Source organism: Halictus rubicundus, unplaced genomic scaffold (genome assembly GCF_050948215.1).
Source record: "Halictus rubicundus isolate RS-2024b unplaced genomic scaffold, iyHalRubi1_principal scaffold0255, whole genome shotgun sequence".
NCBI classification, from domain to species: domain Eukaryota; kingdom Metazoa; phylum Arthropoda; class Insecta; order Hymenoptera; family Halictidae; genus Halictus; species Halictus rubicundus.
In genome coordinates this window covers 78912-223090 of record NW_027488796.1, presented here as the reverse complement: position 1 = coordinate 223090, position 144179 = coordinate 78912, and positions in this window count along the sequence as shown.

The following is a 144179-nucleotide window of genomic DNA, read 5'->3' as shown; positions in this document are numbered from 1 at the left end:
ATCCTATCCTATTCTCTATCCTATCCAATCCTCTATCCGATCCTCTATCCTATCCTAGCCTCTATTTTATCCTATCCTCTATCCTATCCTATCCTCTATCCTATCCTATCCTCTATTATTTCCTATCGTCTATCCTATCCTATCCCCTATTCTATCCTATCTCTATCCTATTCTATCCTATCCTCTATCCTATCCTATCCTCTATCCTATCCTCTCCTCTATCCTATCCTACCCTCTTTCCAATCCTATCCTCTATCCTATCCTATCCTCTATCCTATCCTATCCTCTATCCGATCCTCTATCCTATCCTATCCTCTATAATATCCTATCCTCTATCCTATCCTATCCTCTATCCTATCCTATCCTCTATCCTATCCTCTCCTCTATCCTATCCTACCCTCTTTCCTATCCTAACCTCTATCCTATCCTATCCTCTATCCGATCCTATCCTCTATCCCATCCTATCCTTTCCTATCCTATCCTCTATCCTATCCTATCCTCTATACGATCCTATCCTCTATCCCATCCTATCCTATCCTATCCTATCCTCTATCCGATCCTCTATCCTATCCTATCCTCTATTATAACCTATCCTTTATCCTATCCTATCCTCTATCCTATCCTATCCTCTATCCTATCCTACCCTCTATCCTATCCTATCCTCTATACTATCCTATCCTCTATCCTATCCTATCCTCTATCCTATCCTATCCTCAATACTATCCTATCCTCTATCCTATCCTATCCTCTAGCCTATCCTATACTCTATCCTATCCTCTCCTCTATCCTACCCTACCCACTTTCCTATCCTATCCTCTATCCGATCCTCTATCCTATCCTACCCACTATCCTATCCTATCCTCTAACCTATCCTATCCTCTATCCTATCCTATCCTCTATCCCATCCTATCCTCTATCCTATCCTAACCACTATCCTATCCTATCCTCTAACCTATCCTATCCTCTATCCTATCCTATCCTCTATCCCATCCTATCCTCTATCCTATCCTATCCTCTATCCTATCCTATCCTCCATCCTATCCTATCCTCTATCCTATCCTATCCTCTATTCTATCCTCTATCCTATCCTCTATCCTATCCAACATTCCATCCGATCCTCTATCCTATCCTATCATCTATCCTATTCTATCCTCTATCCTATGCTATCATCTATCCTATCCTATCCTGTATCCTATCCTATCCTCTATCCGATCCTCTATCCTATCCTATCCTCTATCCTATCCTATCCTCTATCCTATCCTATACTCTATACTATCCTATCCTCTATCCTATCCTATCCTCTATCCTATCCTATCCTCTATCCGATCCTCTATCCTATCCTATCATCTATCCTATTCTATCCTCTATCCTATCCTATCCTCTATCCTATCCTCTCCTCTATCCTATCCTACCCTCTTTCCTATCCTATCCTCTATCCTATCCTATCCTCTATCCGATCCTATCCTCTATCCCATCCTATCCTTTCCTATCCTATCCTCTATCCTATCCTATCCTCTATACGATCCTATCCTCTATCCCATCCTATCCTATCCTATCCTATCCTCTATCCGATCCTCTATCCTATCGTTTCCTCTATCCTATCCTATCCTCTATCCGATCCTCTATCCTATCGTTTCCTCTATCCTATCCTATCCTCTATCCTATCCTACCCACTATCCTATCCTATCCTCTAACCTATCCTATCCTCTATCCTATCCTATCCTCTATCCCATCCTATCCTCTATCCTATCCTAACCACTATCCTATCCTATCCTCTAACCTATCCTATCCTCTATCCTATCCTATCCTCTATCCCATCCTATCCTCTATCCTATCCTATCCTCTATCCTATCCTATCCTCCATCCTATCCTATCCTCTATCCTACCCTATCCTCTATTCTATCCTCTATCCTATCCTCTATCCTATCCAACATTCCATCCGATCCTCTATCCTATCCTATCATCTATCCTATTCTATCCTCTATCCTATGCTATCATCTATCCTATCCTATCCTGTATCCTATCCTATCCTCTATCCGATCCTCTATCCTATCCTATCCTCTATCCTATCCTATCCTCTATCCTATCCTATACTCTATACTATCCTATCCTCTATCCTATCCTATCCTCTATCCTATCCTATCCTCTATCCTATCCTATCCTCTCTCCTATCCTATCCTCTATACTATCTTATCCTCTATCCTATCCTATCCTCTATCCTATCCTATCCTCTATCCTATCCTATCCTCTATCCTATCCTATCCTCTCTCCTATCCTATCCTCTCTCCTATCCTATCCTCTATCCGATCCTCTATCCTATCCTATCCTCTATTATTTCCTAGCCTCTATCCTATCCTATCCCCTATCCTATCCTATCTTCTATCCTATCCTCTATCCTGCCTCTATCCTCTCCTCTATCCTATCCTATCCTCCATCAAATCCTCTACCCTATCCTATCCTGTATAATATCGTTTACTCTATCATATCCTATCCTCTATCCTATAGTATCATCCACTATCTATTCTATCCTCTATAATATCCTCTATCATATCCAATCCACTATCGTATCCTCTATCCTATCCTATCCTGTATCCTATCCTATCCTCTCTCGTATCCTATCCTCTATCCGATCCTCTATCCTATCCTGTCCTCTATTATTTCCTATCCTCTATCCTATCCTATCCCCTATCCTATCCTATCTCTATCCTATTCTATCCTATCCTCTATCCTATCCTATCCTCAATCCTATCCTCTCCTCTATCCTATCCTACCCTCTTTCCAATCCTATCCTCTATCCTATCCTATCCTCTATCCTATCCTATCCTCTATCCGATCGTCTATCCTATCCTAGCCTCTATTTTATCCTATCCTCTATCCTATCCTATCCTCTATCCTATCCTATCCTCTATCCTATCCTATCATATATCCTATCCTATCCTCTATCCTATCCTATCCTCTATCCCATCCTATCCTCTATCCTATCCTATCCTCTATCCTACCCTATCCTCTCTCCTATCCTATCCTCTATCCGATCCTCTCTCCTATCCTATCCTCTATACTATCCTATCCTCTATCCTATCCTATCCTCTATCCTATCCTATACTCTATCCTATCCTCTCCTCTATCCTATCCTACCCTCTTTCCTATCCTATCCTCTATTCTATCCTCTCCTCTATCCTAGCCTACCCTCTTTCCTATCCTATCCTCTATCCTATCCTATCCTCTATCCGATCCTCTATCCTATCGTTTCCTCTATCCTATCCTATACTCTATCCTATCCTACCCTCTTTCCAATCCTATCCTCTATCCTATCCTATCCTCTATCCGATCCTCTATCCTATCCTAGCCTCTATTTTATCCTATCCTCTATCCTATCCTATCCTCTATCATATACTATCCTCTATCCTATCCTATCATATATCCTATCCTATCCTCTATCCTAACCTGTCCTCTATCCCATCCTATCCTCTATCCTATCCTATCCTCTATCCTATCCCATCCTCTCTCCTATCCTATCCTCTATCCGATCCTCTCTCCTATCCTATCCTCTATCCTATCCTATCTTCTATCCTATCCTATCCTCTATCCGATCCTCTGTCCTATCCTAGGCTCTATTTTATCCTATCCTCTATCCTATCCTATCCTCTATCCTATCCTATCCTCTATCCTATCCTATCCTCTATCCTATCCTATCCTCTATCCTATCCTATCCTCTATCCTATCCTATCCTCTATCCTATCCTCTCATATATCCTATCCTATCCTCTATCCTATCCTATCCTCTATCCCATCCTATCCTCTATCTTATCCTATCCTCTATCCCATCCTATCCTCTCTCCTATCCTATCCTCTATCCGAACCTCTCTCCTATCCTATCCTCTATTATAACCTATCCTCTATCCTATCCTATCCTCTATCATATCCTCTCCGCTATCCTATCCTACCCTCTTTCCTATCCTATCCTCTATCCTATCCTATCCTCTATCCGATCCTCTATCCTATCCTTTCCTCTATCCTATCCTATCCTCTATCCTATCCTATCCACTATCCTATCCTATCCTCTATCCTATCCTATCCTCTATCCTATCCTATCCTCTATCCCATTATATCCTCTATCCAATCCTATCCTCTATCCTATCCTATCCTCTATCCTATCCTATCCTCTATCCTATCCTATCCTCTATCCTATCCTATCCTCTATCCTATCCTATCCTCTATCCTATCCTATCCTCTATCCTATCCTATCCTCTATCCTATCCTCTATCCTATCCTCCATCCTATCCTCTATCCTATCCTATCCTCTATCCTATCCTATCCTCTATCCTATCCTATCCTCTATCCTATCCTATCCTCTATCCTATCCTATCATCTATCCTATCCTCTATCCGATCCTCTATCCTATCCTATCCCCTATCCTATCCTATCCTCTATCCTATCCTCTATCCTATCCTCCATCCTACCCTCTATCCTATCCTATCCTCTATCCTATCCTATCCTCTATCCTATCCTATCCTCTATCCTATCCTATCCTCTATCCTATCCTATCCTCTATCCTATCCTATCCTCTACCCTATCCTATCCTCTATCCTATCCTATCCTCTATCCTATCCTATCCTCTATCCTATCCTATCATCTATCCTATCCTCTATCGTATCCTATCCTATACTCTATCCTATCCTATCCTCTGTCCTACCCTCTATACCATCCTCTATCCTATCCTATCCTCTATCCGATCCTCTATCCTATCCTATCATCTATCCAATTCTATCCTCTATCCTATCCTATCCTCTATCCTATCCTATCCTCTATCCTATCCTATCCTCTATCCTATCCTATCCTCTATCCTATCCTATCCTCTATCCTATCCTATCCTCTATCCTATTCTATCCTATCCTCTATCCTATCCTATCCTCTATCCTATCCTCTCCTCTATCCTATCGTACCCTCTTTCCAATCCTATCCTCTATCCTATCCTATCCTCTATCCGATCCTCTATCCTATCCTAGCCTCTATTTTATCCTATCCTCTATCCTATCCTATCCTCTATCCTATACTATCCTCTATCCTATCCTATCATATATCCTATCCTATCCTCTATCCTAACCTGTCCTCTATCCCATCCTATCCTCTATCCTATCCTATCCTCTATCCTATCCCATCCTCTCTCCTATCCTATCCTCTATCCGATCCTCTCTCCTATCCTATCCTCTATCCTATCCTATCTTCTATCCTATCCTATAATCTATCCGATCCTCTGTCCTATCCTAGGCTCTATTTTATGCTATCCTCTATCCTATCCTATCCTCTATCCTATCCTATCCTCTATCCTATCCTATCCTCTATCCTATCCTATCATCTATCCTATCCTTTCCTCTATCCTATCCTATCCTCTATCCTATCCTATCCACTATCCTATCCTATCCTCTATCCTATCCTCTATCCTATCCCATCCTCTATCCTATCCTATCCTCTATCCCATTATATCCTCTATCCTATCCTATCCTCTATCCTATCCTATCCTCTATCCTATCCTATCCTCTATCCTATCCTATCCTCTATCCTATCCTATCCTCTATCCTATCCTATCCTCTATCCTATCCTATCCTCTATCCTATCCTATCCTCTATCCTATCCTCTATCCTATCCTCCATCCTATCCTCTATCCTATCCTATCCTCTATCCTATCCTATCCTCTATCCCATCCTATCCTCTATCCTATCCTATCCTCTATCCTATCCTATCATCTATCCTATCCTCTATCGTATCCTATCCTATACTCTATCCTATCCTATCCTCTATCCTACCCTCTATACCATCCTCTATCCTATCCTATCCTCTATCCGATCCTCTATCCTATCCTATCATCTATCCTATTCTATCCTCTATCCTATCCTATCCTCTATCCTATCCTATCCTCTATCCGATCCTATCCTCTATCCCATCCTATCCTTTCCTATCCTATCCTCTATCCTATCCTATCCTCTATCCGATCCTATCCTCTATCCCATCCTATCCTATCCTATCCTATCCTCTATCCGATCCTCTATCCTATCCTATCCTCTATTATAACCTATCCTCTATCCTATCCTATCCTCTATCCTATCCTATCCTCTATCCTATCCTACCCTCTATCCTATCCTATCCTCTATACTATCCTATCCTCTTTCCTATCCTATCCTCTATCCTATCCTTTCCTCTATCCTATCCTATCCTCTATCCTATCCTATCCTCAATACTATCCTATCCTCTATCCTATCCTATCCTCTATCCTATCCTATACTCTATCCTATCCTCTCCTCTATCCTACCCTACCCTCTTTCCTATCCTATCCTCTATCCTATCCTATCCTCTATCCGATCCTCTACCCTATCGTTTCCTCTATCCTATCCTATCCTCTATCCGATCCTCTATCCTATCCTCTTTCCTATCCTATCCTCTATCCTATCCTTTCCTCTATCCTATCCTATCCTCTATCCTATCCTATCCTCAATACTATCCTATCCTCTATCCTATCCTATCCTCTATCCTATCCTATACTCTATCCTATCCTCTCCTCTATCCTACCCTAACCTCTTTCCTATCCTATCCTCTATCCTATCCTATCCTCTATCCGATCCTCTATCCTATCGTTTCCTCTATCCTATCCTATCCTCTATCCGATCCTCTATCCTATCGTTTCCTCTATCCTATCCTATCCTCTATCCTATCCTACCCACTATCCTATCCTATCCTCTATCCTATCCTATCCTCTATTCTATCCTCAATCCTATCCTCTATCCTATCCTCTATCCTATCCAACATTCCATCCGATCCTCTATCCTATCCTATCATCTATCCTATTCTATCCTCTATCCTATGCTATCATCTATCCTATCCTATCCTGTATCCTATCCTATCCTCTATCCGATCCTCTATCCTATCCTATCCTCTATCCTCTCCTATCCTCTATCCTATCCTATACTCTATACTATCCTATCCTCTATCCTATCCTATCCTCTATCCTATCCTATCCTCTATCCTATCCTATCCTCTCTCCTATCCTATCCTATACCCTATCCTTTCCTCTATCCTATCCTATCCTCTATCCTATCCTATCCTCAATACTATCCTATCCTCTATCCTATCCTATCCTCTATCCTATCCTATACTCTATCCTATCCTCTCCTCTATCCTACCCTACCCTCTTTCCTATCCTATCCTCTATCCTATCCTATCCTCTATCCGATCCTCTATCCTATCGTTTCCTCTATCCTATCCTATCCTCTATTCTATCCTCTATCCTATCCTCTATCCTATCCTATCCTCTATACTATCCTATCCTCTATCCTATCCTATCCTCTATCCTATCCTATATTCTATCCTATCCTCTCCTCTATCCTATCCTACCCTCTTTCCTATCCTATCCTCTATCCTATCCTATCCTCTATCCTATCCTATCCTCTATCCTATCCTATCCTCTATCCTATCCTCTATCCTATCCTCCATCCTATCCTCCATCCTATCCTCTATCCTATCCTATCCTCTATCCTATCCTATCCTCTATCCTATCCTATCCTCTATCCTATCCTATCCTCTATCCTATCCTATCATCTATCCTATCCTCTATCGTATCCTATCCTATACTCTATCCTATCCTATCCTCTATCCTACCCTCTATACCATCCTCTATCCTATCCTATCCTCTATCCGATCCTCTATCCTATCCTATCATCTATCCTATTCTATCCTCTATCCTATCCTATCCTCTATCCTATCCTCTCCTCTATCCTATCCTACCCTCTTTCCAATCCTATCCTCTATCCTATCCTATTCTCTATCCTATCCTATCCTCTATCCTATCCTATCCTCTATAACTATCCTATCCTCTATCCTACCCTATCCTCTCTCCTATCCTATCCTCTATCCGATCCTCTCTCCTATCCTAACCTCTATCCTATCCTATCCTCTATCCGATCCTATCCTCTATCCCATCCTATCCTTTCCTATCCTATCCTCTATCCTATCCTATCCTCTATACGATCCTATCCTCTATCCCATCCTATCCTATCCTATCCTATCCTCTATCCGATCCTCTATCCTATCCTATCCTCTATTATAACCTATCCTTTATCCTATCCTATCCTCTATCCTATCCTATCCTCTATCCTATCCTACCCTCTATCCTATCCTATCCTCTATACTATCCTATCCTCTATCCTATCCTATCCTCTATCCTATCCTATCCTCAATACTATCCTATCCTCTATCCTATCCTATCCTCTAGCCTATCCTATACTCTATCCTATCCTCTCCTCTATCCTACCCTACCCACTTTCCTATCCTATCCTCTATCCGATCCTCTATCCTATCCTACCCACTATCCTATCCTATCCTCTAACCTATCCTATCCTCTATCCTATCCTATCCTCTATCCCATCCTATCCTCTATCCTATCCTAACCACTATCCTATCCTATCCTCTAACCTATCCTATCCTCTATCCTATCCTATCCTCTATCCCATCCTATCCTCTATCCTATCCTATCCTCTATCCTATCCTATCCTCCATCCTATCCTATCCTCTATCCTATCCTATCCTCTATTCTATCCTCTATCCTATCCTCTATCCTATCCAACATTCCATCCGATCCTCTATCCTATCCTATCATCTATCCTATTCTATCCTCTATCCTATGCTATCATCTATCCTATCCTATCCTGTATCCTATCCTATCCTCTATCCGATCCTCTATCCTATCCTATCCTCTATCCTATCCTATCCTCTATCCTATCCTATACTCTATACTATCCTATCCTCTATCCTATCCTATCCTCTATCCTATCCTATCCTCTATCCGATCCTCTATCCTATCCTATCATCTATCCTATTCTATCCTCTATCCTATCCTATCCTCTATCCTATCCTCTCCTCTATCCTATCCTACCCTCTTTCCTATCCTATCCTCTATCCTATCCTATCCTCTATCCGATCCTATCCTCTATCCCATCCTATCCTTTCCTATCCTATCCTCTATCCTATCCTATCCTCTATACGATCCTATCCTCTATCCCATCCTATCCTATCCTATCCTATCCTCTATCCGATCCTCTATCCTATCGTTTCCTCTATCCTATCCTATCCTCTATCCGATCCTCTATCCTATCGTTTCCTCTATCCTATCCTATCCTCTATCCTATCCTACCCACTATCCTATCCTATCCTCTAACCTATCCTATCCTCTATCCTATCCTATCCTCTATCCCATCCTATCCTCTATCCTATCCTAACCACTATCCTATCCTATCCTCTAACCTATCCTATCCTCTATCCTATCCTATCCTCTATCCCATCCTATCCTCTATCCTATCCTATCCTCTATCCTATCCTATCCTCCATCCTATCCTATCCTCTATCCTACCCTATCCTCTATTCTATCCTCTATCCTATCCTCTATCCTATCCAACATTCCATCCGATCCTCTATCCTATCCTATCATCTATCCTATTCTATCCTCTATCCTATGCTATCATCTATCCTATCCTATCCTGTATCCTATCCTATCCTCTATCCGATCCTCTATCCTATCCTATCCTCTATCCTATCCTATCCTCTATCCTATCCTATACTCTATACTATCCTATCCTCTATCCTATCCTATCCTCTATCCTATCCTATCCTCTATCCTATCCTATCCTCTCTCCTATCCTATCCTCTATACTATCTTATCCTCTATCCTATCCTATCCTCTATCCTATCCTATCCTCTATCCTATCCTATCCTCTATCCTATCCTATCCTCTCTCCTATCCTATCCTCTCTCCTATCCTATCCTCTATCCGATCCTCTATCCTATCCTATCCTCTATTATTTCCTAGCCTCTATCCTATCCTATCCCCTATCCTATCCTATCTTCTATCCTATCCTCTATCCTGCCTCTATCCTCTCCTCTATCCTATCCTATCCTCCATCAAATCCTCTACCCTATCCTATCCTGTATAATATCGTTTACTCTATCATATCCTATCCTCTATCCTATAGTATCATCCACTATCTATTCTATCCTCTATAATATCCTCTATCATATCCAATCCACTATCGTATCCTCTATCCTATCCTATCCTGTATCCTATCCTATCCTCTCTCGTATCCTATCCTCTATCCGATCCTCTATCCTATCCTGTCCTCTATTATTTCCTATCCTCTATCCTATCCTATCCCCTATCCTATCCTATCTCTATCCTATTCTATCCTATCCTCTATCCTATCCTATCCTCAATCCTATCCTCTCCTCTATCCTATCCTACCCTCTTTCCAATCCTATCCTCTATCCTATCCTATCCTCTATCCTATCCTATCCTCTATCCGATCGTCTATCCTATCCTAGCCTCTATTTTATCCTATCCTCTATCCTATCCTATCCTCTATCCTATCCTATCCTCTATCCTATCCTATCATATATCCTATCCTATCCTCTATCCTATCCTATCCTCTATCCCATCCTATCCTCTATCCTATCCTATCCTCTATCCTACCCTATCCTCTCTCCTATCCTATCCTCTATCCGATCCTCTCTCCTATCCTATCCTCTATACTATCCTATCCTCTATCCTATCCTATCCTCTATCCTATCCTATACTCTATCCTATCCTCTCCTCTATCCTATCCTACCCTCTTTCCTATCCTATCCTCTATTCTATCCTCTCCTCTATCCTAGCCTACCCTCTTTCCTATCCTATCCTCTATCCTATCCTATCCTCTATCCGATCCTCTATCCTATCGTTTCCTCTATCCTATCCTATACTCTATCCTATCCTACCCTCTTTCCAATCCTATCCTCTATCCTATCCTATCCTCTATCCGATCCTCTATCCTATCCTAGCCTCTATTTTATCCTATCCTCTATCCTATCCTATCCTCTATCATATACTATCCTCTATCCTATCCTATCATATATCCTATCCTATCCTCTATCCTAACCTGTCCTCTATCCCATCCTATCCTCTATCCTATCCTATCCTCTATCCTATCCCATCCTCTCTCCTATCCTATCCTCTATCCGATCCTCTCTCCTATCCTATCCTCTATCCTATCCTATCTTCTATCCTATCCTATCCTCTATCCGATCCTCTGTCCTATCCTAGGCTCTATTTTATCCTATCCTCTATCCTATCCTATCCTCTATCCTATCCTATCCTCTATCCTATCCTATCCTCTATCCTATCCTATCCTCTATCCTATCCTATCCTCTATCCTATCCTATCCTCTATCCTATCCTCTCATATATCCTATCCTATCCTCTATCCTATCCTATCCTCTATCCCATCCTATCCTCTATCTTATCCTATCCTCTATCCCATCCTATCCTCTCTCCTATCCTATCCTCTATCCGAACCTCTCTCCTATCCTATCCTCTATTATAACCTATCCTCTATCCTATCCTATCCTCTATCATATCCTCTCCGCTATCCTATCCTACCCTCTTTCCTATCCTATCCTCTATCCTATCCTATCCTCTATCCGATCCTCTATCCTATCCTTTCCTCTATCCTATCCTATCCTCTATCCTATCCTATCCACTATCCTATCCTATCCTCTATCCTATCCTATCCTCTATCCTATCCTATCCTCTATCCCATTATATCCTCTATCCAATCCTATCCTCTATCCTATCCTATCCTCTATCCTATCCTATCCTCTATCCTATCCTATCCTCTATCCTATCCTATCCTCTATCCTATCCTATCCTCTATCCTATCCTATCCTCTATCCTATCCTATCCTCTATCCTATCCTCTATCCTATCCTCCATCCTATCCTCTATCCTATCCTATCCTCTATCCTATCCTATCCTCTATCCTATCCTATCCTCTATCCTATCCTATCCTCTATCCTATCCTATCCTCTATCCTATCCTATCATCTATCCTATCCTCTATCCGATCCTCTATCCTATCCTATCCCCTATCCTATCCTATCCTCTATCCTATCCTCTATCCTATCCTCCATCCTACCCTCTATCCTATCCTATCCTCTATCCTATCCTATCCTCTATCCTATCCTATCCTCTATCCTATCCTATCCTCTATCCTATCCTATCCTCTATCCTATCCTATCCTCTATCCTATCCTATCCTCTATCCTATCCTATCCTCTACCCTATCCTATCCTCTATCCTATCCTATCCTCTATCCTATCCTATCCTCTATCCTATCCTATCATCTATCCTATCCTCTATCGTATCCTATCCTATACTCTATCCTATCCTATCCTCTGTCCTACCCTCTATACCATCCTCTATCCTATCCTATCCTCTATCCGATCCTCTATCCTATCCTATCATCTATCCAATTCTATCCTCTATCCTATCCTATCCTCTATCCTATCCTATCCTCTATCCTATCCTATCCTCTATCCTATCCTATCCTCTATCCTATCCTATCCTCTATCCTATTCTATCCTATCCTCTATCCTATCCTATCCTCTATCCTATCCTCTCCTCTATCCTATCGTACCCTCTTTCCAATCCTATCCTCTATCCTATCCTATCCTCTATCCGATCCTCTATCCTATCCTAGCCTCTATTTTATCCTATCCTCTATCCTATCCTATCCTCTATCCTATACTATCCTCTATCCTATCCTATCATATATCCTATCCTATCCTCTATCCTAACCTGTCCTCTATCCCATCCTATCCTCTATCCTATCCTATCCTCTATCCTATCCCATCCTCTCTCCTATCCTATCCTCTATCCGATCCTCTCTCCTATCCTATCCTCTATCCTATCCTATCTTCTATCCTATCCTATAATCTATCCGATCCTCTGTCCTATCCTAGGCTCTATTTTATGCTATCCTCTATCCTATCCTATCCTCTATCCTATCCTATCCTCTATCCTATCCTATCCTCTATCCTATCCTATCATCTATCCTATCCTTTCCTCTATCCTATCCTATCCTCTATCCTATCCTATCCACTATCCTATCCTATCCTCTATCCTATCCTCTATCCTATCCCATCCTCTATCCTATCCTATCCTCTATCCCATTATATCCTCTATCCTATCCTATCCTCTATCCTATCCTATCCTCTATCCTATCCTATCCTCTATCCTATCCTATCCTCTATCCTATCCTATCCTCTATCCTATCCTATCCTCTATCCTATCCTATCCTCTATCCTATCCTCTATCCTATCCTCCATCCTATCCTCTATCCTATCCTATCCTCTATCCTATCCTATCCTCTATCCCATCCTATCCTCTATCCTATCCTATCCTCTATCCTATCCTATCATCTATCCTATCCTCTATCGTATCCTATCCTATACTCTATCCTATCCTATCCTCTATCCTACCCTCTATACCATCCTCTATCCTATCCTATCCTCTATCCGATCCTCTATCCTATCCTATCATCTATCCTATTCTATCCTCTATCCTATCCTATCCTCTATCCTATCCTATCCTCTATCCGATCCTATCCTCTATCCCATCCTATCCTTTCCTATCCTATCCTCTATCCTATCCTATCCTCTATCCGATCCTATCCTCTATCCCATCCTATCCTATCCTATCCTATCCTCTATCCGATCCTCTATCCTATCCTATCCTCTATTATAACCTATCCTCTATCCTATCCTATCCTCTATCCTATCCTATCCTCTATCCTATCCTACCCTCTATCCTATCCTATCCTCTATACTATCCTATCCTCTTTCCTATCCTATCCTCTATCCTATCCTTTCCTCTATCCTATCCTATCCTCTATCCTATCCTATCCTCAATACTATCCTATCCTCTATCCTATCCTATCCTCTATCCTATCCTATACTCTATCCTATCCTCTCCTCTATCCTACCCTACCCTCTTTCCTATCCTATCCTCTATCCTATCCTATCCTCTATCCGATCCTCTACCCTATCGTTTCCTCTATCCTATCCTATCCTCTATCCGATCCTCTATCCTATCCTCTTTCCTATCCTATCCTCTATCCTATCCTTTCCTCTATCCTATCCTATCCTCTATCCTATCCTATCCTCAATACTATCCTATCCTCTATCCTATCCTATCCTCTATCCTATCCTATACTCTATCCTATCCTCTCCTCTATCCTACCCTAACCTCTTTCCTATCCTATCCTCTATCCTATCCTATCCTCTATCCGATCCTCTATCCTATCGTTTCCTCTATCCTATCCTATCCTCTATCCGATCCTCTATCCTATCGTTTCCTCTATCCTATCCTATCCTCTATCCTATCCTACCCACTATCCTATCCTATCCTCTATCCTATCCTATCCTCTATTCTATCCTCAATCCTATCCTCTATCCTATCCTCTATCCTATCCAACATTCCATCCGATCCTCTATCCTATCCTATCATCTATCCAATTCTATCCTCTATCCTATGCTATCATCTATCCTATCCTATCCTGTATCCTATCCTATCCTCTATCCGATCCTCTATCCTATCCTATCCTCTATCCTCTCCTATCCTCTATCCTATCCTATACTCTATACTATCCTATCCTCTATCCTATCCTATCCTCTATCCTATCCTATCCTCTATCCTATCCTATCCTCTATCCTATCCTACCCTCTATCCTATCCTATCCTCTATACTATCCTATCCTCTTTCCTATCCTATCCTCTATCCTATCCTTTCCTCTATCCTATCCTATCCTCTATCCTATCCTATCCTCAATACTATCCTATCCTCTATCCTATCCTATCCTCTATCCTATCCTATACTCTATCCTATCCTCTCCTCTATCCTACCCTACCCTCTTTCCTATCCTATCCTCTATCCTATCCTATCCTCTATCCGATCCTCTACCCTATCGTTTCCTCTATCCTATCCTATCCTCTATCCGATCCTCTATCCTATCCTCTTTCCTATCCTATCCTCTATCCTATCCTTTCCTCTATCCTATCCTATCCTCTATCCTATCCTATCCTCAATACTATCCTATCCTCTATCCTATCCTATCCTCTATCCTATCCTATACTCTATCCTATCCTCTCCTCTATCCTACCCTAACCTCTTTCCTATCCTATCCTCTATCCTATCCTATCCTCTATCCGATCCTCTATCCTATCGTTTCCTCTATCCTATCCTATCCTCTATCCGATCCTCTATCCTATCGTTTCCTCTATCCTATCCTATCCTCTATCCTATCCTACCCACTATCCTATCCTATCCTCTATCCTATCCTATCCTCTATTCTATCCTCAATCCTATCCTCTATCCTATCCTCTATCCTATCCAACATTCCATCCGATCCTCTATCCTATCCTATCATCTATCCAATTCTATCCTCTATCCTATGCTATCATCTATCCTATCCTATCCTGTATCCTATCCTATCCTCTATCCGATCCTCTATCCTATCCTATCCTCTATCCTCTCCTATCCTCTATCCTATCCTATACTCTATACTATCCTATCCTCTATCCTATCCTATCCTCTATCCTATCCTATCCTCTATCCTATCCTATCCTCTCTCCTATCCTATCCTATACCCTATCCTTTCCTCTATCCTATCCTATCCTCTATCCTATCCTATCCTCAATACTATCCTATCCTCTATCCTATCCTATCCTCTATCCTATCCTATACTCTATCCTATCCTCTCCTCTATCCTACCCTACCCTCTTTCCTATCCTATCCTCTATCCTATCCTATCCTCTATCCGATCCTCTATCCTATCGTTTCCTCTATCCTATCCTATCCTCTATTCTATCCTCTATCCTATCCTCTATCCTATCCTATCCTCTATACTATCCTATCCTCTATCCTATCCTATCCTCTATCCTATCCTATATTCTATCCTATCCTCTCCTCTATCCTATCCTACCCTCTTTCCTATCCTATCCTCTATCCTATCCTATCCTCTATCCTATCCTATCCTCTATCCTATCCTATCCTCTATCCTATCCTCTATCCTATCCTCCATCCTATCCTCCATCCTATCCTCTATCCTATCCTATCCTCTATCCTATCCTATCCTCTATCCTATCCTATCCTCTATCCTATCCTATCCTCTATCCTATCCTATCATCTATCCTATCCTCTATCGTATCCTATCCTATACTCTATCCTATCCTATCCTCTATCCTACCCTCTATACCATCCTCTATCCTATCCTATCCTCTATCCGATCCTCTATCCTATCCTATCATCTATCCTATTCTATCCTCTATCCTATCCTATCCTCTATCCTATCCTCTCCTCTATCCTATCCTACCCTCTTTCCAATCCTATCCTCTATCCTATCCTATTCTCTATCCTATCCTATCCTCTATCCTATCCTATCCTCTATAACTATCCTATCCTCTATCCTACCCTATCCTCTCTCCTATCCTATCCTCTATCCGATCCTCTCTCCTATCCTATCCTCTATCCGATCCTCTCCTCTATCCTATCCTACCCTCTTTCCAATCCTATCCTCTATCCTATCCTATCCTCTATCCTATCCTATCCTCTATCCTATCCTATCCTCTATCCTATCCTCTATCCTATCCTATCCTCTATCCGATCGTCTATCCTATCCTAGCCTCTATTTTATCCTATCCTCTATCCTATCCTATCCTCTATCCTATACTATCCTCTATCCTATCCTATCATATATCCTATCCTATCCTCTATCCTAACCTGTCCTCTATCCTATCCTACCCTCTTTCCAATCCTATCCTCTATCCTATCCTATCCTCTATCCTATCCTATCCTCTATCCGATCGTCTATCCTATCCTAGCCTCTATTTTATCCTATCCTCTATCCTATCCTATCCTCTATCCTATCCTATCCTCTATCCTATCCTATCATATATCCTATCCTATCCTCTATCCTATCCTATCCTCTATCCCATCCTATCCTCTATCCTATCCTATCCTCTATCCTACCCTATCCTCTCTCCTATCCTATCCTCTATCCGATCCTCTCTCCTATCCTATCCTCTATACTATCCTATCCTCTATCCTATCCTATCCTCTATCCTATCCTATATTCTATCCTATCCTCTCCTCTATCCTATCCTACCCTCTTTCCTATCCTATCCTCTATCCTATCCTATCCTCTATCCTATCCTAGCCTCTATTTTATCCTATCCTCTATCCTATCCTATCCTCTATCCTATACTATCCTCTATCCTATCCTATCATATATCGTATCCTATCCTCTATCCTAACCTGTCCTCTATCCCATCCTATCCTCTATCCTATCCTATCCTCTATCCTATCCCATCCTCTCTCCTATCCTATCCTCTATCCGACCCTCTCTCCTATCCTATCCTCTATCCTATCCTATCTTCTATCCTATCCTATCCTCTATCCGATCCTCTGTCCTATCCTAGGCTCTATTTTATCCTATCCTCTATCCTATCCTATCCTCTATCCTATCCTATCCTCTATCCTATCCTATCCTCTATCCTATCCTATCCTCTATCCTATCCTCTATCCTATCCTATCCTCTATCCTATCCTTTCCTCTATCCTATCCTATCCTCTATCCTATCCCATCCTCTCTCCTATCCTATCCTCTATCCGATCCTCTCTCCTATCCTATCCTCTATCCTATCCTATCTTCTATCCTATCCTATCCTCTATCCGATCCTCTGTCCTATCCTAGGCTCTATTTTATCCTATCCTCTATCCTATCCTATCCTCTATACTATCCTATCCACTATCCTATCCTATCCTCTATCCTATCCTATACTCTATCCTATCCTCTCCTCTATCCTACCCTACCCTCTTTCCTATCCTATCCTCTATCCTATCCTATCCTCTATCCGATCCTCTATCCTATCGTTTCCTCTATCCTATCCTATCCTCTATCCTATCCTACCCTCTTTCCAATCCTATCCTCTATCCTATCCTATCCTCTATCCGATCCTCTATCCTATCCTAGCCTCTATTTTATCCTATCCTCTATCCTATCCTATCCTCTATCCTATACTATCCTCTATCCTATCCTATCATATATCCTATCCTATCCTCTATCCTAACCTGTCCTCTATCCCATCCTATCCTCTATCCTATCCTATTCTCTATCCTATCCCATCCTCTCTCCTATCCTATCCTCTATCCGATCCTCTCTCCTATCCTATCCTCTATCCTATCCTATCCTCTATCCGATCCTCTGTCGTATCCTAGGCTCTATTTTATCCTATCCTCTATCCTATCCTATCCTCTATCCTATCCTATCCTCTATCCTATCCTATCCTCTATCCTATCCTATCCTCTATCCTATCCTATCCTCTATCCTATCCTCTCATATATCCTATCCTATCCTCTATCCTATCCTATCCTCTATCCCATCCTATCCTCTATCCTATCCTATCCTCTATCCCATCCTATCCTCTCTCCTATCCTATCCTCTATCCGAACCTCTCTCCTATCCTATCCTCTATTATAACCTATCCTCTATCCTATCCTATCCTCTATCATATCCTCTCCTCTATCCTATCCTACCCTCTTTCCTATCCTATCCTCTATCCTATCCTATCCTCTATCCGATCCTCTATCCTATCCTTTCCTCTATCCTATCCTATCCTCTATCCTATACTATCCTCTATCCTATCCTATCATATATCCTATCCTATCCTCTATCCTAACCTGTCCTCTATCCCATCCTATCCTCTATCCTATCCTATCCTCTATCCTATCCCATCCTCTCTCCTATCCTATCCTCTATCCGATCCTCTCTCCTATCCTATCCTCTATCCTATCCTATCTTCTATCCTATCCTATCCTCTATCCGATCCTCTGTCCTATCCTAGGCTCTATTTTATCCTATCCTCTATCCTATCCTATCCTCTATCCTATCCTATCCTCTATCCTATCCTATCCTCTATCCTATCCTCTATCCTATCCTATCCTCTATCCTATCCTTTCCTCTATCCTATCCTATCCTCTATCCTATCCTATCCTCTATACTATCCTATCCACTATCCTATCCTATCCTCTATCCTATCCTATACTCTATCCTATCCTCTCCTCTATCCTACCCTACCCTCTTTCCTATCCTATCCTCTATCCTATCCTATCCTCTATCCGATCCTCTATCCTATCGTTTCCTCTATCCTATCCTATCCTCTATCCTATCCTACCCTCTTTCCAATCCTATCCTCTATCCTATCCTATCCTCTATCCGATCCTCTATCCTATCCTAGCCTCTATTTTATCCTATCCTCTATCCTATCCTATCCTCTATCCTATACTATCCTCTATCCTATCCTATCATATATCCTATCCTATCCTCTATCCTAACCTGTCCTCTATCCCATCCTATCCTCTATCCTATCCTATCCTCTATCCTATCCCATCCTCTCTCCTATCCTATCCTCTATCCGATCCTCTCTCCTATCCTATCCTCTATCCTATCCTATCCTCTATCCGATTCTCTGTCGTATCCTAGGCTGTATTTTATCCTATCCTCTATCCTATCCTATCCTCTATCCTATCCTATCCTCTATCCTATCCTATCCTCTATCCTATCCTATCCTCTATCCGATCCTCTATCCTATCCTTTCCTCTATCCTATCCTATCCTCTATCCTATCCTATCCACTATCCTATCCTATCCTCTATCCTATCCTATCCTCTATCCTATCCTATCCTCTATCCCATTATATCCTCTATCCTATCCTATCCTCTATCCTATCCTATCCTCTATCCTATCCTATCCTCTATCCTATCCTATCCTCTATCCGATCCTCTATCCTATCCTTTCCTCTATCCTATCCTATCCTCTATCCTATCCTATCCACTATCCTATCCTATCCTCTATCCTATCCTATCCTCTATCCTATCCTATCCTCTATCCCATTATATCCTCTATCCTATCCTATCCTCTATCCTATCCCATCCTCTCTCCTATCCTATCCTCTATCCGATCCTCTCTCCTATCCTATCCTCTATCCTATCCTATCTTCTATCCTATCCTATCCTCTATCCGATCCTCTGTCCTATCCTAGGCTCTATTTTATCCTATCCTCTATCCTATCCTATCCTCTATCCTATCCTATCCTCTATCCTATCCTATCCTCTATCCTATCCTATCCTCTATCCTATCCTATCCTCTATCCTATCCTATCCTCTATCCTATCCTATCCTCTATCCTATCCTCTATCCTATCCTATCCTCTATCCTATCCTTTCCTCTATCCTATCCTATCCTCTATCCTATCCTATCCTCTATACTATCCTATCCACTATCCTATCCTATCCTCTATCCTATCCTATACTCTATCCTATCCTCTCCTCTATCCTACCCTACCCTCTTTCCTATCCTATCCTCTATCCTATCCTATCCTCTATCCGATCCTCTATCCTATCGTTTCCTCTATCCTATCCTATCCTCTATCCTATCCTACCCTCTTTCCAATCCTATCCTCTATCCTATCCTATCCTCTATCCGATCCTCTATCCTATCCTAGCCTCTATTTTATCCTATCCTCTATCCTATCCTATCCTCTATCCTATACTATCCTCTATCCTATCCTATCATATATCCTATCCTATCCTCTATCCTAACCTGTCCTCTATCCCATCCTATCCTCTATCCTATCCTATCCTCTATCCTATCCCATCCTCTCTCCTATCCTATCCTCTATCCGATCCTCTCTCCTATCCTATCCTCTATCCTATCCTATCCTCTATCCGATCCTCTGTCGTATCCTAGGCTGTATTTTATCCTATCCTCTATCCTATCCTATCCTCTATCCTATCCTATCCTCTATCCTATCCTATCCTCTATCCGATCCTCTATCCTATCCTTTCCTCTATCCTATCCTATCCTCTATCCTATCCTATCCACTATCCTATCCTATCCTCTATCCTATCCTATCCTCTATCCTATCCTATCCTCTATCCCATTATATCCTCTATCCTATCCTATCCTCTATCCTATCCTATCCTCTATCCTATCCTATCCTCTATCCTATCCTATCCTCTATCCTATCCTATCCTCTATCCTATCCTATCCTCTATCCTATCCTCTATCCTATCCTCTATCCTATCCTCCATCCTATCCTCTACCCTATCCTATCCTCTATCCTATCCTATCCTCTATCCTATCCTATCCTCTATCCTATCCTATCCTCTATCCTATCCTATCCTCTATCCTATCCTATCATCTATCCTATCCTCTATCCGATCCTCTATCCTATCCTATCCCCTATCCTATCCTATCCTCTATCCTATCCTCTATCATATCCTCCATCCTACCCTCTATCCTATCCTATCCTCTATCCTATCCTATCCTCTATCCTATCCTATCCTCTATCCTATCCTATCCTCTATCCTATCCTATCCTCTATCCTATCCTATCCTCTATCCTATCCTATCCTCTAACCTATCCTATCCTCTATCCTATCCTATCCTCTATCCTATCCTCTATCGTATCCTATCCTATACTCTATCCTATCCTATCCTCTATCCTACCCTCTATACCATCCTCTATCCTATCCTATCCTCTATCCGATCCTCTATCCTATCCTATCATCTATCCAATTCTATCCTCTATCCTATCCTATCCTCTATCCTATCCTATCCTCTATCCTATTCTATCCTATCCTCTATCCTATCCTATCCTCTATCCTATCCTCTCCTCTATCCTATCGTACCCTCTTTCCAATCCTATCCTCTATCCTATCCTATCCTCTATCCGATCCTCTATCCTATCCTAGCCTCTATTTTATCCTATCCTCTATCCTACCCTATCCTCTATCCTATCCTATCCTCTATCCTATCCTATCCTCTATCCTATCCTATCCTCTATCCTATCCTATCCTCTATCCTATCCTATCCTCTATCCTATCCTATCCTCTATCCTATCCTCTATCCTATCCTCCATCCTATCCTCTATCCTATCCTATCCTCTATCCTATCCCATCCTCTATCCTATCCTATCCTCTATCCTATCCTATCCTCTATCCTATCCTATACTCTATACTATCCTATCCTCTATCCTATCCTATCCTCTATCCTATCCTATCCTCTATCCTATCCTATCATCTATCCTATCCTCTATCGTATCCTATCCTATACTCTATCCTATCCTATCCTCTATCCTACCCTCTATACCATCCTCTATCCTATCCTATCCTCTATCCGATCCTCTATCCTATCCTATCATCTATCCTATTCTATCCTCTATCCTATCCTATCCTCTATCCTATCCTCTCCTCTATCCTATCCTACCCTCTTTCCAATCCTATCCTCTATCCTATCCTATTCTCTATCCTATCCTATCCTCTATTATTTCTTATCCTCTATCCTATCCTATCCCCTATCCTATCCTATCTCTATCCTATTCTATCCTATCCTCTATCCTATCCTCCATCCTACCCTCTATCCTATCCTATCCTCTATCCTATCCTATCCTCTATCCTATCCTATCCTCTATCCTATCCTATCCTCTATCCTATCCTATCCTCTATCCTATCCTATCCTCTATCCTATCCTATCCTCTATCCTATCCTATCCTCTATCCTATCCTATCCTCTATCCTATCCTATCCTCTATCCTATCCTATCCTCTATCCTATCCTATCCTCTATCCTATCCTATCCTCTATCCTATTCTCTATCGTATCCTATCCTATACTCTATCCTATCCTATCCTCTATCCTACCCTCTATACCATCCTCTATCCTATCCTATCCTCTATCCTATCCTATCCTCTATCCTATCCTATCCTCTATCCTATCCTATCCTCTATCCTATCCTATCCTCTATCCTATCCTATCCTCTATCCTATCCTATCCTCTATCCTATCCTATCCTCTATCCTATCCTATCCTCTATCCTATCCTATCCTCTATCCTATCCTATCCTCTATCCTATTCTATCCTATCCTCTATCCTATCCTATCCTCTATCCTATCCTCTCCTCTATCCTATCGTACCCTATTTCCAATCCTATCCTCTATCCTATCCTATCCTCTATCCGATCCTCTATCCTATCCTAGCCTCTATTTTATCCTATCCTCTATCCTCTCCTCTATCCTATCCTACCCTCTTTCCAATCCTATCCTCTATCCTATCCTATTCTCTATCCTATCCTATCCTCTATCCGATCCTCTATCCTATCCTAGCCTCTATTTTATCCTAGCCTCTATTTTATCCTATCCTCTATCCTATCCTATCCTCTATCCTATCCTATCCTCTATTATTTCTTATCCTCTATCCTATCCTATCCCCTATCCTATCCTATCTCTATCCTATTCTATCCTATCCTCTATCCTATCCTATCCTCTATTATAACCTGTCCTCTATCCCATCCTATCCTCTATCCTATCCTATCCTCTATCCTATCCCATCCTCTCTCCTATCCTATCCTCTATCCGATCCTCTCTCCTATCCTATCCTCTATCCTATCCTATTTTCTATCCTATCCTATCCTCTATCCGATCCTCTATCCTATCCTAGCCTCTATTTTATCCTATCCTCTATCCTATCCTATCCTCTATCCTATACTATCCTCTATCCTATCCTATCATATATCCTATCCTATCCTCTATCCTAACCTGTCCTCTATCCCATCCTATCCTCTATCCTATCCTATCCTCTATCCTATCCCATCCTCTCTCCTATCCTATCCTCTATCCGATCCTCTCTCCTATCCTATCCTCTATCCTATCCTATCTTCTATCCTATCCTATCCTCTATCCGATCCTCTGTCCTATCCTAGGCTCTATTTTATCCTATCCTCTATCCTATCCTATCCTCTATCCTATCCTATCCTCTATCCTATCCTATCCTCTATCCTATCCTATCCTCTATCCTATCCTATCCTCTATCCTATCCTCTATCCTATCCTATCCTCTATCCTATCCTATCCTCTATCCTATCCTATCCTCTATCCTATCCTATCCTCTATCCTATCCTATCCTCTATCCTATCCTATCCTCTATCCTATCCTCTATCCTATCCTTTCCTCTATCCTATCCTATCCCCTATCCTATCCTATCCTCTATACTATCCTATCCACTATCCTATCCTATCCTCTATCCTATCCTATACTCTATCCTATCCTCTCCTCTATCCTACCCTACCCTCTTTCCTATCCTATCCTCTATCCTATCCTATCCTCTATCCGATCCTCTATCCTATCGTTTCCTCTATCCTATCCTATCCTCTATCCTATCCTACCCTCTTTCCAATCCTATCCTCTATCCTATCCTATCCTCTATCCGATCCTCTATCCTATCCTAGCCTCTATTTTATCCTATCCTCTATCCTATCCTATCCTCTATCCTATACTATCCTCTATCCTATCCTATCATATATCCTATCCTATCCTCTATCCTAACCTGTCCTCTATCCCATCCTATCCTCTATCCTATCCTATCCTCTATCCTATCCCATCCTCTCTCCTATCCTATCCTCTATCCGATCCTCTCTCCTATCCTATCCTCTATCCTATCCTATCCTCTATCCGATCCTCTGTCGTATCCTAGGCTCTATTTTATCCTATCCTCTATCCTATCCTATCCTCTATCCTATCCTATCCTCTATCCTATCCTATCCTCTATCCTATCCTATCCTCTATCCGATCCTCTATCCTATCCTTTCCTCTATCCTATCCTATCCTCTATCCTATCCTATCCACTATCCTATCCTATCCTCTATCCTATCCTATCCTCTATCCTATCCTATCCTCTATCCCATTATATCCTCTATCCTATCCTATCCTCTATCCTATCCTATCCTCTATCCTATCCTATCCTCTATCCTATCCTCTATCCTATCCTCCATCCTATCCTCTATCCTATCCTATCCTCTATCCTATCCTATCCTCTATCCTATCCTATCCTCTATCCTATCCTATCCTCTATCCTATCCTATCATCTATCCTATCCTCTATCCGATCCTCTATCCTATCCTATCCCCTATCCTATCCTATCCTCTATCCTATCCTCTATCCTATCCTCCATCCTACCCTCTATCCTATCCTATCCTCTATCCTATCCTATCCTCTATCCTATCCTATCCTCTATCCTATCCTATCCTCTATCCTATCCTATCCTCTATCCTATCCTATCCTCTATACTATCCTATCCTCTATCCTATCCTCTATCCTATCCTATCATCTATCCAATTCTATCCTCTATCCTATCCTATCCTCTATCCTATCCTATCCTCTATCCTATCCTATCCTCTATCCTATCCTATCCTCTATCCTATCCTATCCTCTATCCTATTCTATCCTATCCTCTATCCTATCCTATCCTCTATCCTATCCTCTCCTCTATCCTATCGTACCCTCTTTCCAATCCTATCCTCTATCCTATCCTATCCTCTATCCGATCCTCTATCCTATCCTAGCCTCTATTTTATCCTATCCTCTATCCTATCCTATCCTCTATCCTATCCTATCCTCTATCCTATCCTATCCTCTATCCTATCCTATCCTCTATCCTATCATATCCTCTATCCTATCCTATCATCTATCCAATTCTATCCTCTATCCTATCCTATCCTCTATCCTATCCTATCCTCTATCCTATCCTATCCTCTATCCTATCCTATCCTCTATCCTATCCTATCCTCTATCCTATTCTATCCTATCCTCTATCCTATCCTATCCTCTATCCTATCCTCTCCTCTATCCTATCGTACCCTCTTTCCAATCCTATCCTCTATCCTATCCTATCCTCTATCCGATCCTCTATCCTATCCTAGCCTCTATTTTATCCTATCCTCTATTATTTCCTATCCTCTATCCTATCCTACCCTCTTTCCTATCCTATCCTCTATCCTATCCTATCCTCTATCCGATCCTATCCTCTATCCCATCCTATCCTATCCTATCCTATCCTCTATCCTATCCTATCCTCTATCCGATCCTATCCTCTATCCCATCCTATCCTATCCTATCCTATCCTCTATCCGATCCTCTATCCTATCCTATCCTCTATTATAACCTATCCTCTATCCTATCCTATCCTCTATCCTATCCTATCCTCTATCCTATCCTATCCTCTATACTATCCTATCCTCTATCCTATCCTATTCTCTATCCTATCCTTTCCTCTATCCTATCCTATCCTCTATCCTATCCTATCCTCTATACTATCCTATCCTCTATCCTATCCTATCCTCTATCCTATCCTATACTCTATCCTATCCTCTCCTCTATCCTACCCTACCCTCTTTCCTATCCTATCCTCTATCCTATCCTATCCTCTATCCGATCCTCTATCCTATCGTTTCCTCTATCCTATCCTATCCTCTATCCGATCCTCTATACTATCGTTTCCTCTATCCTATCCTATCCTCTATCCTATCCTATCCACTATCCTATCCTATCCTCTAACCTATCCTATCCTCTATCCTATCCTATCCTCTATCCCATCCTATCATCTATCCTATCCTATCCTCTATCCTATCCTATCCTCCATCCTATCCTATCCTCTATCCTATCCTATCCTCTATTCTATCCTCTATCCTATCCTCTATCCTATCCTCTATCCTATCCAACCCTCCATCCGATCCTCTATCCTATCCTATCCTCTATCCTATCCTATACTCTATCCTATCCTCTCCTCTATCCTACCCTACCCTCTTTCCTATCCTATCCTCTATCCTATCCTATTCTCTATCCTATCCTATCCTCTATCCGATCCTCTATCCTATCCTAGCCTCTATTTTATCCTAGCCTCTATTTTATCCTATCCTCTATCCTATCCTATCCTCTATCCTATCCTATCCTCTATTATTTCTTATCCTCTATCCTATCCTATCCCCTATCCTATCCTATCTCTATCCTATTCTATCCTATCCTCTATCCTATCCTATCCTCTATTATAACCTATCCTCTATCCTATCCTATCCTCTATCCTATCCTATCATCCATCCTATCCTCTATCGTATCCTATCCTATACTCTATCCTATCCTATCCTCTATCCTACCCTCTATACCATCCTCTATCCTATCCTATCCTCTATCCGATCCTCTATCCTATCCTATCATCTATCCTATTCTATCCTCTATCCTATCCTATCCTCTATCCTATCCTCTCCTCTATCCTATCCTACCCTCTTTCCAATCCTATCCTCTATCCTATCCTATTCTCTATCCTATCCTATCCTCTATCCGATCCTCTATCCTATCCTAGCCTTTATTTTATCCTAGCCTCTATTTTATCCTATCCTCTATCCTATCCTATCCTCTATCCTATCCTATCCTCTATTATTTCCTATCCTCTATCCTATCCTACCCTCTTTCCTATCCTATCCTCTATCCTATCCTATCCTCTATCCGATCCTATCCTCTATCCCATCCTATCCTATCCTATCCTATCCTCTATCCTATCCTATCCTCTATCCGATCCTATCCTCTATCCCATCCTATCCTATCCTATCCTATCCTCTATCCGATCCTCTATCCTATCCTATCCTCTATTATAACCTATCCTCTATCCTATTCTATCCTCTATCCTATCCTATCCTCTATCCTATCCTCTCCTCTATCCTATCCTACCCTCTTTCCAATCCTATCCTCTATCCTATCCTATTCTCTATCCTATCCTATCCTCTATCCGATCCTCTATCCTATCCTAGCCTTTATTTTATCCTAGCCTCTATTTTATCCTATCCTCTATCCTATCCTATCCTCTATCCTATCCTATCCTCTATTATTTCCTATCCTCTATCCTATCCTACCCTCTTTCCTATCCTATCCTCTATCCTATCCTATCCTCTATCCGATCCTATCCTCTATCCCATCCTATCCTATCCTATCCTATCCTCTATCCTATCCTATCCTCTATCCGATCCTATCCTCTATCCCATCCTATCCTATCCTATCCTATCCTCTATCCGATCCTCTATCCTATCCTATCCTCTATTATAACCTATCCTCTATCCTATCCTATCCTCTATCCTATCCTATCCTCTATCCTATCCTATCCTCTATACTATCCTATCCTCTATCCTATCCTATTCTCTATCCTATCCTTTCCTCTATCCTATCCTATCCTCTATCCTATCCTATCCTCTATACTATCCTATCCTCTATCCTATCCTATCCTCTATCCTATCCTATACTCTATCCTATCCTCTCCTCTATCCTACCCTACCCTCTTTCCTATCCTATCCTCTATCCTATCCTATCCTCTATCCGATCCTCTATCCTATCGTTTCCTCTATCCTATCCTATCCTCTATCCGATCCTCTATCCTATCGTTTCCTCTATCCTATCCTATCCTCTATCCTATCCTATCCACTATCCTATCCTATCCTCTAAACTATCCTATCCTCTATCCTATCCTATCCTCTATCCCATCCTATCATCTATCCTATCCTATCCTCTATCCTATCCTATCCTCCATCCTATCCTATCCTCTATCCTATCCTATCCTCTATTCTATCCCCTATCCTATCCTCTATCCTATCCTCTATCCTATCCAACCCTCCATCCGATCCTCTATCCTATCCTATCATCTATCCTATTCTATCCTCTATCCTATGCTATCATCTATCCTATCCTATCCTGTATCCTATCCTATCCTCTATCCGATCCTCTATCCTATCCTATCATCTATCCTATTCTATCCTCTATCCTATCCTATCCTCTATTCTATCCTACCCTATATCCTATCCTATACTCTATACTATCCTATCCTCTATCCTATCCTATCCTCTATCCTATCCTATCCTCTATCCTATCCTATCCTCTATCTTATCCTATCCTCTCTCCTATCCTATCCTCTATACTATCCTATCCTCTATCCTATCCTATCCTCTATCCTATCCTATCCTCTATCCTATCCTATCCTCTATCCTATCCTCTCCTCTATCCTATCCTACCCTCTTTCCAATCCTATCCTCCATCCTATCCTATTCTCTATCCTATCCTATCCTCTATCCGATCCTCTATCCTATCCTATCCTCTATCCTATCCTATCCTCTATCCTATCCTATACTCTATACTATCCTATCCTCTATCCTATCCTATCCTCTATCCTATCCTATCCTCTATCCTATCCTATCCTCTCTCCTATCCTATCCTCTATACTATCCTATCCTCTATCCTATCCTATCCTCTATCCTATCCTATCCTCTATCCTATCCTATCCTCTGTCCTATCCTCTCCTCTATCCTATCCTACCCTCTTTCCAATCCTATCCTCTATCCTATCCTATTCTCTATCCTATCCTATCCTCTATCCGATCCTCTATCCTATCCTAGCCTCTATTTTATCCTATCCTCTATCCTATCCTATCCTCTATCCTATCCTATCCTCTATCCTATCCTATCCTCTATCCTATCCTCTATCCTATCCTCCATCCTATCCTCCATCCTATCCTCTATCCTATCCTATCCTCTATCCTATCCTATCCTCTATCCTATCCTATCCTCTATCCTATCCTATCATCTATCCTATTCTATCCTATCCTCTATCCTATCCTATCCTCTATCCTATCCTATCCTCTATCCTATCCTATCCTCTATCCTATCCTATCCTCTATCCTATCCTATCCTCTATCCTATCCTCTATCCTATCCTCCATCCTATCCTCCATCCTATCCTCTATCCTATCCTATCCTCTATCCTATCCTATCCTCTATCCTATCCTATCCTCTATCCTATCCTATCATCTATCCTATCCTCTATCGTATCCTATCCTATACTCTATCCTATCCTATCCTCTATCCTACCCTCTATACCATCCTCTATCCTATCCTATCCTCTATCCGATCCTCTATCCTATCCTATCATCTATCCTATTCTATCCTCTATCCTATCCTATCCTCTATCCTATCCTCTCCTCTATCCTATCCTACCCTCTTTCCAATCCTATCCTCTATCCTATCCTATTCTCTATCCTATCCTATCCTCTATCCGATCCTCTATCCTATCCTAGCCTCTATTTTATCCTAGCCTCTATTTTATCCTATCCTCTATCCTATCCTATCCTCAATTTAACCTATCCTCTATCCTATCCTATCCTCTATCCTATCCTATCCTCTATCCTATCCTACCCTCTATCCTATCCTATCCTCTATACTATCCTATCCTCTATCCTATCCTATCCTCTATCCTATCCTTTCCTCTATCCTATCCTATCCTCTATCCTATCCTATCCTCTATACTATACTATCCACTATCCTATCCTATCCTCTATCCTATCCTATACTCTATCCTATCCTCTCCTCTATCCTACCCTACCCTCTTTTGCTATCCTATCCTCTATCCAATCGTATCCTCTATCCTATCCCATCCTCTCTCCTATCCTATCCTCTATCCGATCCTCTCTCCTATCCTATCCTCTATCCTATCCTATCCTCTATCCGATCCTCTGTCGTATCCTAGGCTCTATTTTATCCTATCCTCTATCCTATCCTATCCTCTATCCTATCCTATCCTCTATCCTATCCTATCCTCTATCCTATCCTATCCTCTATCCTATCCTATCCTCTATCCTATCCTATCCTCTATCCTATCCTCTCATATATCCTATCCTATCCTCTATCCTATCCTATCCTCTATCCCATCCTATCCTCTATCCTATCCTATCCTCTATCCCATCCTATCCTCTCTCCTATCCTATCCTCTATCCGAACCTCTCTGCTATCCTATCCTCTATTATAACCTATCCTCTATCCTATCCTATCCTCTATCATATCCTCTCCTCTATCCTATCCTACCCTCTTTCCTATCCTATCCTCTATCCTATCCTATCCTCTATCCGATCCTCTATCCTATCCTTTCCTCTATCCTATCCTATCCTCTATCCTATCCTATCCACTATCCTATCCTATCCTCTATCCTATCCTATCCTCTATCCTATCCTATCCTCTATCCCATTATATCCTCTATCCTATCCTATCCTCTATCCTATCCTATCCTCTATCCTATCCTATCCTCTATCCTATCCTATCCTCTATCCTATCCTATCCTCTATCCTATCCTCTATCCTATCCTCCATCCTATCCTCTATCCTATCCTATCCTCTATCCTATCCTATCCTCTATCCTATCCTATCCTCTATCCTATCCTATCATCTATCCTATCCTCTATCCGATCCTCTATCCTATCCTATCCCCTATCCTATCCTATCCTCTATCCTATCCTCTATCCTATCCTCCATCCTACCCTCTATCCTATCCTATCCTCTATCCTATCCTATCCTCTATCCTATCCTATCCTCTATCCTATCCTATCCTCTATCCTATCCTATCCTCTATCCTATCCTATCCTCTATCCTATCCTATCCTCTATCCTATCCTATCCTCTATCCTATCCTATCCTCTATCCTATCCTATCATCTATCCTATCCTCTATCGTATCCTATCCTATACTCTATCCTATCCTATCCTCTATCCTACCCTCTATACCATCCTCTATCCTATCCTATCCTCTATCCGATCCTCTATCCTATCCTATCATCTATCCAATTCTATCCTCTATCCTATCCTATCCTCTATCCTATCCTATCCTCTATCCTATCCTATCCTCTATCCTATCCTATCCTCTATCCTATCCTATCCTCTATCCTATTCTATCCTATCCTCTATCCTATCCTATCCTCTATCCTATCCTCTCCTCTATCCTATCGTACCCTCTTTCCAATCCTATCCTCTATCCTATACTATCCTCTATCCGATCCTCTATCCTATCCTAGCCTCTATTTTATCCTATCCTCTATCCTATCCTATCCTCTATCCTATCCTATCCTCTATCCTATCCTATCCTCTATCCTATCCTATCCTCTATCCTATCCTATCCTCTATCCTATCCTATCCTCTATCCTATCCTATCCTCTATCCTATCCTATCCTCTATCCTATCCTATCCTCTATCCTATCCTATCCTCTATCCTATCCTATCCTCTATCCTATCCTCTATCCTATCCTCCATCCTATCCTCTATCCTATCCTATCCTCTATCCTATCCTATCCTCTATCCTATCCTATCCTCTATCCTATCCTATCCTCTATCCTATCCTATCCTCTATCCTATCCTATACTCTATACTATCCTATCCTCTATCCTATCCTATCCTCTATCCTATCCTATCCTCTATCCTATTGTATCCTCTCTCCTATCCTATCGTCTATACTATCCTATCCTCTATCCTATCCTATCCTCTATCCTATCCTATCCTCTATCCTATCCTATCCTCTATCCTATCCTCTATCCTATCCTCTCCTCTATCCTATCCTACCCTCTTTCCAATCCTATCCTCTATCCTATCCTATTCTCTATCCTATCCTATCCTCTATCCGATCCTCTATCCTATCCTAGCCTCTATTTTATCCTATCCTCTATCCTATCCTATCCTCTATCCTATCCTATCCTCTATTATTTCCTATCCTCTATCCTATCCTATCTCCTATCCTATCCTATCTCTATCCTATTCTATCCTATCCTCTATCCTATCCTCTATCCTATCCTATCCTCTATCCTATCCTATCCTCTATCCTATCCTATCCTCTATCCTATCCTATCCTATCCTCTATCCTATCCTATCCTCTATCCTATCCTCTATCCTATCCTCCATCCTATCCTCCATCCTATCCTCTATCCTATCCTCTATCCTATCCTATCCTCTATCCTATCCTATCCTCTATCCTATCCTATCATCTATCCTATCCTATCCTCTATCCGATCCTCTATCCTATCCTATCCTCTATCCGATCCTCTATCCTATCCTATCATCTATCCTATTCTATCCTCTACCCTATCCTATCCTCTATCCTATCCTCTCCTCTATCCTATCCTACCCTCTTTCCAATCCTATCCTCTATCCTATCCTATTCTCTATCCTATCCTATCCTCTATCCGATCCTCTATCCTATCCTAGCCTCTATTTTATCCTAGCCTCTATTTTATCCTATCCTCTATCCTATCCTATCCTCTATCCTATCCTATCCTCTATTATTTCCTATCCTATCCCCTATCCTATCCTATCTCTATCCTATTCTATCCTATCCTCTATCCTATCCTATCCTCTATCCTATCCTATCCTCTATCCTATCCTATCCTCTATTATAACCTATCCTCTATCCTATCCTATCCTCTATCCTATCCTATCATCCATCCTATCCTCTATCGTATCCTATCCTATACTCTATCCTATCCTATCCTCTATCCTACCCTCTATACCATCCTCTATCCTATCCTATCCTCTATCCGATCCTCTATCCTATCCTAGCCTCTATTTTATCCTATCCTCTATCCTATCCTATCCTCTATCCTATCCTATCCTCTATCCTATCCTATCCTCTATCCTATCCTCTATCCTATCCTCCATCCTATCCTCCATCCTATCCTCTATCCTATCCTATCCTCTATCCTATCCTATCCTCTATCCTATCCTATCCTCTATCCTATCCTATCATCTATCCTATTCTATCCTATCCTCTATCCTATCCTATCCTCTATCCTATCCTATCCTCTATCCTATCCTATCCTCTATCCTATCCTATCCTCTATCCTATCCTATCCTCTATCCTATCCTCTATCCTATCCTCCATCCTATCCTCCATCCTATCCTCTATCCTATCCTATCCTCTATCCTATCCTATCCTCTATCCTATCCTATCCTCTATCCTATCCTATCATCTATCCTATCCTCTATCGTATCCTATCCTATACTCTATCCTATCCTATCCTCTATCCTACCCTCTATACCATCCTCTATCCTATCCTATCCTCTATCCGATCCTCTATCCTATCCTATCATCTATCCTATTCTATCCTCTATCCTATCCTATCCTCTATCCTATCCTCTCCTCTATCCTATCCTACCCTCTTTCCAATCCTATCCTCTATCCTATCCTATTCTCTATCCTATCCTATCCTCTATCCGATCCTCTATCCTATCCTAGCCTCTATTTTATCCTAGCCTCTATTTTATCCTATCCTCTATCCTATCCTATCCTCAATTTAACCTATCCTCTATCCTATCCTATCCTCTATCCTATCCTATCCTCTATCCTATCCTACCCTCTATCCTATCCTATCCTCTATACTATCCTATCCTCTATCCTATCCTATCCTCTATCCTATCCTTTCCTCTATCCTATCCTATCCTCTATCCTATCCTATCCTCTATACTATACTATCCACTATCCTATCCTATCCTCTATCCTATCCTATACTCTATCCTATCCTCTCCTCTATCCTACCCTACCCTCTTTTGCTATCCTATCCTCTATCCAATCGTATCCTCTATCCTATCCCATCCTCTCTCCTATCCTATCCTCTATCCGATCCTCTCTCCTATCCTATCCTCTATCCTATCCTATCCTCTATCCGATCCTCTGTCCTATCCTAGGCTCTATTTTATCCTATCCTCTATCCTATCCTATCCTCTATCCTATCCTATCCTCTATCCTATCCTATCCTCTATCCTATCCTATCCTCTATCCTATCCTATCCTCTATCCTATCCTATCCTCTATCCTATCCTCTCATATATCCTATCCTATCCTCTATCCTATCCTATCCTCTATCCCATCCTATCCTCTATCCTATCCTATCCTCTATCCCATCCTATCCTCTCTCCTATCCTATCCTCTATCCGAACCTCTCTGCTATCCTATCCTCTATTATAACCTATCCTCTATCCTATCCTATCCTCTATCATATCCTCTCCTCTATCCTATCCTACCCTCTTTCCTATCCTATCCTCTATCCTATCCTATCCTCTATCCGATCCTCTATCCTATCCTTTCCTCTATCCTATCCTATCCTCTATCCTATCCTATCCACTATCCTATCCTATCCTCTATCCTATCCTATCCTCTATCCTATCCTATCCTCTATCCCATTATATCCTCTATCCTATCCTATCCTCTATCCTATCCTATCCTCTATCCTATCCTATCCTCTATCCTATCCTATCCTCTATCCTATCCTATCCTCTATCCTATCCTATCCTCTATCCTATCCTCTATCCTATCCTCCATCCTATCCTCTATCCTATCCTATCCTCTATCCTATCCTATCCTCTATCCTATCCTATCCTCTATCCTATCCTATCCTCTATCCTATCCTATCATCTATCCTATCCTCTATCCGATCCTCTATCCTATCCTATCCCCTATCCTATCCTATCCTCTATCCTATCCTCTATCCTATCCTCCATCCTACCCTCTATCCTATCCTATCCTCTATCCTATCCTATCCTCTATCCTATCCTATCCTCTATCCTATCCTATCCTCTATCCTATCCTATCCTCTATCCTATCCTATCCTCTATCCTATCCTATCCTCTATCCTATCCTATCATCTATCCTATCCTCTATCGTATCCTATCCTATACTCTATCCTATCCTATCCACTATCCTACCCTCTATACCATCCTCTATCCTATCCTATCCTCTATCCGATCCTCTATCCTATCCTATCATCTATCCAATTCTATCCTCTATCCTATCCTATCCTCTATCCTATCCTATCCTCTATCCTATCCTATCCTCTATCCTATCCTATCCTCTATCCTATCCTATCCTCTATCCTATCCTATCCTCTATCCTATTCTATCCTATCCTCTATCCTATCCTATCCTCTATCCTATCCTCTCCTCTATCCTATCGTACCCTCTTTCCAATCCTATCCTCTATCCTATACTATCCTCTATCCGATCCTCTATCCTATCCTAGCCTCTATTTTATCCTATCCTCTATCCTATCCTATCCTCTATCCTATCCTATCCTCTATCCTATCCTATCCTCTATCCTATCCTATCCTCTATCCTATCCTATCCTCTATCCTATCCTATCCTCTATCCTATCCTATCCTCTATCCTATCCTATCCTCTATCCTATCCTATCCTCTATCCTATCCTATCCTCTATCCTATCCTCTATCCTATCCTCCATCCTATCCTCTATCCTATCCTATCCTCTATCCTATCCTATCCTCTATCCTATCCTATCCTCTATCCTATCCTATCCTCTATCCTATCCTATACTCTATACTATCCTATCCTCTATCCTATCCTATCCTCTATCCTATCCTATCCTCTATCCTATTGTATCCTCTCTCCTATCCTATCCTCTATACTATCCTATCCTCTATCCTATCCTATCCTCTATCCTATCCTATCCTCTATCCTATCCTATCCTCTATCCTATCCTCTATCCTATCCTCTCCTCTATCCTATCCTACCCTCTTTCCAATCCTATCCTCTATCCTATCCTATTCTCTATCCTATCCTATCCTCTATCCGATCCTCTATCCTATCCTAGCCTCTATTTTATCCTATCCTCTATCCTATCCTATCCTCTATCCTATCCTATCCTCTATTATTTCCTATCCTCTATCCTATCCTATCTCCTATCCTATCCTATCTCTATCCTATTCTATCCTATCCTCTATCCTATCCTATCCTCTATCCTATCCTATCCTCTATCCTATCCTATCCTCTATCCTATCCTATCCTATCCTCTATCCTATCCTATCCTCTATCCTATCCTCTATCCTATCCTCCATCCTATCCTCCATCCTATCCTCTATCCTATCCTCTATCCTATCCTATCCTCTATCCTATCCTATCCTCTATCCTATCCTATCATCTATCCTATCCTATCCTCTATCCGATCCTCTATCCTATCCTATCCTCTATCCGATCCTCTATCCTATCCTATCATCTATCCTATTCTATCCTCTACCCTATCCTATCCTCTATCCTATCCTCTCCTCTATCCTATCCTACCCTCTTTCCAATCCTATCCTCTATCCTATCCTATTCTCTATCCTATCCTATCCTCTATCCGATCCTCTATCCTATCCTAGCCTCTATTTTATCCTAGCCTCTATTTTATCCTATCCTCTATCCTATCCTATCCTCTATCCTATCCTATCCTCTATTATTTCCTATCCTATCCCCTATCCTATCCTATCTCTATCCTATTCTATCCTATCCTCTATCCTATCCTATCCTCTATCCTATCCTATCCTCTATCCTATCCTATCCTCTATTATAACCTATCCTCTATCCTATCCTATCCTCTATCCTATCCTATCATCCATCCTATCCTCTATCGTATCCTATCCTATACTCTATCCTATCCTATCCTCTATCCTACCCTCTATACCATCCTCTATCCTATCCTATCCTCTATCCGATCCTCTATCCTATCCTATCATCTATCCTATTCTATCCTCTATCCTATCCTATCCTCTATCCTATCCTCTCCTCTATCCTATCCTACCCTCTTTCCAATCCTATCCTCTATCCTATCCTATCCTCTATCCTATCCTATCCTCTATCCTATCCTCTATCCTATCCTCCATCCTATCCTCTATCCTATCCTATCCTCTATCCTATCCTATCCTCTATCCTATCCTATCCTCTATCCTATCCTATCCTCTATCCTATCCTATACTCTATACTATCCTATCCTCTATCCTATCCTATCCTCTATCCTATCCTATCCTCTATCCTATTGTATCCTCTCTCCTATCCTATCCTCTATACTATCCTATCCTCTATCCTATCCTATCCTCTATCCTATCCTATCCTCTATCCTATCCTATCCTCTATCCTATCCTCTCCTCTATCCTATCCTACCCTCTTTCCAATCCTATCCTCTATCCTATCCTATTCTCTATCCTATCCTATCCTCTATCCGATCCTCTATCCTATCCTAGCCTCTATTTTATCCTATCCTCTATCCTATCCTATCCTCTATCCTATCCTATCCTCTATTATTTCCTATCCTCTATCCTATCCTATCTCCTATCCTATCCTATCTCTATCCTATTCTATCCTATCCTCTATCCTATCCTATCCCCTATCCTATCCTATACTCTATCCTATCCTCTCCTCTATCCTACCCTACCCTCTTTCCTATCCTATCCTCTATCCTATCCTATCCTCTATCCGATCCTCTATCCTATCGTTTCCTCTATCTTATCCTATCCTCTATCCGATCCTCTATCCTATCGTTTCCTCTATCCTATCCTATTCTCTATCCTATCCTATCCACTATCCTATCCTATCCTCTAACCTATCCTATCCTCTATCCTATCCTATCCTCTATCCCATCCTATCATCTATCCTATCCTATCCTCTATCCTATCCTATCCTCCATCCTATCCTATCCTCTATCCTATCCTATCCTCTATTCTATCCTCTATCCTATCCTCTATCCTATCCTCTATCCTATCCAACCCTCCATCCGATCCTCTATCCTATCCTATCATCTATCCTATTCTATCCTCTATCCTATGCTATCATCTATCCTATCCTATCCTATATCCTATCCTATCCTCTATCCGATCCTCTATCCTATCCTATCATCTATCCTATTCTATCCTCTATCCTATCCTATCCTCTATTCTATCCTACCCTATATCCTATCCTATACTCTATACTATCCTATCCTCTATCCTATCCTATCCTCTATCCTATCCTATCCTCTATCCTATCCTATCCTCTATCCTATCCTATCCTCTCTCCTATCCTATCCTCTATACTATCCTATCCTCTATCCTATCCTATCCTCTATCCTATCCTATCCTCTATCCTATCCTATCCTCTATCCTATCCACTCCTCTATCCTATCCTACCCTCTTTCCAATCCTATCCTCTATCCTATCCTATCCTCTATCCTATCCTATCCTCTATCCTATCCTATCCTCTATCCTATCCTATCCTCTGTCCTATCCTCTCCTCTATCCTATCCTACCCTCTTTCCAATCCTATCCTCTATCCTATCCTATTCTCTATCCTATCCTATCCTCTATCCGATCCTCTATCCTATCCTAGCCTCTATTTTATCCTATCCTCTATCCTATCCTATCCTCTATCCTATCCTATCCTCTATCCTATCCTATCCTCTATCCTATCCTCTATCCTATCCTCCATCCTATCCTCCATCCTATCCTCTATCCTATCCTATCCTCTATCCTATCCTATCCTCTATCCTATCCTATCATCTATCCTATTCTATCCTATCCTCTATCCTATCCTATCCTCTATCCTATCCTATCCTCTATCCTATCCTATCCTCTATCCTATCCTATCCTCTATCCTATCCTATCCTCTATCCTATCCTATCCTCTATCCTATCCTCTATCCTATCCTCCATCCTATCCTCCATCCTATCCTCTATCCTATCCTATCCTCTATCCTATCCTATCCTCTATCCTATCCTATCCTCTATCCTATCCTATCCTCTATCCTATCCTATCATCTATCCTATCCTCTATCGTATCCTATCCTATACTCTATCCTATCCTATCCTCTATCCTACCCTCTATACCATCCTCTATCCTATCCTATCCTCTATCCGATCCTCTATCCTATCCTATCATCTATCCTATTCTATCCTCTATCCTATCCTATCCTCTATCCTATCCTCTCCTCTATCCTATCCTACCCTCTTTCCAATCCTGTCCTCTATCCTATCCTATTCTCTATCCTATCCTATCCTCTATCCGATCCTCTATCCTATCCTAGCCTCTATTTTATCCTAGCCTCTATTTTATCCTATCCTCTATCCTATCCTATCCTCTATTATAACCTATCCTCTATCCTATCCTATCCTCTATCCTATCCTATCCTCTATCCTATCCTACCCTCTATCCTATCCTATCCTCTATACTATGCTATCCTCTATCCTATCCTATACTCTATCCTATCCTTTCCTCTATCCTATCCTATCCTCTATCCTATCCTATCCTCTATACTATCCTGTCCACTATCCTATCCTATCCTCTATCCTATCCTATACTCTATCCTATCCTCTCCTCTATCCTACCCTACCCTCTTTCCTATCCTATCCTCTATCCTATCCTATCCTCTATTCGATCCTCTATCCTATCGTTTCCTCAATCCTATCCTATCCTATATCCGATCCTCTATCCTATCGTTTCCTCTATCCTATCCTATCCTCTATCCTATCCTATCCACTATCCTATCCTATCCTCTAACCTATCCTATCCTCTATCCTATCCTATCCTCTATCCCATCCTATCCTCTATCCTATCCTATCCTCTATCCTATCCTCTCCTCTATCCTATCCTACCCTCTTTCCAATCCTATCCTCTATCCTATCCTATCCTCTATCCTATCCTATCCTCTATCCGATCCTCTATCCTATCCTAGCCTCTATTTTATCCTATCCTCTATCCTATCCTATCCTCTATCCTATCCTATCCTCTATCCTATCCTATCATATATCCTATCCTATCCTCTATCCTATCCTATCCTATATCCCATCCTATCCTCTATCCTATCCTATCCTCTATCCTATCCTCTCCTCTATCCTACCCTACCCTCTTTCCTATCCTATCCTCTATCCTATCCTATCCTCTATCCGATCCTCTATCCTATCGTTTCCTCTATCTTATCCTATCCTCTATCCGATCCTCTATCCTATCGTTTCCTCTATCCTATCCTATCCTCTATCCTATCCTATCCACTATCCTATCCTATCCTCTAACCTATCCTATCCTCTATCCTATCCTATCCTCTATCCCATCCTATCATCTATCCTATCCTATCCTCTATCCTATCCTATCCTCCATCCTATCCTATCCTCTATCCTATCCTATCCTCTATTCTATCCTCTATCCTATCCTCTATCCTATCCTCTATCCTATCCAACCCTCCATCCGATCCTCTATCCTATCCTATCATCTATCCTATTCTATCCTCTATACTATGCTATCATCTATCCTATCCTATCCTGTATCCTATCCTATCCTCTATCCGATCCTCTATCCTATCCTATCATCTATCCTATTCTATCCTCTATCCTATCCTATCCTCTATTCTACCCTACCCTATATCCTATCCTATACTCTATACTATCCTATCCTCTATCCTATCCTATCCTCTATCCTATCCTATCCTCTATCCTATCCTATCCTCTATCCTATCCTATCCTCTATCCTATCCTATCCTCCATCCTATCCTATCCTCTATCCTATCCTATCCTCTATTCTATCCTCTATCCTATCCTCTATCCTATCCAACCCTCCATCCGATCCTCTATCCTATCCTATCATCTATCCTATTCTATCCTCTATACTATGCTATCATCTATCCTATCCTATCCTGTATCCTATCCTATCCTCTATCCGATCCTATACTCTATACTATCCTATCCTCTATCCTATCCTATCCTCTATCCTATCCTATCCTCTATCCTATCCTATCCTCTCTCCTATCCTATCCTCTATACTATCCTATCCTCTATCCTATCCTATCCTCTATCCTATCCTATCCTCTATCCTATCCTATCCTCTGTCCTATCCTCTCCTCTATCCTATCCTACCCTCTTTCCAATCCTATCCTCTATCCTGTCCTATTCTCTATCCTATCCTATCCTCCATCCGATCCTCTATCCTATCCTAGCCTCTATTTTATCCTATCCTCTATCCTATCCTATCCTCTATCCTATCCTATCCTCTATCCTATCCTATCCTCTATCCTATCCTATCCTCTATCCTATCCTCTATCCTATCCTCCATCCTATCCTCCATCCTATCCTCTATCCTATCCTATCCTCTATCCTATCCTATCCTCTATCCTATCCTATCCTCTATCCTATCCTATCATCTATCCTATTCTATCCTATCCTCTATCCTATCCTATCCTCTATCCTATCCTATCCTCTATCCTATCCTATCCTCTATCCTATCCTATCCTCTATCCTATCCTATCCTCTATCCTATCCTATCCTCTATCCTATCCTATCCTCTATCCTATCCTATCCTCTATCCTATCCTATCCTCTATCCTATCCTCTATCCTATCCTCCATCCTATCCTCCATCCTATCCTCTATCCTATCCTATCCTATCCTCTATCCTATCCTATCCTCTATCCTATCCTATCCTCTATCCTATCCTATCATCTATCCTATCCTCTATCGTATCCTATCCTATACTCTATCCTATCCTATCCTCTATCCTACCCTCTATACCATCCTCTATCCTATCCTATCCTCTATCCGATCCTCTATCCTATCCTATCATCTATCCTATTCTATCCTCTATCCTATCCTATCCTCTATCCTATCCTCTCCTCTATCCTATCCTACCCTCTTTCCAATCCTATCCTCTATCCTATCCTATTCTATATCCTATCCTATCCTCTATCCGATCCTCTATCCTATCCTAGCCTCTATTTTATCCTAGCCTCTATTTTATCCTATCCTCTATCCTATCCTATCCTCTATTATAACCTATCCTCTATCCTATCCTATCCTCTATTATAACCTATCCTCTATCCTATCCTATCCTCTATCCTATCCTATCCTCTATCCTATCCTACCCTCTATCCTATCCTATCCTCTATACTATCCTATCCTCTATCCTATCCTATCCTCTATCCTATCCTTTCCTCTATCCTATCCTATCCTCTATCCTATACTATCCTCTATACTATCCTATCCACTATCCTATCCTATCCTCTATCCTATCCTATACTCTATCCTATCCTCTCCTCTATCCTACCCTACCCTCTTTCCTATCCTATCCTCTATCCTATCCTATCCTCTATCCGATCCTCTATCCTATCGTTTACTCAATCCTATCCTATCCTCTATCCGATCCTCTATCCTATCGTTTCCTCTATCCTATCCTATCCTCTATCCTATCGTATCCACTATCCTATCCTATCTTCTAACCTATCCTATCCTCTATCCTATCCTATCCTCTATCCCATCCTATCCTCTATCCTATCCTATCCTCTATCCTATCCTATCCTCTATCCTATCCACTCCTCTATCCTATCCTACCCTCTTTCCAATCCTATCCTCTATCCTATCCTATCCTCTATCCTATCCTATCCTCTATCCTATCCTATCCTCTATCCTATCCTATCCTCTGTCCTATCCTCTCCTCTATCCTATCCTACCCTCTTTCCAATCCTATCCTCTATCCTATCCTATTCTCTATCCTATCCTATCCTCTATCCGATCCTCTATCCTATCCTAGCCTCTATTTTATCCTATCATATATCCTATCCTATCCTCTATCCTATCCTATCCTCTATCCTATCCTATCCTCTATCCTATCCTATCCTCTATCCTATCCTCTCCTCTATCCTACCCTACCCTCTTTCCTATCCTATCCTCTATCCTATCCTATCCTCTATCCGATCCTCTATCCTATCGTTTCCTCTATCTTATCCTATCCTCTATCCGATCCTCTATCCTATCGTTTCCTCTATCCTATCCTATCCTCTATCCTATCCTATCCACTATCCTATCCTATCCTCTAACCTATCCTATCCTCTATCCTATCCTATCCTCTATCCCATCCTATCATCTATCCTATCCTATCCTCTATCCTATCCTATCCTCCATCCTATCCTATCCTCTATCCTATCCTATCCTCTATTCTATCCTCTATCCTATCCTCTATCCTATCCTCTATCCTATCCAACCCTCCATCCGATCCTCTATTCTATCCTATCATCTATCCTATTCTATCCTCTATACTATGCTATCATCTATCCTATCCTATCCTGTATCCTATCCTATCCTCTATCCGATCCTCTATCCTATCCTATCATCTATCCTATTCTATCCTCTATCCTATCCTATCCTCTATTCTATCCTACCCTATATCCTATCCTATACTCTATACTATCCTATCCTCTATCCTATCCTATCCTCTATCCTATCCTATCCTCTATCCTATCCTCTCCTCTATCCTACCCTACCCTCTTTCCTATCCTATCCTCTATCCTATCCTATCCTCTATCCTATCCTCTATCCTATCCTCTATCCTATCCTATCCTCTATTCTATCCTCTATCCTATCCTCTATCCTATCCAACCCTCCATCCGATCCTCTATCCTATCCTATCATCTATCCTATTCTATCCTCTATACTATGCTATCATCTATCCTATCCTATCCTGTATCCTATCCTATCCTCTATCCGATCCTATACTCTATACTATCCTATCCTCTATCCTATCCTATCCTCTATCCTATCCTATCCTCTATCCTATCCTATCCTCTCTCCTATCCTATCCTCTATACTATCCTATCCTCTATCCTATCCTATCCTCTATCCTATCCTATCCTCTATCCTATCCTATCCTCTGTCCTATCCTCTCCTCTATCCTATCCTACCCTCTTTCCAATCCTATCCTCTATCCTGTCCTATTCTCTATCCTATCCTATCCTCCATCCGATCCTCTATCCTATCCTAGCCTCTATTTTATCCTATCCTCTATCCTATCCTATCCTCTATCCTATCCTATCCTCTATCCTATCCTATCCTCTATCCTATCCTCTATCCTATCCTCCATCCTATCCTCCATCCTATCCTATCCTCTATCCTATCCTATCCTCTATCCTATCCTATCCTCTATCCTATCCTATCATCTATCCTATTCTATCCTATCCTCTATCCTATCCTATCCTCTATCCTATCCTATCCTCTATCCTATCCTATCCTCTATCCTATCCTATCCTCTATCCTATCCTATCCTCTATCCTATCCTATCCTCTATCCTATCCTCTATCCTATCCTCCATCCTATCCTCCATCCTATCCTCTATCCTATCCTATCCTCTATCCTATCCTATCCTCTATCCTATCCTATCCTCTATCCTATCCTATCATCTATCCTATCCTCTATCGTATCCTATCCTATACTCTATCCTATCCTATCCTCTATCCTACCCTCTATACCATCCTCTATCCTATCCTATCCTCTATCCGATCCTCTATCCTATCCTATCATCTATCCTATTCTATCCTCTATCCTATCCTATCCTCTATCCTATCCTCTCCTCTATCCTATCCTACCCTCTTTCCAATCCTATCCTCTATCCTATCCTATTCTCTATCCTATCCTATCCTCTATCCGATCCTCTATCCTATCCTAGCCTCTATTTTATCCTAGCCTCTATTTTATCCTATCCTCTATCCTATCCTATCCTCTATTATAACCTATCCTCTATCCTATCCTATCCTCTATTATAACCTATCCTCTATCCTATCCTATCCTCTATCCTATCCTATCCTCTATCCTATCCTACCCTCTATCCTATCCTATCCTCTATACTATCCTATCCTCTATCCTATCCTATCCTCTATCCTATCCTTTCCTCTATCCTATCCTATCCTCTATCCTATCCTATCCTCTATACTATCCTATCCACTATCCTATCCTATCCTCTATCCTATCCTATACTCTATCCTATCCTCTCCTCTATCCTACCCTACCCTCTTTCCTATCCTATCCTCTATCCTATCCTATCCTCTATCCGATCCTCTATCCTATCGTTTACTCAATCCTATCCTATCCTCTATCCGATCCTCTATCCTATCGTTTCCTCTATCCTATCCTATCCTCTATCCTATCCTATCCACTATCCTATCCTATCCTCTAACCTATCCTATCCTCTATCCTATCCTATCCTCTATCCCATCCTATCCTCTATCCTATCCTATCCTCTATCCTATCCTCTCCTCTATCCTATCCTACCCTCTTTCCAATCCTATCCTCTATCCTATCCTATCCTCTATCCTATCCTATCCTCTATCCGATCCTCTATCCTATCCTAGCCTCTATTTTATCCTATCCTCTATCCTATCCTATCCTCTATCCTATCCTATCCTCTATCCTATCCTATCATATATCCTATCCTATCCTCTATCCTATCCTATCCTCTATCCCATCCTATCCTCTATCCTATCCTATCCTCTATCCTATCCTATCCTCTCTCCTATCCTATCCTCTATCGGATCCTCTATCCTATCCTTTCCTCTATCCTATCCTATCCTCTATCCTATCCTATCCACTATCCTATCCTATCCTCTATCCTATCCAATCCTCTATCCTATCCTATCCTCTATCCTATCCTACCCTCCATCCGATCCTCTATCCTATTCTATCATCTATCCTATTCTATCCTCTATCCTATGCTATCTTCTATCCTATCCTATCCTGTATCCTATCCTATCCTCAATCCTCTCCTCTATCCTACCCTACCCTCTTTCCTATCCTATCGTCTATCCTATCCTATCCTCTATCCGATCCTCTATCCTATCGTTTCATCAATCCTATCCTATCCTCTATCCGATCCTCTATCCTATCGTTTCCTCTATGCTATCCTATCCTCTATCCTATCCTATCCACTATCCTATCCTATCCTCTAACCTATCCTATCCTCTATCCTATCCTATCCTCTATCCCATCCTATCCTCTATCCTATCCTATCCTCTATCCTATCCTCTCCTCTATCCTATCCTACCCTCTTTCCAATCCTATCCTCTATCCTATCCTATCCTCTATCCTATCCTATCCTCTATCCGATCCTCTATCCTATCCTAGCCTCTATTTTATCCTATCCTCTATCCTATCCTATCATATATCCTATCCTATCCTCTATCCTATCCTATCCTCTATCCCATCCTATCCTCTATCCTATCCTATCCTCTATCCTATCCTATCCTCTCTCCTATCCTATCCTCTATCCGATCCTCTACCCTATCCTTTCCTCTATCCTATCCTATCCTCTATCCTATCCTATCCACTATCCTATCCTATCCTCTATCCTATCCAATCCTCTATCCTATCCTATCCTCTATCCTATCCTACCCTCCATCCGATCCTCTATCCTATCCTATCATCTATCCTATTCTATCCTCTATCCTATGCTATCTTCTATCCTATCCTATCCTGTATCCTATCCTATCCTCAATCCGATCCTCTATCCTATCCTATCATCTATCCTATTCTATCCTCTATCCTATCCTATCCTCTATCCTATCCTCTCCTCTATCCTATCCTACCCTCTTTCCAATCCTATCCTCTATCCTATCCTATTCTCTATCCTATCCTATTCTCTATCCGATCCTCTATCCTATCCTAGCCTCTATTTTATCCTATCCTCTATCCTATCCTATCCTCTATCCTATCCTATCCTCTATTATTTCCTATCCTCTATCCTATCCTATCCCCTATCCTATCCTATCTCTATCCTATTCTATCCTATCCTCTATCCTATCCTATCCTCTATCCTATCCTCTCCTCTATCCTATCCTACCCTCTTTCCAATCCTATCCTCTATCCTATCCTATCCTCTATCCTATCCTATCCTCTATCCGATCCTCTATCCTATCCTAGCCTTTATTTTATCCTATCATATATCCTATCCTATCCTCTATCCTATCCTATCCTCTATCCCATCCTATCCTCTATCCTATCCTATCCTCTATCCTACCCTATCCTCTCTCCTATCCTATCCTCTATCCGATCCTCTATCCTATCCTATCCTCTATTATAACCTATCCTCTATCCTATCCTATCCTCTATCATATCCTATCCTCTATCCTATCCTATCCTCTATCCTATCCTATCCTCTATCCTATCCTCTCCTCTATCCTATCCTATCCTCTATCCTATCCCATCCTCTATACTATCCTATCCTCTATCCTATCCTATCCTCTATCCTATCCTATCCTCTATCCTATCCTCTCCTCTATCCTATCCTACCCTCTTTCCTATCCTATACTCTATCCTATCCTATCCTCTATCCTACCCTCTATACCATCCTCTATCCTATCCTATCCTCTATCCGATCCTCTATCGTATCCTATCATCTATCCTATTCTATCCTCTATCCTATCCTATCCTCTATCCTATCCTCTCCTCTATCCTATCCTACCCTCTTTCCAATCCTATCCTCTATCCTATCCTATTCTCTATCCTATCCTATCCTCTATCCGATCCTCTATCCTATCCTAGCCTCTATTTTATCCTAGCCTCTATTTTATCCTATCCTCTATCCTATCCTATCCTCTATCCTATCCTATCCTCTACTATTTCCTATCCCCTATCCTATCCTATCTCTATCCTATTCTAACCTATCCTCTATCCTATCCTATCCTCTATCCTATCCTATCCTCTATTATAACCTATCCTCTATCCTATCCTATCCTCTATCCTATCCTATCCTCTATCCTATCCTACCCTCTATCCTATCCTATCCTCTATACTATCCTATCCTCTATCCTATCCTATCCTCTATCCTATCCTTTCCTCTATCCTATCCTATCCTCTATCCTATCCTATCCTCTATACTATCCTATCCACTATCCTATCCTATCCTCTATCCTATCCTATACTCTATCCTATCCTCTCCTCTATCCTACCCTACCCTCTTTCCTATCATATCCTCTATCCTATCCTATCCTCTATCCGATCCTCTATCCTATCGTTTCCTCAATCCTATCCTATCCGCTATCCGATCCTCTATCCTATCGTTTCCTCTATCCTATCCTATCCTCTATCCTATCCTATCCACTATCCTATCCTATCCTCTAACCTATCCTATCCTCTATCCTATCCTATCCTCTATCCCATCCTATCCTCTATCCTATCCTATCCTCTATCCTACCCTATCCTCTCTCCTATCCTATCCTCTATCCGATCCTCTATCCTATCCTATCCTCTATTATAACCTATCCTCTATCCTATCCTATCCTCTATCATATCCTATCCTCTATCCTATCCTCTCCTCTATCCTATCCTACCCTCTTTCCAATCCTATCCTCTATCATATCCTATCCTCTATCCTATCCTATCCTCTATCCTATCCTATCCTCTATCCTATCCTATCCTCTATCCTATCCTCTCCTCTATCCTATCCTACCCTCTTTCCAATCCTATCCTCTATCCTATCCTATTCTCTATCCTATCCTATCCTCTATCCGATCCTCTATCCTATCCTAGCCTCTATTTTATCCTATCCTCTATCCTATCCTATCCCCTATCCTATCCTATCTCTATCCTATTCTATCCTATCCTCTATCCTATCCTATCCTCTATCCTATCCTCTCCTCTATCCTATCCTACCCTCTTTCCAATCCTATCCTCTATCCTATCCTATCCTCTATCCTATCCTATCCTCTATCCGATCCTCTATCCTATCCTAGCCTTTATTTTATCCTATCATATATCCTATCCTATCCTCTATCCTATCCTATCCTCTATCCCATCCTATCCTCTATCCTATCCTATCCTCTATCCTACCCTATCCTCTCTCCTATCCTATCCTCTATCCGATCCTCTATCCTATCCTATCCTCTATTATAACCTACCCTCTATCCTATCCTATCCTCTATCATATCCTATCCTCTATCCTATCCTATCCTCTATCCTATCCTATCCTCTATCCTATCCTATCCTCTATCCTATCCTATCCTCTATCCTATCCCATCCTCTATACTATCCTATCCTCTATCCTATCCTATCCTCTATCCTATCCTATCCTCTATCCTATCCTCTCCTCTATCCTATCCTACCCTCTTTCCTATCCTATCCTCTATCCTATCCTATCCTCTATCCGATCCTATCCTCTATCCCATCCTATCCTATCCTATCCTATCCTCTATCCGATCCTCTATCCTATCCTATCCTCTATTATAACCTATCCTCTATTCTATCCTATCCTCTATCCTATCCTATCCTCTATCCTATCCTATCCTCTATCCTATCCTACCCTCTTTCCTATCCTATCCTCTATCCTATCCTATCCTCTATCCTATCCTATCCTCTATCCCATCCTATCCTCTATCCTATCCTATCCTCTATCCTATCCTATCCTCTCTCCTATCCTATCCTCTATCGGATCCTCTATCCTATCCTTTCCTCTATCCTATCCTATCCTCTATCCTATCCTATCCACTATCCTATCCTATCCTCTATCCTATCCAATCCTCTATCCTATCCTATCCTCTATCCTATCCTACCCTCCATCCGATCCTCTATCCTATTCTATCATCTATCCTATTCTATCCTCTATCCTATGCTATCTTCTATCCTATCCTATCCTGTATCCTATCCTATCCTCAATCCTCTCCTCTATCCTACCCTACCCTCTTTCCTATCCTATCCTCTATCCTATCCTATCCTCTATCCGATCCTCTATCCTATCGTTTCATCAATCCTATCCTATCCTCTATCCGATCCTCTATCCTATCGTTTCCTCTATGCTATCCTATCCTCTATCCTATCCTATCCACTATCCTATCCTATCCTCTAACCTATCCTATCCTCTATCCTATCCTATCCTCTATCCCATCCTATCCTCTATCCTATCCTATCCTCTATCCTATCCTCTCCTCTATCCTATCCTACCCTCTTTCCAATCCTATCCTCTATCCTATCCTATCCTCTATCCTATCCTATCCTCTATCCGATCCTCTATCCTATCCTAGCCTCTATTTTATCCTATCCTCTATCCTATCCTATCATATATCCTATCCTATCCTCTATCCTATCCTATCCTCTATCCCATCCTATCCTCTATCCTATCCTATCCTCTATCCTATCCTATCCTCTCTCCTATCCTATCCTCTATCCGATCCTCTACCCTATCCTTTCCTCTATCCTATCCTATCCTCTATCCTATCCTATCCACTATCCTATCCTATCCTCTATCCTATCCAATCCTCTATCCTATCCTATCCTCTATCCTATCCTACCCTCCATCCGATCCTCTATCCTATCCTATCATCTATCCTATTCTATCCTCTATCCTATGCTATCTTCTATCCTATCCTATCCTGTATCCTATCCTATCCTCAATCCGATCCTCTATCCTATCCTATCATCTATCCTATTCTATCCTCTATCCTATCCTATCCTCTATCCTATCCTCTCCTCTATCCTATCCTACCCTCTTTCCAATCCTATCCTCTATCCTATCCTATTCTCTATCCTATCCTATTCTCTATCCGATCCTCTATCCTATCCTAGCCTCTATTTTATCCTATCCTCTATCCTATCCTATCCTCTATCCTATCCTATCCTCTATTATTTCCTATCCTCTATCCTATCCTATCCCCTATCCTATCCTATCTCTATCCTATTCTATCCTATCCTCTATCCTATCCTATCCTCTATCCTATCCTCTCCTCTATCCTATCCTACCCTCTTTCCAATCCTATCCTCTATCCTATCCTATCCTCTATCCTATCCTATCCTCTATCCGATCCTCTATCCTATCCTAGCCTTTATTTTATCCTATCATATATCCTATCCTATCCTCTATCCTATCCTATCCTCTATCCCATCCTATCCTCTATCCTATCCTATCCTCTATCCTACCCTATCCTCTCTCCTATCCTATCCTCTATCCGATCCTCTATCCTATCCTATCCTCTATTATAACCTATCCTCTATCCTATCCTATCCTCTATCATATCCTATCCTCTATCCTATCCTATCCTCTATCCTATCCTATCCTCTATCCTATCCTCTCCTCTATCCTATCCTATCCTCTATCCTATCCCATCCTCTATACTATCCTATCCTCTATCCTATCCTATCCTCTATCCTATCCTATCCTCTATCCTATCCTCTCCTCTATCCTATCCTACCCTCTTTCCTATCCTATACTCTATCCTATCCTATCCTCTATCCTACCCTCTATACCATCCTCTATCCTATCCTATCCTCTATCCGATCCTCTATCGTATCCTATCATCTATCCTATTCTATCCTCTATCCTATCCTATCCTCTATCCTATCCTCTCCTCTATCCTATCCTACCCTCTTTCCAATCCTATCCTCTATCCTATCCTATTCTCTATCCTATCCTATCCTCTATCCGATCCTCTATCCTATCCTAGCCTCTATTTTATCCTAGCCTCTATTTTATCCTATCCTCTATCCTATCCTATCCTCTATCCTATCCTATCCTCTACTATTTCCTATCCCCTATCCTATCCTATCTCTATCCTATTCTAACCTATCCTCTATCCTATCCTATCCTCTATCCTATCCTATCCTCTATTATAACCTATCCTCTATCCTATCCTATCCTCTATCCTATCCTATCCTCTATCCTATCCTACCCTCTATCCTATCCTATCCTCTATACTATCCTATCCTCTATCCTATCCTATCCTCTATCCTATCCTTTCCTCTATCCTATCCTATCCTCTATCCTATCCTATCCTCTATACTATCCTATCCACTATCCTATCCTATCCTCTATCCTATCCTATACTCTATCCTATCCTCTCCTCTATCCTACCCTACCCTCTTTCCTATCATATCCTCTATCCTATCCTATCCTCTATCCGATCCTCTATCCTATCGTTTCCTCAATCCTATCCTATCCGCTATCCGATCCTCTATCCTATCGTTTCCTCTATCCTATCCTATCCTCTATCCTATCCTATCCACTATCCTATCCTATCCTCTAACCTATCCTATCCTCTATCCTATCCTATCCTCTATCCCATCCTATCCTCTATCCTATCCTATCCTCTATCCTACCCTATCCTCTCTCCTATCCTATCCTCTATCCGATCCTCTATCCTATCCTATCCTCTATTATAACCTATCCTCTATCCTATCCTATCCTCTATCATATCCTATCCTCTATCCTATCCTCTCCTCTATCCTATCCTACCCTCTTTCCAATCCTATCCTCTATCATATCCTATCCTCTATCCTATCCTATCCTCTATCCTATCCTATCCTCTATCCTATCCTATCCTCTATCCTATCCTCTCCTCTATCCTATCCTACCCTCTTTCCAATCCTATCCTCTATCCTATCCTATTCTCTATCCTATCCTATCCTCTATCCGATCCTCTATCCTATCCTAGCCTCTATTTTATCCTATCCTCTATCCTATCCTATCCCCTATCCTATCCTATCTCTATCCTATTCTATCCTATCCTCTATCCTATCCTATCCTCTATCCTATCCTCTCCTCTATCCTATCCTACCCTCTTTCCAATCCTATCCTCTATCCTATCCTATCCTCTATCCTATCCTATCCTCTATCCGATCCTCTATCCTATCCTAGCCTTTATTTTATCCTATCATATATCCTATCCTATCCTCTATCCTATCCTATCCTCTATCCCATCCTATCCTCTATCCTATCCTATCCTCTATCCTACCCTATCCTCTCTCCTATCCTATCCTCTATCCGATCCTCTATCCTATCCTATCCTCTATTATAACCTACCCTCTATCCTATCCTATCCTCTATCATATCCTATCCTCTATCCTATCCTATCCTCTATCCTATCCTATCCTCTATCCTATCCTATCCTCTATCCTATCCTATCCTCTATCCTATCCCATCCTCTATACTATCCTATCCTCTATCCTATCCTATCCTCTATCCTATCCTATCCTCTATCCTATCCTCTCCTCTATCCTATCCTACCCTCTTTCCTATCCTATCCTCTATCCTATCCTATCCTCTATCCGATCCTATCCTCTATCCCATCCTATCCTATCCTATCCTATCCTCTATCCGATCCTCTATCCTATCCTATCCTCTATTATAACCTATCCTCTATTCTATCCTATCCTCTATCCTATCCTATCCTCTATCCTATCCTATCCTCTATCCTATCCTATCCTCTATACTATCCTATCCTCTATCCTATCCTATCCTCTATCCTATCCTTTCCTCTATCCTATCCTATCCTCTATCCTATCCTATCCTCTATACTATCCTATCCTCTATCCTATCCTATCCTCTATCCTATCCTATCCTCTATCCGATCCTCTATCCTATCGTTTCCTCTATCCTATCCTATCCTCTATCCGATCCTCTATCCTATCGTTTCCTCTATCCTATCCTATCCTCTATCCTATCCTATCCACTATCCTATCCTATCCTGTAACCTATCCTATCCTCTATCCTATCCTATCCTCTATCCCATCCTATCATCTATCCTATCCTATCCTCTATCCTATCCTATCCTCCATCCTATCCTATCCTCTATCCTATCCTATCCTCTATTCTATCCTCTATCCTATCCTCTATCCTATCCTCTATCCTATCCAACCCTCCATCCGATCCTCTATCCTATCCTATCATCTATCCTATTCTATCCTCTATCCTATGCTATCATCTATCCTATCCTATCCTGTATCCTATCCTATCCTCTATCCGATCCTCTATCCTATCCTATCATCTATCCTATTCTATCCTCTATCCTATCCTATCCTCTATCCTATCCTATCCTCTATCCTATCCTATACTCTATACTATCCTATCCTCTATCCTATCCTATCCTCTATCCTATCCTATCATCTATCCTATCCTATCCTCTCTCCTATCCTATCCTCTATACTATCCTATCCTCTATCCTATCCTATCCTCTATCCTATCCTATCCTCTATCCTATCCTATCCTCTATCCTATTCTATCCTATCCTCTATCCTATCCTATCCTCTTTCCAATCCTATCCTCTATCCTATCCTATTCTCTATCCTATCCTATCCTCTATCCGATCCTCTATCTTATCCTAGCCTCTATTTTATCCTATCCTCTATCCTATCCTATCCTCTATCCTATCCTATCCTCTATTATTTCCTATCCTCTATCCTATCCTATCCCCTATCCTATCCTATCTCTATCCTATTCTATCCTATCCTCTATCCTATCCTATCCTCTATCCTATCATATCCTCTATCCTATCCTATCCTCTATCCTATCCTATCCTCTATCCTATCCTATCCTCTATCCTATCCTATCCTCTATCCTATCCTCTATCCTATCCTCCATCCTATCCTCCATCCTATCCTCTATCCTATCCTATCCTCTATCCTATCCTATCCTCTATCCTATCCTATCCTCTATCCTATCCTATCATCTATCCTATCCTCTATCGTATCCTATCCTATACTCTATCCTATCCTATCCTCTATCCTACCCTCTATACCATCCTCTATCCTATCCTATCCTCTATCCGATCCTCTATCCTATCCTATCATCTATCCTATTCTATCCTCTATCCTATCCTATCCTCTATCCTATCCTATCCACTATCCTATCCTATCCTCTAACCTATCCTATCCTCTATCCTATCCTATCCTCTATCCCATCCTATCTTCTATCCTATCCTATCCTCTATCCTATCCTATCCTCCATCCTATCCTATCCTCTATCCTATCCTATCCTCTATTCTATCCTCTATCCTATCCTCTATCCTATCCTCTATCCTATCCAACCCTCCATCCGATCTTCTATCCTATCCTATCATCTATCCTATTCTATCCTCTATCCTATGCTATCATCTATCCTATCCTATCCTGTATCCTATCCTATCCTGTATCCTATCCTATCCTCTATCCGATCCTCTATCCTATCCTACCATCTATCCTATTCTATCCTCTATCCTATCCTATCCTCTATCCTATCCTATCCTCTATCCTATCCTATACTCTATACTATCCTATCCTCTATCCTATCCTATCCTCTATCCTATCCTATCCTCTATCCTATCCTATCCTCTCTCCTATCCTATCCTCTATACTATCCTATCCTCTATCCTATCCTATCCTCTATCCTATCCTATCCTCTATCCTATCCTCTCCTCTATCCTATCCTACCCTCTTTCCTATCCTATCCTCTATCCTATCCTATCCTCTATCCGATCCTATCCTCTATCCCATCCTATCCTATCCTATCCTATCCTCTATCCTATCCTATCCTCTATCCGATCCTATCCTCTATCCCATCCTATCCTATCCTATCCTATCCTCTATCCGATCCTCTATCCTATCCTATCCTCTATTATAACCTATCCTCTATCCTATCCTATCCTCTATCCTATCCTATCCTCTATCCTATCCTATCCTCTATCCTATCCTATCCTCTATACTATCCTATCCTCTATCCTATCCTATCCTCTATCCTATCCTTTCCTCTATCCTATCCTATCCTCTATCCTATCCTATCCTCTATACTATCCTATCTTCTATCCTATCCTATCCTCTATCCTATCCTATCCTCTATCCTATCCTATCCTCTATCCTATCCTATCCTCTCTCCTATCCTATCCTCTATACTATCCTATCCTCTATCCTATCCTATCCTCTATCCTATCCTCTCCTCTATCCTATCCTACCCTCTTTCCAATCCTATCCTCTATCCTATCCTATCCTCTATCCTATCCTATCCTCTATCCGATCCTCTATCCTATCCTAGCCTTTATTTTATCCTATCATATATCCTATCCTATCCTCTATCCTATCCTATCCTCTATCCCATCCTATCCTCTATCCTATCCTATCCTCTATCCTACCCTATCCTCTCTCCTATCCTATCCTCTATCCGATCCTCTATCCTATCCTATCCTCTATTATAACCTATCCTCTATCCTATCCTATCCTCTATCATATCCTATCCTCTATCCTATCCTATCCTCTATCCTATCCTATCCTCTATCCTATCCTCTCCTCTATCCTATCCTATCCTCTATCCTATCCCATCCTCTATACTATCCTATCCTCTATCCTATCCTATCCTCTATCCTATCCTATCCTCTATCCTATCCTCTCCTCTATCCTATCCTACCCTCTTTCCTATCCTATACTCTATCCTATCCTATCCTCTATCCTACCCTCTATACCATCCTCTATCCTATCCTATCCTCTATCCGATCCTCTATCCTATCCTATCATCTATCCTATTCTATCCTCTATCCTATCCTATCCTCTATCCTATCCTCTCCTCTATCCTATCCTACCCTCTTTCCAATCCTATCCTCTATCCTATCCTATCCTCTATCCTATCCTCTCCTCTATCCTATCCTACCCTCTTTCCAATCCTATCCTCTATCCTATCCTATTCTCTATCCTATCCTATCCTCTATGCGATCCTCTATCTTATCCTAGCCTCTATTTTATCCTATCCTCTATCCTATCCTATCCTCTATCCTATCCTATCCTCTATTATTTCCTATCCTCTATCCTATCCTATCCCCTATCCTATCCTATCTCTATCCTATTCTATCCTATCCTCTATCCTATCCTATCCTCTATCCTATCCTATCCTCTATCCTATCCTATCCTCTATCCTATCCTATCCTCTATCCTATCCTCTATCCTATCCTCCATCCTATCCTCCATCCTATCCTCTATCCTATCCTATCCTCTATCCTATCCTATCCTCTATCCTATCCTATCCTCTATCCTATCCTATCATCTATCCTATCCTCTATCGTATCCTATCCTATACTCTATCCTATCCTATCCTCTATCCTACCCTCTATACCATCCTCTATCCTATCCTATCCTCTATCCGATCCTCTATCCTATCCTATCATCTATCCTATTCTATCCTCTATCCTATCCTATCCTCTATCCTATCCTCTCCTCTATCCTATCCTACCCTCTTTCCAATCCTATCCTCTATCCTATCCTATTCTCTATCCTATCCTATCCTCTATCCGATCCTCTATCCTATCCTAGCCTCTATTTTATCCTAGCCTCTATTTTATCCTATCCTCTATCCTATCCTATCCTCTATCCTATCCTATCCTCTATTATTTCCTATCCTCTATCCTATCCTATCCCCTATCCTATCCTATCTCTATCCTATTCTATCCTATCCTCTATCCTATCCTATCCTCTATCCTATCCTATCCTCTATTATAACCTATCCTCTATCCTATCCTATCCTCTATCCTATCCTATCCTCTATACTATCCTATCCTCTATCCTATCCTATCCTCTATCCTATCCTATCCTCTATACTATCCTATCCTCTATCCTATCCTATCCTCTATCCTATCCTTTCCTCTATCCTATCCTATCCTCTATCCTATCCTATCCTCTATACTATCCTATCCTCTATCCTATCCTATCCTATCCTCTATCCTATCCTATACTCTATCCTATCCTCTCCTCTATCCTACCCTACCCTCTTTCCTATCCTATCCTCTATCCAATCCTATCCTCTATCCTATCCTATCCTCTATCCTGTCCTCTCCTCTATCCTATCCTATCCTCTATCCTATCCTATCCTCTATCCTATCCTATCCTCTATACTATCCTATCCTCTATCCTATCCTATCCACTATCCTATCCTATCCACTATCCTATCCTATCCTCTATCCTATCCTACCCTCCATCCGATCCTCTATCCTATCCTATCATCTATCCTATTCTATCCTCTATCCTATGCTATCATATATCCCATCCTATCCTGTATCCTATCCTATCCTCTATCCGATCCTCTATCCTATCCTATCATCTATCCTATTCTATCCTCTATCCTATCCTATCCTCTATCCTATCCTATCCTCTATCCTATCCTATACTCTATACTATCCTATTATCTATCCTACCCTATCCTCTATCCTATCCTATCCTCTATCCTATCCTATCCTCTATCCTATCCTATCCTCTCTCCTATCCTATCCTCTATACTATCCTATCCTCTATCCTATCCTATCCTCTATCCTATCCTATCCTCTATCCTATCCTATCCTCTATCCTATCCTATCCTCTCTCCTATCCTATCCTCTATCCGATCCTCTATCCTATCCTATCCTCTATTATTTCCTATCCTCTGTCCTATCCTATCCTATCCTCTATCCTATCCTCTATCCTATCCTATATCCTATCCTCTATCCTATCCTATCCTCCATCCTATCCTCTCCTCTATCCTATCCTACCCTCTTTCCAATCCTATCCTCTATCCTATCCTATTCTCTATCCTATCCTATCCTCTATCCGATCCTCTATCCTATCCTAGCCTCTATTTTATCCTATCCTCTATCCTATCCTATCCTCTATCCTATCCCATCCTCTATACTATCCTATCCTCTATCCTATCCTATCCTCTATCCTATCCTATCCTCTATCCTATCCTCTCCTCTATCCTATCCTACCCTCTTTCCTATCCTATCCTCTATCCTATCCTATCCTCTATCCGATCCTATCCTCTATCCCATCCTATCCTATCCTATGCTATCCTCTATCCTATCCTATCCTCTATCCGATCCTCTATCCTATCCTATCCTCTATTATAACCTATGCTCTATCCTATCCTATCCTCTATCCTATCCTGTCCTCTATCCTATCCTATCCTCTATCCTATCTTATCCTCTATACTATCCTCTATCCTATCCTAGCCTTTATTTTATCCTATCCCCTATCCTATCCTATCCTCTATCCTATCCTATCATATATCCTATCCTATCCTCTATCCTATCCTATCCTCTATCCCATCCTATCCTATCCTCTATCCTACCCTATCCTCTCTCCTATCCTATCCTCTATCCGATCCTCTCTCCTATCCTATCCTCTATTATAACCTATCCTCTATCCTATCCTATCCTCTATCATATCCTATCCTCTATCCTATCCTATCCTCTATCCTATCCTATCCTCTATCCTATCCTATCCTCTATCCTATCCTATCCTCTATCCTATCCTATCCTCTATCCTATCCTATCCTCTATCCTATCCTATCCTCTATACTATCCTATCCTCTATCCTATCCTATCCTCTATCCTATCCTTTCCTCTATCCTATCCTATCCTCTATCCTATCCTATCCTCTATACTATCCTATGCTCTATCCTATCCTATCCTCTATCCTATCCTATCCTCTATCCTATCCTATCCTCTATCCTATCCTATCCTCTCTCCTATCCTATCCTCTATACTATCCTATCCTCTATCCTATCCTATCCTCTATCCTATCCTATCCTCCATCCTATCCTATCCTCTATTCTATCCTCTATCCTATCCTCTATCCTATCCTCTATCCTATCCTCTATCCTATCCTCTATCCTATCCTCTATCCTATCCTATCATCTATCCTATTCTATCCTCTATCCTATGCTATCATCTATCCTATCCTATCCTGTATCCTATCCTATCCTCTATCCGATCCTCTATCCTATCCTATCATCTATCCTATTCTATCCTCTATCCTATCCTATCCTCTATCCTATCCTATCCTCTATCCTATCCTATCCTCTATCCTATCCTCTCCTCTATCCTATCCTACCCTCTTTCCAATCCTATCCTCTATCCTATCCTATCCACTATCCTATCCTATCCTCTATCCGATCCTCTATCCTATCCTAGCCTTTATTTTATCCTATCCTCTATCCTATCCTATCCTCTATCCTATCCTATCAGATATCCTATCCTATCCTCTATCCTATCCTATCCTCTATCCCATCCTATCCTCTATCCTATCCTATCCTCTATCCTACCCTATCCTCTCTCCTATCCTATCCTCTTTTCGATCCTCTCTCCTATCCTATCCTCTATTATAACCTATCCTCTATCCTATCCTATCCTCTATCATATCCTATCCTCTATCCTATCCTATCCTCTATCCTATCCTATCCTCTATCCTATCCTATCCTCTATCCTATCCTATCCTCTATCCTATCCCATCCTCTATACTATCCTATCCTCTATCCTATCCTACCCTCTTTCCTATCCTATCCTCTATCCTATCCCATCCTCTATCCGATCCTATCCTCTATCCCATCCTATCCTATCCTATGCTATCCTCTATCCTATCCTATCCTCTATCCGATCCTATCCTCTATCCAATCCTATCCTATCCTATCCTATCCTCTATCCGATCCTCTATCCTATCCTATCCTCTATTATAACCTATGCTCTATCCTATCCTATCCTCTATCCTATCCTATCCTCTATCCTATCCTATCCTCTATCCTATCCTATCCTCTATACTATCCTATCCTCTATCCGATCCTATCCTCTATCCCATCCTATCCTATCCTATCCTATCCTCTATCCGATCCTCTATCCTATCCTATCCTCTATTATAACCTATGCTCTATCCTACCCTATCCTCTATCCTATCCTATCCTCTATCCTCTATCCTATCCTATCCTCTATCCTATCCTATCCTCTATACTATCCTATCCTCTATCCTATCCTATCCTCTATCCTATCCTTTCCTCTATCCTATCCTATCCTCTATCCTATCCTATCCTCTATACTATCCTATCCTCTATCCTATCCTATCCTCTATCCTATCCTATACTCTATCCTATCCTCTCCTCTATCCTACCCTACCCTCTTTCCTATCCTATCCTCTATCCTATCCTATCCTCTATCCGATCCTCTATCCTATCGTTTCCTCTATCCTATCCTATCCTCTATCCGATCCTCTATCCTATAGTTTCCTCTATCCTATCCTATCCTCTATCCTATCCTATCCTCTATCCTATCCTATCCTCTATCCTATCCTATCCTCTATCCTATCCTATCCTCTATCCTATCCTATCCTCTATCCTATCCCATCCTCTATACTATCCTATCCTCTATCCTATCCTATCCTCTATCCTATCCTATCCTCTATCCTATCCTCTCCTCTATCCTATCCTACCCTCTTTCCTATCCTATCCTCTATCCTATCCCATCCTCTATCCGATCCTATCCTCTATCCCATCCTATCCTATCCTATGCTATCCTCTATCCTATCCTATCCTCTATCCGATCCTATCCTCTATCCCATCTTATCCTATCCTATCCTATCCTCTATCCGATCCTCTATCCGATCCTCTATCCTATCCTATCCTCTATTATAACCTATGCTCTATCCTATCCTATCCTCTATCCTATCCTATCCTCTATCCTATCCTATCCTCTATCCTATCCTATCCTCTATACTATCCTATCCTCTATCCTATCCTATCCTCTATCCTATCCTTTCCTCTATCCTATCCTATCCTCTATCCTATCCTATCCTCTATACTATCCTATCCTCTATCCTATCCTATCCTCTATCCTATCCTATACTCTATCCTATCCTATCCTCTATCCTACCCTACCCTCTTTCCTATCCTATCCTATCCACTATCCTATCCTATCCTCTAACCTATCCTATCCTCTATCCTATCCTATCCTCTATCCCATCCTATCCTCTATCCTATCCTATCCTCTATCCTATCCTATCCTCCATCCTATCCTATCCTCTATTCTATCCTCTATCCTATCCTCTATCCTATCCTCTATCCTATCCAACCCTCCACCCGATCCTCTATCCTATCCTATCATCTATCCTATTCTATCCTCTATCCTATCCCATCCTCTATACTATCCTATCCTCTATCCTATCCTATCCTCTATCCTATCCTATCCTCTATCCTATCCTCTCCTCTATCCTATCCTACCCTCTTTCCTATCCTATCCTCTATCCTATCCTATCCTCTATCCTATCCTATCCTCTATCCGATCCTATCCTCTATCCCATCCTATCCTATCCTATGCTATCCTCTATCATATCCTATCCTCTATTCGATCCTATCCTCTATCCCATCCTATCCTATCCTATCCTATCCTCTATCCGATCCTCTATCCTATCCTATCCTCTATTATAACCTATGCTCTATCCTATCATATCCTCTATCCTATCCTATCCTCTATCCTATCCTATCCTCTATCCTATCCTATCCTCTATACTATCCTATCCTCTATCCTGTCCTATCCTCTATCCTATCCTTTCCTCTATCCTATCCTATCCTCTATCCTATCCTATCCTCTATACTATCCTATCCTCTATCCTATCCTATCCTCTATCCTATCCTATACTCTATCCTATCCTCTCCTCTATCCTACCCTACCCTCTTTCCTATCCTATCCTCTATCCTATCCTATCCTCTATCCGATCCTCTATCCTATCGTTTCCTCTATCCTATCCTATCCTCTATCCGATCCTCTATCCTATCGTTTCCTCTATCCTATCCTATCCTCTATCCTATCCTATCCACTATCCTATCCTATCGTCTAACCTATCCTATCCTCTATCCTATCCTATCCTCTATCCCATCCTATCCTCTATCCTATCCTATCCTCTATCCTATCCTATCCTCCATCCTATCCTATCCTCTATTCTATCCTCTATCCTATCCTCTATCCTATCCTCTATCCTATCCAACCCTCCATCCGATCCTCTATCCTATCCTATCATCTATCCTATTCTATCCTCTATCCTATGCTATCATCTATCCTATCCTATCCTGTATCCTATCCTATCCTCTATCCGATCCTCTATCCTATCCTATCATCTATCCTATTCTATCCTCTATCCTATCCTATCCTCTATCCTATCCTATCCTCTATCCTATCCTATCCTCTATCCTATCCTATACTCTATCCTATCCTCTCCTCTATCCTACCCTACCCTCTTTCCTATCCTATCCTCTATCCTATCCTATCCTCTATCCGATCCTCTATCCTATCGTTTCCTCTATCCTATCCTATCCTCTATCCGATCCTCTATCCTATCGTTTCCTCTATCCTATCCTATCCTCTATCCTATCCTATCCACTATCCTATCCTATCGTCTAACCTATCCTATCCTCTATCCTATCCTATCCTCTATCCCATCCTATCCTCTATCCTATCCTATCCTCTATCCTATCCTATCCTCCATCCTATCCTATCCTCTATTCTATCCTCTATCCTATCCTCTATCCTATCCTCTATCCTATCCAACCCTCCATCCGATCCTCTATCCTATCCTATCATCTATCCTATTCTATCCTCTATCCTATGCTATCATCTATCCTATCCTATCCTGTATCCTATCCTATCCTCTATCCGATCCTCTATCCTATCCTATCATCTATCCTATTCTATCCTCTATCCTATCCTATCCTCTATCCTATCCTATCCTCTATCCTATCCTATCCTCTATCCTATCCTATACTCTATACTATCCTCTCCTCTATACTATCCTCTACCCTATCCTATCCTGTATAATATCGTTTACTCTATCATATCCTATCCTCTATCCTATAGTATCACCTATCCTATTCTATCCTCTATAATATCCTCTATCATATCCAATCCTCTATTGTATCCTCTATCCTATCCTATCCTCTATCCTATCCTATCCTCTCTCGTATCCTATCCTCTATCCTATACTATCCTCTCTCCTATCCTATCCTCTATCCGATCCTCTATCCTATCCTATCCTCTATTATTTCCCATCCTCTATCCTATCCTATCCCCTATCCTATCCTATCCTCTATCCTATCCTCTATCCTATCCTCTATCCTATCCTATCCTCCATCATATCCTCTACCCTATCCTATCCTGTATAATATCGTTTACTCTATCATATCCTATCCTCTATCCTATAGTATCACCTATCCTATTCTATCCTCTATAATATCCTCTATCATATCCAATCCTCTATCGTATCCTCTATCCTATCCTATCCTCTATCCTATCCTATCCTCTCTCGTATCCTATCCTCTATCCGATCCTCTATCCTATCCTATCCTCTATTATTTCCTATCCTCTATCCTATCCTATCCCCTATCTTATCCTATCTCTATCCTACTCTATCCTATCCTCTATCCTATCCTATCCTCTATCCTATCCTCTCATCTATCCTATCCTACCCTCTTTCCAATCCTATCCTCTATCCTATCCTATCCTCTATCCCATCCTATCCTCTATCCTATCCTATCCTCTATCCTACCCTATCCTCTCTCCTATCCTATCCTCTATCCGATCCTCTCTCCTATCCTATCCTCTATACTATCCTATCCTCTATCCTATCCTATCCTCTATCCTATCCTATACTCTATCCTATCCTCTCCTCTATCCTATCCTACCCTCTTTCCTATCCTATCCTCTATCCTATCCTATCCTCTATCCGATCCTCTATCCTATCGTTTCCTCTATCCTATCCTATCCTCTATCCGATCCTCTATCCAATCGTTTCCTCTATCGTATTCTATCCTCTATCCTATCCTCTCCACTATCCTATCCTATCCTCTAACCTATCCTATCCTCTATCCTATCCTATCCTCTATCCCAGCCTATCCTCTATCCTATCCTATCCTCTATCCTATCCTATCCTCCATCCTATCCTATCCTCTATCCTATCCTATCCTCTATTCTATCCTCTATCCTATCCTCTATCCTATCCTCTATCCTATCCAACCCTCCATCCGATCCTCTATCCTATCCTATCATCTATCCTATTCTATCCTCTATCCTATGCTATCATCTATCCCATCCTATCCTGTATCCTATCCTATCCTCTATCCGATCCTCTATCCTATCCCATCATCTATCCTATTCTATCCTCTATCCTATCCTATCCTCTATCCTATCCTATCCTCTATCCTATCCTATCCTCTATCCTATTATATCCTCTATCCTATCCTATCCTCTATCCTATCCTATCCTCTATCCTATCCTCTCCTCTATCCTATCCTACCCTCTTTCCAATCCTATCCTCTATCCTATCCTATCCTCTATCCTACCCTATCCTCTATCCGATCCTCTATCCTATCCTAGCCTCTATTTTATCCTATCCTCTATCCTATCCGATCCTCTATCCTATCCTAGCCTCTATTTTATCCTATCCTCTATCCTATCCTATCCTCAATCCTATCCTATCCTCTATCCTATCCTATCATCTATCCTATCCTATCCTCTATCCTATCCTATCCTCTATCCTATCCTATCCTCTATACTATCCTATCCTCTATCCTATCCTATCCTCTATCCTATCCTATCCTCTTTCCTATCCTATCCTCTATCCTATCCTATCCTCTATACTATCCTATCCTCTATCCTATCCTATCCTCTATCCTATCCTATCCTCTACCCGATCCTCTATCCTATCCTAGCCTCTATTTTATCCTATCCTCTACCCTATCCTATCCTCTACCCTATCCTATCCTCTATCCTATCCTATCATCTATCCTATCCTATCCCCTATCCTATCCTATCCTCTATCCTATCCTATCTTCTATCCTATAATATCATCTATCCTATCCTATCCTCTATCCTATCCTATCCTCTATCCTATCCAATCCTCTATCCTATCCTATCCTCTATCCAATCCTATTTTATCCTATCCTATCCTCTATCCGATCCTCTATCCTATCCTATCCTCTATTATAACCTATCCTCTATCCTATCCTATCCTCTATCCTATCCTATCCTCTATCCTATAATATCATCTATCCTATCCTATCCTCTATCCTATCCTATCCTCTATCCTATCCTATCCTCTATCCCATCCTATCCTATCCTATCCTATCCTCTATCCTATCCTATCCTCTATCCTATCCTATCCTCTATACTATCCTATCCTCTATGCTATCCTATCCTCTATCCTATCCTATCCTCTATCCGATCCTCTAACCTATCCTAGCCTCTATTTTATCCTATCCTCTATCCTATCCTATCCTCACTCCTATCCTATCCTCTATACTATCCTATCATCTATCCTATCCTATCCTCTATCCTATCCTATCCTCTATCCTATCCTATCCTCTATCCTATAATATCATCTATCCTATCCTACCCTCTATCCTATCCTATCCTCTATCCTATAATATCATCTATCCTGTCCTACCCTCTATCCTATACTATCCTCTAACCTATCCTATCCTTTATCCTATCATATCCTCTATCCTATCCCATCCTCTATCCTATCCTATCGTCTATCCTATAATATCTTCTATCCTATACAATCCTCTATCCTATCCTCTATCCTATAATATCCTCTATCCTTACTTATCCTCTATCCAATCCCATCCTCTGTCGTATCCTATCCTCTATCCTATCCTATCCTCTATCCTTACTTATCCTCTATCCAATCCCATCCTCTGTCGTATCCTATCCTCTATCCTATCCTATCCTATATCCTATAATATCCTCTATCCTATCCTATACTCTATCCCGTCCTATCCTCTATCCTATCCTATCCTCTATCCGATCCTCTAACCTATCCTAGCCTCTATTTTATCCTATCCTCTATCCTATCCTATCCTCACTCCTATCCTATCCTCTATACTATCCTATCATCTATCCTATCCAATCCTCTATCCTATCCTATCCTCTATCCTATCCTATCCTCTATCCTATAATATCATCTATCCTATCCTACCCTCTATCCTATCCTATCCTCTATCCTATAATATCATCTATCCTATCCTACCCTCTATCCTATACTATCCTCTAACCTATCCTATCCTGTACCCTATCCTATCCTCTATCCTATCCCATACTCTATCCTATCCTACCCTCTGTCCTATCCTATCCTCTATCCTATCCTATCCTCTATCCTATGGTATCCTCTATCCTATCGTATCCTCTATCCTATCCCATCCTGTATCCTATCCTATCCTCTATCCTATCCGATCATATTCTCTATCCTATCCTATCCTCTATCCTATGCTATCCTCTATCCTATCGTATCCTCTATCCTATCCCATCCTGTATCCTATCCTATCCTCTATCCTATCCGATCATATTCTCTATCCTACACTATCCTCTAACCTATCCTATCCTGTACCCTATCCTATCCTGTATCCTATCCCATCCTCTATCCTATCCTATCGTCTATCCTATAATATCCTCTATCCTATCAAATCCTCTATCCCATCCTCTATCCTATCCTATCCTCAATCCTATCCAATCCTCTATCCAATCCTCTTTTCTATCCTATCCTCAATCCTATCCTGCATCCTATCCAATCACCTATGGTATCCTATCCTCTATCCTATCCTATCCTCTATCCTATCCTATCCTCTATCCTATCCTATCATCTATTTTATCCTATCGTCTATCCTATCCTCTATCCTATCCTACCCTCCATCCGATCCTCTATCCTATCCTATCATGTATCCTATTCTATCCTCTATCCTATATTATCCTATATCCTATCCTATCCTCTATCCAATCCTATCCTCTATCCTATCCTCTATCCTATCCTATCCTCTATCCTATCCTACCCTCTTTCCTCTCCTATCCTCTATCCTATCCTCTCCTCTATCCTATCCTATCCTCTATCCGATCCTCTATCCTATGCTTTCCTCTATCCTATCCTATCCTCTATCCTATCGTATCCTCTACCCTATCCTATCCTCTATCCTATCCTATCATCTATACTATCCATTCCTCTATTCTATCATATCCTCTATCCTATCCTATCCTCTATCCTATCCTATCCTCTATCCTATCCTTTGCTCAATCCTATTATATCCTCAATCCTATTATGTCCTCTATCCTATCCTATCCTCTATCCTATCCTATTCTCTATCCTATCCTATCCTCTATCCAATCCTATCCTCTATCCTATCCTCTCCTCTATCCTATCCTACCCTCTTACCTATCCTATCCTCTATCCTATCCTATCCTCTATCCTATCCTATCCTCTATCCTATCCTATCCTCTATCCTTTCCTCTATCCTATCCTATCCTCTATCCAATCCTATCCTCTATCCTATCCTGTCCTCTATCCTATCCTATCCTCTATCCTATCCTCTATCCTATCCTACCCTCCTTCCGATCCTCTATCCTATCCTATCATGTATCCTATTCTATCCTCTATCCTATCCTATCCTCTATCCTATCCTAACCTCTATCCTATCCTATCATCTATACTATCCTATCCTCTATCCTATCCTATCCTCTATCCTATCCTACCCTCTTTCCTCTCCTATCCTCTATCCTATCCTCTCCTCTATCCTATCCTATCCTCTATCCGATCCTCTATCCTATGCTTTCCTCTATCCTATCCTATCCTCTATCCTATCCTATCCTCTATCCTATCGTATCCTCTATCCTATCCTATCCTCTATCCTATCCTATTCTCTATCCTATCCTATCCTCTATCCAATCCTATCCTCTATCCTATCCTCTCCTCTATCCTATCCTACCCTCTTACCTATCCTATCCTCTATCCTATCCTATCCTCTATAATATCCTATCCTCTATCCCATCCTATCCTCTATCCTTTCCTCTATCCTATCCTATCCTCTATCCTATCCTTTCCTCTATCCTATCCTATCCTATCCTATCCTCTATCCTATCCTATCCTCTATACTATCCTATCCTCTATCCTATCCTATCCTCTATCCTATCCTATCCTCTATCCTATCCTATCCTCTATCCTATCCTACCCTCTTTCCTCTCCTATCCTCTATCCTATCCTCTCCTCTATCCTATCCTATCCTCTATCCGATCCTCTATCCTATGCTTTCCTCTATCCTATCCTATCCTCTATCCTATCCTATCCTCTATCCCATCCTATCGTCTATCCCATCCTATCCTCTATCCTATCCTATCCTCTATCCTATTCTATCCTCTATCCTATCCTCTATCCTATCCAATCCTCTATCGTATCCTCTATCCTATCCTATCCTCTATCCTCTCCTATCCTCTATCCTATCCTTTCCTCAATCCTATTATATCCTCTATCATATCCTATCCTCTATCAGATCCTCTATCCTATCCTATCATCTATACTATCCTCTATCGTATCCTATCCTATCCCCTATCCTATCCTATCCTCTATCCTATCCTATCCTCTATCCTATCCTATCCTGTATCCTATCCTATCCTCCAACAGATCCTCTATCATATCCTATCCTCTATCCTATCCTATCCTGTATCCTATCCTATCCTACAACAGATCCTCTATCCTATCCTATCATCTATCCTATCCTATCCTCTATCCTATCCCATCCTCTATCCTATCCTATCCTCTATCCTATCCTATCCTCTATGCGATCCTCTATCCTATCCTATCCCCTATCCTATCCTATCCTCTATCCTATCCTCTATTATATCCTCTATGCTATCCCCTATCCTATCCTCTATCCTATCCTCTACCCTATCCTATCCTGTATAATATCGTTTACTCTATCATATCCTATCCTCTATCCTATAATATCATCTATCCTATTCTATCCGCTATCCTATCCTCTATCATATCCAATCCTCTATCGTATCCTCTATCCTATCCTATCCTCTATCCTATCCTATCCTCTATCCTATCCTATCCTCTATCCTATCCTTTTCTCAATCCTATTATATCCTCTATCCTATCCTATCCTCTATCCTATCCTATCCTCTATCCTATCCTATCCCCTATCCTATCCTATCCTCTATCCTCTATCCTATCCTCTATTATATCCTCTATCCTATCCTCTACCCTATCCTATCCTGTATAATATCGTTTACTCTATCATATCCTATCCTCTATCCTATAATATCATCTATCCTATTCTATCCTCTATCCTATCCTCTATCCTATCCAATCCTCTATCGTATCCTCTATCCTATCCTATCCTCTATCCTATCCTATCCTCTATCCTATCCTACCCTCTATCCTATCCTATCCTCTATTATATCCTATCCTCTATCCTATCCTATCCTCTATCCTATCCTATCCTCTACCCTATCCTCTCCTCTATCCTATCCTATCCTCTATCTTATCCTATCCTCTATCCTATCCTATCCTCTATCCTATCCAATCCTCTATCCTATCCTATCCTCTATCCTATCCTATCCTCTATCCTATCCTACCCTCTTTCCTATCCTATCCTCTATCCTATCCTCTCCTCTATCCTATCCTATCCTCTATTCTATCCTCTATCCTATCCTCTATCCTATCCTCTATCCTATCCAACCCTCCATCCGATCCTCTATCCTATCCTATCATCTATCCTATTCTATCCTCTATCCTATGCTATCATCTATCCCATCCTATCCTGTATCCTATCCTATCCTCTATCCGATCCTCTATCCTATCCCATCATCTATCCTATTCTATCCTCTATCCTATCCTATCCTCTATCCTATCCTATCCTCTATCCTATCCTATCCTCTATCCTATTATATCCTCTATCCTATCCTATCCTCTATCCTATCCTATCCTCTATCCTATCCTCTCCTCTATCCTATCCTACCCTCTTTCCAATCCTATCCTCTATCCTATCCTATCCTCTATCCTACCCTATCCTCTATCCGATCCTCTATCCTATCCTAGCCTCTATTTTATCCTATCCTCTATCCTATCCGATCCTCTATCCTATCCTAGCCTCTATTTTATCCTATCCTCTATCCTATCCTATCCTCAATCCTATCCTATCCTCTATCCTATCCTATCATCTATCCTATCCTATCCTCTATCCTATCCTATCCTCTATCCTATCCTATCCTCTATACTATCCTATCCTCTATCCTATCCTATCCTCTATCCTATCCTATCCTCTTTCCTATCCTATCCTCTATCCTATCCTATCCTCTATACTATCCTATCCTCTATCCTATCCTATCCTCTATCCTATCCTATCCTCTACCCGATCCTCTATCCTATCCTAGCCTCTATTTTATCCTATCCTCTACCCTATCCTATCCTCTACCCTATCCTATCCTCTATCCTATCCTATCATCTATCCTATCCTATCCCCTATCCTATCCTATCCTCTATCCTATCCTATCTTCTATCCTATAATATCATCTATCCTATCCTATCCTCTATCCTATCCTATCCTCTATCCTATCCAATCCTCTATCCTATCCTATCCTCTATCCAATCCTATTTTATCCTATCCTATCCTCTATCCGATCCTCTATCCTATCCTATCCTCTATTATAACCTATCCTCTATCCTATCCTATCCTCTATCCTATCCTATCCTCTATCCTATAATATCATCTATCCTATCCTATCCTCTATCCTATCCTATCCTCTATCCTATCCTATCCTCTATCCCATCCTATCCTATCCTATCCTATCCTCTATCCTATCCTATCCTCTATCCTATAATATCATCTATCCTATTCTATCCTCTATCCTATCCTCTATCCTATCCAATCCTCTATCGTATCCTCTATCCTATCCTATCCTCTATCCTATCCTATCCTCTATCCTATCCTACCCTCTATCCTATCCTATCCTCTATTATATCCTATCCTCTATCCTATCCTATCCTCTATCCTATCCTATCCTCTACCCTATCCTCTCCTCTATCCTATCCTATCCTCTATCTTATCCTATCCTCTATCCTATCCTATCCTCTATCCTATCCAATCCTCTATCCTATCCTATCCTCTATCCTATCCTATCCTCTATCCTATCCTACCCTCTTTCCTATCCTATCCTCTATCCTATCCTCTCCTCTATCCTATCCTATCCTCTATTCTATCCTCTATCCTATCCTCTATCCTATCCTCTATCCTATCCAACCCTCCATCCGATCCTCTATCCTATCCTATCATCTATCCTATTCTATCCTCTATCCTATGCTATCATCTATCCCATCCTATCCTGTATCCTATCCTATCCTCTATCCGATCCTCTATCCTATCCCATCATCTATCCTATTCTATCCTCTATCCTATCCTATCCTCTATCCTATCCTATCCTCTATCCTATCCTATCCTCTATCCTATTATATCCTCTATCCTATCCTATCCTCTATCCTATCCTATCCTCTATCCTATCCTCTCCTCTATCCTATCCTACCCTCTTTCCAATCCTATCCTCTATCCTATCCTATCCTCTATCCTACCCTATCCTCTATCCGATCCTCTATCCTATCCTAGCCTCTATTTTATCCTATCCTCTATCCTATCCGATCCTCTATCCTATCCTAGCCTCTATTTTATCCTATCCTCTATCCTATCCTATCCTCAATCCTATCCTATCCTCTATCCTATCCTATCATCTATCCTATCCTATCCTCTATCCTATCCTATCCTCTATCCTATCCTATCCTCTATACTATCCTATCCTCTATCCTATCCTATCCTCTATCCTATCCTATCCTCTTTCCTATCCTATCCTCTATCCTATCCTATCCTCTATACTATCCTATCCTCTATCCTATCCTATCCTCTATCCTATCCTATCCTCTACCCGATCCTCTATCCTATCCTAGCCTCTATTTTATCCTATCCTCTACCCTATCCTATCCTCTACCCTATCCTATCCTCTATCCTATCCTATCATCTATCCTATCCTATCCCCTATCCTATCCTATCCTCTATCCTATCCTATCTTCTATCCTATAATATCATCTATCCTATCCTATCCTCTATCCTATCCTATCCTCTATCCTATCCAATCCTCTATCCTATCCTATCCTCTATCCAATCCTATTTTATCCTATCCTATCCTCTATCCGATCCTCTATCCTATCCTATCCTCTATTATAACCTATCCTCTATCCTATCCTATCCTCTATCCTATCCTATCCTCTATCCTATAATATCATCTATCCTATCCTATCCTCTATCCTATCCTATCCTCTATCCTATCCTATCCTCTATCCCATCCTATCCTATCCTATCCTATCCTCTATCCTATCCTATCCTCTATCCTATCCTATCCTCTATACTATCCTATCCTCTATGCTATCCTATCCTCTATCCTATCCTATCCTCTATCCGATCCTCTAACCTATCCTAGCCTCTATTTTATCCTATCCTCTATCCTATCCTATCCTCACTCCTATCCTATCCTCTATACTATCCTATCATCTATCCTATCCTATCCTCTATCCTATCCTATCCTCTATCCTATCCTATCCTCTATCCTATAATATCATCTATCCTATCCTACCCTCTATCCTATCCTATCCTCTATCCTATAATATCATCTATCCTGTCCTACCCTCTATCCTATACTATCCTCTAACCTATCCTATCCTTTATCCTATCATATCCTCTATCCTATCCCATCCTCTATCCTACCCTATCGTCTATCCTATAATATCTTCTATCCTATGCAATCCTCTATCCTATCCTCTATCCTATAATATCCTCTATCCTTACTTATCCTCTATCCAATCCCATCCTCTGTCGTATCCTATCCTCTATCCTATCCTATCCTCTATCCTTACTTATCCTCTATCCAATCCCATCCTCTGTCGTATCCTATCCTCTATCCTATCCTATCCTATATCCTATAATATCCTCTATCCTATCCTATACTCTATCCCGTCCTATCCTCTATCCTATCCTATCCTCTATCCGATCCTCTAACCTATCCTAGCCTCTATTTTATCCTATCCTCTATCCTATCCTATCCTCACTCCTATCCTATCCTCTATACTATCCTATCATCTATCCTATCCAATCCTCTATCCTATCCTATCCTCTATCCTATCCTATCCTCTATCCTATAATATCATCTATCCTATCCTACCCTCTATCCTATCCTATCCTCTATCCTATAATATCATCTATCCTATCCTACCCTCTATCCTATACTATCCTCTAACCTATCCTATCCTGTACCCTATCCTATCCTCTATCCTATCCCATACTCTATCCTATCCTACCCTCTGTCCTATCCTATCCTCTATCCTATCCTATCCTCTATCCTATGGTATCCTCTATCCTATCGTATCCTCTATCCTATCCCATCCTGTATCCTATCCTATCCTCTATCCTATCCGATCATATTCTCTATCCTATCCTATCCTCTATCCTATGCTATCCTCTATCCTATCGTATCCTCTATCCTATCCCATCCTGTATCCTATCCTATCCTCTATCCTATCCGATCATATTCTCTATCCTACACTATCCTCTAACCTATCCTATCCTGTACCCTATCCTATCCTGTATCCTATCCCATCCTCTATCCTATCCTATCGTCTATCCTATAATATCCTCTATCCTATCAAATCCTCTATCCCATCCTCTATCCTATCCTATCCTCAATCCTATCCAATCCTCTATCCAATCCTCTTTTCTATCCTATCCTCAATCCTATCCTGCATCCTATCCAATCACCTATGGTATCCTATCCTCTATCCTATCGTATCCTCCATCCTATCCAATCCTCTATCCTATCCTCTATCCTATCCTATCCTCTATCCTATCCTATCCTCTATCCTATGCTATCCTCTATCCTATCGTATCCTCTATCCTATCCCATCCTGTATCCTATCCTATCCTCTATCCTATCCGATCATATTCTCTATCCTATACTATCCTCTAACCTATCCTATCCTGTACCCTATCCTATCCTGTATCCTATCCCATCCTCTATCCTATCCTATCGTCTATCCTATAATATCCTCTATCCTATCAAATCCTCTATCCCATCCTCTATCCTATCCTATCCTCAATCCTATCCAATGCTCTATCCTATCCTCTTTTCTATCCTATCCTCAATCCTATCCTGCATCCTATCCAATCACCTATGGTATCCTATCCTGTATCCTATCCAGTCCTCTATCCTATCCTATCCTCTATCCTATCCTCTATCCTATCCTCTATCCTATCCACTATCCTACCCTCTATCCTACCATATCCTCTATCCTATAGTATCCTCTATCCTATCGTATCATCTATCCTATCCCATCCTCTATCCTACCCTATCTTCAATCCTATCTAATCCTCTATCCTATCCTATCCTCTATCCTATCCTATCTATCCTATCCTATCCTATACTCTGTCCTATCCAATCCTTTATCCTATCCAATCCTCTATCCTACCCTGCCCTCTATCCTATACTATCTTCTATCCTATCATATACTCTATCCTATCCTATTCTGTGTCCTATCCTTTCCTCTATCCTATCCTATCCTCTATCCTTTCCTGTCCTCTATCCTATACTATTCTCTATCCTATACTATCCTATATCCTATCCTATCCTCTATCCTATCCTCTATACTATCCTATCCTATCCTCTATCCTATCCTATCCTCTATCCTATCCTATCCTCTACCCTATCCTATCCTCTATCCTATCCTCAGAATATAATAGAGGATCGGATAGAGGATAGGATAGGATAGAGAATAGGATAGGATAGAGAATATAATAGGATTGAGGAAAGGATAGGATAGAGGATAGGATAGAGGATAGGATAGAGGATAGGATAGAGGATAGGATAGAGGATAGGATACAGGATAGGATAGGATAGAGGATAGGATGGGATATAGGATAGGATAGGATAGAGGATACGATAGGGGATTGGATATGATAGAGGATAGGATAGAGGATAGGGGATAGGATAGGATAGCGGATCGGATAGAGGATAGGATAGGATAGAGGATAGGATATAATAAAGGATATAATAGGATAGAGGATCGGATAGAGGATAGGATAGGATAGAGGATAGGATAGGATAGAGGAGAGGATAGGATAGAGGATAGGATAGGAAAGAGGGTAGGATAGGATAGAGGATAGGATAGGATAGAGGATAGGATAGGATAGAGGATTGGATAGGATAGAGGATAGGATAGGATAGAGGATAGGATAAGATAGAGGATAGGATAGGATAGAGGAGAGGATAGGGTAGAGGATAGGATAGGATAGAGGATAGGATAGGATAGAGGATAGGATATAATAGAGGATAGGATAGGATAGAGGGTAGGATAGGATAGAGGATAGGATAGGATAGAGGATAGGATAGGATAGAGGATACGATAGAGGATTGGATAGGATAGAGGATAGGATAGAGGATAGAATAGGATAGATGATATTATAGGATAGAGGATAGGATATGATAGAGTAAACGATATTATACAGGATAGGATAGGGTAGAGGATAGGATAGAGGATATAATAGAGGATAGGATAGAGGATAGAGGATAGGATAGGATAGGGGATAGGATAGGATAGAGGATAGGATAGGATAGAGGATAGGATAGGATAGAGGATATAATAGGATTGAGAAAAGGATAGGATAGAGGATAGGATAGGATAGAGGATAGGATAGGATAGAGGATAGGATAGGATAGAGGATACGATAGAGGATTGGATATGATAGAGGATAGGATAGAGGATAGAATAGGATAGATGATATTATAGGATAGAGGATAGGATATGATAGAGTAAACGATATTATACAGGATAGGATAGGGTAGAGGATAGGATAGAGGATAGGATAGGGGATAGCATAGAGGATATAATAGAGGATAGGATAGAGGATAGGATAGGATAGGGGATAGGATAGGATAGAGGATCGCATAGAGGATAGGATAGGATAGAGGATAGGATAGGATAGAGGATGGGATAGGATAGAGGATAGGATAGGATAGATGATAGGATAGGATAGAGGATCTGTTGTAGGATAGGATAGGATACAGGATAGGATAGGATAGAGGATAGGATATGATAGAGGATCTGTTGGAGGATAGGATAGGATACAGGATAGGATAGGATAGAGGATAGGATAGGATAGAGGATAGGATAGGATAGGGGATAGGATAGGATACGATAGAGGATAGTATAGATGATAGGATAGGATAGAGGATCTGATAGAGGATAGGATATGATAGAGGATATAATAGGATTGAGGAAAGGATAGGATAGAGGATAGGAGAGGATAGAGGATAGGATAGGATAGAGGATACGATAGAGGATTGGATAGGATAGAGGATAGGATAGAGGATAGAATAGGATAGAGGATAGGATAGGATAGAGGATAGGATGGGATAGACGATAGGATGGGATAGAGGATAGGATAGGATAGAGGATAGGATAGGATAGAGGAAAGCATAGGATAGAGGATCGGATAGAGGATAGGATAGGATAGAGGAGAGGATAGGATAGAGGATAGGAGAGGAAAGAGGGTAGGATAGGATAGAGGATAGGATAGGATAGAGGATAGGATAGGATAGAGGATAGGATAGGATAGAGGATAGGATAGTATAGAGGATAGGATAGGATAGAGGATAGGATAGGATAGGATAGGATAGAGGAAAGGATAGGATAGAGGATAGGATAGGATAGAGGAAAGGATAGAGGATAGGATGGGATAGAGGATAGGATATTATAGAGGATAGGATAGGATAGAGGATAGGATAGGTAAGAGGGTAGGATAGGATAGAGGAGAGGATAGGATAGAGGATAGGATTGGATAGAGGATAGGATAGGATAGAGAATAGGATAGGATAGAGGATAGGATAGGATAGAGGATACGATAGGATAGAGGATAGGATAGGATAGAGGATAGGATAGGATAGAGGAAAGCATAGGATAGAGGATCGGATAGAGGATAGGATAGGATAGAGGAGAGGATAGGATAGAGGATAGGAGAGGAAAGAGGGTAGGATAGGATAGAGGATAGGATAGGATAGAGGATAGGATAGTATAGATGATAGGATAGGATAGAGGTTAGGATAGGATAGAGGATAGGATAGGATAGAGGATAGAATAGGATACATGATAGGATAGGATAGAGGATCGGAAGGAGGGTAGGATAGGATAGAGGATAGGATAGAGGATAGGATAGGATAGAGGACAGGATAGGATAGAGGATAGGATTGGATAGAGGATAGGATAGGATAGAGGAAAGGATAGAGGATAGGATAGGATAGAGGATAGGATAGGATAGAGGATAGGATAGGATAGAGGATAGGATAGGTAAGAGGGTAGGATAGGATAGAGGAGAGGATAGGATAGAGGATAGGATTGGATAGAGGATAGGATAGGATAGAGAATAGGATAGGATAGAGGATAGGATAGGATAGAGGACATAATAGGATTGAGGATATAATAGGATTGAGCAAAGGATAGGATAGAGGATAGGATAGGATAGAGGATAGGATAGGATAGAGGATATGATAGAATAGAGGAATGGATAGTATAGATGATAGGATAGGATAGAGGATAGGATAGGGTAGAGGATACGATAGGATAGAGGATAGGATAGGATAGAGGATAGGATAGGATAGAGGAAAGCATAGGATAGAGGATCGGATAGAGGATAGGATAGGATAGAGGAGAGGATAGGATAGAGGATAGGAGAGGAAAGAGGGTAGGATAGGATAGAGGATAGGATAGGATAGAGGATAGGATAGAGGATAGGATTGGATAGAGGATAGGATAGGATATAGGATAATATAGGATAGAGGATAGAATAGGATACATGATAGGATAGGATAGAGGATCGGATGGAGGGTAGGATAGGATAGAGGATAGGATAGACGATAGGATAAAATAGATGATAGGATAGGATAGAGGATAGGATAGGATAGAGGATAGGATAGGATAGAGGATAGGATAGGATACAGGATAGGATAGGATAGAGGATAGGATAGGAAAGAGGGTAGGATAGGATAGAGGATAGGATAGGATAGATGATAGAATAGGATACATGATAGGATAGGATAGAGGATCGGAAGGAGAGTAGGATAGGATAGAGGATAGGATAGAGGATAGGATAGGATAGAGGACAGGATAGGATAGAGGATAGGATAGGTAAGAGGGTAGGATAGGATAGAGGAGAGGATAGGATAGAGGATAGGATTGGATAGAGGATAGGATAGGATAGAGAATAGGATAGGATAGAGGATAGGATAGGATAGAGGACATAATAGGATTGAGGATATAATAGGATTGAGCAAAGGATAGGATAGAGGATAGGATAGGATAGAGGATAGGATAGGATAGAGGATATGATAGAATAGAGGAATGGATAGTATAGATGATAGGATAGGATAGAGGATAGGATAGGGTAGAGGATACGATAGGATAGAGGATAGGATAGGATAGAGGATAGGATAGGATAGAGGAAAGCATAGGATAGAGGATCGGATAGAGGATAGGATAGGATAGAGGAGAGGATAGGATAGAGGATAGGAGAGGAAAGAGGGTAGGATAGGATAGAGGATAGGATAGGATAGAGGATAGGATAGAGGATAGGATTGGATAGAGGATAGGATAGGATATAGGATAATATAGGATAGAGGATAGAATAGGATACATGATAGGATAGGATAGAGGATCGGATGGAGGGTAGGATAGGATAGAGGATAGGATAGACGATAGGATAAAATAGATGATAGGATAGGATAGAGGATAGGATAGGATAGAGGATAGGATAGGATAGAGGATAGGATAGGATACAGGATAGGATAGGATAGAGGATAGGATAGGAAAGAGGGTAGGATAGGATAGAGGATAGGATAGGATAGATGATAGAATAGGATACATGATAGGATAGGATAGAGGATCGGAAGGAGAGTAGGATAGGATAGAGGATAGGATAGAGGATAGGATAGGATAGAGGACAGGATAGGATAGAGGATAGGATTGGATAGAGGATAGGATAGGATAGAGGATAGAATAGGATAGAGGATAGGATAGGATAGAGGATAGGATAGGATAGAGGATAGGATAGGATAGAGGACATAATAGGATTGAGGATATAATAGGATTGAGCAAAGGATAGGATAGAGGACATAATAGGATTGAGGATATAATAGGATTGAGCAAAGGATAGGATAGAGGATAGGATAGGATAGAGGATAGGATATAATAGAGGATAGGATAGGATAGAGGATCGGATAGAGGATAGGATAGGATAGAGGATAGGATAGAGGATAGGATAGGATAGAGGATAGGATAGGAAAGAGGGTAGGATAGGATAGAGGATACGATAGGATAGAGGATAGGATAGGATAGAGGATCGGATAGAGGATAGGATAGGATAGAGGATAGGATAGAGGATAGGATAGGATAGAGGATAGGATAGGAAAGAGGGTAGGATAGGATAGAGGATAGGATAGGATAGAGGATAGGATAGGATGGAGGATAGGATATAATAGAGGATAGGATAGGATAGAGGATCGGATAGGAAAGAGGGTAGGATAGGATAGAGGATAGGATAGGATAGAGGATAGGATAGGATAGAGGATAGGATAGGATAGAGGATAGGATAGGATAGAGGATAGGATAGGATAGAGGATAGGATAGGATAGAGGATAGGATAGAGGAGAGGATAGAGGATAGGATAGGATAGGGGATAGTATAGGATAGAGGATAGGAAATAATAGAGGATAGGATACGATAGAGGATAGGATAGGAGAGAGGATAGGATAGGATAGAGGATAGGATAGGATAGAGGATAGTATAGGAAAGAGGGTAGGATAGGATAGAGGATTTGATAGGATAGAGGATAGGATAGGATAGAGGAGAGGATAGGATAGAGGATAGGAGAGGAAAGATGGTAGGATAGGATAGAGGATAGGATAGGATAGAGGATAGGATAGGATAGAGGATAGGATAGGATAGTGGATAGGATAGGATAGAGGATAGGATAGGATAGAGGAAAGGATAGGATAGAGGATCGGATAGAGGATAGGATAGTATAGAGGAGAGGATAGGATAGAGGATAGGAGAGGAAAGAGGGTAGGATAGGATAGAGGATAGGATAGGATAGAGGATAGGATAGGATAGAGGATAGGATAGGATAGAGGATAGGATAGGATAGAGGATAGGATAGGATAGAGGATAGGATAGTTTAGAGGATAGGATAGGATAGAGGATAGGATAGGATAGGATAGAGGATAGGATAGGATAGAGGATATGATAGGATAGAGGAATGGATAGTATAGAGGATAGGATAGGATAGAGGATAGGATAGGGTAGAGGATAGGATAGGATAGAGGATAGGATAGGATAGAGGTTAGGATAGGATAGAGGAAAGGATAGTATAGAGGATAGGATAGGATAGAGGATAGGATAGGATGGAGGATAGGATAGGATAGAGGATAGGATAGGATAGAGGATAGGATAGGAAAGAGGGTAGGATAGGATAGAGGATAGGATAGGATAGAGGATAGAATAGGATACATGATAGGATAGGATAGAGGATCGGATGGAGGGTAGGATAGGATAGAGGATAGGATAGAGGATAGGATAGGATAGAGAACAGGATAGGATAGAGTATAGGATGGGATAGAGGATAGGATAGGATAGAGGATAGAATAGGATAGAGGATAGAATAGGATAGAGGATAGGATAGGATAGAGGATAGGATAGGATAGAGGATAGGATAGGATAGAGGATAGGATAGGATAGAGGATAGGATAGGATAGAGGACAGGATAGGATAGGATACATGATAGGATAGGATAGAGGACCGGATGGAGGGTAGGATAGGATAGAGGATAGGATAGAGGATAGGATAGAGGATAGGATAGAGGATAGGATAGAGGATAGGATAGAGGATAGGATAGGATAGAGGACAGGATAGGATAGAGGATAGGATAGAGGATAGGATAGGATAGAGGACAGGATAGGATAGAGGATAGGATAGAGGATAGGATAGGATAGAGGATAGGATAGGTTAGAGGATAGGATAGGATAGGGGATAGGATAGCATAGAGGATAGGATAGGATAGAGGAAACGATAGGATAGAGGATCGGATAGAGGATAGGATAGGATAGAGGAAACGATAGGATAGAGGATCGGATAGAGGATAGGATAGTATAGAGGATAGGATAGGATAGAGGATAGGATAGGATAGAGGATAGGATAGGATAGAGGATAGGATAGGATAGAGGATAGGATAGGATAGAGGATAGGATAGGATAGAGGATATAATAGGATTGAGGATAGGGTAGGCTAGAGGATAGGATAGGATAGAGGATAGGATAGGATAGAGGATAGGATAGGATAGAGGATAGGATAGGATAGAGGATATAATAGGATAGAGGATAGGATAGGATAGAGGATAGGATAGGATAGAGGATAGGATAGGATAGAGGATAGAATAGGATAGATGATAGGATAGGATAGAGGATCGGATAGAGGATAGGATTGGAAAGATGGTAGGATAGGATAGAGGAGAGGATAGGATAGAGGATAGGATAGGATAGAGGATAGGATAGAATAGGATAGAGGATAGGATAGGATAGAGGAAAGGATAGGATAGAGGATCGGATAGAGGATAGGATAGGATAGAGGATAGGATAGGAAAGAGGGTAGGATAGGATAGAGGAGAGGATATGATAGAGGATAGGATAGGATAGAGGATAGGTTGTAATAGAGGATAGGATAGGAGAGAGGTTCGGATAGAGGATAGGATAGGAGAGAGGATAGGATAGGATAGAGGATAGGATAGGATAGAGGATAGGATAGGATAGAGGATAGGATAGGATAGAGGATAGAATAGGATAGATGATAGGATAGGATAGAGGATCGGATAGAGGATAGGATAGGATAGAGGATGGTATAGAGGGTAGGATAGAGGATAGGATAGGATAGAGTATAGGATAGGATACGATAGAGGATAGGATAGATGATAGGATAGGATAGAGGATAGGATAGGATAGAGGATAGAATAGGATAGATGATAGGATAGGATAGAGGATAGGATAGGATAGAGGATGGTATAGAGGGTAGGATACAGGATAGTATAGGATAGAGTATAGGATAGGATACGATAGAGGATAGGATAGATGATAGGATAGGATAGAGGATAGGATAGGATAGAGGATAGGATAGGATAGAGGATAGGATAGGGTAGAGGATATAATAGGATTGAGGATAGGGTAGGCTAGAGGATAGGATAGGATAGAGGATATAATGGGATAGAGGATAGGATAGGATAGAGGATAGGATAGGATAGAGGATATAATAGGATAGAGGATAGGATAGAATAGGATAGAGGATAGGATAGGATAGAGGATAGGATAGGATAGAGGATAGGATAGGATAGAGGATAGGATAGGATAGAGGATAGGATGGGATAGAGGATAGGATAGGATAGAGGATAGGATAGGATAGAGGATAGGATAGGATAGAGGATATAATAGGATTGAGGAAAGGGTAGGCTAGAGGATAGGATAGGATAGAGGATAGGATAGGATAGAGGATAGGATAGGATAGAGGATATAATAGGATAGAGGATAGGATAGGATAGAGGATAGGATAGGATAGAGGATAGGATAGGATAGAGGATATAATAGGATTGAGGAAAGGGTAGGCTAGAGGATAGGATAGGATAGAGGATAGGATAGGATAGAGGATAGGATAGGATAGAGGATATAATAGGATAGAGGATAGGATAGGATAGAGGATAGGATAGGATAGAGGATAGGATAGGATAGAGGATAGAATAGGATAGATGATAGGATAGGATAGAGGATAGGATATGATAGAGTAAACGATATTATACAGGATAGGATAGGGTAGAGGATAGGATGGAGAATAGGATAGGATAGAGGATAGGATAGAGGATAGGATAGAGGATAGGATAGAGGATAGCATAGGATAGAGGATAGAATAGGATAGATGATAGGATAGGATAGAGGATAGGATAGAGGATAGGATAGAGGATAGAATAGAGGATAGCATAGGATAGAGGATAGAATAGGATAGATGATAGGATAGGATAGAGGATCGGATGGAGGGTAGGATAGGATAGAGGATAGGATAGGATAGAGGATTGGATAGGATAGAGGATATAATGGGATAGAGGATAGGATAGGATAGAGGATAGGATAGGATAGAGGATAGGATAGGATAGTGGATAGGATAGGATAGAGGATAGGATAGGATAGAGGAAAGGATAGGATAGAGGATCGGATAGAGGATAGGATAGGATAGAGGATAGGATAGGAAAGAGGGTAGGATAGGAAAGAGGGTAGGATAGGATAGAGGATAGGTTATAATAGAGGATAGGATAGGATAGAGGATAGGATAGGTAATTGGATAGGATAGAGGATAGGATAGGATAGAGGATACGGTAGAGGATAGGATAGGATAGAGGATGGTATAGATGGTAGGATAGAGGATAGGATAGGATAGAGTATAGGATAGGATACGATAGATAATAGTATAGGATAGAGGATAGGATAGGATAGAGGATAGGATAGGATAGAGGATAGGATAGGATAGAGGATAGGGTAGAGGATAGGATAGAGGATAGGATGGGATAGAGGATAGGATAGGATAGAGGATATAATAGGATTGAGGAAAGGATAGGATAGAGGATAGGTTAGGATAGAGGATAGGATCGGATAGAGGCTAGGATTGGAAAGAGGGTAGGATATGATAGGATAGAGGATAGGATAGAGGATAGGATAGAGGATAGGATAGAGGATAGGATAGAGGATAGGATAGAGGATAGGATAGAGGATAGGATAGGATAGGGGATAGGATAGGATAGAGGATAGGAAATAATAGAGGATAGGATAGGGTAGATGATCGAATAGAGGATAGGATAGGAGAGAATATAGGATAGGATAGAGGATAGAGGATAGGATACGATAGAGGATAGGATAGATGATAGGATAGGATAGAGGATAGGATAGGATAGAGGATAGGATAGGATAGGATAGAGGATAGGATAGGATAGAGGATAGGATAGGTTAGAGGATAGGATAGGATAGAGGATATAATGGGATAGAGGATAGGATAGGATAGAGGATAGGATAGGATAGAGGATAGGATAGGATAGAGGATAGGATAGGATACTGGATAGGATAGGATAGAGGATAGGATAGGATAGAGGAAAGGATAGGATAGAGGATCGGATAGAGGATAGGATAGGATAGAGGATAGGATAGGAACGAGGGTAGGATAGGATAGAGGATAGGTTATAATAGAGGATAGGATAGGAGAGAGGTTTGGATAGAGGATAGGATAGGAGAGAGGATAGGATAGGATAGAGGATAGGATAGGATAGAGGATAGGATGGGATAGAGGATAGGATAGGATAGAGGATAGGATAGGGTAGAGGATAGGATAGGATACAGGATAGGATAAAATAGAGGCTAGGATAGGATAGAGGATCGGATATAGGATAGGATAGGATAGAGGATAGGATAGGATAGAGGATAGGATAGGATAGAGGATAGGATAGGATAGAGGATAGGATAGGATAGAGGATGGGACAGGATAGAGGATACGATAGGATAGAGGATAGGATAGGATAGAGGATTGGATAGGATAGAGGATATGACAGAGGATAGGATAGAGGATTGGATAGGATTGAGGATATTATAGGATAGAGGATACGATAGGATAGAGGATATTATAGGGTAGAGAATATAGGATAGGATAGAGGATAGGATAGGATAGAGGATAGGATAGGATTGAGGATAGTATAGGATAGAGGATAGGATAGGATAGATAATAGGTTAGGATAGAGGATAGGATAGGATAGAGGATAGGATAGGATAGAGGATAGGATAGAGGATAGGATATGATAGTGGATAGGATAGGATAGAGGATAGGATAGGATAGAGGATAGGATACGATAGAGGATAGGATTGGATAGAGGATAGAATAGGATAGAGGATAGGATATGATAGAGGATAGGAAAGAGGATAGGATATAATACAGTATAGGATAGGATTGAGTATAGGATGGGATAGAGGATAGGATAGGGTATTGGATAGGATAGAGGATAGGATAGGATAGAGGATAGGATAGGATAGAGGATAGTATAGGATAGAGGATAGGATAGGATAGAGCATAGTATAGGATAGAGGATAGGATAGGATAGATAATAGGATAGGATAGAGGATAGGATAGGATAGAGGATAGGATAGAGGATAGGATAGGATAGTGGATAGGATAGGATAGAGGATAGGATAGGATAGATGATAGGATAGGATAGAAGATAGGATAGGATAGAGGATACGATAGGATAGAGGATAGAATAGGATAGAGGATAGGATATGATAGAGGATAGGAAAGAGGATAGGATATAATACAGTATAGGATAGGATTGAGTATAGGATGGGATAGAGGATAGGATAGGGTATTGGATAGGATAGAGGATAGGATAGGATAGAGGATAGGATAGGATAGAGGATAGGATAGGATAGAGGATAGGATAGGATAGAGGATAGGATAGGATAGAGGATAGGATAGGATAGAGGATAGGATAGGATAGAGGAAAGGATAGGATAGAGGATAGGATAGGATAGAGGATAGGATAGGATAGAGGATAGGATAGGATAGAGGATAGTATAGGATAGAGGATAGGATAGGATAGAGCATAGTATAGGATAGAGGATAGGATAGGATAGATAATAGGATAGGATAGAGGATAGGATAGGATAGAGGATAGGATAGAGGATAGGATAGGATAGTGGATAGGATAGGATAGAGGATAGGATAGGATAGATGATAGGATAGGATAGAGGATAGGATAGGATAGAGGAGAGGATAGGATGGAGAATAGGATAGGATAGAGGATATTATAGGGTAGAGGATAGGATAGGATAGAGGATAGGATAGGATAGAGGATAGTATAGGATAGAGGATATAATAGGATTGAGGAAAGGATAGGATAGAGGATAGGTTAGGATAGAGGATAGGATCGGATAGAGGCTAGGATTGGAAAGAGGGTAGGATATGATAGGATAGAGGATAGGATAGAGGATAGGATAGAGGATAGGATAGAGGATAGGATAGGATAGGGGATAGGATAGGATAGAGGATAGAAAATAATAGAGGATAGGATAGGGTAGATGATCGAATAGAGGATAGGATAGGAGAGAATATAGGATAGGATAGAGGATAGAGGATACGATAGGATAGAGGATAGAATAGGATAGAGGATAGGATATGATAGAGGATAGGAAAGAGGATAGGATATAATACAGTATAGGATAGGATTGAGTATAGGATGGGATAGAGGATAGGATAGGGTATTGGATAGGATAGAGGATAGGATAGGATAGAGGATAGGATAGGATAGAGGATAGGATAGGATAGAGGATTGGATAGGATAGAGGATAGGATAGGATAGAGGATAGGATAGGATAGAGGATAGGATAGGATAGAGGAAAGGATAGGATAGAGGATAGGATAGGATAGAGGATAGGATAGGATAGAGGATAGGATAGGATAGAGGATAGTATAGGATAGAGGATAGGATAGGATAGAGCATAGTATAGGATAGAGGATAGGATAGGATAGATAATAGGATAGGATAGAGGATAGGATAGGATAGAGGATAGGATAGAGGATAGGATAGGATAGTGGATAGGATAGGATAGAGGATAGGATAGGATAGATGATAGGATAGGATAGAGGATAGGATAGGATAGAGGAGAGGATAGGATGGAGAATAGGATAGGATAGAGGATATTATAGGGTAGAGGATAGGATAGGATAGAGGATAGGATAGGATAGAGGATAGTATAGGATAGAGGATAGGATAGGATAGAGCATAGTATAGGATAGAGGATAGGATAGGATAGATAATAGGATAGGATAGAGGATAGGATAGGATGGAGGATAGGATAGGATAGAGGATAGGATAGAGGATAGGATAGGATAGGATAGTGGATAGGATAGGATAGAGGATAGGATAGGATAGATGATAGGATAGGATAGAGGATAGGATAGGATAGAGGAGAGGATAGGATGGAGAATAGGATAGGATAGAGGATATTATAGGGTAGAGGATAGGATAGGATAGAGGATACGATATGATAGAGGATAAGAAAGAGGATAGGATATAATACAGTATAGGATAGGATTGAGTATAGGATGGGATAGAGGATAGGATAGGGTATTGGATAGGATAGAGGATAGGATAGGATAGAGGATAGGATAGGATACAGAATAGGATAGGATAGAGGATAGGATAGGATAAAGGATAGGATTGGTTAGAGGATAGGATAGGATAGTGGATAGGATAGGATGGATGATAGTATAGAGGATAGAACAAAGTGATGGATGGGATAGAGAATATTATAGCATAGAGGATAGGATAGGATAGAGGATAGGATAGGATAGAGGATAGGATAGGATAGAGGATAGGATAGGATAGAGGATAGGATAGGATAGAGGATAGGATAGATGATAGGATAGGATTGAGGATAGGGTAGGATAAAGGATAGGATAGGATAGAGGATAGGATAGGATACAGAATAGGATAGGATAGAGGATAGGATAGGATAAAGGATAGGATTGGTTAGAGGATAGGATAGGATAGTGGATAGGATAGGATGGATGATAGTATAGAGGATAGAACAAAGTAATGGATGGGATAGAGAATATTATAGCATAGAGGATAGGATAGGATAGAGGATAGGATAGGATAGAGGATAGGATAGGATAGAGGATAGGATAGGATAGAGGATAGTATAGGATAGAGGATAGGATAGGATAGATAATAGGATATGATAGAGGATAGGATAGGATAGAGGATAGAATAGGATAGAGGATAGGATAGAGGATAGGATAGGATAGTGGATAGGATAGGATAGAGGATAGGATAGGATAGAGGATAGGATAGGATAGAGGATAGGATAGCATAGAGGATAGGATAGAGGATAGGATAGGATTGAGGATAGGGTAGGATAAAGGATAGGATAAAATAGAGGTTAGGATAGGATACAGAATAGGATAGGATAGAGGATAGGATAGGATAAAGGATAGGATTGGTTAGAGGATAGGATAGGATAGAGCATAGTATAGGATAGAGGATAGGATAGGATAGATAATAGGATAGGATAGAGGATAGGATAGGATAGAGGATAGGATAGGATAGAGGATAGGATAGAGGATAGGATAGGATAGTGGATAGGATAGGATAGAGGATAGGATAGAGGATAGGATAGGATAGAGGATAGGGTAGGATAGAGGATAGGATAGGATAGAGGATGGGACAGGATAGAGGATACGATAGGATAGAGGATAGGATAGGATAGAGGATAGGATAGGATAGAGGATAGGATAGGATAGAGGATAGAATAGGATAGAGGATAGGATATGATAGAGGATAGGAAAGAGGATAGGATATAATACAGTATAGGATAGGATTGAGTATAGGATGGGATAGAGGATAGGATAGGGTATTGGATAGGATAGAGGATAGGATAGGATAGAGGATAGGATAGGATAGAGGATAGGATAGGATAGAGGATAGGATAGGATAGAGGATAGGATAGGATAGAGGATAGGATAGGATAGAGGATAGGATAGGATAGAGGATAGGATAGGATAGAGGATAGGATAGGATAGAGGATAGGATAGGATAGAGGAAAGGATAGGATAGAGGATAGGATAGGATAGAGGATAGGATAGGATAGAGGATAGGATAGGATAGAGGATAGTATAGGATAGAGGATAGGATAGGATAGAGCATAGTATAGGATACAGGATAGGATAGGATAGATAATAGGATAGGATAGAGGATAGGATAGGATAGAGGATAGGATAGAGGATAGGATAGGATAGTGGATAGGATAGGATAGAGGATAGGATAGGATAGATGATAGGATAGGATAGAGGATAGGATAGGATAGAGGAGAGGATAGGATGGAGAATAGGATAGGATAGAGGATATTATAGGGTAGAGGATAGGATAGGATAGTGGATAGGATAGGATAGAGGATAGGATAGGATAGATGATAGGATAGGATAGAGGATAGGATAGGATAGAGGAGAGGATAGGATGGAGAATAGGATAGGATAGAGGATATTATAGGGTAGAGGATAGGATAGGATAGAGGATACGATATGATAGAGGATAAGAAAGAGGATAGGATATAATACAGTATAGGATAGGATTGAGTATAGGATGGGATAGAGGATAGGATAGGGTATTGGATAGGATAGAGGATAGGATAGGATAGAGGATAGGATAGGATACAGAATAGGATAGGATAGAGGATAGGATAGGATAAAGGATAGGATTGGTTAGAGGATAGGATAGGATAGTGGATAGGATAGGATGGATGATAGTATAGAGGATAGAACAAAGTAATGGATGGGATAGAGAATATTATAGCATAGAGGATAGGATAGGATAGAGGATAGGATAGGATAGAGGATAGGATAGGATAGAGGATAGGATAGGATAGAGGATAGGATAGGATAGAGGATAGGATAGGATAGAGGATAGGATAGGATAGAGGATAGGATAGGATAGAGGATAGGATAGGATAGAGGATAGGATAGGATAGAGGATAGGATAGGATAGAGGATAGGATAGGATAGAGGATAGGATAGGATAGAGGATAGGATAGGATAGAGGATAGGATAGGATAGAGAATAGGATAGGATAGAGGATAGGATAGATGATAGGATAGGATTGAGGATAGGGTAGGATAAAGGATAGGATAGGATAGAGGATAGGATAGGATACAGAATAGGATAGGATAGAGGATAGGATAGGATAAAGGATAGGATTGGTTAGAGGATAGGATAGGATAGTGGATAGGATAGGATAGAGGATAGTATAGGATAGAGGATAGGATAGGATAGATAATAGGATATGATAGAGGATAGGATAGGATAGAGGATAGTATAGGATAGAGGATAGGATAGGATAGATAATAGGATATGATAGAGGATAGGATAGGATAGAGGATAGAATAGGATAGAGGATAGGATATGATAGAGGATAGGAAAGAGGATAGGATATAATACAGTATAGGATAGGATTGAGTATAGGATGGGATAGAGGATAGGATAGGGTATTGGATAGGATAGAGGATAGGATAGGATAGAGGATAGGATAGGATAGAGGATAGGATAGGATAGAGGATAGGATAGGATAGAGGATAGGATAGAGGATAGGATAGAGGATAGGATAGAGGATAGGATAGGATAGAGGATAGGATAGGATAGAGGATAGGATAGGATAGAGGATAGGATAGGATAGAGGATAGGATAGGATAGAGGATAGGATAGGATAGACAATAGGATAGGATAGAGGATAGGATAGGATAGAGGATAGGATAGGATAGAGGATAGGATAGGATAGAGGAAAGGATAGGATAGAGGATAGGATAGGATAGAGGATAGGATAGGATAGAGGATAGTATAGGATAGAGGATAGGATAGGATAGAGCATAGTATAGGATAGAGGATAGGATAGGATAGATAATAGGATAGGATAGAGGATAGGATAGGATAGAGGATAGGATAGGATAGAAGATAGGATAGAGAATAGGATAGGATAGTGGATAGGGTAGGATAGAGGATAGGATAGGATAGAGGATAGGATAGGATAGATAATAGGATAGGATAGAGGATAGGATAGGATAGAGGATAGGATAGGATAGAGGATAGGATAGGATAGACGATAGGATAGGATAGAGGATAGGATAGAGGATAGGATAGGATAGAGGATAGGGTAGGATAGAGGATAGGATAGGATAGAGGATAGGATAGGGTAGAGGATAGGATAGGATAGAGGATACGATATGTTAGAGGGTAGGAAAGAGGATAGGATATAATACAGTAAAGGATAGGATTGAGTATAGGATGGGATAGAGGATAGGATAGGGGATTGGGTAGGATAGAGGATAGGATAGGACAGATGCTAGGATAGGATAGAGGATAGGATAGGATAGAGGATAGGATAGGGTAGAGGATAGGATAGGATAGAGGATAGGATAGGATAGAGGATAGGATAGGATAGAGGATAGGATAGGATAGAGGATAGGATAGGATAGAGGATAGGATAGGATAGAGGATAGGATAGGATAGAGGATAGGATAGGATAGAGGAAAGGATAGGATAGAGGATAGGATAGGATAGAGGATAGGATAGGATAGAGGATAGGATAGGATAGAGGATAGTATAGGATAGAGGATAGGATAGGATAGAGCATAGTATAGGATAGAGGATAGGATAGGATAGATAATAGGATAGGATAGAGGATAGGATAGGATAGAGGATAGGATAGAGGATAGGATAGGATAGTGGATAGGATAGGATAGAGGATAGGATAGGATAGATGATAGGATAGGATAGAGGATAGGATAGGATAGAGGAGAGGATAGGATGGAGAATAGGATAGGATAGAGGATATTATAGGGTAGAGGATAGGATAGGATAGAGGATAGGATAGGATAGAGGATAGTATAGGATAGAGGATAGGATAGGATAGAGCATAGTATAGGATAGAGGATAGGATAGGATAGATAATAGGATAGGATAGAGGATAGGATAGGATGGAGGATAGGATAGGATAGAGGATAGGATAGAGGATAGGATAGGATAGGATAGTGGATAGGATAGGATAGAGGATAGGATAGGATAGATGATAGGATAGGATAGAGGATAGGATAGGATAGAGGAGAGGATAGGATGGAGAATAGGATAGGATAGAGGATATTATAGGGTAGAGGATAGGATAGGATAGAGGATACGATATGATAGAGGATAAGAAAGAGGATAGGATATAATACAGTATAGGATAGGATTGAGTATAGGATGGGATAGAGGATAGGATAGGGTATTGGATAGGATAGAGGATAGGATAGGATAGAGGATAGGATAGGATACAGAATAGGATAGGATAGAGGATAGGATAGGATAAAGGATAGGATTGGTTAGAGGATAGGATAGGATAGTGGATAGGATAGGATGGATGATAGTATAGAGGATAGAACAAAGTGATGGATGGGATAGAGAATATTATAGCATAGAGGATAGGATAGGATAGAGGATAGGATAGGATAGAGGATAGGATAGGATAGAGGATAGGATAGGATAGAGGATAGGATAGGATAGAGGATAGGATAGATGATAGGATAGGATTGAGGATAGGGTAGGATAAAGGATAGGATAGGATAGAGGATAGGATAGGATACAGAATAGGATAGGATAGAGGATAGGATAGGATAAAGGATAGGATTGGTTAGAGGATAGGATAGGATAGTGGATAGGATAGGATGGATGATAGTATAGAGGATAGAACAAAGTAATGGATGGGATAGAGAATATTATAGCATAGAGGATAGGATAGGATAGAGGATAGGATAGGATAGAGGATAGGATAGGATAGAGGATAGGATAGGATAGAGGATAGTATAGGATAGAGGATAGGATAGGATAGATAATAGGATATGATAGAGGATAGGATAGGATAGAGGATAGAATAGGATAGAGGATAGGATAGAGGATAGGATAGGATAGTGGATAGGATAGGATAGAGGATAGGATAGGATAGAGGATAGGATAGGATAGAGGATAGGATAGCATAGAGGATAGGATAGAGGATAGGATAGGATTGAGGATAGGGTAGGATAAAGGATAGGATAAAATAGAGGTTAGGATAGGATACAGAATAGGATAGGATAGAGGATAGGATAGGATAAAGGATAGGATTGGTTAGAGGATAGGATAGGATAGAGCATAGTATAGGATAGAGGATAGGATAGGATAGATAATAGGATAGGATAGAGGATAGGATAGGATAGAGGATAGGATAGGATAGAGGATAGGATAGAGGATAGGATAGGATAGTGGATAGGATAGGATAGAGGATAGGATAGAGGATAGGATAGGATAGAGGATAGGGTAGGATAGAGGATTGGATAGGATAGAGGATGGGACAGGATAGAGGATACGATAGGATAGAGGATAGGATAGGATAGAGGATTGGATAGGATAGAGGATAGGATAGGATAGAGGATAGAATAGGATAGAGGATAGGATATGATAGAGGATAGGAAAGAGGATAGGATATAATACAGTATAGATAGGATTGGAGTATAGGATGGGATAGAGGATAGGATAGGGTATTGGATAGGATAGAGGATAGGATAGGATAGAGGATAGGATAGGATAGAGGATAGGATAGGATAGAGGATAGGATAGGATAGAGGATAGGATAGGATAGAGGATAGGATAGGATAGAGGATAGGATAGGATAGAGGATAGGATAGGATAGAGGATAGGATAGGATAGAGGATAGGATAGGATAGAGGAAAGGATAGGATAGAGGATAGGATATGGATAGAGGTAGGATAGGATAGAGGATAGGATAGGATAGAGGAGTAGTATAGGATAGAGGATTGGATAGGATAGAGCATAGTATAGGATACGGATAGGATAGGATAGATAATAGGATAGGATAGAGGATAGGATAGGATAGAGGATAGGATAGAGGATAGGATAGGATAGTGGATAGGATAGGATAGAGGATAGGATAGGATAGATGATAGGATAGGATAGAGGATAGGATAGGATAGAGGAGAGGATAGGATGGAGAATAGGATAGGATAGAGGATATTATAGGGTAGAGGATAGGATAGGATAGTGGATAGGATAGGATAGAGGATAGGATAGGATAGATGATAGGATAGGATAGAGGATAGGATAGGATAGAGGAGAGGATAGGATGGAGAATAGGATAGGATAGAGGATATTATAGGGTAGAGGATAGGATAGGATAGAGGATACGATATGATAGAGGATAAGAAAGAGGATAGGATATAATACAGTATAGGATAGGATTGAGTATAGGATGGGATAGAGGATAGGATAGGGTATTGGATAGGATAGAGGATAGGATAGGATAGAGGATAGGATAGGATACAGAATAGGATAGGATAGAGGATAGGATAGGATAAAGGATAGGATTGGTTAGAGGATAGGATAGGATAGTGGATAGGATAGGATGGATGATAGTATAGAGGATAGAACAAAGTAATGGATGGGATAGAGAATATTATAGCATAGAGGATAGGATAGGATAGAGGATAGGATAGGATAGAGGATAGGATAGGATAGAGGATAGGATAGGATAGAGGATAGGATAGGATAGAGGATAGGATAGGATAGAGGATAGGATAGGATAGAGGATAGGATAGGATAGAGGATAGGATAGGATAGAGGATAGGATAGGATAGAGGATAGGATAGGATAGAGGATAGGATAGGATAGAGGATAGGATAGGATAGAGAATAGGATAGGATAGAGGATAGGATAGATGATAGGATAGGATTGAGGATAGGGTAGGATAAAGGATAGGATAGGATAGAGGATAGGATAGGATACAGAATAGGATAGGATAGAGGATAGGATAGGATAAAGGATAGGATTGGTTAGAGGATAGGATAGGATAGTGGATAGGATAGGATGGATGATAGTATAGAGGATAGAACAAAGTAATGGATGGGATAGAGAATATTATAGCATAGAGGATAGGATAGGATACAGGATAGGATAGGATAGAGGATAGGATAGGATAGAGGATAGGATAGGATAGAGGATAGTATAGGATAGAGGATAGGATAGGATAGATAATAGGATATGATAGAGGATAGGATAGGATAGAGGATAGAATAGGATAGAGGATAGGATATGATAGAGGATAGGAAAGAGGATAGGATATAATACAGTATAGGATAGGATTGAGTATAGGATGGGATAGAGGATAGGATAGGGTATTGGATAGGATAGAGGATAGGATAGGATAGAGGATAGGATAGGATAGAGGATAGGATAGGATAGAGGATAGGATAGGATAGAGGATAGGATAGGATAGAGGATAGGATAGAGGATAGGATAGAGGATAGGATAGAGGATAGGATAGGATAGAGGATAGGATAGGATAGAGGATAGGATAGGATAGAGGATAGGATAGGATAGAGGATAGGATAGGATAGACAATAGGATAGGATAGAGGATAGGATAGGATAGAGGATAGGATAGGATAGAGGATAGGATAGGATAGAGGAAAGGATAGGATAGAGGATAGGATAGGATAGAGGATAGGATAGGATAGAGGATAGTATAGGATAGAGGATAGGATAGGATAGAGCATAGTATAGGATAGAGGATAGGATAGGATAGATAATAGGATAGGATAGAGGATAGGATAGGATAGAGGATAGGATAGGATAGAAGATAGGATAGAGAATAGGATAGGATAGTGGATAGGGTAGGATAGAGGATAGGATAGGATAGAGGATAGGATAGGATAGATAATAGGATAGGATAGAGGATAGGATAGGATAGAGGATAGGATAGGATAGAGGATAGGATAGGATAGACGATAGGATAGGATAGAGGATAGGATAGAGGATAGGATAGGATAGAGGATAGGGTAGGATAGAGGATAGGATAGGATAGAGGATAGGATAGGGTAGAGGATAGGATAGGATAGAGGATACGATATGTTAGAGGGTAGGAAAGAGGATAGGATATAATACAGTAAAGGATAGGATTGAGTATAGGATGGGATAGAGGATAGGATAGGGGATTGGGTAGGATAGAGGATAGGATAGGACAGATGCTAGGATAGGATAGAGGATAGGATAGGATAGAGGATAGGATAGGGTAGAGGATAGGATAGGATAGAGGATAGGATAGGATAGAGGATAGGATAGGATAGATAATAGGTTAGGATAGAGGATAGGATAGGATAGAGGATAGGATAGGATAGAGGATAGGATAGAGGATAGGATATAATACAGTATAGGATAGGATTGAGTATAGGATGGGATAGAGGATAGGATAGGATAGAGGATAGGATAGGATAGAGGATAGGATAGGATAGAGGATAGGATAGAGGATAGGATAGAGGATAGGATAGTGGATAGGATAGGATAGAGGATAGGATAGGATAGATGATAGGATAGGATAGAAGATATGATAGGATAGAGGAGAGGATAGGATGGAGAATAGGATAGGATAGAGGATATTATAGGGTAGAGGATAGGATAGGATAGAGGATAGGATAGGATAGAGGATAGTATAGGATAGAGGATAGGATAGGATTGAGCATAGTATAGGATAGAGGATAGGATAGGATAGAGAATAGGATAGGATAGAGGATAGGATAGGATAGAGGATAGGATAGGATAGAGGATAGGATAGAGGATAGGATAGGATAGTGGATAGGATAGGATAGAGGATAGGATAGGATAGATGATAGGATAGGATAGAGGATAGGATAGGATAGAGGAGAGGATAGGATGGAGAATAGGATAGGATAGAGGATATTATAGGGTAGAGGATAGGATAGGATAGAGGATACGATATGATAGAGGATAAGAAAGAGGATAGGATATAATACAGTATAGGATAGGATTGAGTATAGGATGGGATAGAGGATAGGATAGGGGATTGGATAGGATAGAGGATAGGATAGGACAGATGCTAGGATAGGATAGAGGATAGGATAGGATAGAGGATAGGATAGGGTAGAGGATAGGATAGGATAGAGGATAGGATAGGATAGAGGATACTATAGGATAGAGGATAGGATAGGATAGACGATAGGATACTATAGAGGATAGGGTAGGATTGAGGATAGGATAGGATAAAGGATAGGATAGAATAGAGCATAGGATAGGATACAGAATAGGATAGGATAGAGGATAGGATAGGATAAAGGATAGGATTCGTTAGAGGATAGGATAGGATAGTGGATAGGATAGGATGGATGATAGTATAGAGGATAGAACAAAGTAATGGATGGGATAGAGAATATTATAGCATAGAGGATAGGATAGGATAGAGGATAGGATAGGATAGAGGACAGGATAGGATAGAGGATAGGATAGGATAGAGGATAGTATAGGATAGAGGATAGGATGGGATAGATAATAGGATAGGATAGAGGATAGGATAGGATAGAGGATAGGATAGGATAGAGGATAGGATAGAGGATTGGATAGGATAGTGGATAGGATAGGATAGAGGATAGGATAGGATAGAGGATGGGACAGGATAGAGGATACGATAGGATAGAGGATAGGATAGGATAGAGGATTGGATAGGATAGAGGATATGACAGAGGATAGGATAGAGGATTGGATAGGATTGAGGATATTATAGGATAGAGGATACGATAGGATAGAGGATATTATAGGGTAGAGAATATAGGATAGGATAGAGGATAGGATAGGATAGAGGATAGGATAGGATTGAGGATAGTATAGGATAGAGGATAGGATAGGATAGATAATAGGATAGGATAGAGGATAGGATAGGATAGAGGATAGGATAGGATAGAGGATAGGATAGAGGATAGGATATGATAGTGGATAGGATAGGATAGAGGATAGGATAGGATAGAGGATAGGATAGGATAGAGGATAGGATAGGATAGAGGATAGGATAGGATAGAGGATAGGATAGGATAGAGGATAGGAAAGAGGATAGGATATAATACAGTATAGGATAGGATTGAGTATAGGATGGGATAGAGGATAGGATAGGGTATTGGATAGGATAGAGGATAGGATAGGATAGAGGATAGGATAGGATAGAGGATAGGATAGGATAGAGGATAGGATAGGATAGAGGATAGGATAGGATAGAGGATAGGATTGGATAGAGGATAGGATAGGATAGAGGATAGGATAGGATAGAGGAAAGGATAGGATAGAGGATAGGATAGGATAGAGGATAGGATAGGATAGAGGATAGGATAGGATAGAGAATAGGATAGGATAGAGGATAGGATAGGATAGAGCATAGTATAGGATAGAGGATAGGATAGGATAGATAATAGGATAGGATAGAGGATAGGATAGGATAGAGGATAGGATAGAGGATAGGATAGGATAGTGGATAGGATAGGATAGAGGATAGGATAGGATAGATGATAGGATAGGATAGAGGATAGGATAGGATAGAGGAGAGGATAGGATGGAGAATAGGATAGGATAGAGGATATTATAGGGTAGAGGATAGGATAGGATAGAGGATAGGATAGGATAGAGGATAGTATAGGATAGAGGATAGGATAGGATAGAGCATAGTATAGGATAGAGGATAGGATAGGATAGATAATAGGATAGGATAGAGGATAGGATAGGATAGAGGATAGGATAGGATAGAGGATAGGATAGAGGATAGGATAGGATAGTGGATAGGATAGGATAGAGGATAGGATAGGATAGATGATAGGATAGGATAGAGGATAGGATAGGATAGAGGAGAGGATAGGATGGAGAATAGGATAGGATAGAGGATATTATAGGGTAGAGGATAGGATAGGATAGAGGATACGATATGATAGAGGATAAGAAAGAGGATAGGATATAATACAGTATAGGATAGGATTGAGTATAGGATGGGATAGAGGATAGGATAGGGTATTGGATAGGATAGAGGATAGGATAGGATAGAGGATAGGATAGGATACAGAATAGGATAGGATAGAGGATAGGATAGGATAAAGGATAGGATTGGTTAGAGGATAGGATAGGATAGTGGATAGGATAGGATGGATGATAGTATAGAGGATAGAACAAAGTAATGGATGGGATAGAGAATATTATAGCATAGAGGATAGGATAGGATAGAGGATAGGATAGGATGGAGGATAGGATAGGATAGAGGATAGGATAGGATAGAGGATAGGATAGGATAGAGGATAGGATTGGATAGAGGATAGGATAGGATAGAGGATAGGATAGGATAGAGGAAAGGATAGGATAGAGGATAGGATAGGATAGAGGATAGGATAGGATAGAGGATAGGATAGGATAGAGAATAGGATAGGATAGAGGATAGGATAGGATAGAGCATAGTATAGGATAGAGGATAGGATAGGATAGATAATAGGATAGGATAGAGGATAGGATAGGATAGAGGATAGGATAGAGGATAGGATAGGATAGTGGATAGGATAGGATAGAGGATAGGATAGGATAGATGATAGGATAGGATAGAGGATAGGATAGGATAGAGGAGAGGATAGGATGGAGAATAGGATAGGATAGAGGATATTATAGGGTAGAGGATAGGATAGGATAGAGGATAGGATAGGATAGAGGATAGTATAGGATAGAGGATAGGATAGGATAGAGCATAGTATAGGATAGAGGATAGGATAGGATAGATAATAGGATAGGATAGAGGATAGGATAGGATAGAGGATAGGATAGGATAGAGGATAGGATAGAGGATAGGATAGGATAGTGGATAGGATAGGATAGAGGATAGGATAGGATAGATGATAGGATAGTATAGAGGATAGGATAGGATAGAGGAGAGGATAGGATGGAGAATAGGATAGGATAGAGGATATTATAGGGTAGAGGATAGGATAGGATAGAGGATACGATATGATAGAGGATAAGAAAGAGGATAGGATATAATACAGTATAGGATAGGATTGAGTATAGGATGGGATAGAGGATAGGATAGGGTATTGGATAGGATAGAGGATAGGATAGGATAGAGGATAGGATAGGATAGAGGAAAGGATAGGATAGAGGATAGGATAGGATAGAGGATAGGATAGGATAGAGGATAGGATAGGATAGAGAATAGGATAGGATAGAGGATAGGATAGGATAGAGCATAGTATAGGATAGAGGATAGGATAGGATAGATAATAGGATAGGATAGAGGATAGGATAGGATAGAGGATAGGATAGAGGATAGGATAGGATAGTGGATAGGATAGGATAGAGGATAGGATAGGATAGATGATAGGATAGGATAGAGGATAGGATAGGATAGAGGAGAGGATAGGATGGAGAATAGGATAGGATAGAGGATATTATAGGGTAGAGGATAGGATAGGATAGAGGATAGAATAGGATAGAGGATAGTATAGGATAGAGGATAGGATAGGATAGAGCATAGTATAGGATAGAGGATAGGATAGGATAGATAATAGGATAGGATAGAGGATAGGATAGGATAGAGGATAGGATAGGATAGAGGATAGGATAGAGGATAGGATAGGATAGTGGATAGGATAGGATAGAGGATAGGATAGGATAGATGATAGGATAGGATAGAGGATAGGATAGGATAGAGGAGAGGATAGGATGGAGAATAGGATAGGATAGAGGATATTATAGGGTAGAGGATAGGATAGGATAGAGGATACGATATGATAGAGGATAAGAAAGAGGATAGGATATAATACAGTATAGGATAGGATTGAGTATAGGATGGGATAGAGGATAGGATAGGGTATTGGATAGGATAGAGGATAGGATAGGATAGAGGATAGGATAGGATACAGAATAGGATAGGATAGAGGATAGGATAGGATAAAGGATAGGATTGGTTAGAGGATAGGATAGGATAGTGGATAGGATAGGATGGATGATAGTATAGAGGATAGAAAAAAGTAATGGATGGGATAGAGAATATTATAGCATAGAGGATAGGATAGGATAGAGGATAGGATAGGATGGAGGATAGGATAGGATAGAGGATAGGATAGGATAGAGGATAGGATAGGATAGAGGATAGGATAGGATAGAGGATAGGATAGGATAGAGGATAGGATAGGATAGAGGATAGGATAGGATAGAGGATAGGATAGATGATAGGATAGGATTGAGGATAGGGTAGGATAAAGGATAGGATAGGATAGAGGATAGGATAGGATACAGAATAGGATAGGATAGAGGATAGGATAGGATAAAGGATAGGATTGGTTAGAGGATAGGATAGGATAGTGGATAGGATAGGATGGATGATAGTATAGAGGATAGAACAAAGTAATGGATGGGATAGAGAATATTATAGCATAGAGGATAGGATAGGATAGAGGATAGGATAGGATAGAGGATAGGATAGGATAGAGGATAGGATAGGATAGAGGATAGTATAGGATAGAGGATAGGATAGGATAGATAATAGGATATGATAGAGGATAGGATAGGATAGAGGATAGAATAGGATAGAGGATAGGATAGAGGATAGGATAGGATAGTGGATAGGATAGGATAGAGGATAGGATAGGATAGAGGATAGGATAGGATAGAGGATAGGATAGGATAGAGGATAGGATAGAGGATAGGATAGGATTGAGGATAGGGTAGGATAAAGGATAGGATAAAATAGAGGATAGGATAGGATACAGAATAGGATAGGATAGAGGATAGGATAGGATAAAGGATAGGATTTTTTAGAGGATAGGATAGGATAGTGGATAGGATAGGATGGATGATAGTATAGAGGATAGAACAAAGTAATGGATGGGATAGAGAATATTATAGCATAGAGGATAGGATAGGATAGAGGATAGGATAGGATAGAGGATAGGATAGGATAGAGGATAGGATATGATAGAGGATAGGATAGGATAGAGGATAGGATAGAGGATAGGATAGAGGATAGGATAGGATAGTGGATAGGATAGGATAGAGGATAGGATAGGATAGAGGATAGGATAGGATAGAGGATAGGATAGGATAGAGGATAGGATATGATAGAGGATAGGAAAGAGGATAGGATATAATACAGTATAGGATAGGATTGAGTATAGGATGGGATAGAGGATAGGATAGGGTATTGGATAGGATAGAGGATAGGATAGGATAGAGGATAGGATAGGATAGAGGATAGGATAGAGGATAGGATAGGGTAGAGGATAGGATAGGATAGAGGATAGGATAGGATAGAGGATAGGATAGGATAGAGGATAGGATAGGATAGAGGATAGGATAGGATAGAGGATAGGATAGGATAGAGGATAGGATAGGATAGAGGATAGGATAGAGGATAGGATAGAGGATAGGATAGAGGATAGGATAGAGGATAGGATAGGATAGAGGATAGGATAGGATAGAGGATAGGATAGGATAGAGGATAGGATAGGATTGAGGATAGGATAGGATAGAGGATAGGATAGGATAGAGGATAGGATAGGATAGAGGATAGGATAGGATAGAGGATAGGATAGGATAGAGGATAGGATAGGATAGAGGAAAGGATAGGATAGAGGATAGGATAGGATAGAGGATAGGATAGGATAGAGGATAGTATAGGATAGAGGATAGGATAGGATAGAGCATAGTATAGGATAGAGGATAGGATAGGATAGATAATAGGATAGGATAGAGGATAGGATAGGATAGAGGATAGGATAGGATAGAGGATAGGATAGAGGATAGGATAGGATAGTGGATAGGATAGGATAGAGGATAGGATAGGATAGAGGATAGGATAGGATAGAGGATAGGATAGAATAGAGGAGAGGATAGGATAGAGAATAGGATAGGATAGAGGATATTATAGGGTAGAGGATAGGATAGGATAGTGGATAGGATAGGATGGATGATAGTATAGAGGATAGAACAAAGTAATGGATGGGATAGGGAATATTATAGCATAGAGGATAGGATGGGATACAGGATAGGATGGCATACAGGATAGGATAGGATAGAGGATATGATAGGATAGAGGATAATATAGGATAGATAATAGGATTGGATAGAGGATAGGATAGGGTAGTGGATAGGATAGGATAGAGGATAGGATAGGATAGAGGATAGGATAGGATACAGGATAGGATAGGATAGAGGAGAGGATAGAGGATAGGATAGGATTGAGGATAGGATAGGATAAAGGATAGGATAGGATAGAGGATATTATAGGATAGAGGATAGGATAAGATTGAGATAGGATAGGGGATTGGATAGGATAGAGCATAGGATAGGATAGAGGATATTATAGGATACGCGATAGGATAGGATAGAGGATAGGATAGGACAAACGGTGGGATAGGATAGAGGATAGGATAGGCTAGAGGATATTATATGATAGAGGATTTGATAGGATAGAGGATGGGATAGGATAGAGGATGGGACAGGATAGAGGATACGATAGGATAGAGGATGGGATAGGATAGAGGATTGGATAGGATAGAGGATATGACAGAGGATAGGATAGAGGATTGGATAGGATTGAGGATATTATAGGATAGAGGATACGATAGGATAGAGGAAAGGATAGGATAGAGGATAGGATTGGGGATGGGATAGGAAAGAGGATAGGATAGGATTGAGGATAGGATAGGATAGAGGATATTATAGGGTAGAGGATAGGATAGGATAGTGGATTGGATAGGATGGATGATAGTATAGAGGATAGAACAAAGTAATGGATGGGATAGAGAATATTATAGCATAGAGGATAGGATAGGATAGAGGATAGGATAGGATAGAGGATAGGATAGGATAGAGGATAGGATAGGATAGAGGATAGTATAGGATAGAGGATAGGATAGGATAGATAATAGGATATGATAGAGGATAGGATAGGATAGAGGATAGGATAGGATAGAGGATAGGATAGGATAGAGGATAGGATAGGATACAGGATAGTATAGGATAGAGGATAGGATAGGATAGATAATAGGATATGATAGAGGATAGGATAGGATAGAGGATAGGATAGGATAGAGGATAGGATAGGATAGAGGATAGGATAGAGGATAGAATAGGATAGATGATATGATAGGGGATGGGATAGGATAGATGATGGGATAGGATAGAGGAAAGGATAGGATAGAGGATAGGATAGGATAGAGGATAGGATAGGGGATGGGATAGGATAGAGGATAGGATAGGATTGAGGATAGGATAGGATAGAGGATAGGATAGAATATAGGATAGAGGATAGGATAGGATAGACCATAGGATAGACTAGAGCATAGGATAGGATAGAGGATAGGATAGGATAGAGGATAGGATTGAGGATAGGATAGGGGATTGGATAGGATAGAGCATAGGATAGGATAGAGGATAGGATAGGATAGAGGATAGAATAGGATAGAGGATAGGAAAGGAAAGAGGATATGATAGGATAGAGGATAGGATAGGATAGAGGATAGGATAGGATACAGAATAGGATAGGATAGAGGATAGGATAGGATAAAGGATAGGATTGGTTAGAGGATAGGATAGGATAGTGGATAGCATAGGATGGATGATAGTATAGATGATAGAACAAAGTAATGGATGGGATAGAGAATATTATAGCATAGAGGATAGGATAGGATAGAGGATAGTATAGGATAGAGGATAGGATAGGATAGAGGATAGTATAGGATAGAGGATAGGATAGGATAGATAATAGGATAGGATAGAGGATAGGATAGGATAGGATAGAGGATAGGATAGAGGATAGGATATGATAGAGGATAGGATAGGATAGAGGATAGGATAGAGGATAGGATAGGATAGAGGATAGGATAGGATAGAGGATAGGATAGGATAGAGGATGGGATAGGATAGAGGATAGGATAGGATAGAGGATAGGATAGGATAGAGGATAGGATAGGATAGAGGATAGGATAGGATAGAGGATAGGATAGGATAGAGGATAGGATAGGATAGAGGATAGGATAGGATAGAGGATAGGATAGGATAGAGGATAGGATAGGATAGAGGAAAGGATAGGATAGAGGATAGGATAGGATAGATAATAGGATAGGATAGAGGATAGGATAGGATAGAGGATAGGATAGGATAGAGCATAGTATAGGATAGAGGATAGGATAGGATAGATAATAGGATAGGATAGAGGATAGGATAGGATAGAGGATAGGATAGGATAGAGGATAGGATAGAGGATAGGATAGGATAGTGGATAGGATAGGATAGAGGATAGGATAGAGGATAGGATAGGATAGAGGATAGGATAGGATAGAGGAGAGGATAGGATAAAGGATAGGATTGGTTAGAGGATAGGATAGGATAGTGGATAGGATAGGATGGATGATAGTATAGAGGATAGAACAAAGTAATGGATGCGATAGGGAATATTATAGCATAGAGGATAGGATAGGATAGAGGATAGGATACAGAATAGGATAGGATAGAGGATAGGGTAGGATAGAGGATAGGATAGGATAGAGGACAGGATAGGATAGAGGATAGGATAGGATAGAGGATAGTATAGGATAGAGGATAGGATAGGATATATAATAGGATAGGATAGAGGATAGGATAGGATAGAGGATAGTATAGGATAGAGGATAGGATAGAGGATTGGATAGGATAGAGGATAGGATAGGATAGATAATAGGATATGATAGAGGATAGGATAGGATAGAGGATAGGATAGGATAGAGGATAGGATAGGATACAGGATAGTATAGGATAGATAATAGGATATGATAGAGGATAGGATAGGATAGAGGATAGGATAGGATAGAGGATATGATAGGATAGAGGATAGGATAGGATACAGGATAGTATAGGATAGATAATAGGATATGATAGAGGATAGGATAGGATAGAGGATAGGATAGGATAGAGGATAGGATAGAGGATTGGATAGGATAGAGGATAGGATAGGATAGATAATAGGATATGATAGATAATAGGATAGGATAGTGGATAGGATAGGATAGTGGATAGGATAGGATAGAGGATAGGATAGGATAGAGGATAGGATAGGATAGAGGATAGGATAGGATAGAGGATAGGATATGATAGAGGATAGGAAAGAGGATAGGATATAATACAGTATAGGATAGGATTGAGTATAGGATGGGATAGAGGATAGGATAGGGTATTGGATAGGATAGAGGATAGGATAGGATAGAGGATAGGATAGGATAGAGGATAGGATAGAGGATAGGATAGGATTGAGGATAGGATAGGATAAAGGATAGGATAGGATAGAGGATAGGATAGGATACAGAATAGGATAGGATAGAAGATAGGATAGGATAAAGGATAGGATTGGTTAGAGGATAGGATAGGATAGTGGATAGGATAGGATGGATGATAGTATAGAGGATAGAACAAAGTAATGGATGGGATAGAGAATATTATAGCATAGAGGATAGGATAGGATAGAGGATAGGATAGGATAGATAATAGGATAGGATAGAGGATAGGATAGGATAGGATAGAGGATAGGATAGAGGATAGGATATGATAGACGATAGGATAGGATAGAGGATAGGATAGGGGATAGGATAGACGATAGGATAGAGGATAGGATAGGATAGAGGATAGGATAGGATAGAGGATAGGATAGGATAGAGGATAGGATAGGATAGAGGATAGGATAGGATAGAGGATAGGATAGGATAGAGGATAGGATAGGATAGAGGATAGGATAGGATAGAGGATAGGATAGGATAGAGGATAGGATAGGATAGAGGATAGGATAGGATAGATAATAGGATAGGATAGAGGATAGGATAGGATAGGATAGAGGATAGGATAGAGGATAGGATATGATAGAGGATAGGATAGGATAGAGGATAGGATAGAGGATAGGATAGGATAGAGGATAGGATAGGATAGAGGATAGGATAGGATAGAGGATGGGATAGGATAGAGGATAGGATAGGATAGAGGATAGGATAGGATAGAGGATAGGATAGGATAGAGGATAGGATAGGATAGAGGATAGGATAGGATAGAGGATAGGATAGGATAGAGGATAGGATAGGATAGAGGATAGGATAGGATAGAGGATAGGATAGGATAGAGGAAAGGATAGGATAGAGGATAGGATAGGATAGATAATAGGATAGGATAGAGGATAGGATAGGATAGAGGATAGGATAGGATAGAGCATAGTATAGGATAGAGGATAGGATAGGATAGATAATAGGATAGGATAGAGGATAGGATAGGATAGAGGATAGGATTGGTTAGAGGATAGGATAGGATAGTGGATAGGATAGGATGGATGATAGTATAGAGGATAGAACAAAGTAATGGATGCGATAGGGAATATTATAGCATAGAGGATAGGATAGGATAGAGGATAGGATACAGAATAGGATAGGATAGAGGATAGGGTAGGATAGAGGATAGGATAGGATAGAGGACAGGATAGGATAGAGGATAGGATAGGATAGAGGATAGTATAGGATAGAGGATAGGATAGGATATATAATAGGATAGGATAGAGGATAGGATAGGATAGAGGATAGTATAGGATAGAGGATAGGATAGAGGATTGGATAGGATAGAGGATAGGATAGGATAGATAATAGGATATGATAGAGGATAGGATAGGATAGAGGATAGGATAGGATAGAGGATAGGATAGGATACAGGATAGTATAGGATAGATAATAGGATATGATAGAGGATAGGATAGGATAGAGGATAGGATAGGATAGAGGATATGATAGGATAGAGGATAGTATAGGATACAGGATAGTATAGGATAGATAATAGGATATGATAGAGGATAGGATAGGATAGAGGATAGGATAGGATAGAGGATAGGATAGAGGATTGGATAGGATAGAGGATAGGATAGGATAGATAATAGGATATGATAGATAATAGGATAGGATAGTGGATAGGATAGGATAGTGGATAGGATAGGATAGAGGATAGGATAGGATAGAGGATAGGATAGGATAGAGGATAGGATAGGATAGAGGATAGGATATGATAGAGGATAGGAAAGAGGATAGGATATAATACAGTATAGGATAGGATTGAGTATAGGATGGGATAGAGGATAGGATAGGGTATTGGATAGGATAGAGGATAGGATAGGATAGAGGATAGGATAGGATAGAGGATAGGATAGAGGATAGGATAGGATTGAGGATAGGATAGGATAAAGGATAGGATAGGATAGAGGATAGGATAGGATACAGAATAGGATAGGATAGAAGATAGGATAGGATAAAGGATAGGATTGGTTAGAGGATAGGATAGGATAGTGGATAGGATAGGATGGATGATAGTATAGAGGATAGAACAAAGTAATGGATGGGATAGAGAATATTATAGCATAGAGGATAGGATAGGATAGAGGATAGGATAGGATAGATAATAGGATAGGATAGAGGATAGGATAGGATAGGATAGAGGATAGGATAGAGGATAGGATATGATAGAGGATAGGATAGGATAGAGGATAGGATAGGGGATAGGATAGACGATAGGATAGAGGATAGGATAGGATAGAGGATAGGATAGGATAGAGGATAGGATAGGATAGAGGATAGGATAGGATAGAGGATAGGATAGGATAGAGGATAGGATAGGATAGAGGATAGGATAGGATAGAGGATAGGATAGGATAGAGGATAGGATAGGATAGAGGATAGGATAGGATAGAGGATAGGATAGGATAGAGGATAGGATAGGATAGAGGAAAGGATAGGATAGGATAGAGGATAGGATAGGATAGAGGATAGGATAGGATAGAGGATAGGATAGGATAGAGGATAGGATAGGATAGAGGATAGGATAGGATAGAGGATAGGATAGGATAGAGGATAGGATAGGATAGAGGATAGGATAGGATAGAGGATAGGATAGGATAGAGGATAGGATAGGATAGAGGATAGGATAGGATAGAGGATAGGATAGAGGATAGGATAGACGATAGGATAGAGGATAGGGTAGGATAGATGATAGGATAGGATAGAGGATAGGATAGTATAGAGGATAGAATAGGATAGAGGATAGGATAGGATAGAGGATAGGATAGGATAGAGGATAGGATAGGATAGAGGATAGGATAGGATAGAGGAAAGGATAGGATAGGATAGAGGATAGGATAGGATAGAGGATAGGATAGGATAGAGGATAGGATAGGATAGAGGATAGGATAGGATAGATAATAGGATAGGATAGATGATAGGATAGGATAGAGGATAGGATAGTATAGAGGATAGAATAGGATAGAGGATAGGATAGGATAGAGGATATTATAGAGTAGAGGATAGGATAGGATAGTGGATAGGATAGGATAGAGGATAGGATAGGATAGAGGATAGTATAGGATAGAGGATACGATAGGATAGATAATAGGATAGGATAGAGGATATGATAGGATAGAGGATAGGATAGTATACAGGATAGAATAGGATAGAGGATAGGATAGGAAAGTGGATATAATAGGATAGAGGACAGGATAGGATAGAGGAAAGGATAGGATAGAGGATAGGATAGTTAAATGGAGAGGATAGAGGAGAGGATAGCATAGAGGATAGAATAGGATAGATGATATGATAGGGGATGGGATAGGATAGATGATGGGATAGGATAGAGGAAAGGATAGGATAGAGGATAGGATAGGATAGAGGATAGGATAGGGGATGGGATAGGATAGAGGATAGGATAGGATTGAGGATAGGATAGGATAGAGGATAGGATAGAATATAGGATAGAGGATAGGATAGGATAGACCATAGGATAGACTAGAGCATAGGATAGGATAGAGGATAGGATAGGATAGAGGATAGGATTGAGGATAGGATAGGGGATTGGATAGGATAGAGCATAGGATAGGATAGAGGATAGGATAGGATAGAGGATAGAATAGGATAGAGGATAGGAAAGGAAAGAGGATATGATAGGATAGAGGATAGGATAGGATAGAGGATTGGATAGGATAGAGGATATTATAGGATAGAGGATAGGATAAGATTGAGATAGGATAGGGGATTGGATAGGATAGAGCATAGGATAGGATAGAGGATATTATAGGATAGGCGATAGGATAGGATAGAGGATAGGATAGGACAAACGGTGGGATAGGATAGAGGATAGGATAGGCTAGAGGATATTATATGATAGAGGATTTGATAGGATAGAGGATGGGATAGGATAGAGGATGGGACAGGATAGAGGATACGATAGGATAGAGGATAGGATAGGATAGAGGATTGGATAGGATAGAGGATATGACAGAGGATAGGATAGAGGATTGGATAGGATTGAGGATATTATAGGATAGAGGATACGATAGGATAGAGGAAAGGATAGGATAGAGGATAGGATTGGGGATGGGATAGGAAAGAGGATAGGGTAGGATTGAGGATAGGATAGGATAGAGGATAGGATAGGATAGAGGATAGGATAGGATAGAGGATGTGATAGGATAGAGGATAGGATAGGATTGAAGATAGGATAGGATAGAGGATAGGATAGGATGGAGGATATGATAGGCTAGAGGATATTATAGGATAGAGGATTTGATAGGATAGAGGATAGGATAGGATGGAGGATATGATAGGCTAGAGGATATTATAGGATAGAGGATTTGATAGGATAGAGGATAGGATAGGATAGGATAGGATAGGATAGAGGATTGGATAGGATAAAGGATAAGATTGGTTAGAGGATAGGATAGGATAGTGGATAGGATAGGATGGATGATAGTATAGAGGATAGAACAAAGTAATGGATGGGATAGAGAATATTATAGCATAGAGGATAGGATAGGATAGAGGATAGGATAGGATAGAGGATAGGATAGGATAGAGGATAGGATAGGATAGAGGATAGGATAGGATAGAGGATAGTATAGGATAGAGGATAGGATAGGATAGATAATAGGATATGATAGAGGATAGGATAGGATAGAGGATAGGATAGGATAGAGGATAGGATAGGATAGAGGATAGGATAGGATAGAGGATAGGATAGGATAGAGGATAGGATAGGATAGATAATAGGATATGATAGAGGATAGGATAGGATAGAGGATAGGATAGGATAGAGGATAGGATAGAGGATAGGATAGAGGATAGGATAGGATAGTGGATAGGATAGGATAGAGGATAGGATAGGATAGAGGATAGGATATGATAGAGGATAGGAAAGATAATAGGATATAATACAGTATAGGATAGGATTGAGTATAGGATGGTATAGATGATAGGATAGGGTATTGGATAGGATAGAGGATAGGATAGGATAGAGGATAGGATAGGATAGAGGATACGATAGAGGATAGGATAGGATAGTGGATAGGATAGGATAGAGGATAGGATAGGATAGAGGATAGGATAGGATAGAGGATAGGATAGGATAGAGGAGAGGATAGGATAAAGGATAGGATTCGTTAGAGGATAGGATAGGATAGTGGATAGGATAGGATGGATGATAGTATAGAGGATAGAACAAAGTAATGGATGGGATAGAGAATATTATAGCATAGAGGATAGGATAGGATAGAGGATAGGATAGGATAGAGGACAGGGTAGGATAGAGGATAGGATAGGATAGAGGATAGTATAGGATAGAGGATAGGATAGGATATATAATAGGATAGGATAGAGGATAAGATAGGATAGAGGATAGGATAGGATAGAGGATAGGATAGAGGATTGGATAGGATAGTGGATAGGATAGGATAGAGGATAGGATAGGATAGAGGATAGGATAGGATAGAGGATAGGATAGGATAGAGGATAGTATAGGATAGAGGATAGGATAGGATAGATAATAGGATATGATAGAGGATAGGATTGGATAGAGGATAGGATAGGATAGAGGATAGGATAGAGGATAGGATAGGATAGTGGATAGGATAGGATAGAGTATAGGATAGGATAGAGGATACGATAGGATAGAGGATAGGATAGGATAGAGGATAGGATATGATAGAGGATAGGAAAGAGGATAGGATATAATACAGTATAGGATAGGATTGAGTATAGGATGGGATAGAGGATAGGATAGGGTATTGGATAGGATAGAGGATAGGATAGGATAGAGGATAGGATAGGATAGAGGATAGGATAGGATAGAGGATAGGATAGGATAGAGGATAGGATAGGATAGAGGATAGGATAGGATAGAGGATAGGATAGAGGATAGGATAGAGGATAGGATAGAGGATAGGATAGGATACAGGATAGGATAGGATAGAGGATAGGATAGGATAGAGGATAGGATAGGATAGAGGATAGGATAGGATAGACAATAGGATAGGATAGAGGATAGGATAGGATAGGATAGAGGATAGGATAGGATAGAGGATAGGATAGGATAGAGGAAAGGATAGGATAGAGGATAGGATAGGATAGAGGATAGGATAGGATAGAGGATAGTATAGGATAGAGGATAGGATAGGATAGGATAGAGCATAGTATAGGATAGAGGATAGGATAGGATAGATAATAGGATAGGATAGAGGATAGGATAGGATAGAGGATAGGATAGGATAGAGGATAGGATAGAGGATAGGATAGGATAGTGGATAGGATAGGATAGAGGATAGGATAGGATAGAGGATAGGATAGGATAGAGGATAGGAGAGGATAGAGGATATGATAGGATAGAGGATAGGATAGGATAGAGGATAGGATAGGATAGAGGATAGGATAGGATAGAGCATAGTATAGGATAGAGGATAGGATAGGATAGAGGAGAGGTTAGGATAGAGGATAGGATAAGATAGAGGATATTATAGGGTAGAGAATATAGGATAGGATAGAGGATAGGATAGGATTGAGGATAGTATAGGATAGAGGATAGGATAGGATAGATAATAGGATAGGATAGAGGATAGGATAGGATAGAGGATAGGATAGGATAGAGGATAGGATAGAGGATAGGATAGGATTGAGGATAGGATAGGATAAAGGATAGGATAGGATAGAGGATAGGATAGGATAAAGGATAGGATTGGTTAGAGGATAGGATAGGATAGTGGATAGGATAGGATGGATGATAGTATAGAGGATAGAACAAAGTAATGGATGGGATAGAGAATATTATAGCATACAGGATAGGATAGGATAGAGGATATGATAGGATAGAGGATAGGATAGGATAGAGGATAGGATAGGATAGAGGATAGGATAGGATAGAGCATAGTATAGGATAGAGGATAGGATAGGATAGATAATAGGATAGGATAGAGGATAGGATAGGATAGAGGATAGGATAGGATAGAGGAAAGGATAGGATAGAGGATAGGATAGGATAGAGGATAGGATAGAGGATAGGATAGAGGATAGGATAGAGGATAGGATAGGATAGAGGATAGGGAAGGATAGAGGATAGGATAGGATAGAGGATAGGATAGGGTAGAGGATATGATAGGATAGAGGATACGATATGTTAGAGGGTAGGAAAGAGGATAGGATATAATACAGTAAAGGATAGGATTGAGTATAGGATGGGATAGAGGATAGGATAGGGGATTGGATAGGATAGAGGATAGGATAGGACAGATGCTAGGATAGGATAGAGGATAGGATAGGATAGGGTAGAGGATAGGATAGGATAGAGGATAGGATAGGATAGAGGATAGGATAGGATAGAGGATAGGATAGGATAGAGGATAGGATACTATAGAGGATAGGATAGGATTGAGGATAGGATAGGATAAAGGATAGGATAGGATAGAGGATAGGATAGGATACAGAATAGGATAGGATAGAGGATAGGATAGGATAAAGGATAGGATTCGTTAGAGGATAGGATAGGGTAGTGGATAGGATAGGATGGATGATAGTATAGAGGATAGAACAAAGTAATGGATGGGATAGAGAATATTATAGCATAGAGGATAGGATAGGATAGAGGATAGGATAGGATAGAGGATAGGATAGGATAGAGGATAGGATAGGATAGAGGATAGAATAGGATAGAGGATAGGATAGGAAAGAGGATAGGATATGATAGAGGATAGGATAGGATAGATGATAGGATTGAGGATAGGATAGGGGATTGGATAGGATAGAGCATAGGATAGGATAGAGGATAGGATAGGATAGAGGATAGAATAGGATAGAGGATAGGATAGGAAAGTGGATATAATAGGATAGAGGATAGGATAGGATAGAGGATAGGATAGGATAGGATAGAGGATAGGATAGGATAGAGGATAGGATAGGATAGAGGATAGGATAGGATAGAGGATAGGATAGTATAGAGGATAGAATAGGATAGAGGATAGGATAGGATAGAGGATATTATAGAGTAGAGGATAGGATAGGATAGAGGATAGGATAGGATAGAGGATAGTATAGGATAGAGGATACGATAGGATAGATAATAGGATAGGATAGAGGATATGATAGGATAGAGGATAGGATAGTATACAGGATAGAATAGGATAGAGGATAGGATAGGAAAGTGGATATAATAGGATAGAGGATAGGATAGGATAGAGGAAAGGATAGGATAGAGGATAGGATAGTTAAATCGAGAGGATAGAGGAGAGGATAGCATAGAGGATAGAATAGGATAGATGATATGATAGGGAATGGGATAGGATAGAGGATGGGATAGGATAGAGGAAAGGATAGGATAGAGGATAGGATAGGATAGAGGATAGGATAGGGGATGGGATAGGATAGAGGATAGGATAGGATTGAGGATAGGATAGGATAGAGGATAGGGTAGAATATAGGATAGAGGATAGGATAGGATAGACCATAGGATAGACTAGAGCATAGGATAGGATAGAGGATAGGATAGGATAGAGGATAGGATTGAGGATAGGATAGGGGATTGGATAGGATAGAGCATAGGATAGTATAGAGGATAGGATAGAATATAGGATAGAGGATTGGATAGGATAGAGGATATTATAGGATAGAGGATAGGATAAGATTGAGATAGGATAGGGGATTGGATAGGATAGAGCATAGGATAGGATAGAGGATATTATAGGATAGGCGATAGGATAGGATAGAGGATAGGATAGGACAAACGGTGGGATAGGATAGAGGATAGGATAGGCTAGAGTATATTATAGGATAGAGGATTTGATAGGATAGAGGATGGGATAGGATAGAGGATGGGACAGGATAGAGGATACGATAGGATACAGGATAGGATAGGATAGAGGATTGGATAGGATAGAGGATATGACAGAGGATAGGATAGAGGATTGGATAGGATTGAGGATATTATAGGATAGAGGATACGATAGGATAGAGGATATTATAGGGTAGAGAATATAGGATAGGATAGAGGATAGGATAGGATAGAGGATAGGATAGGATTGAGGATAGTATAGGATAGAGGATAGGATAGGATAGATAATAGGATAGGATAGAGGATAGGATAGGATAGAGGATAGGATAGAGGATAGGATAAGATAGAGGATAGGATAGAGGATAGGATGTGATAGTGGATAGGATAGGATAGAGGATAGGATAGGATAGAGGATAGGATAGGATAGAGGATAGGATAGGATAGAGGATAGAATAGGATAGAGGATAGGATATGATAGAGGATAGGAAAGAGGATAGGATATAATACAGTATAGGATAGGATTGAGTATAGGATTGGATAGAGGATAGGATAGGGTATTGGATAGGATAGAGGATAGGATAGGATAGAGGATAGAATAGGATAGAGGATAGGATATGATAGAGGATAGGAAAGAGGATAGGATATAATACAGTATAGGATAGGATTGAGTATAGGATGGGATAGAGGATAGGATAGGGTATTGGATAGGATAGAGGATAGGATAGGATAGAGGATAGGATAGGATAGAGGATAGGATAGGATAGAGGATAGGATAGGATAGAGGATAGGATAGGATAGAGGATAGGATAGGATAGAGGATAGGATAGGATAGAGGATAGGATAGGATAGAGGATAGGATAGGATAGAGGATAGGATAGGATAGAGGATAGGATAGGATAGAGGATAGGATAGGATAGAGGATAGGATAGGATAGAGGATAGGATAGGATAGAGGATAGGATAGGATAGAGGATAGGATAGGATAGAGGATAGGATAGGATAGAGGATAGGATAGGATAGAGGATAGGATAGGATAGAGGATAGGATAGGATAGAGGATAGGATAGGATAGAGGATAGGATAGGATAGAGGATAGGATAGGATAGAGGAAAGGATAGGATAGAGGATAGGATAGGATAGAGGATAGGATAGGATAGAGGATAGGATAGATGATAGGATAGGATTGAGGATAGGGTAGGATAAAGGATAGGATAGGATAGAGGATAGGATAGGATACAGAATAGGATAGGATAGAGGATAGGATAGGATAAAGGATAGGATTGGTTAGAGGATAGGATAGGATAGTGGATAGGATAGGATGGATGATAGTATAGAGGATAGAACAAAGTAATGGATGGGATAGAGAATATTATAGCATAGAGGATAGGATAGGATAGGATAGAGGATAGGATAGGATAGAGGATAGGTTAGGATAGAGGATAGTATAGGATAGAGGATAGGATAGGATAGATAATAGGATATGATAGAGGATAGGATAGGATAGAGGATAGGATAGAGGATAGGATAGAGGATAGGATAGAGGATAGGATAGGATAGTGGATAGGATAGGATAGAGGATAGGATAGGATAGAGGATAGGATAGGATAGAGGAGAGGATAGGATGGAGAATAGGATAGGATAGAGGATATTATAGGGTAGAGGATAGGATAGGATAGAGGATACGATATGATAGAGGATAAGAAAGAGGATAGAATATAATACAGTATAGGATAGGATTGAGTATAGGATGGGATAGAGGATAGGATAGGGTATTGGATAGGATAGAGGATAGGATAGGATAGAGGATAGGATAGGATACAGAATAGGATAGGATAGAGGATAGGATAGGATAAAGGATAGGATTGGTTAGAGGTTTAGGATAGGATAGGGGATAGGATAGAGAATATTATAGCATAGAGGATAGGATAGGATAGAGGATAGGATAGGATAGAGGATAGGATAGGATAGAGGATAGGATAGGATAGAGGATAGGATAGGATACAGGATAGGATAGGATAGAGGAAAGGATAGGATAGAGGATAGGATAGGATAGAGGATAGGATAGGATAGAGGATAGGATAGATGATAGGATAGGATTGAGGATAGGGTAGGATAAAGGATAGGATAGGATAGAGGATAGGATAGGATACAGAATAGGATAGGATAGAGGATAGGATAGGATAAAGGATAGGATTGGTTAGAGGATAGGATAGGATAGTGGATAGGATAGGATGGATGATAGTATAGAGGATAGAACAAAGTAATGGATGGGATAGAGAATATTATAGCATAGAGGATAGGATAGGATAGAGGATAGGATAGGATAGAGGATAGGATAGGATATAGGATAGGATAGGATAGAGGATAGGATAGGATAGAGGATAGGATAGGATAGAGGATAGGATAGGATATAGGATAGGATAGGATAGAGGATAGGATAGGATAGAGGATAGGATAGGATAGAGGATAGGATAGGATAGAGGATAGGATAGGATAGAGGATAGGATAGGATAGAGGAAAGGATAGGATAGAGGATGGGATAGGATAGAGGATAGGATAGGATAGAGGATAGTATAGGATAGAGGATAGGATAGGATAGAGCATAGTATAGGATAGAGGATAGGATAGGATAGATAATAGGATAGGATAGAGGATAGGGTAGGATAGAGGATAGGATAGGATAGAGGATAGGATAGGATAGAGGATAAGATAGGATAGAGGAAAGGATAGGATAGGATAGAGGATAGGATAGGATAGAGGATAGGATAGGATAGAGGATAGGATAGGATAGAGGATAGGATAGGATAGAGGATAGGATAGGATAGAGGATAGGATAGGATAGATAATAGGATAGGATAGAGGATAGGATAGGATAGAGGATAGGATAGTATAGAGGATAGAATAGGATAGAGGATAGGATAGGATAGAGGATATTATAGAGTAGAGGATAGGATAGGATAGAGGATAGGATAGGATAGAGGATAGTATAGGATAGAGGATACGATAGGATAGATAATAGGATAGGATAGAGGATATGATAGGATAGAGGATAGGATAGTATACAGGATAGAATAGGATAGAGGATAGGATAGGAAAGTGGATATAATAGGATAGAGGGTAGGATAGGATAGAGGATAGGATAGGATAGAGGATGGGATAGAATATAGGATAGAGGATAGGATAGGATAGACCATAGGATAGACTAGAGCATAGGATAGGATAGAGGATAGGATAGGATAGAGGATAGGATTGAGGATAGGATAGGGGATTGGATAGGATAGAGCATAGGATAGGATAGAGAATAGGATTGAGGATAGGATAGGGGATTGGATAGGATAGAGCATAGGATAGGATAGAGGATAGGATAGGATAGAGGATAGAATAGGATAGAGGATAGGAAAGGAAACAGGATATGATAGGATAGAGGATAGGATATGATAGTGGATAGGATAGGATAGAGGATAGGATAGGATAGAGGATAGGATAGGGTATTGGATAGGATAGAGGATAGGATAGGATAGAGGATAGGATAGGATAGAGGATAGGATAGGATAGAGGATAGGATAGGATAGAGGATAGGATAGGATAGAGGATAGGATAGGATAGAGGATAGGATAGGATAGAGGATAGGATAGGATAGAGGATAGGATAGGATAGAGGATAGGATAGGATAGAGGATAGGATAGGATAGAGGATAGGATAGGATAGAGGATAGGATAGGATAGAGGATAGGATAGGATAGAGGATAGGATAGGATAGAGGATAGGATAGGATAGAGGATAGGATAGGATAGAGGAAAGGATAGGATAGAGGATAGGATAGGATAGAGGATAGGATAGGATAGAGGATAGGATAGGATAGAGGATAGTATAGGATAGAGGATAGGATAGGATAGAGCATAGTATAGGATAGAGGATAGGATAGGATAGATAATAGGATAGGATAGAGGATAGGATAGGATAGAGGATAGGATAGAGGATAGGATAGAGGATAGGATAGGATAGTGGATAGGATAGGATAGAGGATAGGATAGGATAGATGATAGGATAGGATAGAGGATAGGATAGGATAGAGGAGAGGATAGGATGGAGAATAGGATAGGATAGAGGATATTATAGGGTAGAGGATAGGATAGGATAGAGGATAGTATAGGATAGAGGATAGGATAGGATAGAGCATAGTATAGGATAGAGGATAGGATAAGATAGATAATAGGATAGGATAGAGGATAGGATAGGATAGAGGATAGGATAGGTTAGAGGATAGGATAGAGGATAGGATAGGATAGTGGATAGGATAGGATAGAGGATAGGATAGGATAGATGATAGGATAGGATAGAGGATAGGATAGGATAGAGGAGAGGATAGGATGGAGAATAGGATAGGATAGAGGATATTATAGGGTAGAGGATAGGATAGGATAGAGGATGCGATATGATAGAGGATAAGAAAGAGGATAGGATATAATACAGTATAGGATAGGATTGAGTATAGGATGGGATAGAGGATAGGATAGGGTATTGGATAGGATAGAGGATAGGATAGGATAGAGGATAGGATAGGATACAGAATAGGATAGGATAGAGGATAGGATAGGATAAAGGATAGGATTGGTTAGAGGATAGGATAGGATAGTGGATAGGATAGAATGGATGATAGTATAGAGGATAGAACAAAGTAACGGATGGGATAGAGAATATTATAGCATAGAGGATAGGATAGGACAGAGGATAGGATAGGATAGAGGATAGGATAGGATAGAGGATAGGATAGGATAGAGGATAGGATAGGATAGAGGATAGGATAGGATAGAGGATAGGATAGGATAGAGGATAGGATAGATGATAGGATAGGATTGAGGATAGGGTAGGATAAAGGATAGGATAGGATAGAGGATAGGATAGGATACAGAATAGGATAGGATAGAGGATAGGATAGGATAAAGGATAGGATTGGTTAGAGGATAGGATAGGATAGTGGATAGGATAGGATGGATGATAGTATAGAGGATAGAACAAAGTAATGGATGGGATAGAGAATATTATAGCATAGAGGATAGGATAGGATAGAGGATAGGATAGGATAGAGGATAGGATAGGATAGAGGATAGTATAGGATAGAGGATAGGATAGGATAGATAATAGGATATGATAGAGGATAGGATAGGATAGAGGATAGAATAGGATAGAGGATAGGATAGAGGATAGGATAGGATAGTGGATAGGATAGGATAGAGGATAGGATAGGATAGAGGATAGGATAGGATAGAGGATAGGATAGGATAGAGGATAGGATAGAGGATAGGATAGGATTGAGGATAGGGTAGGATAAAGGATAGGATAGGATAGAGGATAGGATAGGATAGAGGATAGGATAGGATAGAGGATAGGATAGGATAGAGGATAGGATAGGATAGAGGATAGGATAGGATAGAGGATAGGATAGGATAGGGGATAGGATAGGATAGAGGAAAGGATAGGATAGAGGATAGGATAGGATAGAGGATAGGATAGGATAGAGGATAGTATAGGATAGAGGATAGGATAGGATAGAGCATAGTATAGGATAGAGGATAGGATAGGATAGATAATAGGATAGGATAGAGGATAGGATAGGATAGAGGATAGGATAGTATAGAGGATAGGATAGAGGATAGGATAGGATAGTGGATAGGATAGGATAGAGGATAGGATAGGATAGAGGATAGGATAGGATAGAGGATAGGATAGGATAGAGGAGAGGATAGGATAGAGAATAGGATAGGATAGAGGATATTATAGGGTAGAGGATAGGATAGGATAGTGGATAGGATAGGATGGATGATAGTATAGAGGATAGAACAAAGTAATGGATGGGATAGGGAATATTATAGCATAGAAGATAGGATAGGATACAGGATAGGATAGCATACAGGATAGGATAGGATAGAGGATATGATAGGATAGAGGATAATATAGGATAGATAATAGGATAGGATAGAGGATAGGATAGGATAGAGGATAGGATAGGATAGAGGATAGGATAGAGGATTGTATAGGATAGTGGATAGGATAGGATAGAGGATAGGATAGGATAGAGGATAGGATAGGATACAGGATAGGATAGGATAGAGGAGAATATAGGATAGAGGATAGGATAGGATAGAGGATATTATAGGGTAGAGAATATAGGATAGGATAGAGGATAGGATAGGATTGAGGATAGTATAGGATAGAGGATAGGAATAGGATAGATAATAGGATAGGATAGAGGATAGGATAGGATAGAGGATAGGATAGGATAGAGGATAGGATAGAGGATAGGATAGGATTGAGGATAGGATAGGATAAGGATAGGATAGGATAAAGGATAGAATAGGATAGAGGATAGGAAAGGAAAGAGGATATGATAGGGTAGAGGATAGGATAGGATAGAGGATTGGATAGGATAGAGGATATTATAGGATAGAGGATAGGATAAAGATTGAGATAGGATAGGGGATTGGATAGGATAGAGCATAGGATAGGATAGAGGATATTATAGGATAGGCGATAGGATAGGATAGAGGATAGGATAGGACAAACGGTGGGATAGGATAGAGGATAGGATGGCTAGAGGATATTATATGATAGTGGATTTGATAGGATAGAGGATGGGATAGGATAGAGGATGGGACAGGATAGAGGATACGATAGGATAGAGGATAGGATAGGATAGAGGATTGGATAGGATAGAGGATAGGATAGGATAGAGGATAGGATAGGATAGATAATAGGATATGATAGAGGATAGGATAGGATAGAGGATAGGATAGGATACAGGATAGGATAGGATAGAGGATAGGATAGGATACAGGATAGTATAGGATAGAGGATAGGATAGGATAGATAATAGGATATGATAGAGGATAGGATAGGATAGAGGATAGGATAGGATAGAGGATAGGATAGAGGATAGGATAGGATAGTGGATAGGATAGGATAGAGGATAGGATAGGATAGAGGATAGTATAGGATAGAGGATAGGATAGGATAGAGCATAGTATAGGATAGGGGATAGGATAGGATAGATAATAGGATAGGATAGAGGATAGGATAGGATAGAGGATAGGATAGGATAGAGGATAGGATAGAGGATAGGATAGGATAGTGGATAGGATAGGATAGAGGATAGGATAGGATAGAGGATAGGATAGGATAGAGGATAGGATAGGATAGAGGAGAGGATAGGATAGAGAATAGGATAGGATTGAGGATATTATAGGGTAGAGGATAGGATAGGATAGAGGATACGATATGATAGAGGATAGGAAAGATAATAGGATATAATACAGTATAGGATAGGATTGAGTATAGGATGGGATAGAGGATAGGATAGGGTATTGGATAGGATAGAGGATAGGATAGGATAGAGGATAGGATAGGATACAGAACAGGATAGGATAGAGGATAGGATAGGATAAAGGATAGGATTGGTTAGAGGATAGGATAGGATAGTGGATAGGATAGGATGGATGATAGTATAGAGGATAGAACAAAGTAATGGATGGGATAGGGAATATTATAGCATAGAGGATAGGATAGGATAGAGGATAGGATAGAGGATAGGATAGGATAGTGGATAGGATAGGATAGAGGATAGGATAGGATAGAGGATAGGATAGGATAGAGGATAGGATAGGATAGAGGAGAGGATAGGATAGAGAATAGGATAGGATAGAGGATATTATAGGGTAGAGGATAGGATAGGATAGAGGATACGATATGATAGAGGATAGGAAAGATAATAGGATATAATACAGTATAGGATAGGATTGAGTATAGGATGGGATAGAGGATAGGATAGGGTATTGGATAGGATAGAGGATAGGATAGGATAGAGGATAGGATAGGATAGAGGATAGTATAGGATAGAGGATAGGATAGGATATATAATAGGATAGGATAGAGGATAGGATAGGATAGAGGATAGGATAGGATAGAGGATAGGATAGGATAGAGGATTGGATAGGATAGAGGATAGGATAGGATAGATGATAGTATAGAGGATAGAACAAAGTAATGGATGGGATAGGGAATATTATAGCATAGAGGATAGGATAGGATAGAGGATAGGATAGAGGATAGGATAGAGGATAGGATAGGATAGTGGATAGGAAAGGATAGAGGATAGGATAGGATAGAGGATAGGATAGGATAGAGGAGAGGATAGGATAGAGGATAGGATAGAGGATAGGATAGGATAGTGGATAGGATAGGATAGAGGATAGGATAGGATAGAGGATAGTATAGGATAGAGGATAGGATAGGATAGAGCATAGTATAGGATAGGGGATAGGATAGGATAGATAATAGGATAGGATAGAGGATAGGATAGGATAGAGGATAGGATAGGATAGAGGATAGGATAGAGGATAGGATAGGATAGTGGATAGGATAGGATAGAGGATAGGATAGGATAGAGGATAGGATAGGATAGAGGATAGGATAGGATAGAGGAGAGGATAGGATAGAGAATAGGATAGGATTGAGGATATTATAGGGTAGAGGATAGGATAGGATAGAGGATACGATATGATAGAGGATAGGAAAGATAATAGGATATAATACAGTATAGGATAGGATTGAGTATAGGATGGGATAGAGGATAGGATAGGGTATTGGATAGGATAGAGGATAGGATAGGATAGAGGATAGGATAGGATACAGAACAGGATAGGATAGAGGATAGGATAGGATAAAGGATAGGATTGGTTAGAGGATAGGATAGGATAGTGGATAGGATAGGATGGATGATAGTATAGAGGATAGAACAAAGTAATGGATGGGATAGGGAATATTATAGCATAGAGGATAGGATAGGATAGAGGATAGGATAGAGGATAGGATAGGATAGTGGATAGGATAGGATAGAGGATAGGATAGGATAGAGGATAGGATAGGATAGAGGATAGGATAGGATAGAGGAGAGGATAGGATAGAGAATAGGATAGGATAGAGGATATTATAGGGTAGAGGATAGGATAGGATAGAGGATACGATATGATAGAGGATAGGAAAGATAATAGGATATAATACAGTATAGGATAGGATTGAGTATAGGATGGGATAGAGGATAGGATAGGGTATTGGATAGGATAGAGGATAGGATAGGATAGAGGATAGGATAGGATAGAGGATAGTATAGGATAGAGGATAGGATAGGATATATAATAGGATAGGATAGAGGATAGGATAGGATAGAGGATAGGATAGGATAGAGGATAGGATAGGATAGAGGATTGGATAGGATAGAGGATAGGATAGGATAGATGATAGTATAGAGGATAGAACAAAGTAATGGATGGGATAGGGAATATTATAGCATAGAGGATAGGATAGGATAGAGGATAGGATAGAGGATAGGATAGAGGATAGGATAGGATAGTGGATAGGAAAGGATAGAGGATAGGATAGGATAGAGGATAGGATAGGATAGAGGAGAGGATAGGATAGAGAATAGGATAGGATAGAGGATATTATAGGGTAGAGGATAGGATAGGATAGAGGATACGATATGATAGAGGATAGGAAAGATAATAGGATATAATACAGTATAGGATAGGATTGATTATAGGATGGGATAGAGGATAGGATAGGGTATTGGATAGGATAGAGGATAGGATAGGATAGAGGATAGGATAGGATAGAGGATAGGATAGGATAGAGGATAGGATAGGATAGAGGATAGGATAGGATAGAGGATAGGATACTATAGAGAATAGGATAGGATTGAGGATAGGATAGGATAAAGGATAGGATAGGATAGAGGATAGGATAGGATAGGGGATAGTATAGGATAGAGGATAGGATAGGATAAAGGATAGGATTGGTTAGAGGATAGGATAGGATAGTGGATAGGATAGGATGGATGATAGTATAGAGGATAGAACAAAGTAATGGATGGGATAGGGAATATTATAGCATAGAGGATAGGATAGGATAGAGGATAGGATAGAGAATAGGATAGGATAGTGGATAGGATAGGATAGAGGATAGGATAGGATAGAGGATAGGATAGGATAGAGGATAGGATAGGATAGAGGAGAGGATAGGATAGAGAATAGGATAGGATAGAGGATATTATAGGGTAGAGGATAGGATAGGATAGAGGATAGGATAGGATAGGGGATAGTATAGGATAGAGGATAGGATAGGATAGATAATAGGATAGGATAGAGGATAGGATAGGATAGAGGATAGGATAGGATAGAGGATAGGATAGAGGATAGGATAGGATAGTGGATAGGATAGGATAGAGGATAGGATAGGATAGGATAGAGGATAGGATAGGATACAGGATAGGATAGGATAGACGATAGGATAGGATAGAGGATAGGATAGGACAGATGATAGGATAGGATAGAGGATAGGATAGGATAGAGGATAGGATAGGATAGAGGATAGGATAGTATAGACGATAGAATAGGATAGAGGATAGGATAGGATAGAGGATAGGATAGGATAGAGGATAGGATAGGATAGAGGATAGGATAGTATAGAGGATAGAATAGGATAGAGGATAGGATAGGATAGAGGATATTATAGAGTAGAGGATAGGATAGGATAGAGGATACGATATGTTAGAGGATAGGATAGAGGATAGGATATAATACAGTATAGGATAGGATTGAGTATAGGATGGGATAGAGGATAGGATAGGGGATTGGATAGGATAGAGGATAGGATAGGACAGATGCTAGGATAGGATAGAGGATAGGATAGGATAGAGGATAGGATAGGGTAGAGGATAGGATAGGATAGAGGATAGGATAGGATAGAGGATAGGATAGGATAGAGGATAGGATAGGATAGAGGATAGGATACTATAGAGGATAGGATAGGGGATGGGATAGGAAAGAGGATAGGATAGGATTGAGGATAGGATAGGATAGAGGATATTATAGGGTAGAGGATAGGATAGGATAGAGGATAGGATAGGATAGAGGATAGGATAGGATAGAGGATAGGATAGGATACAGGATAGGATACTATAGAGGATAGGATAGGATTGAGGATAGGATAGGATAAAGGATAGGATAGGATAGAGGATAGGATAGGATAGGGGATAGTATAGGATAGAGGATAGGATAGGATAGATAATAGGATAGGATAGAGGATAGGATAGGATAGAGGATAGGATAGGATAGAGGATAGGATAGAGGATAGGATAGGATAGTGGATAGGATAGGATAGAGGATAGGATAGGATAGGATAGAGGATAGGATAGGATAGAGGATAGGATAGGATAGACGATAGGATAGGATAGAGGATAGGATAGGACAGATGATAGGATAGGATAGAGGATAGGATAGGATAGAGGATAGGATAGGATAGAGGATAGGATAGTATAGAGGATAGAATAGGATAGAGGATAGGATAGGATAGAGGATATTATAGAGTAGAGGATAGGATAGGATAGAGGATACGATATGTTAGAGGATAGGATACAGGATAGGATACTATAGAGGATAGGATAGGATTGAGGATAGGATAGGATAAAGGATAGGATAGGATAGAGGATAGGATAGGATAGGGGATAGTATAGGATAGAGGATAGGATAGGATAGATAATAGGATAGGATAGAGGATAGGATAGGATAGAGGATAGGATAGGATAGAGGATAGGATAGAGGATAGGATAGGATAGTGGATAGGATAGGATAGAGGATAGGATAGGATAGGATAGAGGATAGGATAGGATACAGGATAGGATAGGATAGACGATAGGATAGGATAGAGGATAGGATAGGACAGATGATAGGATAGGATAGAGGATAGGATAGGATAGAGGATAGGATAGTATAGAGGATAGAATAGGATAGAGGATAGGATAGGATAGAGGATATTATAGAGTAGAGGATAGGATAGGATAGAGGATACGATATGTTAGAGGATAGGATAGAGGATAGGATATAATACAGTATAGGATAGGATTGAGTATAGGATGGGATAGAGGATAGGATAGGGGATTGGATAGGATAGAGGATAGGATAGGACAGATGCTAGGATAGGATAGAGGATAGGATAGGATAGAGGATAGGATAGGGTAGAGGATAGGATAGGATAGAGGATAGGATAGGATAGAGGATAGGATAGGATAGAGGATAGGATAGGATAGAGGATAGGATACTATAGAGGATAGGATAGGGGATGGGATAGGAAAGAGGATAGGATAGGATTGAGGATAGGATAGGATAGAGGATATTATAGGGTAGAGGATAGGATAGGATAGAGGATAGGATAGGATAGAGGATAGGATAGGATAGAGGATAGGATAGGATACAGGATAGGATACTATAGAGGATAGGATAGGATAGAGGATAGGATAGGATAGAGGATAGTATAGGATAGAGGATAGGATAGGATATATAATAGGATAGGATAGAGGATAGTATAGGATAGAGGATAGGATAGGATATATAATAGGATAGGATAGAGGATAGGATAGGATAGAGGATAGGATAGGATAGAGGATAGGATAGGATAGAGGATTGGATAGGATAGAGGATAGGATAGGATAAAGGATAGGATTGGTTAGAGGATAGGATAGGATAGTGGATAGGATAGGATGGATGATAGTATAGAGGATAGAACAAAGTAATGGATGGGATAGGGAATATTATAGCATAGAGGATAGGATAGGATAGAGGATAGGATAGAGGATAGGATAGGATAGTGGATAGGATGGGATAGAGGATAGGATATGATAGAGGATAGGATAGGATAGAGGATAGGATAGGATAGAGGAGAGGATAGGATAGAGAATAGGATAGGATAGAGGATATTATAGGGTAGAGGATAGGATAGGATAGAGGATACGATATGATAGAGGATAGGAAAGATAATAGGATATAATACAGTATAGGATAGGATTGAGTATAGGATGGGATAGAGGATAGGATAGGGTATTGGATAGGATAGAGGATAGGATAGGATAGAGGATAGGATAGGATAGAGGATAGGATAGGATAGAGGATAGGATAGGATAGAGGATAGGATAGGATAGAGGATAGGATAGGATAGAGGATAGGATAGGATACAGGATAGGATACTATAGAGGATAGGATAGGATTGAGGATAGGATAGGATAAAGGATAGGATAGGATAGAGGATAGGATAGGATAGGGGATAGTATAGGATAGAGGATAGGATAGGATAGATAATAGGATAGGATAGAGGATAGGATAGGATAGAGGATAGGATAGGATAGAGGATAGGATAGGATAGAGGATTGGATAGGATAGAGGATAGGATAGGATAGAGGATAGGATAGGATAGAGGATAGGATAGGATAGAGGATAGGATAGGATAGAGGATAGGATAGGATACAGGATAGGATACTATAGAGGATAGGATAGGATTGAGGATAGGATAGGATAAAGGATAGGATAGGATAGAGGATAGGATAGAGGATAGGATAGAGGATAGGATAGGATAGGGGATAGTATAGGATAGAGGATAGGATAGGATAGATAATAGGATAGGATAGAGGATAGGATAGGATAGAGGATAGGGTAGGATAGAGGATAGGATAGAGGATAGGATAGGATAGTGGATAGGATAGGATAAAGGATAGGATTGGTTAGAGGATAGGATAGGATAGTGGATAGGATAGGATGGATGATAGTATAGAGGATAGAACAAAGTAATGGATGGGATAGGGAATATTATAGCATACAGGATAGGATAGGATAGAGGATAGGATAGAGGATAGGATAGGATAGTGGATAGGATAGGATAGAGGATAGGATAGGATAGAGGATAGGATAGGATAGAGGATAGGATAGGATAGAGGAGAGGATAGGATAGAGAATAGGATAGGATAGAGGATATTATAGGGTAGAGGATAGGATAGGATAGAGGATACGATATGATAGAGGATAGGAAAGATAATAGGATATAATACAGTATAGGATAGGATTGAGTATAGGATGGGATAGAGGATAGGATAGGGTATTGGATAGGATAGAGGATAGGATAGGATAGAGGATAGGATAGGATAGAGGATAGTATAGGATAGAGGATAGGATAGGATATATAATAGGATAGGATAGAGGATAGGATAGGATAGAGGATAGGATAGGATAGAGGATAGGATAGGATAGAGGATTGGATAGGATAGAGGATAGGATTGGATAGATGATAGTATAGAGGATAGAACAAAGTAATGGATGGGATAGGGAATATTATAGCATAGAGGATAGGATAGGATAGAGGATAGGATAGAGGATAGGATAGAATAGTGGATAGGAAAGGATAGAGGATAGGATAGGATAGAGGATAGGATAGGATAGAGGAGAGGATAGGATAGAGAATAGGATAGGATAGAGGATATTATAGGGTAGAGGGTAGGATAGGATAGAGGATACGATATGATGGAGGATAGGAAAGATAATAGGATATAATACAGTATAGGATAGGATTGATTATAGGATGGGATAGAGGATAGGATAGGGTATTGGATAGGATAGAGGATAGGATAGGATAGAGGATAGGATAGGATACAGAATAGGATAGGATAGAGGATAGGATAGGATAAAGGATAGGATTGGTTAGAGGATAGGATAGGATAGTGGATAGGATATGATGGATGATAGTATAGAGGATAGAACAAAGTAATGGATGGGATAGGGAATATTATAGCATAGAGGATAGGATAGGATAGAGGATAGGATAGAGGATAGGATAGGATAGTGGATAGGATAGGATAGAGGATAGGATATGATAGAGGATAGGATAGGATAGAGGATAGGATAGGATAGAGGAGAGGATAGGATAGAGAATAGGATAGGATAGAGGATATTATAGGGTAGAGGATAGGATAGGATAGAGGATACGATATGATAGAGGATAGGAAAGATAATAGGATATAATACAGTATAGGATAGGATTGAGTATAGGATGGGATAGAGGATAGGATAGGGTATTGGATAGGATAGAGGATAGGATAGGATAGAGGATAGTATAGGATAGAGGATAGGATAGGATATATAATAGGATAGGATAGAGGATAGTATAGGATAGAGGATAGGATAGGATATATAATAGGATAGGATAGAGGATAGGATAGGATAGAGGATAGGATAGGATAGAGGATAGGATAGGATAGAGGATTGGATAGGATAGAGGATAGGATAGGATAAAGGATAGGATTGGTTAGAGGATAGGATAGGATAGTGGATAGGATAGGATGGATGATAGTATAGAGGATAGAACAAAGTAATGGATGGGATAGGGAATATTATAGCATAGAGGATAGGATAGGATAGAGGATAGGATAGAGGATAGGATAGGATAGTGGATAGGATGGGATAGAGGATAGGATATGATAGAGGATAGGATAGGATAGAGGATAGGATAGGATAGAGGAGAGGATAGGATAGAGAATAGGATAGGATAGAGGATATTATAGGGTAGAGGATAGGATAGGATAGAGGATACGATATGATAGAGGATAGGAAAGATAATAGGATATAATACAGTATAGGATAGGATTGAGTATAGGATGGGATAGAGGATAGGATAGGGTATTGGATAGGATAGAGGATAGGATAGGATAGAGGATAGGATAGGATAGAGGATAGGATAGGATAGAGGATAGGATAGGATAGAGGATAGGATAGGATAGAGGATAGGATAGGATAGAGGATAGGATAGGATACAGGATAGGATACTATAGAGGATAGGATAGGATTGAGGATAGGATAGGATAAAGGATAGGATAGGATAGAGGATAGGATAGGATAGGGGATAGTATAGGATAGAGGATAGGATAGGATAGATAATAGGATAGGATAGAGGATAGGATAGGATAGAGGATAGGATAGGATAGAGGATAGGATAGGATAGAGGATTGGATAGGATAGAGGATAGGATAGGATAGAGGATAGGATAGGATAGAGGATAGGATAGGATAGAGGATAGGATAGGATAGAGGATAGGATAGGATACAGGATAGGATACTATAGAGGATAGGATAGGATTGAGGATAGGATAGGATAAAGGATAGGATAGGATAGAGGATAGGATAGAGGATAGGATAGAGGATAGGATAGGATAGGGGATAGTATAGGATAGAGGATAGGATAGGATAGATAATAGGATAGGATAGAGGATAGGATAGGATAGAGGATAGGGTAGGATAGAGGATAGGATAGAGGATAGGATAGGATAGTGGATAGGATAGGATAAAGGATAGGATTGGTTAGAGGATAGGATAGGATAGTGGATAGGATAGGATGGATGATAGTATAGAGGATAGAACAAAGTAATGGATGGGATAGGGAATATTATAGCATACAGGATAGGATAGGATAGAGGATAGGATAGAGGATAGGATAGGATAGTGGATAGGATAGGATAGAGGATAGGATAGGATAGAGGATAGGATAGGATAGAGGATAGGATAGGATAGAGGAGAGGATAGGATAGAGAATAGGATAGGATAGAGGATATTATAGGGTAGAGGATAGGATAGGATAGAGGATACGATATGATAGAGGATAGGAAAGATAATAGGATATAATACAGTATAGGATAGGATTGAGTATAGGATGGGATAGAGGATAGGATAGGGTATTGGATAGGATAGAGGATAGGATAGGATAGAGGATAGGATAGGATAGAGGATAGTATAGGATAGAGGATAGGATAGGATATATAATAGGATAGGATAGAGGATAGGATAGGATAGAGGATAGGATAGGATAGAGGATAGGATAGGATAGAGGATTGGATAGGATAGAGGATAGGATTGGATAGATGATAGTATAGAGGATAGAACAAAGTAATGGATGGGATAGGGAATATTATAGCATAGAGGATAGGATAGGATAGAGGATAGGATAGAGGATAGGATAGAATAGTGGATAGGAAAGGATAGAGGATAGGATAGGATAGAGGATAGGATAGGATAGAGGAGAGGATAGGATAGAGAATAGGATAGGATAGAGGATATTATAGGGTAGAGGGTAGGATAGGATAGAGGATACGATATGATGGAGGATAGGAAAGATAATAGGATATAATACAGTATAGGATAGGATTGATTATAGGATGGGATAGAGGATAGGATAGGGTATTGGATAGGATAGAGGATAGGATAGGATAGAGGATAGGATAGGATACAGAATAGGATAGGATAGAGGATAGGATAGGATAAAGGATAGGATTGGTTAGAGGATAGGATAGGATAGTGGATAGGATATGATGGATGATAGTATAGAGGATAGAACAAAGTAATGGATGGGATAGGGAATATTATAGCATAGAGGATAGGATAGGATAGAGGATAGGATAGAGGATAGGATAGGATAGTGGATAGGATAGGATAGAGGATAGGATATGATAGAGGATAGGATAGGATAGAGGATAGGATAGGATAGAGGAGAGGATAGGATAGAGAATAGGATAGGATAGAGGATATTATAGGGTAGAGGATAGGATAGGATAGAGGATACGATATGATAGAGGATAGGAAAGATAATAGGATATAATACAGTATAGGATAGGATTGAGTATAGGATGGGATAGAGGATAGGATAGGGTATTGGATAGGATAGAGGATAGGATAGGATAGAGGATAGGATAGGATAGAGGATAGGATAGGATAGAGGATAGGATAGAGGATAGGATAGGATAGAGGATAGGATAGGATACAGGATAGGATACTATAGAGGATAGGATAGGATTGAGGATAGGATAGGATAAAGGATAGGAGTAGGATAGAGGATAGGATAGGATAGGGGATAGTATAGGATAGAGGATAGGATAGGATAGATAATAGGATAGGATAGAGGATAGGATAGGATAGAGGATAGGATAGGATAGAGGATAGGATAGAGGATAGGATAGGATAGTGGATAGGATAGGATAGAGGATAGGATAGGATAGGATAGAGGATAGGATAGGATAGAGGATAGGATAGGATAGACGGTAGGATAGGATAGAGGATAGGATAGGACAGATGATAGGATAGGATAGAGGATAGGATAGGATAGAGGATAGGATAGGATAGAGGATAGGATAGTATAGAGGATAGAATAGGATAGAGGATAGGATAGGATAGAGGATATTATAGAGTAGAGGATAGGATAGGATAAAGGATACGATATGTTAGAGGATAGGATAGAGGATAGGATATAATACAGTATAGGATAGGATTGAGTATAGGATGGGATAGAGGATAGGATAGGGGATTGGATAGGATAGAGGATAGGATAGGACAGATGCTAGGATAGGATAGAGGATAGGATAGGATAGAGGATAGGATAGGGTAGAGGATAGGATAGGATAGAGGATAGGATAGGATAGAGGATAGGATAGGATAGAGGATAGGATAGGATAGAGGATAGGATACTATAGAGGATAGGATAGGGGATGGGATAGGAAAGAGGATAGAATAGGATTGAGGATAGGATAGGATAGAGGATATTATAGGGTAGAGGATAGGATAGGATAGAGGATACGATATGATAGAGGATCGGAAAGATAATAGGACATAATACAGTATAGGATAGGATTGAGTATAGGATGGGATAGAGGATAGGATAGGGTATTGGATAGGATAGAGGATAGGATAGGATAGAGGATAGGATAGGATAGAGGATAGTATAGGATAGAGGATAGGATAGGATATATAATAGGATAGGATAGAGGATAGGATAGGATAGAGGATAGGATAGGATAGAGGATAGGATAGGATAGAGGATTGGATAGGATAGAGGATAGGATAGGATAGAGGATAGGATAGGATAGAGGATAGGATAGGATAGAGGATAGGATAGGATAGAGGATAGGATAGAGGATAGGATAGAGGATAGGATAGGATAGGGGATAGTATAGGATAGAGGATAGGATAGGATAGATAATAGGATAGGATAGAGGATAGGATAGGATAGAGGATAGGATAGGATAGAGGATAGGATAGAGGATAGGATAGGATAGTGGATAGGATAGGATAGAGGATAGGATAGGATAGGATAGAGGATAGGATAGGATAGAGGATAGGATAGGATAGACGATAGGATAGGATAGAGGATAGGATAGGACAGATGATAGGATAGGATAGAGGATAGGATAGGATAGAGGATAGGATAGGATAGAGGATAGGATAGTATAGAGGATAGAATAGGATAGAGGATAGGATAGGATAGAGGATATTATAGAGTAGAGGATAGGATAGGATAGAGGATACGATATGTTAGAGGATAGGATAGAGGATAGGATATAATACAGTATAGGATAGGATTGAGTATAGGATGGGATAGAGGATAGAATAGGGGACTGGATAGGATAGAGGATAGGATAGGATAGATGCTAGGATAGGATAGAGGATAGGATAGGATAGAGGATAGGATAGGGTAGAGGATAGGATAGGATAGAGGATAGGATAGGATAGAGGATAGGATAGGATAGAGGATAGGATAGGATAGAGGATAGGATACTATAGAGGATAGGATAGGGGATGGGATAGGAAAGAGGATAGGATAGGATTGAGGATAGGATAGGATAGAGGATATTATAGGGTAGAGGATAGGATAGGATAGAGGATACGATATGATAGAGGATAGGAAAGATAATAGGACATAATACAGTATAGGATAGGATTGAGTATAGGATGGGATAGAGGATAGGATAGGGTATTGGATAGGATAGAGGATAGGATAGGATAGAGGATAGGATAGGATAGAGGATAGTATAGGATAGAGGATAGGATAGGATATATAATAGGATAGGATAGAGGATAGGATAGGATAGAGGATAGGATAGGATAGAGGATAGGATAGGATAGAGGATTGGATAGGATAGAGGATAGGATAGCATAGAGGATAGGATAGGATAGAGGATAGGATATTATAGAGGATAGGATAGGATAGAGGATAGGATAGGATAGAGGATAGGATAGGATAGAGGATAGGATAGAGGATAGGATAGGATAGGGGATAGTATAGGATAGAGGATAGGATAGGATAGATAATAGGATAGGATAGAGGATAGGATAGGATAGAGGATAGGATAGGATAGAGGATAGGATAGAGGATAGGATAGGATAGTGGATAGGATAGGATAGAGGATAGGATAGGATAGGATAGAGGATAGGATAGGATAGAGGATAGGATAGGATAGACGATAGGATAGGATAGAGGATAGGATAGGACAGATGATAGGATAGGATAGAGGATAGGATAGGATAGAGGATAGGATAGGATAGAGGATAGGATAGTATAGAGGATAGAATAGGATAGAGGATAGGATAGGATAGAGGATATTATAGAGTAGAGGATAGGATAGGATAGAGGATACGATATGTTAGAGGATAGGATAGAGGATAGGATATAATACAGTATAGGATAGGATTGAGTATAGGATGGGATAGAGGATAGAATAGGGGACTGGATAGGATAGAGGATAGGATAGGATAGAGGATAGGATAGGATACAGAATAGGATAGGATAGAGGATACGATAGGATAAAGGATAGGATTGGTTAGAGGATAGGATAGGATAGTGGATAGGATAGGATGGATGATAGTATAGAGGATAGAACAAAGTAATGGATGGGATAGAGAATATTATAGCATACAGGATAGGATAGGATAGAGGATAGGATAGGATAGAGGATAGGATAGGATAGAGCATAGTATAGGATAGAGGATAGGATAGGATAGATAATAGGATAGGATAGAGGATAGGATAGGATAGAGGATAGGATAGGATAGAGGATCGGATAGGATAGAGGATAGGATAGGATAGAGGATAGGATAGAGGATAGGATAGAGGATAGGATAGAGGATAGGATAGAGGATAGGATAGGATAGAGGATAGGGAAGGATAGAGGATAGGATAGGATAGAGGATAGGATAGGGTAGAGGATATGATAGGATAGAGGATACGATATGTTAGAGGGTAGGAAAGAGGATAGGATATAATACAGTAAAGGATAGGATTGAGTATAGGATGGGATAGAGGATAGGATAGGGGATTGGATAGGATAGAGGATAGGATAGGACAGATGCTAGGATAGGATAGAGGATAGGATAGGATAGAGGATAGGATAGGGTAGAGGATAGGATAGGATAGAGGATAGGATAGGATAGAGGATAGGATAGGATAGAGGATAGGATAGGATAGATTATAGGATACTATAGAGGATAGGATAGGGGATGGGATAGGAAAGAGGATAGGATAGGATTGAGGATAGGATAGGATAGAGGATAGGATAGGATAGAGGATAGGATAGGATAGAGGATGTGATAGGATAGAGGATAGGATAGGATTGAAGATAGGATAAGATAGAGGATAGGATAGGATAGAGGATATGATAGGCTAGAGGATATTATAGGATAGAGGATTTGATAGGATAGAGGATGGGATAGGATAGAGGATGGGACAGGATAGAGGATACGATAGGATAGAGGATAGGATAGGATGGGGGGTAGGATAGGATTGAGGATAGGATAGGATAGAGGATGGGATAGGATAGAGGATACAATAGGATAGAGGATATGATAGGATAGAGGATAGGATAGTGTAGAGGATAGGATAGGATTGAGGATAGGATAGGATAGAGGATAGTATAGGATAGAGAATAGGATAGGGCATTGGAAAGGATAGAGGATGGGATATAATAGAGGATGGGATAGGATAGAGGATCGGATAGGAAAGAGGGTAGGATAGGATAGAGGATAGGATAGGACAGAGGATAGGATAGAGGATAGGATAGGATAGAGGATAGGATAGGAAAGAGGGTAAAGATAGGAAAGAGGGTAGGATAGGATAGAGGATAGGATAGGATAGAGGATAGGATAGGATAGAGGATAGGATAGGATAGAGGATAGGATAGTATAGAGGATAGGATAGGATAGAGGATAGGATAGGATAGAGGATAGGATAGGAAAGAGGGTAAAGATAGGAAAGAGGGTAGGATAGGATAGAGGATAGGATAGGATAGAGGATAGGATAGGATAGAGGATAGGATAGGATAGAGGATAGGATAGTATAAAGGATAGGATAGGATAGAGGATAGAATAGGATAGAGGATAGGATAGGATAGAGGATAGTATAGGATAGAGGATAGGATTGGAAAGAGGGTAGGATAGGATAGAGGAGAGGATAGGATAGAGGATAGCATAGGATAGAGGATAGGAGAGAGGATCGGATAGAGGATAGGATAGGAGAGAGGATAGGATAGGATAGAGGATAGGATAGGATAGAGGATAGGATAGGATAGAGGATAGGATACGATAGAGGATAGGATAGGATTGAGGATAGGATAGGGGATTGGATAGGATAGAGCATAGGATAGGATAGAGGATAGGATAGGATAGAGGATAGAATAGGATAGAGGATAGGATAGGAAAGTGGATATAATAGGATAGAGGATAGGATAGGATAGAGGGTAGGATAGGATAGGATAGGATAGAGGATAGGATAGGATAGAGGATAGGATAGGATAGAGGATAGGATAGGATAGAGGATAGGATAGGATAGAGGATAGGATAGGATAGAGGATAGGATAGGATTGAGGATAGGATAGGGGATTGGATAGGATAGAGCATAGGATAGGATAGAGGATAGGATAGGATAGAGGATAGAATAGGATAGAGGATAGGATAGGAAAGTGGATATAATAGGATAGAGGATAGGATAGGATAGAGGATAGGATAGGATAGGATAGAGGATGGGATAGGATAGAGGATAGGACAGGATAGAGTATAGGATAGGGGATTGGAAATGATAGAGGATATTATAGTATAGAGGATAGGATAGGGATGCGGATAGAACAGGATAGAGTGTAGGATTGGATTGAGGATACGATAGGGTTGAGGATTGGTTAGGATAGATGATATTATAGGATAGAGTATAGGATAGTATAGAGGATAGGATAGGATGGAGGATAGGATAGGATAGAGAATAGGATAGGGTAGAGAATAGGATAGGGGATTGGATAGGATAGAGGATAGGATCGGATAGAGAATAGGATAGGGGATTAGATAGGATAGTGGATAGGATAGGATTGAGGATACGATAGTATAGAGGCCAGGAAAGGATAGAGGATAGGATAGGATACAGGATAGGATAGGATTGAGGATAGGATAGAATAGAGAATAGGATAGGGGATTGGATAGGATAGATGATAGGATAGAATAGGGGATATTATAGGATATAGGATAGGATAGGATAGAGGATAGGATAGGATAGGATAGGATAGGATAGAGGATAGGATAGGATAGAGGATAGGATAGGATAGAGGATAGGATAGGATAGAGGATAGGATAGGATTGAGGATAGGATAGGGGATTGGATAGGATAGAGCATAGGATAGGATAGAGGATAGGATTGGATAGAGGATAGAATAGGATAGAGGATAGGATAGGAAAGTGGATATAATAGGATAGAGGATAGGATAGGATAGAGGATAGGATAGGATAGGATAGAGGATGGGATACGATAGAGGATAGGACAGGATAGAGTATAGGATAGGGGATTGGAAATGATAGAGGATATTATAGTATAGAGGATAGGATAGGGATGCGGATAGAACAGGATAGAGTGTAGGATTGGATTGAGGATACGATAGGGTTGAGGATTGGTTAGGATAGATGATATTATAGGATAGAGTATAGGATAGTATAGAGGATAGGATAGGATGGAGGATAGGATAGGATAGAGAATAGGATAGGGTAGAGAATAGGATAGGGGATTGGATAGGATAGTGGATATTATAGGATTGAGGATATGATAGGAAAGAGGATAGGATAGTATAGAGGATAGGATAGAGGATAGGATAGGATAGAGGATAGGATAGGATAGAGGATAGGATAGGATAGAGGATAGGATAGGATAGTGTATAGAGTAGGATTGAGGATAAGATAGGATAGAGGATAGGATAGGATAGAGAATAGGATAGGATAGATGATATTATAGGATAGAGGATACGATATTATAGAGGCCAGGAAAGGATAGGGGATAGGATAGGATACAGGATAGTATAGGATTGAGGATAGGATAGGATAGAGAATAGGATAGGGGATTGGATAGAATAGACGATAGGATAGAATAGGGGATATTATAGGATAGAGGATAGGATAGGATAGAGGATAGGATAGGATAGAGGATAGGATAGGATAGAGGATAGGATAGGATAGAGGATAGGATAGGATAGAGGATAGGATAGGATAGAGGATAGGATAGGATAGAGGATAGGATAGGGGATTGGATAGGATAGAGGATAGGATTGGATGGAGGATGTTATAGGATAGATGATAGGATAGGATAGAGGATAGGACAGGATGGAGGATTGGATAGAGTAGAGGATATTATAGGATAGAGGATAGGATAGGATAGAGGATAGGATAGAGGATATTATAGGATATAGGATAGGATAGGATAGAGGATAGGATACGATAGAGGATGGGACACGATAGATAATACGATAGGATAGAGGATAGGATAGCGTAGAGGATAGGATAGGATAGAGGATAGGATAGAGGATTGGATAGGATAGAGGATATTATAGAATAGAGGATTGGATAGGATAGAGAAGTGGATGGAATAGGGGATATTATAGGATAGAGGATAGGATAGGATAGAGGATAGGATAGGATAGAGGATAGGATAGGATAGAGGATAGAATAGGATAGGGGATAGGATAGGATAGAGGATAGGATAGGATAGAGGATAGGATAGGATAGAGGATAGGATAGGATAGAGGATAGGATAGGATAGGATAGGATAGAGGATAGGATAGGATAGGATAGAGGATAGGATAGGATAGAGGATAAGATAGGATAGAGGATAGGATACGATAGAGGATACGATAGGATAGAGGATAAGATAGGATAGAGGATAAGATAGGATAGAGGATAGGATACGATAGAGGATGGGATAGGATAGAGGATAGGACAGGACAGAGGAGAGGATAGGATAGAGTATAGGATAGGATAGAGGATAATGTAGGATATAGGATAGGATAGCATAGTGGATACGATACGATAGAGGATGGGATTGGATAGAGGAAAGGATAGGATAGAGGATTGGATAGGATACAGGATAGCCTTGAGGATAGAGGATAGGATAGAGGATAGGATAGAGGATTGGATAGGATAGAGGATATTATAGGATAGACGATAGGATAGGATAGAGCATGGGATAGGATAGAGGACACGATAGGTTAGAGGAGAGGATAGGATAGAGGAGAGGATAGGATAGAGGATAGGATAGGACAGAGGGTAGGATAGGATAGAGGATGGGATAGGATACAGGATAGGATAGGGTACAGGATAGGATAGGTTACAGGATATGATAGGATACAGGATAGGATAGGATAGAGGATAGGATAGGACAGAGGGTAGGATAGGATAGAGTATGGGATAGGATTGAGGATAGGATGGGATAGAGGATTTGATAGGATAAAGGATAGAATGGGTTAGAGGATAGTATATGATAGAGAATAGGATAGGGCATTGGATAGGATAGAGGATAGGATTGGATAGAGGATATTATAGGATAGAGGATAGGATAGGATAGAGGATAGGATACGATGGAGAATGTGAAAGGACAGAGGATACGATAGGATAAAGGATAGGATAGGGTAGAGGTTCGGATAGGATAGAGGATAGGACGGGATAGAGTATAGGATAGGATAGAGGATATTATAGGATATAGGATAGGATAGGATAGAGGATAGGATACGACAGAGGATGGGATTGGATAGAGGATAAGTAAGGATAGAGGATAGGATAGGATAGAGGATAGGATACGACAGAGGATGGGATTGGATAGAGGATAAGTAAGGATAGAGGATATTTTAGAATAGAGGATAGGATAGAGGATTGGATAGGATAGAAGATATTATAGGATAGAAGATAGGATAGGATAGAGGATGGGATAGGATAAAGTATATGATAGGATAAAGGATAGGATAGGTTAGAGGATAGTATAGGATAGAGAATAGGATAGGATGGTATAGAGGATAGGATAGGACAGATGATACGATAGGATAGAGGATAGGATAGGATGGGGGATAGGATAGGATTGAGGATAGGATAGGATAGAGGATGGGATAGGATAGAGGATAGGTTAGGACAGAGAATAGGAGAGGATAGAGTATAGGATAGGATAGAGGATAATCTACGATATAGGATAGGATAGGATAGAGGATAGGATACGATAGAGGATGGGATTGGTTAGAGGATATGATAGGATAAAGGATAGGATAGGTTAGAGGAGAGTATAGGATAGAGAATTGGATAGGATAGTATAGAGGATAGGATAGGACAGATGATACGATAGGATAGAGGATAGGATAGGATGGGGGGTAGGATATGATTGAGGATAGGATAGGATAGAGGATGGGATATGATAGAGGATACAATAGGATAGAGGATATGATAGGATAGAGGATAGGATAGGGTAGAGGATAGGATAGGATTGAGGATAGGATACGATGGAGAATGGGATAGGACAGAGGATACAATAGGATAAAGGATAGAATAGGATAGAGGATAGGATAGAGGATATTATAGAATAGAGTATTGGATAGGATAGAGAATTGGATGGAATAGGGGATATTCTAGGACAGAGGATAGGATAGGATAGAGGATAGGATAGGATAGAGGATAGGATAGGATAGTATACAGGATAGGATAGGATAGAGGATAGGATAGGATAGAGGATAGGATAGGATATAGGATAGTATACGATAGAGAATAGTATAGGATAGAGGACAGGAAAGGATAGAGGATAGGATAGGATAGAGGACAGGATAGGATAGAGGATAGGATAGGATAGAGGATAGGATAGGACAGAGAATAGGATAGGATAGAGTATAGGATATGATAGAGGATAGTATAGGATAGTGGACCGGATAGGATAGAGGATTGGATAGGATAAAGGATTGGATAGGACAGAGTATAGGATAGGATAGGATAGATAGGATAGGATAGAGGATAGGATAGGATAGAGGATAGGATAGGATAGAGGATAGGGTAGGATAGAGGATAGGATACGATAGAGGAGAGGATACGACAGAGGGTAGGATAGGATAGAGTATGGGATAGGATTGAAGATAGGATAGGATAGAGGTTTGGATAGGATAGAGGATAGGATATAATAGAGGATAGGATAGGATAGAGGATCGGATAGGAAAGAGGGTAGGATAGGATAGAGGATAGGATAGGATAGAGGATAGGATAGAGGATAGGATAGGATAGAGGATAGGATAGGAAAGAGGGTAGGATAGGATAGAGGATAGGATTGGATAGAGTGTAGGATAGGATAGAGGATAGGATAGGAAAGAGGATAGGATAAAATAGAGGCTAGGATAGGATAGAGGATCGGATAGAGGATAGGATAGGATAGAGGATAGGATAGGATAGAGGATAGGATAAGAAAGAGGGTAGGATATAATAGAGGATAGGATAGGATAGAGGATAGGATAGGAAAGAGGGTATAGATAGGAAAGAGGGTAGGATAGGATAGAGGATAGGATAGGATAGAGGATAGGATAGGATAGAGGATAGGATAGTATAGAGGATAGGATAGTATAGAGGATAGGATAGGATAGAGGATAGGATAGAGGATAGGATAGAGGATAGAATAGAGGATAGGATAGGATAGAGGATAGGATGGGTAATTTAATAGGATAGTTGATAGGATAGGATAGAGGATCGGATGGAGGGTAGGATAGAGGATAGGATAGAGGATAGGATAGGATAGAGGACATAATAGGATTGAGGATATAATAGGATTGAGGAAAGGATAGGATAGAGGATAAGATAGGACAGAGGATAGGATATAATAGAGGATGGGATAGGATAGAGGATCGGATAGGAAAGAGGGTAGGATAGGATAGAGGATAGGATAGGATAGAGGATAGGATAGGATAGAGGATAGGATATAATAGAGGATGGGATAGGATCGAGGATCGGATAGGAAAGAGGGTAGGATAGGATAGAGGATAGGATAGGATAGAGGATAGGATAAAGGATAGGATAGGATAGGATAGAGGATAGGATAGGAAAGAGGGTAGGATAGGATAGAGGATAGGATAGGATAGAGGATAGGATAGGATAGAGGATAGGATAGCAAAGAGGGTAGGATAGGATAGAGGATATAATAGGATTGAGGAAAGGATAGGATAGAGGTTAGGATAGGATAGAGGATAGGCTAGGATAGAGGATAGTATAGGATAGAGGAAACGATAGAGGATTGGATATGATAGACGATATTATAGAGGATAGAATAGGATAGATGATACTATAGGATAGAGGATAGGATATGATAGAGTAAACGATATTATACAGGATAGGATAGGGTAGAGGATAGGATAGAGGGTAGGATAGGATAGAGGATAGGATAGGATAGGGGATAGGATAGGATAGAGGATAGGAAATAATAGAGGATAGGATAGGATAAGGATCGGATAGAGGATAGGATAGGAGAGAGGATAGGATAAGATAGAGGATAGGATAGGATAGCGGATAGGATAGGATCGAGGATAGGATAGGATAGAGGTTAGGATGGGATACAGGATAGGATAGGATAGAGGATAGGATAGGATAGAGGATAGGATAAAATAGATGATAGGATAGGATAGAGGATAGGATAGGATAGAGGATAGGATAGGATAGCGGATAGGATAGGATCGAGGATAGGATAGGATAGAGGTTAGGATGGGATACAGGATAGGATAGGATAGAGGATAGGATAGGATAGAGGATAGGATAAAATAGATGATAGGATAGGATAGAGGATAGGATATGATAGAGGATAGGATAGGATAGAGGATAGGATTGAGGATAGGATAGGGGATTGGATAGGATAGAGGATAGAATAGGATAGAGGATAGGAAAGGAAAGAGGATAGGATAGGATAGAGGATAGGATAGGATAGAGGATTGGATAGGATAGACGATATTATAGGATAGAGGATAGGATAAGATTGAGATAGGATAGGGGATTGGATAGGATAGAGCATAGGATAGGATAGAGGATATTATAGGATAGGCGATAGGATAGGATAGAGGATAGGATAGGACAAACGGTAGGATAGGATA